This window comes from Lemur catta, chromosome 3 (assembly GCF_020740605.2).
Source record: "Lemur catta isolate mLemCat1 chromosome 3, mLemCat1.pri, whole genome shotgun sequence".
NCBI classification, from domain to species: domain Eukaryota; kingdom Metazoa; phylum Chordata; class Mammalia; order Primates; family Lemuridae; genus Lemur; species Lemur catta.
The window spans coordinates 51,759,453-51,903,631 of NC_059130.1; the positions used below are offsets into that span (position 1 = coordinate 51,759,453).

The 144,179-nt window shown below is 37.7% G+C and overlaps 2 protein-coding genes across 3 annotated transcripts; one reads left to right on the forward strand and one right to left on the reverse strand.

The window, feature by feature from the left end:
• Nucleotides 1–5,702: 5,702 nt before the first annotated feature.
• Nucleotides 5,703–17,503, forward strand: F3 (coagulation factor III, tissue factor). Its single transcript, XM_045547493.1, has 6 exons — nt 5,703–5,895; nt 7,056–7,167; nt 11,429–11,628; nt 13,950–14,128; nt 14,738–14,897; nt 16,544–17,503. The coding sequence occupies exons 1-6, from the start codon at nt 5,799–5,801 to the stop codon at nt 16,678–16,680; spliced, it is 885 nt and encodes a 294-aa protein (XP_045403449.1). The 5' UTR covers nt 5,703–5,798; the 3' UTR covers nt 16,681–17,503.
• Nucleotides 17,504–30,660: 13,157 nt separating this feature from the next.
• On the reverse strand, nt 30,661–110,182 carry ABCD3 (ATP binding cassette subfamily D member 3). Of its 2 annotated transcripts, none has more exons than XM_045547494.1 (23): nt 109,870–110,182; nt 83,456–83,492; nt 76,556–76,654; nt 72,743–72,831; nt 66,320–66,389; nt 65,264–65,361; nt 64,776–64,899; nt 62,628–62,684; nt 60,535–60,677; nt 57,201–57,270; nt 54,700–54,769; nt 54,512–54,609; nt 54,316–54,407; nt 52,557–52,648; nt 52,398–52,470; nt 51,118–51,181; nt 44,326–44,403; nt 44,149–44,214; nt 43,968–44,057; nt 43,441–43,560; nt 37,351–37,455; nt 33,982–34,038; nt 30,661–32,123 (listed from the first exon to the last, which is right to left on the reverse strand). In XM_045547494.1, exons 1-23 carry the CDS (start codon nt 109,977–109,979, stop codon nt 32,046–32,048), a joined length of 1,980 nt encoding a protein of 659 aa, XP_045403450.1. In that variant the 5' UTR covers nt 109,980–110,182; the 3' UTR covers nt 30,661–32,045. The 2 variants fall into 2 exon arrangements, with proteins under 2 accessions (XP_045403450.1, XP_045403451.1); XM_045547495.1 differs by having other exon boundaries at nt 110,142–110,162.
• Nucleotides 110,183–144,179: the final 33,997 nt, after the last annotated feature.

Below are 144,179 nucleotides of genomic sequence, written 5' to 3' on the forward strand. Positions count from 1 at the left end.
AGAGCTCTGCCCTCATGCATGGGGTTAGTGTCCTCAGAAAAGAGGTTGAAGGGAGCTGCTTTCCCCCTTCCACCATGTGAGGACACAGCAACAAGTTGCCATGTAAGAATCAGAGAGTGAGCTCTTGCCAGACAGCGAATGTGCCAGTGCCTTGACCTTGGGCTTCCTAGCCTCCAGAACTGTTATTTCTCTTATTTATACATTACCCAGTCTAAGGTATTTTGCTAGAGCAGCCCAAACAGACTAAGACATCTTAAATACTGCTTTCCTCCAGAGAACCTTCTCTCGTCACCCCAGTGAGAAGTGAACTCTCTCCTCAGAGGTCCTGAACACCTTTCATATCTTTAAACAAAACCTTATGGATATGGAGGACCTACTGTGTGCCAGGCACTGTGGATATTGCTAAAGACAAAGCAGTCTCTACTGGCACAGAGCTCTCAGTCTACTAGCAAGAGATGTGGCACCTATCCCACTTCACTTATGCTGCTTTCCCCTGTGGAAGCTTATGTATTTATCTTCTCTCCCCGACAAGTTTGCAAGATATTTTACAAAAGGAATTTGTATAACAGTTCCTGGACATTGCCCTATACATAGTAATTCCTCAATAAATATTTATTAACTTATATAAGGCAGGATCTTGGTCAACAAATTCATAATGATAGGAGATGCAAAACAAATACTATTCTTAAATTAAGGTCCAAGCATGAGATCAATCCTTTCAATTTGGTCATTTTAATAGCTTCTATAAACTTTACCATATTCTGAAAAGCCAATCACTGTCACAGTACTACAAGCATCTTCCATATTATAGATCCTGTATCTTAGTCCATTCAGACGGCTATAACAAAAATACCACAGTCTGACCAGCTCTAAAACAACAGAAATTTATTTCTCACAGTTCTGGAGGCTGGGAAGTCCAAGACTAAACTTCTGGCAGATTAGGTGTCTGGTCAGGACCCACTTCCTGGTTCACAGACAGCCGACTTGTTGCTGTGTCCTCACATGGCAGGAAGGAAGAGGGAGCTCTCCAGGGTCTCTTTTATAAGGATACTAATCTCATTCAGGAGGGCTCCACCCTTGACCTAATTGCCTACCAATGATCCCATTTCTTAACACCATCATCACATTGAAGGTGAGGATTTCAACATATGAATTTGTGCAGGGAGACGGGGACACAAACGTCCAGTCTAAAGCATCCTGTTACTCCCTTATGACATGACATGTACCTCAAATCTACAAGTAATTTTCTGAGTTAAAGATACCTATTTGATAGACTGACCATGACACACCTAAATCTTTGGTCAGGGGGTGGTCATGGAATGAAATTTATTAATAAATTTAGCCAGGCACATGGTGCATGCCTGTAGTCTGAGCTACTCAGGAGGCTGAGGCAGGAGAATCACTTGAGCCTAGGGAGTTTGAGACCAGCCTGGGCAGTATAGCAAGAACCCATCTCTAAAAAAAAAATTGTTTTATATTTGGTCAAAATGCTGACAGAAGATCATTCAAATCATTAAAATCTGGACATAAGTAGGAATGATGATGTACTTAATAGGTAAGGGACTTTTTTATTTTACTCTGTGCATTGAGAGTCTCGCAGAGAAACCAGCATCTGGTAGACATTCAAGTATTTGTTGAATGAATGAATTTCTGTTCGTCAATTTAGTATATATGTCAAGTAGAAGGAGTTAATAAATGAGGAAGTAAGGGATGCTTGCATAAAATGATGCCACATACAAAATTTTAAGTCATATAAACGTTAAGAACATAGGTTAAAGGTTTTCATTTGAAAGGACTTTTGTTGCTAAAACAATATTCACAATTCACATTTATGATTTATCTGTTTTGTCACCACTGTATGTAAATAATAAAAATAATATTTACTGTTCCTCAAAATGAAAGTTGACAGATAATTTGATAAGCTTTAAGTTTATAAAGGTAGGTGTGTGTTGAAAATACTTTTCCTTTTACAAGCCTTGAACTGAAAGGTTTTTCTCTAAAATGATGTTTTCCAGAATACTGGTGCTATGTGATAACTTATTTGGTAAGACTTCCTGTAAGCTATTCTAGACAGTTGATAGAAGTATCTGAATGACAAGGATAGTAGATTTCAACTATTAATTTTGGTCTAAATGTAGACTGTTGGACTAGTATATAATTATTTTCACAAAATGCATAATCATGACTGCCAATTTTTCCATGACTAACTATACCCTGCCAGATGTTTCTTAGGTTCTGCTGAGTCACTTTTTTTCCAGAACTCTGTGTTCCCATTGACTCTTAATTCCGTCTAGGTTTTTTTTCATACTTTGCCTTTTACCTGAATTTTAAGTAAAATGGTTTCAATGCTCTTTTTACCATTTCATATGCATATAGTAGGTATTTTAAAATTACTCTCAATTTTATTTGCTATCATAAATCTTAACCTATCTCTTTCCTGGAAAGATAGACATTTTGAGGAATTTATTCTAAAAAGTCATCAAGCTTTTATATGAAAAAAAAAAAAGCTATCTACAACCTCATCACATGACTGAGCATATTCTAAATTACCCTAGAATCCAGTCATTTAGAAAAATGCTACCCAGTTCCCAAACTTCTGCTTTTGTTTTCTGCTCTTCAGTTACCTCTCCTAATTAGATTTTCTAGTGGCAGCAAAGATGTTAATCACTGGTTAGACAGCTGGAGCTTGCTGTCAAGTGGTGCCTTTCAACTCATGATGGATTTTTATTTTCTTAGCAATCTGAGCATTATGGAACACTCACTTCCTGGCCCCTAGAAAGAAAATTTTCAGTGACTGATTTTATCTCTTGAGCATCAGTGAAAATATTTGGCTGCATGCATGGTTTCATAAAATATTCATTGATTCCAAATCTATTAAATGCCTACTGTGTTTTGCTAATTGTGCAAAGGGTGAGAGACGTAAAGAAAAAACCCAGTCCCTATTCCCCTAAGGAGTTCTTATGAGGAGGGCTGACAAGTAAAGATACAATTCAAAGTAAGTGAAGTTCTCATGAAATTCAGTGGGTGAAATAGGCAGCAAGTACTATAAAAGTACAGAGGAAGGGCTAAAACCTTGCCTCAGTCATTTTCAAACTCCTCCTCAACCACATTTCATCACTAGTTATGCAAAGGGAACTCAAACCCTTCTGCATGTCTCCATGCATGCCTGTTTCAAGGACTAACCATCAGGATATTTCTGCCTAAGAACAATGAGTTCCCCAAACTGCAAGTGTTTTCTATACCAACCGCAGAATATTGTTGAGTGCCTATGGATGGATAAATTAATTACTCATTTAATGGGCTTATGACCCAATTTTACTTGCATTCATTGGGAATAGGAGAAATCATGGTCATGGAAGAAAAGCCCCTGGGGTCAGAAGATCAGATCTGTCTGCACTGTGTGGTTAGGCAAGCCAGGTCCCTCAGGCCAGCTGGCCAGAGGATCCTAATCTGTAAAAGGATGTCTGTGAGCTCTCTGACCTTCGGACATTCTAAGATCTAATCAGAAAGAGATTGATCAAGCCAGTGAGATTATCATTATAGTTTAGTAACTTTTTGAACTTCTCAGAGCCTTGAAGATGTATCATGTAGGAAGGAACTTTGGTAACTGCTAAGCTTGACTTTATTGAAGGGAGTAAAAATATTGGGTGAGGTTAGGGAATAATTTTAACCATCACTTTGTTCCTGTGCAGTAAATATCAACAGTGGAATTTTAGAAACGTACTTTCAATGGTGCCACATAGTAGTTGATCTATAAAATCATCTGGCCACAATTTGATTAGTTGTGAAAAAAATTTCTATATAATATTATTTACCATCACCAGTTTTCTTCCTTCTTGTCTTGAAAATAGTAATGATTTCAGCATTTTTCAAAGCTTGAAAAATGTCATTCTGTATTTATTCAAAACCCTATGCAAAGACCCAATGAATTCCTCTCTTCCCTGCTTGACAATTTCAGTGGATGTGAAAAATAAATATTCACCTACGGCAAGTTTTGTGTTACAATCTAATGATAAACATATTTTTCTTATCAAACGGCTGATCTTGACATTGTTTAAAGCCCTATGTGAGTTCAGGACATTCAGTGACTCCAAGTGGAGTTAACTACTCTGAATAGGCAGCAACGATTTCTTGGGTCTTCTAACACACTTAACTGAATTCTAACAATTTCACTTTAGCTAACTTCAACCCAGAGAGCAAAGAATCACATCCCAGGTGGGGCTGAAGATCTGTCAGGGAAAATGACTCATGCCAGACACTGCAAAAAGGAGGATGCTATGACTTAGTTCTGCAAATATAAACTTTTTGGGTTTCAGAGCTGGCAGGGAGCTCACAGAAGAAATCAGCAAGGGCAACTTTCAGCTTCTAGGAAGGAAGGACTGCCAGGGCTAAACCTGGATGTGCTATTTCAGTTCAGGCAAAGGGAGAAAATAATTTTGCAAATTTTTACTTCTTTAAAACGAGTGTAATGCTATGACTCAGCAGGCTATATGGAAACGTGTATATAGTGTATGCACTAAAATGCAAGGCTGACATCCCTAGGGAAAAGAGTGGGAGAGAAGGAGAGAGAAAACACTCTTCTTCCACTAAGAACTCTCCAGTTGTGTCTTGCAGGCAACTACAGAATAATAATAAACGAATGATGGGAGATACTTTGACAAGACTCAGTACAACGGCACTCAATAGGATAAGAGTTAACATTCTCACGCCTGACAACTTTCCAGCAAAACCCAGAAGGAGAAGTCAGAAAAAAAGTCAGAAAAACCAAAGCTTAAACCCAGTGGCACAAAAGTCTGATTACATTTTTCAATTTCATTTTTGGTTTCTCCACACTTGAGTGGAACTCACTCAATCCCACAGATGTCTTCTTCAACCTGAGAACCATCCTTTCTGAAACCACGGGGCTGCAGCTGTCACGCTGGAACTCTCCCCGAGGCAAACTGCCAGACTGGAGGCTGTTCCCCCTCGGTCACTGTACCGAGTCTGACCGGGTGGCGCCGGGGCCAACCGACATCAGACCTGCGGGCTGTCGGTATCCACGGCCGAGCTGCCTTCGCGCCACCTTCACACACGGCGACAGCGCCCAGGGCCGGCGAGGTAGGTGGGCCGGGCTTCCTGCCCCGCTCGGCCCACCCCGTCACTGGGCTGCAGACCCCGGGCTTCAGCCCCAGGTGGGCAGATGCCCTCCGCTGCCTGAGCGGAGCCCAGAGACCGTACTTCCTATTACATTTTGTAAATACTTGCCCCTCCCACCGGCCGGACCACCCTTTATCAGCAAAGAGAATGGAAGAATCCCTTTCCTCCAACTCGAGAACTCCCTCCAAGGCGCCTCTGTCTTCTCCATAAATCTGCCGCCCACCGAGGTCGCGGGCCAGGGTGGCTGGCAGGGCTGCGGGACCCGGCGACACCTGGGCCTGCCTGCGGCTCAGGGCAACTGGGCGCTCGGTGGCGCGGCTGAATCACGGGTGAGTCACCCCTTGCGGGGCCCCGGAGTTTCCCACCGGCAGGAGGCGGGGCAGGGCTGTGGAATCGCCGGGCCGCCCCCCGCGACGGCGAGTGACCGGCCGGGGGCGGGGAGCTGGGAGGGCGGCGGGGCGGGGCGGGGCGGGCGCCGGGGGCCGGCCGAGCGCGGGCGTCCGCGCGGCCCTTTATAGCGCGCCGGGCACGGGCTCCCCTAGACTCGGGGCTCCCCGCGCCCCATCCCGCTCTCTCCGGCCGGCCCAGGGTGCCCACAGCTCAGCCTCCCCGGCCTCCGGGGTGCATCGGAACCCACCCGACCCCGCCGCCAGCTCGTGGACATGGAGACCCCTGCCTGGCCCCGGGTCCCGCAGGGGACCGCAATTGCTCGGATGCTCCTGCACGGCTGGGTCCTCTCCCAGGTGGTCAGCGCTTCAGGTGGGTAGCACCGGCTCCCGGGAGTCCGGGCGGCCTGCCCGTAGGAGGGAGGGGACAGTCCTGGCTGTCGGCGGGCTCGCCCTGGGTCCCCGGGATGCCCCACGGTGTCCCCCGTGTCTGCAAGACTCGGCTGCGCTCACCGAGCCGCGTTTGAATGAACCTGGGCCCCGAGGCGCGCCGGCGGGAGTTACACGGAGTAGTTGGCTCCTGCTAGAGGTGTTTGCTCTGGGCGTCCATTGTTGTTGCATAAGCGGGTTTTTGGCTCCCTCTTTAACACTGGGGAAAGAGTTTCCCAGGGAGTCGCGACCTCGAAGTGATGGGACGTGGGTCCGCATCTGCACAGGTCAGCGTCCAAAGGTTTGGATATCATCTTTCATTATATGTGCATCTTCGGCTAATAAAGAGCAGCCTTGATCTTTTCTTGGTTGTCTTTGTTTTAGATTTGGGTGTAGGCAATCCTTTTGCCAGATGTGGCTTGGATTGGAGCAGGTACGGCGTTGTGCATGCCCCATATGCCTGTTGGGTGTTTGGGGCTGTGCAGAGCTGGGGCCTGCTGCCTGGTGACAAAGCAGTCCTTAATGATAAAGCATGCGGAGCGAATACATCCGATGATGTGAGGGGCCACACAGCCACCTTGGTCTCTACGGAAATTTCGGTATAGAGACATTTCAGATAAAAATGGAAAGAATCAAATTTGGCTTTTTTCATTTGTATGCAGTCCTAACTTCTCATACATGTGGGATTTGCCTTTTTCCATAATTTATTGTAAGCCCTTCCTACCTGGCCTTCCCTGGTGGGTTGAACCTGAATCTTGGACTTCCCAAGGGTCCCCCCCCCAACACCCTGGCACGTTGATGGCTCTGGGCTATGTTTCCTGGTCAAGTTATGAGAAGGCTTTACCTATAAATAATTTCAAAGGAGGATTTCAAAATCCTTGCTCCTTTCCATGGGTGATAAGGTAGATATTGCCATGAGGAAATAATAGTTCTAGAAAAAAATTGAAAATTTTTAATCGATAATTCAGTAATGAAGCTTCTGTGGTTAAAAACAAAATGTGAAATTTATGGTGATGGGAGGGTGGAAAGGTATTTTATACTGCCAGCTCACAGTCATATGCTGAGAAGTGCACATAATAATAGATGTTTCTCTGTTGTTTAAAGGCACTACAGATGTAGTGGTAGCATATAATTTAACTTGGAAATCAACTAATTTCAAGACAATTTTGGAGTGGGAACCCAAACCCATTGATCATGTCTACACTGTTGAGATAAGGTAAGCTAGGTACAAAAAAAGAAAATTAAGTTTTTTGATGTTTCTACTCTCCTATGGTGAACACAAATGTCTTTTATTTTTATTTTTATTTTTTGAGACAGAGTCTAGCTCTGTCACCCTGGGTAGAGTGCAGTGGCATCATCATAACTCACTGCAACCTCAAACTCCTGGGCCCAAGTAATCCCCTTGCCTCAGCCTCCCGAGTAGCTGGGACTACAGGTGTGCACCACGATGCCTGAAATGGGGTCTTGCTCTTGCTCAGGCTGGTCTTGAACTCCTGAGCTCAAGCGAGCCTCCCAGAGTGTTAGGATTACAGGAGTGAGACACTGTGCCCGGCCCACAAATGTCTTTAAAGCTGATTACTGCATGAGATTATTTAACAGAAGGCAAAGAAGAGGGCATTTATGGTAATATGCTGGCCAGTGTTACAGTCTTTCAAGCCAGCAACATTTCTGGGTCTTAAAGTGAGAGAATGTTTAAATTGTTTTTGGAAATGATGGGAATATTCATAAGCTTAGTATAAGCTGTGGAGAGGTGAACCTTCTTGAGTAGGCCCTGAAGTATGCTTCTGGATCAATGATAGATTAATCTCACCTAAACACAGATGTCTTCTTCCTTTGCCGTCTAGACTGTGAGCCATGTCTAACAAGTTAAAGAAAAGGTGGGGAGGAATTCTGATGTATACATTGCCCTTAAGCAGTGTTTGATTCATTAATCTTTGGACTCTGTGAATCAAAATTTGGTAGCATACATTATCTTGGTGGAGGAGGCCAAATTGGTGAGTCACGGAGCCGCGAAGAAACACTTCGCTGTCTGCACCCTCCACTGTCTGGGCTGCTCTGCTCACTGGGTCTCATCTCTGATCGACAGCTCTCCCCCGGGAGCCAGTAATTCATCACATTCAATCTAAAGGTTATGTCTTCCTTGATGGCTTTCACCATATTTTTGGCAAGTGTTTGGTTTCTGAAATGTTCTAGATATGGGGTGGGTCTTTTAGGTGGATGTTCTTGTTTTTCAAAATGAACTTCATGATGACTGCTGCCAAGCCAACAGGGAGGAGAATTTGTGTGCTCGAGTGCATGCATGTGGTGTGCATGTGTGTGTGTATTTGGAGAGAGAGAGAGAGAAAGGAATGTCATAACCTGAGATAATGACTACAATTATGGTCAAACTTGTCAATTCAGATTTCACTGATTGAGAATTAGTAAGTAATTTCTCTGATACAGACCTGAAGTTTACCTTAGTAACCACTTTCCTTCTGGGTAGTGAAAATTAGATTTTGGGAGGAATGCTTACCTCCTAAATATATTCAGTCTTACGTTTGAGGGACATGTCGGAATATATTTATGATTTACCTGATTTTTAAACATAAGCCTTTGTTAACTCTAAGTTCTTGGACTTTATAAGGCCGCCATTATTTAAATAAGCACAGCCCCTAATCTGCAAACACTCGACTCACAGGGCTACAGCTTGGGGGTGCCCGCAGACTTGGGGTGCTCCTGCGGACAAGGGCAATCTGCCCACCCTCTTGCTGCCGTGCTGAAGGGCCTGGGAGCAGTTCTATCAGCCTTGCCTAAGACCTTCACTCTTCACCTGCCTGCCCCAGGGGTAAATGGGATTCCTGATTAAAAGCATTAGAGCAATCATTTTACGGACTAGGAAACTATTTCCCTGGGAAGGAAGGGATTTAATCATGACTGCACTGATGCTGAGTGCCCATGCCAGCTCTGGAACCGAGATCTCCCCAGTATACCAACCACACCACCACCTCCTCAGATGGCTCTGCCACAGTATGATGGGAGGCCCCAAAGCTAGGAGAAGGGAGGAAAGCCTTGCCCACTGCATCTCCTCAGTGGGGCTCCTTCCCTGCCTGTTTTCCTTCCCTAGAGGAAGCATCTGAAGGGCTGCCTTCTCCTCCAGCCCCTGCCCTCGCTACTGAAGCCTGGCTCTAGCCACAGGCACCACTGCTGTGCTGAATCGCCCACCTGGAGCCATGGCTGCATCTTCCCCTTTGCAAAAAGTTTTCAGTGGTGATTGGGAAATGTTATGGGCTCAGACCTTAGCACCAAACCATCACCTGTAATATTCATTCCATGGGAATGTTCTAAATTCTAAAGCTGAATTTACAAAGCTTCTAGAAAACAACCTGCAACTAAATTAATGACAATTTGTATTCCGTTGGAATTTTTTAGTAACTCAGGAAGGACTTTTATTATTTCCAAATCATGGGATTTGGAAATGCCTAGAGGAATCTCAAAGGCTTTTAAAGTGTTAATGCTGCTAATGGCCTTGTGAAAAATTCATACAGAATTGCCCCTTCATTACCTGTTTGCACGATTTATTACTTACAGTGATACTGTATAGACCCTTGTGCTAAATTTTGCCGTGGAGTACATGGTGCCTGCTTGTGAGCTGGAGGAACCAAATCCTGTGTCTGTCGGATGGTGTGCAGCTGCAGAGGCCCACGGAGTCTTTCTCCTCGTGCGCAAACAGCTGTTTGCCACAGCGATGGAAAGGAATCACCATGTTCTTATTCGCTTTTTACATGGAAATGATACAATAAAAATGGATTTTGGTCATTCTGGACCAAAATAACCTCTCTACTTTTATTAGAATTAAAAATTGAAATATAAGAGGCCAAAATATTTTAATATCAATCTTAGTGTGTGCATTTTAGGGTAAAGAATGTGTTTACCCAAATCAGCCTTGTTATTTAGTTCAAATTTTTAAATAATACATACTAGTGCTGTTATGTATGTAGTTAGACAATTGAATCCATATGGTGATTTGTTTACACCCAATGATGTATTAATTCAACCTGTAAATGCAAACTAAGACTCAGCAAGGCCCTAAAGCCCTGCTGTTGGTGAGGGAGCACAGAGTGCGGCCCCTGGTACAAAGCCGACTGTGAATTAAGCGTGCGATGGAGATACCTGTGCTGGGGGACAGGGAAGGGAGAGATAAGCACGCAGTAAGATCTAGAGATCCCAGAGCAAGTGGGGTTGCGCCGTGGCAGTTGGTGATGTGGAAAGGAAGATAATCGGCACTTTCCGGAGAATAGAAGTTTGTGGTTCAAGTTCCAGTGACACCTGACCTATGAATTGTTTTGGTCCCGTAGAAGAATTTCATTTCTAGTAGAAATTCCTTAGATTATTTATTTTTCAATGATGTCTTACAAAAGAAAGATCTGTCTTTAGCCTTTTAGTCTCAGGCTTTGCTAGACAGATGCTACCTGTATCAATATTCTGTAATCTTCGTGAGATGCGTTCACATCTTGCAGAAGTGGGAGAGGCACGTGGTATGTGAAGCGAACAGGCCCAGCTCTGCCTCTCATTAGCTGTGTTACCTTGGTCAGGTTACTTAGTGCTTCTGAGCTTCACTGTCCTTATGTGTAAAAAAAATCCAGTACATTCTTAGAATGATTGTATCAAATGAAGTAATGTGTGTAAAGGGCCCAGTACAGTACCTGGCATATAGTAGAGTCAATAAGTGATTAATATAACCACACTAATAATGGTCATGATAGACTATAATATATATATAATATGTTATCATACAGACTTTGTTACTATATAGACTATGTTCTCTTACAATATAGAATGTGATGTAACAATGTAATATGATATAATAAGTAGATATAATGATCTTGATGGAGATCAGCTGTGTGATTTTTGAGCTAGTCACCCAATCTCACTTTGTCTCAGTTGCCTTATGTATTTATGTATTTATTTATTTATTTATTTATTGAGACAGAGTCTTGCTCTGTCACCCTGGGGAGAGTGCAGGAACATCATCATAGCTCACTGCAACCTTCAACTCCTGGACTCAAGCGATCCTCCTGCCTCAGCCTCCTGAGTAGCTGGGACTACAGGCGAGCACCACCACACCCCCGGCTAATTTTTCTATTTTCAGTAGAGACAAGGTCTCGCTCTTGCTCAGGCTGGTCTAGAACTCCTGAGATCAAGCGATCTTCCCGCCTTGGCCTCCCCAGTAGCTACAGCGCTAGGATTACAGGTGCAAGCCACCACCCCTGGCCTCAGTTGCCTTATTTGCTATCAAAACAGGGCTAATTACAGAGCCTCTACCCCCAGGGTGCTGTGAGGACTCGAAACCAGTCTCACATGCTCAGCACAGTCCGCCTTGTCGGGATGGGTTGTGGAGCTCTTGTTGTCAGCACAGACCACAGCCAGAAATCAATCTGTCTTGTTGGGTGCAAATCATAATGTTCCATTTCTTTTTCTTCCCTTTTTCCTTTCTTTAGTTCTAAATTTGGAAATTGGAAAAGCAAATGCTTCTACACCACAGACACAGAGTGCGACGTCACCGACGAGATTGCGCAGGACGTGAAGCAGACGTACCTGGCGCGGGTCCTTTCCTACCCTGCAAGGAACGCAGATGCCGTGGGCTCTGTGGGGGAGCCTCCGTTCCAGAACTCCCCAGAGTTTACACCTTACCTGGAGAGTAAGTAGCTCGGTTTGTAATACCTTTCATTCTTGTTATAAACTTCTGAAAATTCTTGTGACCTTGTGACCCTTAGAGGCCACTGGATAAAAAATATTTGTCCATGAACTCATCTTCTCTCTCAGATACTACTAAGTACCACAGCCCTCTTCACACAGCCCAAATGTGGTAGGAGGTTCACAGCATGGGAACTTCGGAGTCGATAACAGTGTCCACCAGTCTGTCCTCAGACCCACCAGTAACCGGCTGAATGTGTTTGTGGGGTGGCGGTGGTAGGGGTAGGAAATCCACCAAGGCTGGGGTTTCAGCTTTTCCTTATATATATCATACATCCTGAATTTTCTGTCCCATCATCAGACCAGAAATTCCAGTTTAGGATTTTTCACAGGTGGTCGTAGATCCATGGGGAAAGTCCAGTCTCCCGCTGAGCCCATCGTTAGGCTCCCTGACCTTTTCCAATCACTTGGCCGAGATTGGACTCTCGTGATGTGCCGGCACCTGCCCAGCTCTCAGCCTGCCTCCCCTCGCTGCTCTTGGAAATGTGGACCTCGTTCCTCTGGGGCCTTTGCCCCAGTGAGCCAACCCCGGGATCTAGTGAGGGAATGCAGAGAATTCACGGCCAGTAGGAGATTTCAATTCTTATCTCAGGACTGTGGTTCTGAGCTAGGTATTTTACATCCAAACATGTGGCACATTGGGAAGAGTGAAATTAACTCCTCTTGTAAGGCACACTGATTAGAATGAAAGTGTTGTATTATTAGTGTTTCTATATTTACCCCTGTGACGGCCCAGGGAGAGAGACAGTTTCTCAGGTTGGGGTGGTGCGGAGGGGTCGATGGATAATCAACCATCCATACTCCTTTAGTACCTACTTCAAGGGTCGAAATAGGGGGCCTTTCCCCAGGTGAATGTGGCTGCCTCCCCAGAGGCAAACCCCTCCAGTGCTTCTGCCTGTGTGTCCCGTAAGGCCTCGGCTGGAGTACAGATACATTGACAGTCACCTCCAGTGACTTTGCAGGATCACTGATATTCATTTGATATCCCCAGCTGATGACATCGTTACCCTCAGTTGATGACATTCTTATGATTTCCTTTTAGTTCTTGAGCTTTTTATAAGCCACTTCACATCTATCATTTGCAAGGTAGAAAATATTTGGTATATTTATGTTATGTCTACACACACATACACACACACTTTGTCCCGTGATTTGCAGAGAATTGGTGTTTGTTTTACTGTCATTCAACCAAAGCACATGAAATAATTGAGCCATTATCGAGACCCAGGTTAAGCCATGTTCCTTGTGCTACCAAGGACATTTCCTGGGCTTGCCCACAGCCCTAAATTTATTGTACCTAGAATGTGGAACCTTACACTAAGCACTGTTCCACACAGTAGCTACTAACCACAGGTTACCACTGACCAGTGAAAATATGGTAATGCAATGTGTCTGAAATATACACTACATCTTGAAAAATACTAATTCCATGTTAAAATGATAATATTCTAGAAATATACAGCTGACCCTTGAACAATGCTGGGATTAGGGGTGCCAATCTCCTGTGCAGTCAAAAATCCGAGTATAACTTTTGACTCCCCAAAAAGTTGACTACTAGTAGCCTACTGTTGACAGGAATCCTTACTGCTAACAGTCGATTAACATATATTTTGTATGTTACACGTATTATGTACCATATTCCTACAGTAAAGTAAGCTAGAGAAAATAAAATGTTACTAAGAAAATCATAAGGAAGAGGAAATATATTTACCATTTGTTAAGTGGAAGTGGGTCATCGTAAAGGTCTTCATTCTCACTGTCTCCGTGTTGAGTGGGCCGAGGAGGAGGAGGAGGAGGGGTTGGTCCTGCTGTCTCGGGGTGGCAGAGGCGGAAGAGGTGCAGGAGGTGGCAGGGTAGGCAGGAGAGGGAGGCACACTTGGTGTAAATTTACTGAAAACATTTGTGTGTAAGTGGGCCTGTGCAGTTTAAACCCATGTTGTCCAAGGGTCAACTGTATTTGGTTAAGTAAAATATATTATTAAAATTAATTTCACCTGTTCTTTTTTTACTGTTTCTAATGTGGCTACAAAGAACTTTAAAATTATATCTGTGGCTCCCATTGCACTCCCACTGAACACTGGACAGGACTGCCATAGAGTCCTGTGGTCTTGAGATTTAGCGCCGGTGCCACCAAGCCTGCTACTATCAGGGATTTGGTTCAGTGCTGCGGTTTTATATGAGAGATAAGTTGTTAACTGTGATAAGTAGGGTTTTACTTTGTACAGAATTCTTTGATTCCACTCAAGCTCATTTCCTTTGTTTCAGCAAACCTTGGGCAGCCAACAATTCAGAGTTTTGAACAAGTTGGTACAAAACTGAATGTGATAGTACAAGATGCACGTACCTTAGTCAGAATGAATGGCACATTCCTGAGCCTCCGGGATGTTTTTGGCAAGGACTTAAACTATACGCTTTATTACTGGAAAGCTTCAAGTACAGGAAAGGTGAGAATTTTTTCGTGTTTTTATGACTTGTTTGAAATTGTGACTCCCTGGTTTTACAGCCCACTTCTTCGAACCCAGTTCAAGACTGGCAGAACGGGGCTTGTTGAGCGGGTGGTGTGGTAGAGTCGAGGGGGCTTGCTTGGGTGCAGGGTGGACAACAGGTCCTGGTTCTACCTGTGACTCTGAGCTGCTTTGTGACTTTGGGCAGGGCCCCCTCGGAGACCCAGGGTCCTCAGGGGCTGGGCAGATGGCCCCTAAAGGTCCCATCGACTCTCACATTTCTCCCTCTGCAGAGGAGCTCAGAGACAAAATTTATTTTCTATTCAATGATTAATACTTCCTTTTTCTTCACCGCAGATATTAATATCTTCTGAAGGGGATAAAATGGGTTGGATATACCTAAATTGGATATTTTCAGTCTTGGAAAAGGCATTTTTAGCAGTGATCAAAGGAACTGATTAGCCAAGTCACTTCTAATCCCTTCATGTGTCGTATACGCCTATGTAGGCTTTGCTTAGAGCTTAGGTTTTTACTTCCGTGGTGACTTAATAAAGGAGAAAGAATTCACTCTGAGCCCAGATGAATTAAGAACTCTTTATCTTTTCACAGAAAACAGCCAAGACAAACACAAATGAGTTTTTGATTGATGTGGATAAAGGAGAAAACTACTGTTTCAATGTTCAAGCAGTGATTCCATCCCGAAGAACTAACCAGAAAAGCCCAGAAAGCCCCATTGAGTGCACAAGCCAAGGGAAAGGTGAACTCAGAGGTGAGTGGCTCTGCCTGTCACTCTGGGAGGCATGGGTGCCTTAGAGGACTAGCTCCACCCTCAGAGCCTCGATGGACTTCTTTTGTTAACTATTCAGGGAGAAACTGCCTTAGGTGTTTTTTGGTTTTGCTTCTGGTACTCTCAAGATTTTAAGCATTTAGAAATATTTCCAAATGTTGTTCCCTTGTATCAGCAAGCATTTTCTTGAACACCCACCATGTGCCAAACTCTCTGTTGATCACTGGGTACACAAATCATGTTTAGGATTTAGCATCAAGTCACAGATTTCTCTGGGCATTTTTCATTCTTAAATTCTGATCTGTGTTTGTTGGGGGAGTGGGGTGAATCTAAGCCAGCTGCAGTAGCACTTGATAGACAATTGTGACTATGGGCTGTTGCCAGAAGAATATAAAGTCTAACCCATTGCGGGAAGGGATTGAGTATATCACATATACCCGTGTACATGCCTATGGCTGACACGTGTACGTACACATGTTGGGAGCTTGGACACACTGGCTGAGGAATGGTCCCTAACTAGAAGTCCTGTGGGCATCCAGACACATGCCTGAGGCTGAAAGCCTGTGAGTCTCCCACAGGCTTTATAGGGAAAGTGCTCTGAATATTTTCAGGGAACAAGAGTCTGAAGACAGTAATGATGACCTAGCTCCTCGCTAAGATCAGATTCAAAAATTTTAAAACATTTTTTTTTTTTTGAGTCTCACTGTGTTGCCCTTGGTAGAATGCAGTGGTGTCATTGTAGCTCACTGCAACCTCAAACTCCTGGGCTGAAGTGATCCTCTTGCCTCAGCCTTCCGAGTAGCTGAGACTACAGGTATGCACCACCATGCCCAGCTAATTTTTCTGTTTTTAGTAGAGATGGGGTCTTGCTCTTGCTCAGGCTGGTCTCAAACTCCTGACCTCAAGTGATCCTCCTGCCTGGGCCTCCCAGAGTGCTAGGATTACAGGTGTGATCCACCGTGCCCAGCCTTTTAAAACACTTTTACATAAACTCTTCCTTTCTATTTATTGCCATTGACAGAAGGAGAGGGCTCTTTTTCTCTCTGGTCCTGCACCCCTCTCGCCCGTCCTACTCCCAGCCTTCAGGGGCATCGTCCTAAAGCCCAGCTCTAATTCTGCCTTTGTGCACACCCAGGTCTCTGTTTCTGCCCCTTCTCTATCTGCTGCAATGTGTTCTTCGAGAGGCATTTGAAATGCCACCTCCACCATGAAGCCTTCTTATTGCACCAACAGTCATCTCTTCTTCACCTGAGTCCTGGTAGCACTTTGGACCTCCCTCTTTGCACTTACACTTCATCTTGCACTATAATCATTGCCACCAAGCTCAGCACCATTTTTAGCCACTTGTTTCCAAGAACAGCTGCTCTTACTTCCAACTATGTGTATCTTTTCTGTGAACATTATTAGTTTATTAAATGCCCAGTGCTTTTAGCCAGTGTCAATTGCTCTAAAATACCTAGGGTTTGACAGATTCTTTCCTAATCTAAGCATAGTGGAAAGAGTGGAAGAAAGAAATTTCAAGTTGTGCAAAAGCAGGATGGTGTAATTTGGGGTTATATCCTCAATTCTGCCCACTGATAAATGGGATTTGAGCTCTCCAAGCTGACTTGGTGCCTTTTGTTTTTCAGAAATGTTCTTTATCATTGGAGTAGTGGTGTTCGTGGTCATCATCCTTATCATCGTCTTGGCTATATCGCTACACAAGTGCAGAAAGGCAAAAGCAAGGAGAAGTGGGAAGGAGAACTCCCCACTGAACGTTGCATAAAGGAAACACTGGCAGCTGCCAACTACTGCAAATGCTGTATTGCACTGTGACCAAGAACTTTTCAGAGACTATATGGAAACACAAATGAGTATTCTGGAGCATGAAGACCCTTGGGTTTGAAAAAGCTCTTGATATACCCTGTTATTGCAATTAGCATTCTTATTTTGACACCAACCAGCATTAGTCACTTTGAAATGTAATGAACGGTACAACCAATGTTTTAACACTATGGCACCTTTGCACATACCATGCTTTAGATTATATATTCTGCATTCAAGGAGAAACCAGGTCACCCAAGCAAAAACAAATGAACAAATGCCTTAATAATTCCTGGGTGGACTTTTGAGGAGCTTTCGAGAAGCTGACTTCAAACTATGTAGGCAAGTAAAATGGAAATTGGGTGGACTTTTCTAACATATATCTATAATATGGTGTTTAGGTTCTTTTTGTTTTTTAGGAGTACATTTGAAAGTCCAAAACAATTGGCAAACTTTATATTAATGTGTTAAATGCAGGAGAATTCTATTTTGGGTACCTTTCTAATATGCATTAGGGTTTAGCACTTTAACTGACTTATGTGGTGATGATTAAACATTTGAGAGCTAACTATATTTTTATAAGACTACTATACTAACAAACTATACAGAGTTTATGATTTAAGGTACTTAAAGCTTCTATGGTCAGCATTATAAATATTTATATAATTTTTTAAACGGTTTTGTATATGGGGATTTTCTATTTATATAGGTAATATTCTATTTGTATATATTGCAGTAATTTATTTAATATACTTTTGTATAAATAAAGGTGACTGGGAATTGTTGCTGTTGTATTTATTGTATCTTCCATTTATTATTTATTTATGATTTGGTATTTGTATTAGTCAGATCTGCTGCAGTAACAAATGACCCTAAAAATCTCAGTGGCATATAACATTTCTTTATTTGTCACTTATGTTACATTTTGATGACTGTAAGTTGGCTGCAGCTCTTCTCAATATCTTACCATTCTAGGACCCAAACAACAGAGAAATCCCTGTTTGGGTCAGGGCAGAGGAAAAAGCCAAAAACTGGTAGAAACCAGCAACACAGCTTCAAGCTTTAAGCCACCTCTTAAAACTCCTATTCTGTACTGGCCCATTGTCACTTCTGTTCACATGCCACTGCCCCAACCAAGTGACCAAGCCTCACAACACTCTGCCTACAGGGAGACACTCCAAGTCACATGGCAGTGGGCAGGGATGTAATCTTATAGGGAAGGGAAACAATAATACAATTTATTGCAGACTTGGAGAGATTTCTTCCCATGGGCATCAGTTTGAGTTGTGGTTGAAGATTAGAGGTGAGAAAAAAAGAAAAACTCTTTCGATTATTATATTGAAAGAAAGTTGGATAAAAAGATAATATAAGATAGGGAGAGATATAAATTGAAAGAGGTCTCTAGAGGTAATTTTAGCAAACTAGATTGAGTTCTTTGCAGGCAGAGACTGGATCTAGCTCATGGCTTATAGCTCCTTCAGGATGAGAGTGCACACTGGACTCAACCAGTCACAGCTGAGTTGACTTTATTACCTTTAGAATGTAGAATGTCCTCTACTCAAATGCAGCAGAACAGTCTTATCCTATCGACTGTATGAAGAGAAGCTTCTAACTAGAGATGTAAATGAGGTTCTTGGGCTAGGCACAGTGCCTTACACCCATGATCCCAGCACTATGGGAGGCTGTGGTGGGAGGATCGCTTGAGCCCAGGAGTTTGAGGTTAGAGTGAGCTATGGTCACACCACTGCACTCCAGCCTGGGCAACAGAAGAAGACCCTGTCTCTAAAAAAAAAAAAAAAAAGGAAATGAGGTTTTTGGCACCCAGCTGGGCCACAAAACTGTTTTTGCTTCCGACTATGGAATGCTGATCTGTTGCCATCTAGGAAAAGCATCCAGATGGCACACGTACCTGGAAGTGGTCCCACAAAGACATTGAGCAAGTGTTAAAATGAGTGAAGACTCAGTTCACTATCCAGCTATTAATCAATTTTAAATCCATTTTGTTCCTTTATACCAAAGAATTCTACGCATTGTCAATAAAACTCTAAACACGAAATGTTTGATAAAACAGCACATCCTAAGGAGGAAGAGTAAATGGTAGCCTGAAAGCAGAAATGGTAGCCATATTGGAGAAATTAGGGGAAGCAGACCAGTGGTTTATTTGGTTGGTGTTTGTCAATCTGTCAATACTGGAGAGATGGAATCTTGCACTGTTGTGTTTTGTTGTGTCAGAGGAGATACGTTTGCAGTGGAGTCAACAAAAGAGAGGTTGGCATGGGGGCATGTCCTCAAGGAAGTGTGCTTTAGCCATTATCTTGAATTCCAGCTCACATGGGGCTCACATGTAGCTCAGTGAACTACAGGAGGGGGCAGAACAAGCCACAGGAGAGAGTGCCTGGCCAGACACTGCCTGCCAGGAGTAATTATAGCATTATGTCATTCTGTGGCCTCATAATCTCAGGAATTTGAATCACCCCACTAAAGAAAATATTGGTAGACCGAAAGCAGGTCTGGGTACTAATGGAGTATCTGGCTGTTCACAGGGAAGGGATTCACTGTAGACCTGACTGAGCTTGAACTGCAATGATTGGAAAGCTTCCACTGCAAATGTTAGCCACACCTCTTGTTATCACTGAGACTTAACAGCCCCTGCTAAAACCAACAGTCATCCAAAAAGCATACTATAAATTGTTGGCTGGTATCCAGAAACTACTGCCCTCCAGTGGGCCAAATTAGACTGCATTAATGTAATGTACCCCCTAAAATTGTTAGTAAACCAAACTTTCATGCTTTGAAGAGATATTTTTACCATCTTAAATTATTGACTAAATTTGGCTTACATAGGAAAAACTAATACTCATGAAATCCAAAGACATTTTAGCTTAGTTACAGCTGATGGCCTATATCCTAACCTGCCTCTTAAATAAACAAAGAAATAATTCTCTCTATCCATCAAATAGTAAATAAACTCATTCCCAAATGTTCTATTTACCTGTTCTAGGACATGTGTATTTAACATATGTCATTTTCCTGCAACAGTTGCTCGAGAGGGTTTGTTACTGTTATGACTTAGTATGACTTTCATTCAGATGCCTATAGTGGAGGCCAGTTCTTTGCTGTAGCCCTTGCTTTTCAGCTGGGGTCAGAGGATTCTGGCTTTCCAACCAGCACGTATCCTTATGGCTGCAGAGATTGGTTTAGGGGTAGGCACCTGACCTAACCAAGGGTAAGAAGAGTGAGTCCCAGGGTCTTTTTTGGGAATGGTGGGATGCTCTCTTTCTTGATGAACATAAATGAAAAGACATATGGCCCCAAGAGCCGCTGGCAGACATCTTGATACCACAAAGGGAGCCAGCTTTAAATGCAGCTGCCATATTGGAGAGCAGTGCAGAGTGATAGATAGAAGCTAAGTCTGTGGTGGCATCACCAAGCTGTTGATCAAGCCTCACCCCAAGTCCTTACCCATGGACTTTTCACTGGTCTAATTGTTTAAGCAAGCTGAGTCAGGTTTTCTGTTACTTGCAGTCAAAAGCACCCTGACAGATGTGGTATAAGCATTGACCATGAGTATAAACATCAACGAAGAAGGTGCCTATAATGTAAACTTATAATGTAAAATAACATTCATTTTCATGCCTTCCCAGCTACTATTTGACTTTGGTAGCAAAATTATCCCCTTTCCATCCCTGTAAGTTTCTCCCTATTTGATCATTCTTATCAGAATACAAACATACTGCATTATTTTCTTTTGAAAAAATTTAAAACTTTTTTAAAATTTCAAAATATTAAGGGGGTATAAATGTTTTTTTACATAGATACCTTGTATAATGCTTAAGTTGGGGCTTTAAGTGAGCCTGTCACCAGAATGGTGCTCATTGTACTCAATAGGTAGGTTTTTATCCCTTACTCCCCAACCATCCTCCTCCCTTCTTGGTTTCCAATGACCTTTACATCTCTTTGTGCCTGTGTGTGCCCATTGTTTAGCTCCCAATTATTAGTGAGTACATGTGGCATATGTTTTTCCTGAGATACTTCGCTTAGGACAATGGTCTCCAGTTTCATCCAAATTGCTGCAAACATTAATTCATTCCTTTTTATGGCTGAGCAGTACTCCATACACACACACACACACACACACACACACACACACACACACAGATCACATCACATTTTCTTTACCTTCTCATCAATTGATGGGCACTTAGGTTGATTCCACATCTTTGCAATTGTGAATTGAGATGCAACAAACATTCGAGTGCAGGTGTCTTTTTGATAAAATGACTTATTTTCGTTTGAGTAGATACGCAGTAGTGGGATTGCTGGATCAAATGGTAAGTCTACATTTATTTCTTTGAGAAATCTCCACATTGTTTTCCATGGAGGTTGTACTAATTTGCAGTCCCACCAAAAAGTCATAAGCATTCTTTTTCTCTGCATCCACGCCAGCATTATTGTTTTTGGACTTTTTAAATGGCCATTCTGACAGGGATAAGGTGGTATCTCATTGTAGTTTTAATTTGCATTTCCCTGATGGTTAGTGATGTTGAGCATTTTTCATGTTTTTTGGCCATTTGTCTGTCTTCTTTTGAAAAATTTTTGTTCATGTCTTTTTGCCCACTTTTTAATGGGATTGTTTTTTTCTTGCTGATTTGTTTGAGCTCTTCATAGATTCTGGATACTAGCCCTTTATTGGATGCATAGTTTGCAACTATTTTCTCCCATTCTGTAGGTTGTCTATTTACTCTGCTGATTACTTCCTTACTTTTGATCTTAAAAAAACAATCTTTCTTTGACCCCACGGAAGCCCTCATCTGGATTTTCTCCTCACTTCCTATTCCTTCTGGACACCATCCTCTTCTTTCTAACTTCTAAATGTTGGATTACCTTCATGCTCAAACCCATTCTCTGCCAATAATCACTTTCTAGGCAGTATGTACAAGCCCATGGCTCTGTTATCTAGCACTTTCGTGCTATATGCCCATAGCATCTATAGGCTGATGACTCCCAGAAGTATATCACAGCCCCCGACCTCTCTCCTAAACTCCAGTGCAGCACTGTACAGCTACTTACACAACATCTCTACTTGGATTTCTAACAGGCATCTCAATCTCATTATGTCCAAAGAGAATTGGTAATTTCTTCCAACCCCAAAACCCATTCTTCTCCCCTAATCTTTCTCATTTCAATAGATCGTACCATTGGCTCAGTCTGAAACCCATGATGTCATCCATAATTGACTTCTCTTTTCTTCTCCATGCCACATTCAACCCATAGGCAGTGCTGCCAGCTCTGCCTTTACAGTACACGCCGGTTCCACAGGTCATCTCCTTCTCTGCGCTCCCTCTACTTCAAGCCACGCTGCTCTCCCACGATGACCACAGTAGCCAGGCTGGCCTCCTGCATCCACAGTGGGTCCCCTACAGTCTATTTTCATCACAGCAATCAGAGTAATCCTTTTAAAAATATAAATTGTTTCTTTGAGCATTGTTCTCAACTCTCCAAAAGGGTTCTATGGGGGGTTTTATAGAGTGTCAATTTCGCTAATTTGGAACCGCATTGCCCAGAATCCTTTTACCTGTATGGTTCTAGATTATGATTAACCAAAAGAGAAATCTGCACAAGATTTGGGCAGGAGACATGAAGCAGCAGCTGGTCAAGATCAGCATGGCTAGACGTGGAGAGAGACACAGGGGTGCCGGCAGCTTGCCTTTGCTGTCCCTTACTCTGTGGCTAGCTTTTCTGCCTGACTTCCAACCCTGCTGACCTACAGTGACCCAGGCCCCTGCGCCTTCCTAATGACCCCACAAATCCTGCCACATTTGGCTCCACACCTGGGTGCCCAATTGTCCATATTTTCAATATTCCCTTTTCCCTATGAACAGCTAAATCATGCTATTTCCTTTTAAGGAAAAGCAATCTGCATGGTGGCAAAGATTAAATCTTGTGTGCATATCTGATTCCCTGAAGAAATTTCATTCATTTTCCCGGACAATTCCAAACCATTGCTTTGCTCCAATGTTAGTTTAATCCAATGGTTCTCAAAGTACAGTTCCCAGACCAGCAGCATTACTGTCCCCTGGGAACCTGGTAGTACAATTCTTAACCTTAGACTTACTGAACCTGTTTTTTTTTTTTAAATAATAAATCTTTTTTGTTGTTTTTGAGACAGGGTCTTGCTCTGTCACCCTGGGCAGGGTACAGTGGCGTCATCACAGCTCACTGCAACCTCAAACTCCTGGGCTCAAGCAATCCTCCTGCCTTAGCTTCCGAGAATGCTAGGATTACAGGAGTGAGCCACTGCACCCAGCCTAAAACTGTGTTTTAACAAGAAACCCTTCAAGTGATTCTAATGCCCACTAAAGTTTGCGAACCACTAGCTGGATCTACTAATGACCACAATCAGCAACATGTGTTTACTATTTACTGCAGAGAGACTCTTAGGGTAGCTACAGATCCAAATGGGGCATTCCGGACCTTGGAGAGGTCAGAATGCAACCTGTTCTGAAACCAAAATAAATTAAGAATACATAGAACACAGATGAGAGACTCCATCTGCAGACTGCAAACTCCCCACGAAGGTTTGTCACATGTGGGTCTGTTAGGATTTTTCCTGATGCAAGGAACAGAAACTCCTTCAGAAAAGCTTAAGCAAAAATGGGAGGCCTGTTTTTTTGTCAAGTGAGCTAACTGGTATAAGATCTTCTGCTCCTTTTAGCTTAAATTCTATGATTATACATTATTACAGCATCAATAATTAAAACTTAAATAAAAATCACTTTCTGTGGGTAAAATGAAAATACTAAAAAATTCAGGAATTTTTGGAACTGAGAATTGCAATTCATATTGAATATATAAAATTTAATAAACAGTTAAAATAGGGATCTAATAGAGCTTTAATAAAAAGGTTCTTGACATGACAATCTTTATCCAGCCTGATTTTCAAAAAACCAACAAAAAGCTATGCTCCATCTGCAAAGTAATTTGTCTTCTCTGAGCATATTTCAGGACACAGAATATGAGACGTAACACTCGGAGGGGCAGGAAATGCTTTTTCCTTTGTGTATGTAACAGCATTTGGGACTATGCTAAGTGTCCATTATGAGTGAGATTGTCGCGCCACCTCGCGTTCCTGAGAAGGATAGACAACTTAACCAGAATGTTCAGACTCAATTACAGAAGAACTAAAGGAATTGTAAACAGACACCAAAATACCTGTGACTAAGAATGAAGAGACATGTCTCCAGGTTTCTGCAACTCCACCCGCCAAGGGTCTCTCTAGTCCATAGCTACAGCTCCCACCCCAAACCCTGCCACTTAAAGTTTGGTCTGGGACAGCAGCCTTAGCATCATTTGAAAACTAGTTAGAAATGAGAATTCTTGGGCTCCACCCCAGACCTACTGAATCAGAATCGGCATTTCCTAGGTGATTTGCATGCATACTGAAGTCCCAGAAACTTCGCCTCCCCCAACCATTTAACCCCTATTTCTGATTTCCTTCACAAAGGGGGCTAAAGGAGGTGGGGTGGAGAAGGGAGACAGACACCTCACCAATGGACAGAATTGCACGGCCTTGAAGATGCCATTTATTAAACTTAAATATTAGCAAGTTATGAAGCCAAACCAAAAGTAAAAGCAGAGTCATGACATTAAAAATACTACATTTTTCAAATACAATACTTTGAGGAACTCTGCCTCAATCCCCCGCTTTCTAAAGACCAAAAGCTTTCCTGTCTCAATTCCACTAATTCACGTGCCTTGCTTCTAGCTACCCATTCTTTAAAACTCTGCATGTTTCTTGGATCTCACTCCAAGCTTTCATCTCCTGGATTCCCACCGCATTCTTCCTACTTCCTTGCTACACTCTTACAACTCTTAATATTACACAAAGTAGTTGTTTACCTGTTGTGGCCACTTTTCTGGGAGCACTCTGGGAGGCCGCGGGAGGATCGCTCGAGGTCAGGAGTTCGAGATCAGCCTGAGCAAGAGCGAGACCCCCGTCTCTATGAAAAAATAGAAAGAAATTATCTGGACAACTAAAAATATATAGAAAAAATTAGCCGGGCATGGTGGCACATGCCTTGTAATTTCCTTGGCAAGAACCATGCTTATGCATTTGATTTCATTTATTTGTTCATTAATTTATTCTAATACTAAGCAACTACTATGTGCCAGACATTATGGATTTGATTAAAATAGGACAGATATAATCTCAGCTCTTGTGGAGCTCACATATATATAGAGTAAAATGCCAATTACAACAGAACATAAATGTTATGATAGGGAAAGTAGGGTGCTTGGTGGAACTCACCGGGAGCCATCTAACTTGGCCTTGGAAGGGTTATCTAACATCTCAACTCCAGGATCCAGAGTTAACCAGGCAAAGGGGGAAGAGTGTGCAAAGTGTTTCAGGAAGAGGGAATGCAGGCATCATTAAAACATCATCTTGGTCACAGATAATGCCAAAAATAAATGTGTGTTTGACAAAGTTTGGAGTTTTGTATGGCCTCGAGCATTCTAGTCAGAGTCATTTGGCAAATGACTTTGGCTAAATAGAGTTGGACTAATTAATTTATCTTTAAAAAAAACAAGACAGCTTTTAAAGTATTGGCTATAGCCACTTTTATTTAGGATGATTGCTAATTTTTTCAGAAGCATGTTCAGAGAACCATAATGAGATCACAGAGCTTGCTCTTCCATTCCAAGAACTAGCAAAAGGAGCTTTACATGAGTTAACAGAAATTTCAAAGAAATTAAACATCTTGAGTCTGCTATATATAATCACTGTGAAACATCACGTTCTAAAGAACTTCCCAAATCATGACCCAATTATTCATTTTGAATATCCTTAAATATACCATCCTCTTTAATACTAAAATAAGCAATCTTTTGTGAAAAAAATATAAACATAGGGACTTCAGAGTCTTTATGGACTTCCAGTTAAACGTGAAACGTGTTCCTCCTCTCCTTTCCAGTGCCACCCTGTAACGTCCTAAGCAAACTTTAAAAAGTTTAAATCCATAAGGACAAAAAGAAAAGGAGTGAGGATACTAATCTATATCCTATGTGTGCAGAGGAAGAAAAGGGGAAAGAAAATTAACTTGCCCTCACAGAGCTCTCAGGAGGACCCTGGGACTTGCCAGGTCCGGCAGAGGCCATTCTTGAGAGGTGGGGCATGGAGAGGCACCGGGCAAGGGAGGCAGAAAGGAGAAAACACAGTAGCCGTCGTCATGTGCAAAGGAACAAGAATCAGAATACTAAACTTCTCAGCAGCAAACTGAATATAAGCAGACAGATATAAGAGGATCTTAACTATTGAAAAAACTTTAAGGGAAAATGATCTTCAGTTTAAATTCATCCTAGCTGAACTTTCCAAGTAAAACAGAGTAGGGATATTTTCAGACATACAAAACCTCAAAGGATTTTCCTCCCATGTACCCTTTTCCAGGATGCTACCATATGACATGTTCCACTAAGGAGAGTAAACCAAAAACAGAGGAAGACAGGAGACCCAACACAAGACAGCTCAGTGTCAGGCTGACAGCTCAGCCAGCCTAAAGAAGCCCCAGGACAGAAGGCCCAGAAGAACATCCCCAGAAAGTAATGCAACATTGATAGGATAGCACGACTGGACATAATTAAGGATTATTATCTACTATGATAAATATGGCAGGTAGGGCAAGGTTTAAAAAGAAGGAAGGTGATCAGAGACTCTAGAGGGAAAAGACAGAAAGGAAGACAGTTCTCTACTTGGCTTGCAGCAGACAGTATTACATATGCATTAGAAAGTAAACAGACTATTAAAACGATTTAACTAGAACTTCCGGTGCACACTCGTGGCTGCAAAAGTACTCTGTGAATGAGCCGGAAATGGCGCCCCTGCTGTTCACTTCACAAGCTAGAACATTTACCCCAAAGCCTGCTGAGGCCAAACTCAAATTCTTACACCTCCAATTGATTTAAATATGGTTCCAAAAAAGGTATTTTTAGCCAATTAGAGCCTACCCACTTTACGTACTCCCCAAAACCACGTTTGACATCTGCTAACCAAAAATGAGCTGTAAAGGACCCCAAACTGCCATTGCCCTTTGCAGCCCTTTGTGACTCAGAGACCCCACACCTTACTGCTGTATGACATCACCTAGGTATAAAAGCCCCTCTGACTTCCCATCCTCCTGGGAGCTCCCTTGCCCTATTGCCCTTCTGGGCAGTGGTCCCATGCCACCATCCCTAGGAGGAATCTTATGGGAAACGACTTGCCCTCTCATGCAACCCTGTCCACGCACCGCCCAAATAAAGCTTGTGTGTTACTGCCTCTTGTGATCTTGTCACTTCCTTGATCAATCCGCAAATCCCCCAACTTAACACAAGAAGTTACAAAGGTTTGCAAGCTCAAGGGAGGGAATGCAGACCTACCTATCCATGGAGGATGTTGACACCACACTGTAAAAAAGACCACGTGGGACGGGATATATATGGGACTATCTTTGGAAAAAACAATCTGCCACAAAGATCAATATGCACAAACCAACTGCATTTTCATGCTGTACCAACAATTAGGAAAAAAGTGTTAAAAAAAATACCACTTAGAATCAACAAACAGCAAATGCCTAATAAAGCTAATAAAAGATGTGTAAGACCTCTACACAGAAAACTATACAACATTACTGACAGAAATGGAAGAAGTCTTTAATAACCAGAGGGATTTATCATGTTCTGAGCTTGGAATAATTCTGCATTTGCCAGAAGCACATTTCACTTAGGTCAAGTTGGCTGTGTTCAAATATTTGCGTGTGGTGTGTCTTTTGGATTTTTTTTTATGTTCTATTATATCGGCTACCATGAGGTACGTTCGTCTCCCTCTAAAACACTGTGGATTTGTCTATTTTTCTCAGTTATGTCAGTTTTCATGTTTTGAGCCTATGCTATGAGGTATATACAAATTAAGAACTGTTATGTATTCTTAATTCAAAAGGTTAACCCTGGCCAGGCGCGGTGGCTCACGCCTGTAATCCTAGCACTCTGGGAGGCCGCGGGAGGATTGCTCGAGGTCAGGAGTTTGAGACCAGCCTGAGCAAGAGCAAGACCCCCGTCTCTATGAAAAAATAGAAAGAAATTATCTGGACAACTAAAAATATATAGAAAAAATTAGCCGGGCATGGTGGCACATGCCTGTAGTGCCAGCTACTCGGGAGGCTGAGGCAGTAGGATTGCCTGAGCCCAAGAGTTTGAGGTTGCTGTGAGCTAGGCTGACGCCACGGCACTCTAGCCCGGCAACAGAGTTAGACTTTGTTTCAAAAAAAAAAGGTTAACCCTTTTATCATTATGAAGTGTCCTTTATTTCTGGAAATGTTCAGTCTTAAGGTTTACTCTGTCTGATATTAGAACATTTATATCTAATAAAGGATTCATATCCAGAATATATAAAGAATCTCTGAAGTATTAATAGGACATTTTTTAAAATGGGGCATTTCAAAAAAAGAGGATATCTAGATAGACAATAAACATGAAATGAGTTCAACTTCATCAGTCATCAGGGAAATGAAAAATGAAACCATGATGACGTGCTGTTGATAGCTAAGATATATGAAGTAAAAATAAAATAAAAAAGAAAACACTGACAATACCAAGTATTGGCAAAACCCAGGAAAAATGGAGTTCTTCTACACTTATGGTGGGAATATAAAAATGGCACAACTTTGGCAGTGTGTAACCCACCCAAACTCATTCCATTACAAAAGTGCACACATATGTGCACCAAAAGACATGGATAAGAATGTTTATAAAAACTATTCCTAAAAGTTCTAAACAGAAAACCCAATGCCCATCACTGGTTAAATGAATAAAGTATGGCCTATTCATACATAGATGCTCCTGGACTTATGAGGGGGCTGTTTCCCAATAAAACCATCATAAGTCGAAAATATGGTAAGTCAAAAAATGCATCCAATACCCTGATAAGTCCATTGTAAAGCCAAAAACTCATACATCAAACCACTGTAAGTCAGGGATGATCTGTAATTAAATATTACACAGCAAAAAAAGTGAAGGAACTATTGTCACATTTACAATGGATCAATCAGTCTCACCACATTGAGGGAAAGAAGCCATACACAAAAGTGTATACAGTCCAAAAACAGGCAAAACTAACTTACATGATGGAAGTCAGGAGCTAATAACTGGAAGACAACACGAAGAAGGCTTTTGAGGTGTGAAATGTTCCATTCATTTGGGGGGTGGTTATGAGCATGTATACTTTCTTAAAAATTCACTGAGCTTAAATTAATGGACTTTTTTATACATATACTGCAATAAAGCGTTTACAAATTTTGGGCCAGGTACATGCCTCACACCCACAATCCCAGCACTCTGGAAGGCTGAGGCGGGAGGATCACTTGAGCTCAGAAATTCGAGACCAGCCTGAGCAAGTGCAAGACCCCATCTCTACTAAAAATAGAAAAATTAGCCGGGCATGGTGGCCCATGCCTGTAGTCCCAGCTACTCGGAAGCCTGAGGCAGGAGGATCACTTGAGCCCAGGAATTTGAGGTTACAGTGAGCTATGATGATGCCACTGCACTCTACCCAGGGCTACAGAGCAAGACTGTCTCAAAAAAAAAAAAAAGAATTCTAAAAATGCTTTAACTATCTAGGGAGAATGTGGTAAGAACACTGGTGATAGGGAATGTCTAAAATTGATAAATTAAGAAATAGCTATGTAGGCATACTGTTTAAATATTAAGGTGCAACTACCCCAATTGTTAAATAGAAGAGTTTATAATGGTTGCCCTTAGGGGTTTGGAAGGGACTGTTCTTCAGGTTGTTGATACTAAATTTTTTTTAAGTGACATACATATGTTATGTTTATAGAAAATATCAGACCATTCTAATTCCTCACAAAGGAAAAATTACTAACATAGGTTTTTAAAAAAGTAAACAGCTTCCTATGATTAATAATGCTAATACCCATTTGACAGGAGAAAATTCACTCTGCTTCTAGGTATCAATTATGGATACAAACACCAAGTTTAAGAGTTAAAAAAATTATATAAGGAAATGACAGATGCTGTAATATCAACAGTTTTAAGGCAAGTGTTAATCATTAAAAGAGGGGGGAAAGTGCAAACCCTAAACACATTTTATTCATTTAATGCACAGCAAACTACCAAGGTTGTTTACATACCTATTTTCTCATTATATAAAAAGTAGAAACTTGGTATTAAAATACAGAGTGATACATCTGGGATGCAGTGTGTTGGTCATGGATGAAAGTTCTTATTCTTTGGTTTATTCTTCAGATTAAACTGCCACTTAACAATGTAATTGGCAGAAGATGTTAACAGGAACTATATAGAAAAAGATGTTCTATGGACAGCCATGTTTTAGAGACACTGGATTTCTTTATTGTAGGCCTTCTTAGGACTCTCATTATGCTACTGTACACTGTGGTTCTCCACAAGGATCTTCCTCTATGCCTCAAATAGTGAGGCACTTTAATATTTGTTAAATAAGAAAGGAGGGAAAAAATTTTTTAAAATCCCAAATGGGGTTTTTTGATGGCAAGAACCCATTACAAAAGCAATTAGAAGGCAGCTAGGAGAATACTTCCATTAGTAGGTTTAGGGTAACCCAGAAATCTGAAAATCTGAGACTTTCCCATACCTCAAAATCTTTCCCAAGATTGATAATATCTTTTGAGGTTTCCTGGCTATTTGGTAGCATTTATCAGGTACACTGAAGATTTTATTGAACTTTTCTAAAAGAGAAATTCATTCAATTAAAAACCACATTTGACATTGGGTGCTAAAAGCGTTTTGCGAATTTAATTTATTTTTGTGTTTTTCAAGTCAAGATGAAACTATGTATGTTTTCAAGTCAAGACTGAATTATATATGAACTACTCAGTATTTAGATACCAGAATTAAAAAATAACAAGCAAAAGTTGTATAGGATATCTGACTTTTTTTAATCTGAACAGAAAATAAGTAAGTATACAAGTTTGCTAAATATAAGTGGTAAAAATCGAATGTTACGTATTATGGAATCAGTATATCAAATTTATTTTGGTAGCCAATGATTGTTATAGTTAATTCTGCAAAAAACAAAACCAGTTATGCAGAAACAAGAATACAAAATGCCCCTTTCTAAACCCGAGTTTGATAAAACTGATTTCATATTTAGCTTATTGATTATACTATTTCATTTCTCCCTGTGCAAAATAATACATGTAGTCATTAATGGTGGTTTGGTAAGCTGAAATCATCTTCTCTTAGGATAGTTCAACATAATAATCCAAATATTAAAAAGTTATTCAAGATTCACAGAGATAAACCAGTGCCTGGGAAACATAATTCACCCATGTACATAATTCTATAACATATTTTTAGACATAAAATCACAGTCAAAGACAGTGATAGCATTGCATACTCAGTGCATCACTCCATGTAGTGCATTCCTATGGCTCATCTGGAGTTTAACACCACATAACCACCACACTTCTAATGAATGGGCTTCTAACACACACAAATCTATCCAATTCTTTAAAAAAATCTAAAACTCTCATATGACCTTGAGCTTGACCTGTAAGGACTTTGTGTTTTAATATCCCAAACATTGGGACGATTAGGTGTGACATGTAGTAACCACCCTTGTAAGCAAGACTGCACATACGCTTTTGTTATACCACCTCAAACAACTCAATACTGCAGACTGAGAAGGGCATATAACTAAAGAAAATCCAAATGGCTTTCCTGGAGTCAAATGTACTCCAAGACATATACTAGGAATGAGTATAACTGTGGCAGCTAAAGAAATCTGCCACTGTGTAATAAATGCTATTGTACAATGATGTTACACGTGTTAATAATACATTATGATTTGTTTGTTTCCCACTACCATGGGGCACAAGAAAATGAAATTCAAAACTATCTTGTTAAAATAGGACAAGTGATGACCCCAGTTTTAAATAGGGTTCTTCATTGAAGGAAAAGATAGAGCCATAAAAGTCAAATTAGCTGACTTCCAATGGTTTACATCCCAGGATGAATCAGGTTACACTGATTTAAGCCCAATTTAATTTAGGCAGGTTTTTAACCACAAGAATAAGGACATTCTTAGTACATATTAATAATTAAACCAACATATACACAATTAGCAATATCCTATATAATATTAAATGTTTTAACAACTTGTTCTCAATTATTCTATATCTAGTTAATTTGTTGCTTTGTTTTTTAAAAAAACAAGCTCAACTTTATTTTACAATGTACTTGGTATTTCTAAGTGTATTTTGTAATTATTTCACTGAAGTAGGTACACTCCTCTGGATTTCTCTAAGAGCCAAATTCAACTGTATCTTCTGTTATCTGTTTGAATTCATAATTGCCTCTGCCGTCCATATGCAGGTAGTACTATGGGAAAGAAAGGGGGAAAAAAATCAGTAATTATGAGTAGATATATGAAAACTAAAAGATTTCCTTATTATTTTAAGGGAATCAAATCTATAAGCATCCCACAAATTAGAATGCTTCTCCAACTCCACCACCAAGGATCTGAGCTCCCAGCAGGGTAAACTATGCCAAATGCAAAACTGTTCAAATAGGACAGTCTTTATTACTTTCTTTAGCCTGATTTCCTAGATCAGCTAGGAATTTCGAAGTTAAGGCTTTTTATTTGTCTTTTGGTTTAGCAAAGGGGAAAAAGAGCTATACAAAGTGCCTGTATGTCCTATCCTCTGAAGACACCTAGGACAACAGTTACAAAACCTTATGTTTTTACTTAATGGCTTTTTATTTACAGAAAGATTTTTGTTTTTCCATTTTCTGTATTGCTATTTCTTAGCTATTGTGGCCTCTAACATTCCAGTTCATTGTCCCCCTCCTTCACATGATGACTGGCCTGATAATTATTTTGCTATTTGTCTATCTATAGCTCTGAAAGAGGAGGAAAAGTGAAACCCAAGTCCTCTCAATGTCTTATGGCTATAATGTTTATGAACTTCTAAGAAAACACAAAGGCTTGGGTATATTTGAAACTGCTGCTTTGATTTCTAGTTACTCAATTTCCTGTTTAACCCATGAAAACTGGACAAATTATAATATGCCATAAAATAATAAAAGCTATTTTTAAAAGTCACATAGCTATACAGAATTTCATTACATTTTATGAAGCACTTTCATACAGGTTACCTCTTTGATCCTCCTGGTAATCCAAGAGGTAGGTAGGCAAAGATCAGTAACTTCATTATACAAAGGAAGCAAACTGAGGCTAGAAACAGTGATGTCTGAACCCTGGCTTTCTAACTTCAAACCCCATCTCTTCATTTTATCACCTGTAGACTGTCAGGTGATAGTCTAAACCACAAGGTTCTTGAGGGTAAAAACTGTAATCTGCAACCCTCATGACACTTAGCCCAGTAACCGGCAAAAAGGTGCTTAATCAGGTATGTATTTTGTGGGGAAAGATACCCCTACCATTGTTCCAATTTTTCTCAAATCCTTTCTTTTACCTAACATTTTTGTATCATTTAGGAAGGAAAAAAAAAAAAAAAGAAAGAAAGAAGAAAGGAAAGAGGGAAGGGGGAAAGATAGAAGGAAGGAAAGAAAATAAAGGAAATTAAACTTGGGTTACTTTCAGGTTTTGAGCACTTTACATTAAGAGTTGAAAAGAACTGCCAGAGTGAGAACGGCACTGCTGGAGCCCCAGAATAAATAATACATCTGTACCAGTGTAGACCTCACTAGAAGATTGTTGTAAATCATAGTGACTACCTAATGAGTCCTGTGTATTACAGTGCAACGATAAACACACTGACATTACGCAATCTCCCCCCCCTCCCCCCGCAGTCCTGGCCCCTACTAAAAATGCCCCTCAATTTTTTGCCATCTAATTTTTCTGAAGGCTTTTCTCCACTCAGTCACTACTGGATAAGAAAAAGTTTACTTAGCTATGTTTGTGATAAGATTATGCAAATTTCAATCAGTTGCTATATAATGGTCACTTACAAAACCGGAGAACCACTAACTGGTTCTCTAATATCTCTCATACATACTAGGGATTGTTTATATACATTGTAGCTTTCAAAACTAGCAACTATAATATTTAAGAAAATTCTTTTATTTTCTAAAACAAAATCACTTTTTTTCCTTAGGGTGTATGTTTATAAAAGAATACATGCCATGAAATCTATAATAAAACCATATTCACCTGAATTCACATATTTAAATATAATAAACTTTCACTGTACCATTCAATGAAAGAAACACAAACCTCATGGTGTTTCCAAAGAGATTTTCTATGTGACACAGTGAAGAGGGTGATGCCGACCTAATACAAAGAAAATGATTTGGGTTTATATTAATAACAGAGAGTCACAGATTAAACTAGTCCATATATTTTAAGCTGTCAAGATGACTGTAGTCAGTGGCTATAGTTAAAAATCAATGTCAAACAGAAAAAATTACAACCTATGCCAAATGTTTATACTAATGGAATATACAGGCCGTCAACCACACAACAGAAACTAATAGGTACTGGCATTAAGTATGTAATTTTGTTTGGAGCAAAAAATATATCTCCTAGCACATTTCCTATTTTACTGTGAAAAATATATGAAAAGAATATATAGATGACAAAAATAGCAAAAGGTTAAAATCAGGAAAAATTTACAGTATAGAACTGTCTATAGTCAACTTGCTTCTCAAATACAGGGTCATGATCCCCCTATTGGAAACTCTTGTTTTAGAATGTGTCTTGGAATTCAGATTTAAACACATAACTGTTTCAGCTGCCACACATATGGACACTGACATTGAGACAAAGAGTTTAAGTATCTTTTGTTAGTTCAGGCCAGGTTTTGTTATCCAGTGAGCTTGCTACAAAATTATTAAAATCTTTTGGTTTTAAGAGTTTTCTGGATTTCAGATTATGAATAAGGATTTATAGATCTATATTTCAGATTTTCAGAAAAACACTGACACAACTACAGTTGCTCTGGATCAGTGGTTCTCAACTGGGGATGGGGGTGGGGTAACTTTGTCCTCAGGGCTGCAGTCCCCAGTCCCCAACCCCCTGGCCTACAACTAGTACTACCAGTCTGTGGCCTGTTAGGAGCCTGGTTGCACAGCAGGAGGTGAGCGGTGGGTGGGGAGCAAGAAAAGCTTCATGTGTATTTACAGCCACTCCCCGTCATTCACATCACTGCATAAGCTCTGCCTCCTGTCAGATCAGCGGTGGCATCAGATGCTCATAGGAGCAAGAACCCCACTGTAAGCTGCGCATGTGAGGGATCTAGATTGCGCGCTCCTTATGAGAATCTAATGCCTGATGATCCGAGGTGGAGCTGAGGGAGAGATGCTAGCAGCACTGGGGAGCGGTTGCAAATACGGATTATCATTAGCAGAGAGGTTTGACTGCACAATAAATATAATGTGCTGGAATCATCCTGAAACTACACCGCCCCCCGCCCCCCGCTGCCCCCAGCCCCGTGAAAAAATTGTCTTCCAAGAAACTGGTCCGTGGTGCCAAAAAGGTTGTGGACCGCTGCCTCAGGGTACATTTGGCAGTATCTGGAGACATTTTTAGTTGTCACAATTGAGAGCACTGCTGGTATCTAATGGGTGGAGGTCAGAGATGCTGCTAAATATCCTACAATGCACAAGACAGCACCCTCCCCCCAACTAAGAATTATCTGGACAAAATGTCAATAGTGCCAAGGCTGAGAAATCCTGGTCTAGGTCATTGTTTCCCAAAATGGATATCTCAAAGCTGACATATACATACTTAGGATAGCCAGGAAATTTCCATCATAATTTCTTAATTTTTTAATTTTGATGATAATTTTTTAAAAATCAGCAAAAGTATATTCAGGATCATTTTTACCATGACATTTAACCCACATATGTGTTTATACTTCTACTTGCACAAAGTGATATAACTTAAAACTTAATGCGTCATAAGTTTGGTTTCCTTGTGAAAAGGTTCTTAAATTAGTAAGGAATTACATAATATAATAAGTATATTATCAGTATTAATGAAGCATACATCTCAACTGTACAGCACTTTTCTGATTTTTGAAAGCTCATTTCAGATATTATTTCTCTGTTCATGAGTCCTTAATAATTGGATTAGATATCTACTTAATAAGGGCATTCTTTATATTAGAATTACTTGAGTAAAAATTCAAAAGCAAAATTCAAAATAGAAGATGTGGACCACAGATTCTATCTTTCCATAATAAAATTCCAAAACACTGGTTTAGTTTCAGTATAACAGTATCATGGGTCTCTTTAATGCTGCAAATTCAAAATTGTGTTTACATTTTATCTATATTTAATTCGTAAATCTATATTTAGTTTTGTAGCTGTAAAAGAGCTCTAAGCTTAAGGAGTTCATATCTCATTTTATGTTTATACATGCTTAAAATTTATCATAGTAATTCAATTTAAATTATCACTAGGGCCCCCATTTGAACTTTTTTTTTCTTTTAAATGAAACCTATGTTTTATAGAATTTATAAAATCTTAGGTGGGGATTTATACCCTATAGCTAGAACCTAAAAGAAAATCACATGGTCAAAATTACCAGCCAAGAGCCACTAAATCATTGATCATATACAGACTACATGGTTTTATGTATATGAGAATACCACAGAGATCTCTAATACCTATACATTTGAAAACCAGTATGGACAAATGAATAAAAAATATTACCAAAACTGCTTCAAGAATAGGAAATAGGCCATTAAAGACATAAAATCAGTAAACTCTTCCTACAAAAATGAATGTAGCAAATTTATTCTTTAATCATTATACCAGTGCTTCTTAAACTTTAATGTACATTCGAATCATCTGGGAATTTTATTAAAGTGCAGATTCTGATTTAGTAATGCTTGAAATTCCACATTTCTAACAAACTCCCAGGTGACTGATGCTGCTGATCCACGACCACACTTTGAATCATAGGAATTCATGCTATATATATGCAACATGGCCTTCTATATTTACTGTAAACTCCATATAAGAACATGTATAAAATGTTAAAACACCTCTATACCTCATTTCTTACATAGAAACTATAAAACAGGATATAACTAATTTTCTCAAAATCTAACAAGTGTACAGATGGTGGTAACAATTCCTCAAAGAAAAAAAACTGAGACTAATAATAACTACTTAAAGAATGGAACCGGTGTAGACAGCCTCAGACTTGGCTACTAAAAGTAGCTTTGGTAAAATATTGCTCAGGCCAGAGATGATGAATTAAAAATTACCAACTAATTATTGTTGAGCTTTCTTGATAAAAAAAAAATGATGTTTAGATAAAGTTAACAGAATGGATTAAGAAAAGACCAGTTTATTAACTATGAGTATATTTAATGAGGTAATGGGCCATATATTAAAATATAATTTCATATCTAAGAAATGGCTACAGAAAATTATATACAGAATGCATTTATAATTCTTTTTCTTTTATTCCTACTAATTATCAGTTTAAAAATCTTTACTAAAGCAAGAAATCTGGTGATAGAAATTTGGTTATTTAATAACTTGGAGTCTTCTCTTTGGATACATATTTGGTTGCCACAGGGAAAGCTGGGCAGGGGGACGCAGCCCCCCACACTGAGAACCTGCCACTTACCTTTCGACAATGACTATAAATGTAGCCTTCCACATCCACGCTAACAGCACTTGTGCACTCATCCAAAATGGCAAACTGGGGTTTGTGATAAAATAATCTTGCCATCTGAAGTATAAAAAGAAAATTTTCAATACAACATGTGCAGAATTAAAATTAATAAACTAAAATAAACTTACTTTAAATACGCTTTTACAGTCTTATCAAGCAAATGTATAAAAATTATTCTAACTCAAAAACCCTACTTCCCAGAAATAGAAACAATATAAATAAACATAATTGTTTTTACTGTCATCTTGAACAAACAGGAAAATGTAATTCATAGGAAATATTTATTGTGCAGAGTAAAACAAAGACTTTAAGACTGATGAGATATGGGAATTTCAAACTAGTATTAAAGAAAGTTCACTAAACAAACAAGTTAGAGGGTATATATTTTAATCAAATTTTAGAATTCAGACTGTAGATGACTAAGGTGCCAAAAGGTCTTTATTTTAAACATTTTGTTGCTTAAGTAATGGTATCAATTAATATTCCCACCAATAATTTTTTACTGCACCTGTTTTATATCCCTGTTTTCAGTACTGGTGTGCTCATTTTTAAAGCCTTTGCTAATTTTATAAATAAAAATTAACATCAAGATTGTTATAGCATACATTTCTTAGATTATCAGGAATGCTGAACATTTTCCTATATTTATTTTCCACGTGTTTTTTTTTCTAGGGATTGTTTATTCTGATCCTTTGTCTAACAAATATTCCAATTTGTCATCTGCCCCCAACAAGGATCTCTATATTGTAAGATCAAGGGGCCCTTTTCTCTCCTTTCCCAATTTATCTTCTCTGTAACATTCTACTCAGATGATCACTCCCTCCCTCCTTGAGAAACAACGGTGAAATCATGCTCCTAAGTTTCCTTCTACTTCTTAGGATGCTTTCTCAGTTTCTTTTCCAGCACTTTCTTTCCTACTTGACCATTAAATGTGGAAGCTCCTCAGGGGTAACTCCTAGGTCCTCTTCTCTTTTTCCCTATATCATATCTAAGTGATCTCACCCAATCTTACAATTTCAAGTATCATTTACATTCTACAAACTCCCAAAATGTATCTCTCACCCATACTTTTCTAATTTCCAGATTGATATATAAAAATTCCTATTTGATTTTTTACTTGGAAATCTCACAAGCTTCTCAGGCTTTAAAAGTCAAAAACTCAAATGCACTTTCTAGATATCCCCCCCAAAACCCATTCCTCCCGTAATCTTGGACATTTCAGAAAGTAACGCCATCAAACAGTTGCTGAAGCAGGAAAGCCAGGAGTCCTCCTGCTCCTTCCCTTCTCCTCCTCCCTTCCACCCCACCCCCATGTTTACAATGGACTAAAAAGTCCATTCAAGTAAGTCATGTGGAGTTTAAAGTCTACTCACTTTTCCTCACCTCCACCAATATGCCCTTAGTCCCGAGCACATTCATCTCCTGCTCTAATGTCTACACACAGCTTCTGACCTCCTCTTCTGCTCCTCTCCACTCCACTCTCCATGTAACTAGAGAGAATCTCTCAGAAATGTGCATCAGAGAACTTCACTCTTTGGCTTAAAACCCTTCAACAACTTCCCATTTCGCTTAGAATAAAATTCAAACTCCTTATTCTGGCCAAAAAGGCCTGGTACAATCTTATTCCTACTCATTGTCCAACCTCAACGTTCTAGCCAACACTGGCTCCTCTCAACTGCTAGGAACAAGGTGTCTTAGGCTTTAGGGGCTTAGCACTAGTCATTCTTTCCTCATGTCTCAAATGCCTTACTTTGCTTCTTTTGTCTTTCAAATCTCTGCTTAATGTCACCTTCTCAGACAAACCTACCCTGGTCCCTAACCAAAGTAGGGACCAAAGTAGGACCAAAAGTAGATCCTTTCTGTAAAATGCCTGCAGCACTTCACATATTATGAATTGTGTGTTTGCCTTTCTTTGTCTACCTATGTAGGCTATAAGATTCATAAAAGTATAGACTCTGTTTTAATTACTACTGTATACTCAACACATATATGGCTAACATGCAAATAGCTGATAAATGAATAAAACAAACAAACAGCTTTCTTGGAGTTTATATCTATTTGTCTGAGGGGAGGAAGGGGAAGCAGTAAGTATAGCCTATCATGAAATTAAACTGCGCAGAAAATGAAAGGTACAGACCACAGGAGTCTTTTGGGTAAGGCAGAGCTTGCTTTTTAGATCAAAGAGATCTCAAAATGTCTTTCTGAAAGAGAAGGACTAGAAGAGATGAAGTGTAGGTGGGGGTTGGGGGAGGGTGCATACTGGAAGGAAAGGGATGTGATGAATCAGAGAGGGAGGGCCCATAAAACACAGGTGGAGGTATTAGCCTTTCTCGAGAGGAAGGGTGACATATCCCCCACATACAGCAGAAGCAGGGAGGTCAGGACAGACCAGGGTGAAGTTAATGAAGAGGAGAGGTTAACGCCACACCTCTGTGCTCCCACAGGACTCTGCAAGCCTTCACTGCCACACTTGCCACACTGTATGGGCATTTTCTCATCATGTGTCTCCCCCACTTTGCTATCGGCTACTTGATGCCACAATAGAAGAAAGGTGTAAGGTGAATAAGTATACGAACGCTGGAGTTGTACAGTGTTCCTAAGCTTGACAAGCCTCCCCCCCAGCTTTAACTGGCTGTCTTTGCTTGGCAACCTAGTTAATTGCATTAAAGTTCAATTTCCTCTGTAAAATGGGGCGGTCACAGTTCTTATGTCACAAGACTGTTGTGAGGACTAAGTGAGGTAGCTTGTAAAGTGCTTGGCATATTTTCTACCCTCTATTAAGCAATCGAGGAAAATTATCTTTTAACTGAAATAATACCCTTTCTTCTTTAAAAAGTAGAAGGTAGGTTATTCTGTCAAGTGTGGTAGGGTAAGGAATGAGGTAGAGAACCTAAGAGTGGTAGTTTTTAAACGATTATCATGAAGAATGAGATACAGAGGTAAAAGTAAGTAAAGTGATTGCCAAGACATGCTGTGAGCCTCTCTAAGATGGGAAACCATGAAGGCATTGTACCACTGATCCATACAGATATCAGTGTTTGATTTTTTTTCAGCTGTGCTATGAAGCCTGGGTAGAGAAATACCAAGGCAAACAATTGTTCTTGGGTTGGGGTTTAGGTAATATGATGAAACAAAAAGTAGGAAAGGAAGTTAAGAGAAAGGGATCACTTGTTTTTTCCTTTAAGAAATATATCCTGAGTCATCTCCTATGTCCCAGGCCCTGGATTATGTAGTCTGTACTGGGCAGGAAAGGAGGCCGAGTTAGAAGGGGAGTGATCCATTGTAAGAAAAGGGAGGAATCAATATTCTAGGAATCTCAGGGCGTTTGAAGAAGGGAAATAGTTATCAATTTGAGGTAAAAGAAAAAGATTTGTAAGAATAGATTTTTTAAAAACACTAAACATTTTCTAACAGTGGTATCTGTGGTAAAGGGGTTTGGACTCCTTCATACTTTTATAAATATTCCAACTCTTCTATCATACATACTTTTTCATAATTCAAAATAAGAAAACTTGTTACTAAAATGGAAGAGCAATAACAATAGAATGGAAAAGATAACTTTTGGTCAGAGAATAAGATATTCCAACTTATAATATTAGTTGGAGCAATCCCAGCTGATGATAGCTGGGCCTAAATGAGTGCAATGGAAATAAAGGAAATGTCACTGGACGCTTCAAAGGATAAAGAGAGGAGAACTGGGAAGACAGCCACCTACAAACTGGGGCAATATAAGTACTGGTTCAGAGCAAGAACTCTGGTGTCAGACACCCCTGCACTTGCATCTCAGCTCTACCACTCAGTAGCTGTATGGTATTAGGAAGCTGCTTAAGCTCTCCATGTCTTTCCCTGTCTGTACCTGACTTTCCAGGGCTGTTGGGAAGATTAAAAAGGATCTGCCATCTGAAACCAATCTTTCCCTCATCATTATTCCAGTACACCTTCCTTGTAGCTATGATTAAAGGCTGCCTGGCATTACGGTGACTATTTGGAACCCCTACCTAGATTATAAAGGGAAGCACCTAGCACAGTGCCTTGCACAGAGGAGATTCTCTGCTAATACTGCAGAAACTATACCATTTAATTTTTTTCACTGTTAAAATAATGGATTAATAATCTTATTTCCTTATATTTATGCTGATTTTTTTCAAGGGACTTTTAAAAGGGACTTAATATCTGTTCACTGAACCTCTCTTTGTTCAATAGCATTATTCCAGTCCCTCTCATGTGCCAAATTCAAATCTTGACCTTTTTTACCCAAGGGATCTTTCAGTTCATTTGTTTTACACCAACTTTCACTCTTACAGATTCCTTGTTTTAATTGATTAGGCATTTCAAGTCTCTTCTTCCTAAAAATTATGTCTACTTTTCCCCCAACTTTTTACTTTGACAATTTTCAATCCTACCAAAAAAATGAAAGAATAAAATGACCACATATATGCAATCTTTACCCAAATGCACCAATGTTAATATTCGTTACATTAGCCTTCTCTTCCTCCCGCTCTGAAACAAAACAGTAGACCCTCTTTTAAACTTCACATTCAATTCCCCACACATTGGCCTATACAGAACATCCCTGTCAATGGCTTGGTCATACTCCAACTGTATGTGCAGCAGTGTCATGGGCGAGCTTTCCCCATTTCCCAAACAACTCTATCACGGTTCATCTGGTTTTACAGGATTCTTCCACCCACCCCCTTACTCTTCCAAGATATCCTCCTGTTGCTCTAGGCACACCCTTGAATTTCTAATAAAAATTATCCCCTCTGTACCTTTATACTGCACACAGAGAATTCCTTAGTTAGGCACATTTATTGTTCTTTCTGTGAGTTTCCATTGCATCCATTTGGGAACCATATCCTTACAATTTCTTTGAAGTCATAGTATAAGAAATTTAAATTTGTTTTCTTGACTTACAGTTATTTCTACAGTCTTCTTCTAAATTGACTCTGGGAATGCCTAGTCATTTCACATTTTCATTCCTTCAGTCCAATTTCCATTTTGAGTATAGTTAATATCTCTTTTGTTTATGATTCATTTTTCACACTAGATTAATTCACATTACAGCACTAACCAGGCAAAAAACAATATTATGTTATGATTAACTTTGTACAGAATGGCTATGATTTTGGGAAAAACAACTGCAGAATCAGGGAGCAGGAGGCAACAAAAAGGTAAAATATAACCTGAAGATAATGGATAAGAAATGCTACCGTAAGCCATTTCTTTTGCTTTCTTTCTTCTGGCTAAAGTTTTCTCTAATTTCCATAAGGCCAACACTCTGGGGGAAAAAAATCCTTCGGATCTACTCAAACTATGATATGAATAGTTTAAAAAAAAAAAAAAGATTCTTTGTAAAGTTACTTCTCTTAACAGGGTACCCAAAGTATCACTCTTTGTATGTAGTGTTTAGTATATATTTTTGGTTTGGGATCAATTTGGTCATGACAAAAATTAAAATAGTTCCTTTCAAATACTTCTTTATATTAGGAAAATTTAAGAATTCTAAATAACTCTAAGAGTAGTAGACACTGAGCCATGAAATAATGATACACATAATAATGGAGGGAAATGGCAAGAACAAAGATTAAAATGATGATAAATCAGAATGGATAATCTCTAATACCTTCAGCTATTTCAGGTAGAATAGCTCAAGTGAGACAAAAGAGATGTCTATTAGGAAAAGACACTGAAAGAAATTTTGTAAGCCAACCAGGATTACCATATATCCCAGGATCAAAAAGTTACAAAGTTTCCCCCAACTTTTTGAAAAATGGATTTAATGGTATATAATTGGATCTGCATCTTTTCCTTTCACAGGTACTGGCAGTAAATTTACAAATCTTTCAGAATTCCAAATTTACATGCAAGTTAAACATTTTCAAGCACTTCTATTATCATTTAAACTAATCCATACTGAAACAATTGCTAAATAAAAAGATAAAAGATAAAATAAAACTTTGTGTCTTGAGTAATCAAAATGCTGGACCCTGAGAGTGACTTTACCAGTTGCATTTTTGTGCAATGTCTTCAGAGTATACTTACTGCCATTCTTTGCTTTTCTCCACCACTGAGTACGTCCATCCAGTCCTGAACACTGTCCCAGCCTCCTTCACGTTCAAGGATATGACCCAACTGCACATTGTCTAAGTATTCCTTCAGTACCTTTCAGCAAAATGATTAAAACCAAGCTTAATATAAACAAACAATTTCAAATGCTTCATTTTTTAAACTGGACTGACTATAATCGCACTGCCAATACCTCTTCCGAAAGAACATGGCACAAGCCCTGAACCTTTCCGCTTCTATCTACACTAACCTTGCCAAAATATGCCTAGCAGCTTAGAGAGTAACACTACATAATTAAAGAGAAAACAAATAGTGTAACGATAAGGTTAAACACTCAATGATTCATATTCAAGCAAAGTGGTTATCATCTTACCTCAATTTGGCAAATTGTAATTAATGGTATTGGAAGGCTTTACAGGTTAGGATAAACTACGTGGCATTTAAAATACTTCACTGATTAATGGAGTATTTTCAATAGATCTAGGACATAAATATTCCCTTACTTGGTCAGATATTCCCTTCTTTTTCTGGTCTTCTCTTCCATCTGGATATATCACTTGGTCTCGAAGTGTTCCAAGGGTCATATAAGGTCTCTGATAGTGGCAGAGCAAAAGTCATTAGAAGTTAATTTTTTTAAATAAATAAAAAGATCTTTAAATCAAAATAACCCAAACTAGGTCTTACCTGAGGAACATAAAATAACTTTCCTCTCTCAGGTTTAGTTAGACGTCCTCCAAAAAGAGGCCATAACTTTAAAAAGAGAGTAGGGAGGAGCAATTGTAAAATTCACAATGTGGCAGACAGAATGACAAAGTAAGACTGCAAAATTCTGAGTTTGGTTTGCGATCAACTTGTACTTACTTCACCAAGAACACGGAAAAGTGAACTCTTTCCACAGCCATTTGGACCACAAATTAGAACATTGGCCCCGGAACGAACCTGAAAGAAAATTAGTCTATGAATTAATTAGATCAAAAGAATATATACTCAATGAACATTTCCTTAGAGTCAAATAGCTCTTTGCTAATTATAAGCTATTAAATATTTGTCAGTAAATGTGATGTTAGGTAGAACCATGAAGAGGTATGGTAAAGGGATATTTTACTTTTGTTTGCTTTCAATTTTTACTGTTGCATTTTTTCATTCAAAAATCATTATTGATTGGTATTATCAACTTAAGATATGAAGAGCTAAAGCTTAAAAAAATCTGAGAATTCTTGAAAACAGTAAATACATGCGTACACACAGTCTCTTTTAAAAAATGGGGCCGGGTGCGATGACTCACGCCTGTAATCCTAGCACTCTGGGAGGCCGAGGCGGGAGGACCGCTAGAGGTCAGGAGTTCGAGACCAGCCTGAGCAAGAGCAAGACCCCGTAGAGACTAAAAATAGAAAGAAATGATTTGGACAGCTAAAAATATATATAGAAAAAAATTAGCCTGGCATGGTGACACATGCCCATGGTCCCAGCTACTCGGGAGGCTGAGGCAGAAGGATTGCTTAAGCCCGGGAGTTTGAGATTGCTGTGAGCTAAGCTGACGCCATGGCACTCTAGCCAGGGCAAAAGAGCGAGACTCTGTGTCCAAAAAAAAAAAAGGAATTGTACTATATAGACTGTTTCATAACTTGCTGTTATTATTTAATAATATATCACAGATAGTCTTTCAGGTCAGTATATATTCAGATTTTCCTTTAATGCCTGCAGTACCTTCCACAGTAGGATATATCATAATTTAGTTAAACAGCAACCCCCCCCCCCCGGTTAAATATTTAGGTCATCTACATATTGTTTTGTTCCTTTAGATAATACTCCAATAAGCCTCCCAGTCAGCAAGTAAACTTCAGCACTACTGAGAATGTTTCTATAGATTAGACTTTTAGAAATTAGAAGTGTTGGATCAAAGTATATGTACATTTTAAATATTTACATGTGCCACTAAATTATTCTGCAACAACACAAAGATAAATGAGAAACTGCAAAGAGTGGTTAAGTTCTAGGCTTATGGTGTTATGAAACCATAATCAGCTCTATAAAAGATCAGAAAATCTGTTATAATTCTAGCATACAACATTAAACACCAATGTAGCACAAGAGAAAAGAAAACACTACAGAGACATGGGTTACTTTAGTAGCTATGTAACCTGTCTTTGATAATTTTTAAGCTGGTTAGCCTTCAGGTTCTTTCAATAAATATTTCATTCAGTAAGTATTTATTGAATATTGTGCGTCAGGCTCTGCTCTACACATTGAGGCTACATTAATGAAAAAAAAAATCCCTGCCCTTAATGGTTTACATTCTAGTGGGGACAGGCATACAATAAGGAACATGCATAATAAATAAGCAAATTAAATGTTATAAAATAAGTGCTATGAAGAAATAAATAGATCAGGGTAAGGAAACTTAGGAGTGGGTGGGGGAAGTTGCATTTTTAAGGTAGTCAGAGTAGACCTCATTGAAAATGACAACTGGGCAAAACTTTGAAAAAAGGAGTAAATTAGGATTTATCTGTAGGAAGACTGTTCCAGCCCCACCTTTACCCACAAAAATCTAGTCCAAAAGTACTGAAGCGAGAATGTACCTGTCCTGTTCAAAAAACAGAAAGGAGGCTGATTTGGCTGGAGAAGAATGAGGAGGGAAGAATAGTAGGAAATGGGAACAGACCACGTAGGACAGGGAAGTGGCAGGCAATTCCTACAAGGTATTGTAAGCCATTGAAAGAACTTTGGCTTTTACTGTGATGAAATGGAGAGCCATCAGCATTATGTACAAGAGCCAAAAGATGGAAACAACCCAAGAGGATGAATGGATAAGCAAAATGTGGTATATACATACAACAGAATAGTATTCAATCTTAAAAAGGAAAGAAATTCTGATACATGCTACAACATAGAAGAACCCTGAAAACATTGTGCTAAGTGAAATAAGCCAGACACAAAAGGGCAAATATTGTATGATTCCACTTAAATGAGATACTTGGAGTAGTCAAATTCAGAGACAGAAAGAATTAAGAGGTTCTCAGGGGCTGGGGAGAGGGAGGAAGGGGGTGGGGGGAAATATTATTTAACAGGTACAAAGTTTTTATTTGGGAAGATGAAAAAGTTCTGGAAATGGACAGTGGTAATGGTTGCATAACATTGTAAATGTACTTAATGCCACTGAACTGCACTTAAAAATGGTTAAAAAGGCTAATTTTTATGTTATAAATATTTTTATCACAGTTTTTAAAATTTTTTAAAAAATAAGCTAGCCTAACACATAGGTGATCTGTAATAAAATACCACAACTTATGCACATTATCATTAGAGAATGAGCTATTCTATAATAAATGACTTTTCCAGATGAATGAACTTTTTCTGAGAAATTATTTTAAAGAATCATTTGACGGACTTCTTTCTAAACATATTTCCTTATCCTAGAAAATGTACTGAATATTCCTGATAAAGAAAGGTTATTATATATAATAACTGCATTCTACTGTAACAGTGACAACTTAGGACCTCCTAAGGTTTAGGGAGTTGTGAATTAAATGGTTCCCTCCTACTCTGCTTTATTTGAGTAATGTCAGCCACATATCTATTTTTTGCCCCAACTGTTCTTTGTGGTTTACACTGATATCCATATTCCTGCCTCCAACAAAACTTCTCTATACTATTTGCTGCATTATGCCAGAAAACTCAAAAGCCCAAGTTTGTAATGATACATATAAATAATAACTAGATTTACTTGAAATTCTTAAGCACTCTCTTATGCTCAAATATCTTAGACTCAGCATTAACTTTTCTCTACTCCACGGCTTTTGGTAGTGTTGGATAAAACCCCCAATTATGACATCAGCCATGGTAAGTCAGTGGTAATTTTTCCATATTAAAGATTTATAAACATGTCCTTTTGAGGGCTTAAATTAAGATTAAAAGCCAAGTGTAACTTTTACTGAAAATTAAGTCCTTAATAACACTGTTTAATTGTAGTTCTTAGATTGCAACAAATGTTTTGAGCTACATATTTTTACCAATAAAAACCTTCCCCCAAAATAACATTCCTTGATAAATCCTAATTCCTTTGAATTTAGCATAAGAAATTGAAAAATTCTACACATAAATGATTTAAATACAAGAGGAATTATATAAAAGTATGCTGTTATTCCATTATTGGGCATATACCCAGAAGAACAAAAGTCATTCTTTAACAAAGACACCTGTACCCGAATGTTTATAGCAGCACAATTCACAATCGCAAAGATGTGGAAACAACCCAAGTGCCCATCAATCCACGAATGGATTAGTAAACTGTGGTATATGTATACCATGGAGTACTACTCAGCTATAAGAAATAACGATGATACGACATCTCTTTGGTTCTCCTGGAGAGAGCTGGAACCCATTATACTAAGTGAAGTGTCCAAAGAATGGAAAAACAAGCATCACATGTACTCACCAGAAAACTGGTTTCCCTGATCATCACCTAAATGTACATCAGGGAAGGATACCAATTGGATATCAGACTGGGATGGGGGGGTGGGGGGAGGGGATGGGTGTATGCCTACATGACGAGTGTGTTGCGTACCCTCTGGGGAATGGTCATGCTTGAAGGTGCTGACTCGGGGAGGTGGGGGGGGGAGGGGATGGAGGTATGACTACATGATGAGTGCCAGGCGCACTGTCTGGAGAATGAGAACGGACGCGCTTGGGACTCTGACTCGGGGGGATGGGCAGGACATGGACAATGTATATGACCTGAACTTATGTACCCCCATGATGAGCTGAAATAAAATAAATAAATAAATAAATAAATAAAAAACAACAACAACAACAAAAAAAGTATGCTGTTTATGAAGACTTACTGGCTTCTTCAAACACTATAAACATGACTTACCGAAAATGTAAAAATCTAGATAAGTTACAAAGCATTAATACTAGTTTAATCCCTACATTATAACCTGCAAGTTGTTATTGCTTAGGGTCTCTTCACACCTCACAGAAAAATATCAAGATAGATAAATATGCTTATGCTGGGGAGTTTATAAAGGAAAAAGGTATAAAATCTCTTATCCCAAAGCAGCTTTTATTATTTGGTTATAACGTAACCCAAAAGGCAAATTAATCATAAAGTAGGAACCATTTATTTTGGGGGCCAAGTCTCAGTTTTATTATGCCTCTTTCCAAGAGAAGAAAATCTCTATTTTCAAGTGAGCCAGATGGGTAGAAAATAACTGCAGGTTACAAGGAACTGAAGGATGTTTGTTGACGATACAAAGGATATGTTAGGACAAACGATGGAAAGACAGAATGAACGTGAAAAAGCCAAGTCTAATTTGGAATGCCTTAAATCAGAAAGACATAGAAGAGGAGTTCATAACAGTGCACCAAAAGGATAGAAATCAAAGAAACGGCTCCCAGTGGAGGAGAAAACAAGAATCACAGATTAGACACCAGGTAGTAAGGAACACGGTTACAAAGTAAAAAACTTGAATGAGTAGGGGCATATCTGGGGACTCAAGATTTTCCAAATGAAACCAAAATAAGGGCAAAATATTAAGGACCATTTTAAGACTATATAAGTGAACTTACAGGAACTGGCCAGAAGTATATCAAATTCAAACATAAGAGATTGGGACTAAAAGACTTTGAACTAAAAAGAAAGTAACCACTTTAGTGTGGTAACCTTATAACAAAATAGTATTATGGACCATAATCATGATCTGTCTCCTCTGTGTATCTGTACATACAGATCCCAAATCCCTTTTCACCACGCTTAAGCCACATGTACACCTATATTGTTGGTATATTTTATTTGAGCATAAAGACAGAAGTGAGGGAAAGTGGGAGAAAGGGCTAAGAGGCATTCTTCAATAGAGAAGTCTCATGTCCCTTTATACCCTTGTGCAGTAGTAATAAAAGGGCTGCTGGAACTCAAGGCTGGCTACCTATTCTGCCAAAGCAGCACTCGAGTAAATGGAGTACCTAGACCTAGTGAGAAAACACTTCTGTGATACTTGGAGTCATTCAATATTTACCAACTATATTTATTATTTTCTTTACTTCCTCTTGTGTTTTCTGGCTTTAAAATAAAGATGATAATGACATACACTGTTGAATAAGTTCAAAGTATATAAGTAACTAACATTTTCCATTTTTACAGTTCCTTGAGAAGCAGACATATACTTAAGAAATATAAATTACTAAGAGCAGAACAATTGAAGACTTACCTAAGACTGTAACAATTTAAAAACAAATCCAATAATTACATTTTATAAACTATCAGACAATATTCCTTCAATGAAAGCCACTCAAAAAAAAAAAACCCTGCATAAAACACAAATTACAGAAAGCCAGATACAAAGGCATGTAAAAAGGAATCCTGGTGCTGTGCTGTCCAATACAGTAGCCACTAGTTACATGTGGCTACTTAATTTAAAATTATATTAATCACAATTAAATACAACTTAAAATTCAGTTCCTCAGCTGTACTAGTCACATTTCCAGTGCTCAATATCCACATGAGGCTATTGTTCTGGACAGTGCAAATACAGAACATTTCCACCATCACACAAAGTTCTATCGGACAGTGCTGTTCTAGGGAAATGGTATCTGGAACTGGGAAGACAGTCTACATGATATAAATTTGTTATCAATCTTTAAGATTTCCAGATCTGAGCCATTCATGAAGTCACAACATACACACAACCTAATAGTCCAATAGTAACCTTTAGACTTGTGAGTCTTACAAAACAAGACAAAAACACTCTTTTGTCTTTTATTTTTAATTTGGCCTGCCAAATTCCATTTCATTAAAAGAATACATTGAGGCCAGGCGCGGTGGCTCATGCCTGTAATCAATCCTAGCACTCTGGGAGGCCGAGGAGGGAGGATCGCTTGAGGTCAGGAGTTTGAGACCAGTCTGAGGAAGAGCAAGACCCCGTCTCTACTAAAAATAGAAAGAAATTATATGGACAGCTAAAAATATATATAGAAAAAATTAGCCGGGCATGGTGGCACATGCCTGTAGTCCCAGCTACTCGGGAGGCTGAGGCAGGAAAATTGCTTGAGACCAGGTTGAGGTTGCTGTGAGCTTGGCCGACGCCACGGCACTCACTCTAGCCCGGGCAACAGAGTGACTCTGTCTCAAAAAAAAAATAAAAGAATACATTGAATCAGGATCAGAATTCACTTCGCATGAGATTTTGCTTGTTCTGAGTGAGTGACTATTTGTAGTGCTATTGTGCTGTTTTTCCACTGTTTTAATCAGTATTATTAATAAAAGAATTCTGTATTTTGTTTTTATAGGTGTAAATCCTCTTGCACAGTCAAAATAATACCAACCAAACTGTAAGGTTTTTTTAATTTAAAGAGAGTAAAAATACATTTGCATGTTTAAGTGTTCACTGGAGATTCCACTTAACTATATCTTCTATGGCTCTCTTGACTTGGACTTTATTTGCAAAAAGTTTTTTGACAGTAGTATTTGAAATTTTAAAGTCCTATCAATTAAGAAAAATATACTTCTAAGTGTTTCAAAGACTTACTTTTTAAAGCAATTCTGTGGATTCAGAGACTAAGTCAAGCCTTAAAATTAATTTAAATATTCAGACAACAGTTTGTCAGTTTACATTTTGAAGGTGATTTAAGCTTTTACGTGATAATTTAAAAACTTACTTCAAAATTAAGGTCTCGGATCAAGACATCTCCATTTGGCGTTGCTAAAGGAACATGATCAAACCTATAGAGGAAATTAATAAAAAAAGGAAAATTTTAAAATATGTAAGGAACTCATACAACCCAATACCAAAACTCAAATGACCTCATTAAAAATTGGGGCAAAGACCTAAATAAACATTTCTTAAAAGAAGATTCACACTGCCAACAGACATGTGAAAAAGGTGCCCAACATGCCTAATCATCAGGGAACTGCAAATCGAAACCACAATGAGCACCTCATGCCTGTTAGGATGTCAATCACCAAAAAGACAATAGATAAGTGTTGGCAAAGATGTGGAGAAAAGGGAACCCTTGTAAATTGTTGCTGGAAACGTAAACTAGTACAGCCATTATAGAAAACAATCTGGAGTTTCTTCAAAAAAAGTAAGAAATATCATACGATCTAGGAATCCCACTCTGCATATATACCCAAAGGAAATAAAATCAGTATCTCAAAGATATACTCCCATGTTCACTGAAGCATTATACATAATAGCCAAGATATGAAAACTACCTAAATGTCCTTTGACTGATGAAAAGATAAAGAAAATATATTGTATATATGTGTGTATATACACATACACACATGTGTATGTATAACCACACACATGTAACAGATTATTATTCAGCCTTTAAAAAGAAAGAAATTCTGCTATTTTCAACAATATGGATGGAACTGGAGGACATTATGCTATGCAAAATAAGCAAAACAAAAATAAACACTGTATGATCTTACTTGTATGTGGAATCTAAAATAATCAAGCTCATAGAAGCAGAGAGTAGGATGGTGGTTGCCAGGGGCTAGGGGGAGGAGGAAAAGGGGTGATGTTGGTCAAAGGGTACAAAGTTTAGGTGATATAAGATAAATAAGTTCCGGAGAGCTAATGTACAGCATAGGGACAACAGTTAAAAATACTATATTATATACTTAAAATTTTCTAAGATAGATCTAAATTAGATTCTCACCACACACAAAAATGGTAGCTATGCAGAGGTGACAGATAAGTTAATTAGCTGAAATGTGGTAATCATTTCACAATGTATACATATATCAAAATGTCAAGTTGTACACCTTAAATATATATACAATTTTTATGTCAATGATACCTCAAAGCTGTTTTTTAAAAAAAGGAGGGTAATTTTAAATTAAATACTAAGCAATTGCAAGCTGAAAGAGAAAGGCTATTATGAAGTTGAACAAAAGTTTATGGTGCTAAAGAACCTTTTTCTGTACGTACTTTATAATGTTATCTGCATTAATGATTTCTCCAGCACCAGGTATCAAGGGAATGACTTGTACTCCTTCAATACCTTAAATGGAAAATAAGTATTAAAGCATCACATTATGTCAGGAAACACTTAAAACTGCAACCTCAAACTGTGACGTTCATATTTACCCTTTTCCTGTTGCGAGACCATTGTGCGTTCATATTTGCCATTATTTAAATCCTTTAGTACTTGCATTAATTCTGTAATCCGAGCGGTAAAACTAAAATTGTTAAAAAAGGAAACCATAATCAAAACTCCAGAATATTATCTTTTATACAAACTTAACTGAAGTTCCTAAAATTATGATTTAGTATAAATAACCTAAAAGAAGTCTCATTAACATAAATTTTTAATGATAGTATGCATGTTTTACTATGTTTCAACAGGAGATCAGGAACATGGGGATAAGGGAAGAGGTTTCATAGAATCCCCAGCACAACAGATACTTCATTAATAGCCAAGTCAAGACAGTTGTTTGCTGCTAGAATTTTAAGGAAGTTTCTTAAGGATACTACAAAAGGACTACTGCTAGTACACTCCTTAGACCCAGAAGTATGGACCCTGAGTTCTTGCTGAAGTGACCTACAAAGTCATGTATAAGGGTAACCTTTCTATCTGAGGAAGGCATTACGTATGTCAAATGCACACTGCCTCCCTGCAAACAGGGAAGAATTTGGAAGATTCTCTCTTTCTTACTCTGAAGAGGGGGAAAGATGAAGAGTTCTAAATATTAGATAGAAATCACTGTGGCAATAGAGAGAAATCCAAACTAATGACAAGAGGTTGGGCAGTAAAGAGAGAAAGTACTCTATCAAAGAACAGAACAGGATTTTTTCGGTGAATAATAAGCAGAAACCTTATAAAGGAAACTTCGGGAGGTGATGGATCTGTTTATGGTCTGGATGGTTTCACAGGTATATAACTTATCCCCATATTCATCAAATTGTATACATTACATATGTACAGTTTTTTATATGTCAATCACACCTCAATGATTCAAAGAAAGAAAGAAAAAATGAAGCGACCAACCTATCAACCAACCAACCAACCAACCTTCCAAAGGAACAGAAGCATCTCACATGCCATGAACTGCAAAGGCATGAGAAAAGTTAGTAACAAGTAGGAAGAGTGTTAGCATTCTCAAAAGAAAGATACTACTCATAGTAGTTTACAACTTCTATCTTGCCAAGAAGACCTTAACTGTCATAGGAGGAAAAAAGAGGAAGAAATATGAAGATGGATCACAGGCCTAGGAAAGACCTTAAGTCATCAAATTTCTTCAGGTAACCTAAAAGTTATGATGCTTTTTACATTACATTGTTCTTGACATCACACCACAAAAACACAAAAACCCTTTTTATTAGGGTTTGAAATACTGAAATATTTAATTCAACTGTCTGTTCTAAGAACAATTTTACTACTAGACAATATGACCATATTTACAACTGTATCTAAATTAACTTCTCATTTTTTTCCACTAACATCAACTTCATCTCTGTTCATCTGTTTTGTTAGGTTGCCAGTATCAAAGATTTAAGGAAAAAATGTATGGGAGGGGACAAAAAAGTTCAAATGAGGAAATTCTATTCATTAACTTAATTTTCTATGAATTAAGAAAAGACTGCCATGATTCAACATTTCTCAGCTTATCAAATACCAGTGTCCATGGAGCAAACGGCTTGAGAACCACTAATTTAGTGTAAGGCTTAAAACAGCTATCTTCAGGAAATATGAAAGGTTCACAGTCAGAGAAAAATCTTCCATCAAAACCAGCTGCCTGGAATAGGAAATGTTGCTCCCTTATCTTAACCTCAACTGAGCACAATCATTAATGATAACATATCTTTTAAACTACGGTCTGTAATTGCTCATTATTATCAATCTTACCCAGCCAATCTAGTCATTTCACGCCCAGCCAAAACTATTCGACCCAGAGCTTGAGACATTCGCAAAAGCATTCTTCCACTTTGATAGTAATCCTTAAAAAGAAATAAGTATTAGTTTTTACTTATATTTCTAACATTACAAACTAGGCTTTCTTTATTTTTATTTTTAGATTTTCATTTTATCATAATTACTTTACCTCCAGAAGTTCTGAATGTGTACTCTTGAGATGTCGAGGATGAGATAAATCTAAGAAAGGACGACTGACAACTAGGTAACCAACTACAGTGGCAAGGTCTAAAACAAAACAGTTAAGATTTAAAATATTAATAATACTTCACTTTCCCCACAAATTTCATTGCATTGTGTATTTTAAAACATACTTACATTTGGCAATTATACTATCAATGAAGCCCATAGAGAACCGAAACAAAATGAAATTATGTAGGTGCTCAACCTGGCAGAAAACAAAAACAAAATATATAAATATTTTTCTATGTATAAAAAAATGAATCTATCATGAGGATAAAATGAACTATATAATTCATTTATTCAATAAATATTTACTGAGTGCCTATGATTTCTGATTACATTGTACATCATACTTCACTGGGCACAATGTTAATCGTAAAGTAGATGCCAAACATTTCACAAAACCATTTTTATGCAAACAGAATGGAAATTACATAAACAACTTTAACAAGGTTGTTTCTCTTGTGTGTAACAGTACAATGCTATTGTGTTCACAATATTGTCAGATACATATACGCCCAAACTGATCAACAAACAAAGCAAAAGAATAGAGGGATGAGCTAATTTGGGTGAAACACTAGCCTTGTGTCCAAACTGACATTCAATGTTTTGCTTTTGGTGGAGACACATGGTCTATGCTTTCTGTAAGAATTATAGTACACTCAATCTAAACTGAATGCTAAAGTAAATCAATGCCACACAACCCAACTCTATAGATTTAATGTAAGTATGCATTATCTCAAAATTACAAGCCCAAAATATTTTTTATTCTGGAGTTTTAGTGTTCTCAAACTGTCCATCTATCAGCTTATTCAAGGTCCTACATCATCTGGCATTGGGCTCTATTTTCAAGTTCATCTGCTTCTACTTTGCCCCTTCTTACTGAACTCCAGAAATAATGAGTTTCTCAAACATGCTCCTGTCCTAAGGCTTTCCTATTGTTGTTTCCTTTGTCAGGAATACTCTCTTTCTAGATATTTACATTTTGTGACTAACTCCTTTACTTCATGTGGTTTCTGACTGTCACCTCCTCAAGAAAGACCTTCTTAGCCATTCTGGATAAAACAACTAGGCAATAACCCATCATATCTATCCTTTTATTCTGCTTCATTTGTGGTTACAGAATTTATTACTACCTGAAATTATATAGAACATCCAGTTGTTTGTATACTTACTGTTTCCTCTACAAAAAATGTGGGCTTTCTGAATATAGGGTAGCTTATAACCTGCAAATAGACCAATGTCTGAAACATTTATTCAATGACTATCATGTGTCAGACACTGTGCTCAAGCTGGAGATCTAACAATGAATAGAACAGTAATGTCCCTGGGCTCATGGAATTTACATTCTAATCAAAAGATAATTATAGACTGCAATACAGTAGTCCCTCGGAATCCAAGGGGAATTGGTTTCAGGATCTCCCTCAGATACCAAAACCCACAGATGCTCAAGTCCCTGATACAAAATAGTATAGTATTTGCAAATAACCTAAGCACATCCTCTCACATACTTTAAATCATCTCTAGATTACTTATAATACCTAATACAATGTAAATGCTATGTAAATACTTGTTATACTAATAGTTGTATTGTTTACATAATAATAAGAACAAAAAGTCTGTACGTGTTAAATACAGACACAATTTTTTTTCCCAAATATTTTCAATCTGTGGATGGTTGAATCCACAAATCCAGAACCCACAGATATGGAGGGCTGACTGTATATGCTTTTAAGGAAATAGATGATTAAAACAGAAAGAAACTGTTAGAGGCCATTTTAACAAGCTAATCAGATGAAGGCAAAGCCTCAATAAAGTGTTAACTCTGGGCTAAAAATCTATAAAGGATGAGAATAAGCAAGCCATGTGAAAAGCAAGCTGAGGAACAGCAGCCCCCTGGAAAATTACCAAAAATGCATTTTATCAGTGAGTACTCTAAAAGTTGAGTCATGTTAAATATTGATGAGGCAAAAATCCAATTTCTGAAATAATTTAAAAACTTTTCCTTCTGCAACTATAGAGACAAAAAACAAAAAAGGTCAGCAAACTATGACCCACAGTCCGAATCCAGCCTGCTACTTGTTTTTGTACATTAAGTTTTATTAGAACATAGCCACATCCATTTATTTATCATTCATTTATGTATTATATATGGCTACTGTTGAGTAGCAGAGCTGAATAGTTTCAACAGAGACTGTATGGTCTGAAAAGCCTAAAATACATTACACTATCTAGCTCTTTACAGAAAGTTTGCTAACTCCTGCTCTACATAATAATCTTCACTGTATTTTCATGAATGCTACAGGAACAAATTCTTTCTGTGGGAATCACTAAATTTATCACTATATAAGACCTCTAAGCAAGCTCTGTGAAAACACACTGAAGATTATCTTAATACATCTATCCATTTTTATAAATGGGCAGTTTAATACATTGATATGATAGTTTTTAATCTCATTTTTATTGAAAATATAATGTAAAAATTACTTATACCTATTTTTAAAGATATCTTTAAGATATGCATATATATAAAAGGGATGTTTATATACATATGTTTATTTATATATATACCTTCTGGCATAGGACCAAAAAAAAATCTTTCTGTGAACACATGAGCCTCAAGTATGCTTTCTTACCAGTTTTCTGAAGACTGAGTAGATTGTCTGCTTTTCTCTTTTATTCCCATTGTAAAAGGCAATTTCTTCACTATTAAAGAAAATAATTCAGCAATTAATTTTAATGTTACATATGCCTGAAAAATAATTGAAATACAGTATTTAATGACTGAACTTTTGTATTTAAATGGGCACTTTGTGACTAAGAGCTTATCTGGTTTATCTGAAGCTATGGTCTATACTTGAGATCCTGCTCCTAGCTCAGCTGATGGGAGCACAGGAATATACACCTGACTGGATTATACACTGCACTGCAACCAATACCATATGTAGCCTGGCTGGGAAAGATACGTTGGGCTAATTCTCAGATATTTGAAATAAGATACAGAAGGAAGTTGTGGTGATATATACAAAGGGCTGGGATAGACATTATAGACTATAAGTTAAAGTATAGACCCAGACAGGAGGGAGAGGAAAAAACAACAGCTAGAAAAAGATGGGTAGTGATGCCTTAACATACAGCCTTTGAAAGAAAAGCAGGCTAAGGACTGATGGCTTCACAGTGCCAGCTCCTAGGAGGGAACCTTGGAACCCCACCACATCCTCACAGCAGCTCCCCTTTTCTTGAGCTGGCCTTAATGGGCATACAAGGCCCACAGGTATGTTGACTAGAAAAAAAGGGGCATTTTATAGATGAAGAAAAGTTCAGTGTAATCGAGCAAATCTGTGAAAGTCACACAGTCAGCAAGTCAAGAAGCTGAAATTATAACTTATATCTGATGCTAAAGTTTATAGTCTTTCTACTGTATGATGTAAACTTTCCCAGCTAAGTATCTCTTATAGCAGAGGAAAGCAAATGTTTACACAGAAGTCTAGAAGGTACAGTTCAAACAGCCTTCAATAAATACCCAATATGTCTTTAAAATCTCTTTTTTCCCTTAAAAATGTGAATTTCATACTCCACTTGAAAATGGACATATTTTTTCATGAAAACAAGGTACCTCCTCCTTCAACCTCTTCAAGTAAAATTAACTTTCCATAAAGATGCATCACATTTGTCATGGGTTTTGTGTTTTCCTTTACACAATGATACAGACCTCCAGGGTATAAGAATCCCACAAATCCACACCTATAATTACTTTTTTTTTTTTTTGAGACAGAGTCTCACTTTGTTGCCCAGGCTAGAGTGAGTGCCACGGCGTCAGCCTAGCTCACAGCAACCTCAAACTCCTGGGCTTAAGCGATCCTACTGCCTCAGCCTCCCGAGTAGCTGGGACTACAGGCATGCGCCACCATGCCCGGCTAATTTTTTTTCTATATATATTTTTAGTTGTCCAGATAATTTTTATTTCTATTTTTAGTAGACACGAGGTCTCGCTCAGGCTGGTCTCGAACTCTTGACCTTGAGCAATCCACCTACCTCGGCCTCCCAGAGGGCAAGGATTACAGGCGTGAGCCACCGCGCCTGGCCTATAATTACTTTTTAAAACTTCCTTCTACCTCCTCTCCATTGAAGAAGATGAGGTGAGGATTCTCCTTCTCCTGAACTGAATCATTTTATTTCTAATGAAAAATCTAAAAGGACAACACATCCTGGAATACTGATGGCTGCCTATCTGACATCTATTGTCTTCCATGTCCTTCTTCCTAAAAGAATCCCAATTTTCTTAGTTATCTATCCTTTTCTGTGTACCCTAATGCTTTAGGAATGGCCTCAACCCCATTCCTAGGGTATGGGTCCAAATTGGTCCTAAGCCCATCACTTTGCTGTGATGGCTATTAGGCATGAGTAAGTGATAATTCTGGCCAATGAGACGGGAAAGTCAGCTATGGGACTCCTGAGAAATGTTTCTTTGCTCTCTTAAAGAGACAACAGAAGATATGGCTCCTTTTTGTTTCTGGACCTTTTTGCAGGGGAGCGGGGCTAGTGAGATCTGGAACTGCTTTTGCCATCCTGTGATCAAAAGAATCAGCCTGAGGAAACGGGCAGCACACAAAGGAGGGGAGAGCCAAGAGAATATCAAAGAAGAGTGAGAGCACCGATCAGCTGTGTCTAGTGAACTGCTCTGTCTTTAGGGTTCTTATGGGAAGTAGGAAATGTCTTTATTGTTGAAGTCATGACTCATATTTTCTGTTTCTTGCAGTAAAAAGCATCCTAGCTGATATCATCTTTCATTTACTTGGCAAATCACCTCTCTACTTAACACTCTCTTCCTCTCCTGTCCCAGAGCACAAAAACCCACTTAAAACTGGTACCATTTCAAGCCTGGAGTGAGCTCAGGCCTGTAATCTCAGTGCTTTGGGAAGCAAGGCAGGAGGATCGCTTGAGGCCAGGTGTTCAAGAACAGCCTGGGCAACAGAGCGAGATCTCATCTTTACAGAAAATAAAAACAATTATCCAGTCACAGTGGCGCACACCTGTAGTCCCAGCTACTTGGGAGGCTGAGGTGGGAGGACTGCTTGAGCCCAGGAGATCAAGGTTGCAGTGAGCTATGATTGTACCACTGCACTCCAGCCTGGGGGACAGAGCAAGACTCTGCCTCTAAATAAATAAACAAATAAATAAAACTGATACCATTTTAGCAATCCAAGGACATAGGGGAAGAGAGAACTAATGTTAAAAGAGTAATTTCCTAAGTAATTTTGTAAATGCCTAGAGCGTATTAAATATTAGAACCCTTGAAGTGACTCAAAGTTGACAAATCAACTTGAGAAAATTTAGTACTTTCTCCACATCAAAAACTGAACTAGAAGCTTTATATACATTATTAAATGTAATCATTATAATAATTCTATATTATCTACCTATTATAAAGAAGAAAAGTGAGGCTGTGAATAATTTGCTAAAATCATATATAACTGATAAGAGGAAGAGGTAAATTTTGACACTAGTATGGCTAGCTCCAAAGTTCACTTTTTTTTTTCCTATTTTAGATTGTAAAACTATCTGGAAAATAGAGAAACAAGCACTGAAACAGTAATTCCATTAAGCATAACAGTCTTAAAAATATTTGTGGATAAATTAAGACAAAATTTTCTTTGAGGTACTGTAAGTATATTTGAATTTGAATTGTATGTTGACTATGTTTAAAGTGAAATTAACAGAAAATTAGTCAACAGAAGGTAATGAACAGGTGAATGAGGAATACTACCTGGTTAACACAAGAAAAACAGTTCAAACTATGGAGGATTACTACCTTGTAAAAGTAATATCCTTTATAATGTGTAGGTTCGAAACAAGCATATATGCATACTATTTCAATAACAGTGTTACCAGACTTTCTGGAGTCAAATAAATGACATCAATATCCACAAAAATGGATTTTTAGTACAGCTTTAATGCATTTCTCCTTACCTGTTTGTGATGAGCCGGGAATTAACATATCTATATTCTCCTTCATACTTTTGCTCTGTTATTGTCATCTTACCAATGGGTCTTCTAAGTCGAGTTAGGAATAGCCCAGAAACAACCAAGTAGGCCATCATGCTTGCTGGGCCCTATTATTATTGGGAGAGAAAGATACACAAACTTCTAGGATATCACAATAAATTCACTGGATGTGAACATGTACCATTTCTATAATTAACCCCAGTGACTGAAAGAAATTGCTCTTTTGGTTAATTTTTTTCCCCCTGGTTTCTTTTCTGAAAAAATACACACTAGCCTCTACACTTTTACTACTCATATACTTCTCCACCCACTGCAGCTCAACTCTCAGCATTCCTGCACTTGCTCACCTAAAAACTCCTAACTGCAGTTCTTACTTTGTGGCATCTAACACTCTTCTGTTGGATCTCTTCCTGATAACCTCTTAAGATTCCACAATAATTCTCAGACCTCTTTTTTGTCTTCTCTTTGAATGTTAATATTCTCTCAGGTTCCTTCCTTAGCTCTCTTCTCATCCCAAATTTATACCTCTAGTCCTATCACTCTCATGAACCCAAGATACTATTTCCAAGTAAGTACCACACATCTTCACCTTACTACTGTGGAGATGCCTCAAGTTCAATTCCCCAGACAAGCTCTATCTGCCTTTCCCTGCTTATGCATCTTTCTTCCAGCCACTGTTCCTTCTAACTTTGTAAGTGACCTCATCACCCACTGACCATCCCAACAGAGAAGCTTCAGGCTTACCTTTCTAAGCTCATCACAGGTTCTTCTCTCACTCCCCTATATATCCTATGCTCTGTCATACTAAAATGAATGTTACCTGAACATGCCATTCAGTGAGGCTATTCTTACGTTTGGGAAGCCTGACATAGCTAATGAACACCCATGTACCTCCCCAAAGTAGCTGAAATATCAATTCCTATTCCTCCAGGCACTAAATACTGAAATTTCTATTACTGGACATATCACACTGCATTATAATTGCTTGAATATCTACCCCTTTTCACCATATTGTAATTCCTCTTCAGCAGGAACCATGTCTTACTCATCTTTTTGTTCCTACAATCTAGCACAATGTATGAGGAATATAGTTATGTATTCAAGATATTTTTTAATTAAATCTGATCAATTCAATGCATTTCAACAACTACTATAAATATGGACCAAAGAGATAATTAAAATAGTTTCTACCTTTAAAAAATACAGAATCAGATAACAGGAAGACATGGAAACACATTTAAGTATTATAAAAATGTAGTAAGTACCCAAAAAATAATACAGCATAGAAACAAGAGGGATTGGACCTATTCCCTTGCTTACAGTAAAACAATCATTCTTATAAAAATGATTAAATCTGGATCACAAGATCGTAAAGAGGAAGATGGACAAAAAAATTCAAATTAAAAACTGCCTTCCCTGGTGTTTCAGAAAGCAACAAAAATCACTATATAAATTATTTGTTAACCAAATACAAGATGCATACACACATACATACACATACAACAACCACATTATTATACGATTGTGTTATAAGCGTATAACAACATTACATATTAAACAACTAAAGTTAGATTTCAATGAGAATACTCAAAGAAAATTTAAAGGTGATTCTTGCCATCACAAATATCAGACACTGGGTGATAAAGCTTATGGAATAGCCAACCATTTACTTTATTATAAAATATTCTTGAAACTGTTATACCCATTCTAAATGCACTTTTGATGTTTTAACATTCAAATTTTATATTAAAATGGCTTTCTCCAAATCTCTTTATAGACATTACTTTGCAACAATAAGTACGTGTATATTCAATGTTTAAGTACTTCTGGTTTTTAATGTCACAAAATTTTTCCAAGTATCTATCTTAAGAAAAATTAAAAAGCCAAATAAGTCCTTTTTAAATCTCTAGTAAAGTACTATTTTATAACCAGACTGTGTTAGATAGATGATGTGAAAACACATTATTTGGGATATATGAAAATTCTTATAGACCATTATTAAGCTATTCATGACACAGTATTATAAAAACTTAAAGATAAAATAAAAGTAGACTCACCTGAGCTCCAATTGCACTTGTTAACTTAAAGATATACAAAACTATGTCTAAAAAGGGCTGTAAAATAAATATTAGAATGCACAGAATTAAAACAAAAGAACTAGAATGATAGCTAATACAAAATATTAAATGCAAAAACATTTAATATATAATTATCAATATGTTTAGTTCCCACCATGTATAAGGAACTATAATAGTATGTAGGTCAATGAATATAAACAAGATAACAGCTTTTATCTCAAGAAACTTAAAATGGAGACAACCTGAACAACATCTACTATCAAGTCGGAAAAATCTTTACCACTTTCCATTAACTAAGATACCTCTACTGTGATAATTAACCATTACTAACTTAGTACTTGCTCAGTGTAATATAAAGACACTACATAAAATGACCTAAGTTGTAACCTCAAATCTTCTACCAACTTTTCTGGTTTCTATATATCTTCATCTGTGAAGTGAAATGCTCTTCCTGCTCTAATGTTGTCTGATTCTATTACTTTATCACATCATCTATATATTGAAATAAGTGAGCCTTTGAATCTAATTCTGTATATAAAACTCAAGCTTCTAAAACTAAAATATTAATGTACTGCTCCTCATACACAAAGACAACTGATACGCTATCAGTTGTATATATTTTGAAATGTTTTTCAAGAAGCTCAAATTGTGTTCATTCACTTTAAGACTACAGCCACCTCTTTCTAATATCTACATAATATTACTGGGATAGATGGCTTGGTTTACTAATTGACTTGTACTAAGATTGGTCCTTTTTTCTTGCCACATAAATTATCAAGAAGCTAGAGATACTTGTACAATTCAAGTACAGTTAAAGGTAACTAATTAATTTGATATTCTTCTCTGCTACAGAAGCATCAAGACTTAAATTACAGACTTGCTCAAGTGCTAAAATGCAAAAAATATATGATATCTATATAATTACATGAAAAGTTTTATACATACCCCACCCTGACCCCACATGCATGTACACACAGAGAAAACAAATTTTAAAGTATAGTAATGGCAGCAGAAAAGAGGGCTGGTTTGCTGAACTATTTGTAGTGTTAAGACTTCCTAGAGTTTGGGGTCAGCTAGCAAAGGCTTCTGGAGAGCTAAATAAAGAATAAAGTTCGGCATGAGTGAAAATGTATCTTAGTAGTGGGCATGAGAAGAGATGCTCTTGCCCACATATATCTTTTTTTTTAAGAACTGCTTATCCTCCCTCCATCCACAAGCAGGAACATTCCTGGTCTTACAATGTGACCCAGGCCCTTGTATATACTTTTTGTCCTAAGACTGAATATGTGGGTCAACTGTGTGACCAGAGGCAAAGGTGGTATTATCAGTCCAGTTTGAGACAAGCTTCTACCCCAGACCAAGGGCAGTCACGTGAATTAGAGTGAGAACTGGAGTTTCTCAGATGAAGAGGGCGGGCATGCTGGGTAGACATCCTGATAGGTGCCCACTGCATGTCCTACTCAATGCAGAAGGTAATGGCAAAGAAGATGGCTTCATGAGAAGACTATAGCAAAAGCTATAATACTGGTGGTGAGGTAAGATGAGTAACCCAAGTAAGAACTAAAATTAGCAGGAAAAAAGAAAACTAGTTAAGGCCAGTAAGAATTAAGACCTTAGGCAATATCCTGAGAAGAAGGGGAAAAACGGTAATTAGAAATTTGAAATAAACTTTTATCTTGTGAAATTTTTTTGACTACTACTTAAATGATCTATTAAAATTAGAGACACTGAAGCAGAGAAATGGGCAGAAAGGAAGTCCTGGTCTAGCGTTATAAATGTGGAATTAGAAACATAAATTGATAGTCAATCTCTAGCAACAGCTAGGAGGTACACAGGTCAAGAGATGAGAATTCAAATTTCTGTGGTTTTACTGTTATCAGCCTGCAAAATCCTTACAAGAATTTTTATATGACACTAAATTATCAGTTCTTGGCCAAAGCATCTCACAAAAATAATATAAGAAATCAAATAATTATAATTAAGACTATGACAATTCTAATTTTCTTATAAAAAGTACTAAATGTTTATATGCTACTGTTCTGTCCATCAAATCAATTCTATATAAATTTGCTTACAATCAAAATTCAACAAATTAAACAAATAATTTTAAAAAGTGGAGAAACTTACCTTACTAAGATTTGAATACAGATCAACTACACTGTTACAAAATTTTTCTACATCTTGTGTAAGCAGCTGGTCTGGATTAGCTATTCTGTTGTCCAGATTTCCCATTTTATAATATGTGAAAGCTCTAAAATTACAATAAGAAAATAATTTTAAAACAGGTTATTTTAAAAACAAAAGAAAAAAATTCACATTATACCACCTTGTGCAAATACATAGAAACAGAAAAGTCTGGAGCCAGAAGAGACTCTGCAGATTGTCCTAGTTTATTTTAGAGATAAGAAAGCAAGTCCAGAGAATGACGACTTGCCAAATTATGGAATAGCCAGGGCTAGGTTCCAAATAACTGAGAGATTGCTCCCAATATGCTTCTGTGCTTAAGAGCAGTTTTCTTGAAAAACATATACAATAAATAACAAAAATTTCTGTATCTCAGTTTCATAAATATTACTGTACAATTTAAATATTTTAAAAAATAGGTTATCACTTACTGAAGATACTCCTCATAGAGGTATTTAGTGAGCCTTACTCGGAAGCACAGTTTAAGCTCATTTAACCCATACTTCAAGAAGTTATTAACCAGAGAGATCTAAAATAAACAAACAAATATTATTGGTTTTGCTTTGTTTCTACTTAATAAATTATAATTTATTTCTCTATCATTTGCTGTGTCCCAAACCTATGATTTTTATAACTGATAGTCCAAATTGATAAAATTCAGTTCTGTTTTACTTTACTGGATTTAGCTAAACCAAATGCAATTGGCTTGAATTATCGTATGTCAAACTTTACTTGGAACTTTACGAAACACCAGTCTGCTGAATTTCAATCTTTCATTTCTACGTTGCTTATCTCAATTTTGTATTTTAAGAGGTCTAAAAACTATGTATGTCCATCCTTGAGCTTTATTAAACTATTAATAGATTTTCTGACATATTTTCAGTCTAATTGGATTTTATAACCAAGCTTCTCCTTTTTATCCCAAAATTTAGAACACTAAAATTCTTATAGTGCCAATAAAATAACAATAAGAACCAAGCTAAGAAAAATCACCTGTGTTTTAGACTAAACTATTTTTAATAAATTCAGAACATAAATTCCAATTTAATTTAAACCACATGAGTAGTTCAAGTTACTATAAGGTTTATGGCATAAAGCAACTACGGAGATTCCCCCCCCCACACACCCTCTACCTTCAAATCTGGCAATGGCTAGAAACATTTTTAGTTGTCACAACTGGAAGAGGGATGCTACTGCCATCTAAAGAGATGCTGCCAAAACTGACAAAAACCTGGCCTAAAGGTTTAAAAAAAAAAAAAATCACACACATGTATACTATAAATGAAACTGAACCAAACATAATTCCTTTTAATTTTCCTACTTAAAGGTTTACATTGAAAAATTATACTAGAATTACAGAACTAAACTTGAAATAGGAATTTAATATCCTAAATCTTTAAAGAATTTAATAAGTAAAAATCCTTAAAGATTTTAATAAGACATTTATTTCCCCTACGTAAATAAGATTTTTAATGAATTAAACTTACAAGAGGCATGGCAGCGATGAAGTTGAATAAGTATCTCTTGAAATCTTTTCTGTTACGACCAATGATACCACTGCAAACCACCACATGCAATGCAATGCATTAGTTGCAAAAGAAGCAAAATATACAGCTAAGAAAATTTCTGTAAAGCTCTAAAATTACTCTAGGAAATTTCTACTGAATCAAAAGAATCAATAAGGAGAAAAACCTAAACACTATTTTCTTATAAAACGAAGTTTACAACTTTAGAAATTTAATAATTTTAAACAACTTGCTTGAACCTCACTCTGCAAATGACAAAATTAAATAGAATAACTAGCTCTTTCCTTAGTAGAAATGGCAATCTTAAAAAAAAAAAAGGCTTGAGCTGCCACAAAAGGAGTTTAGATGGCAAAACAATTAACAACTTTACAGCCCCAGGAATGGATTATTATAGATTTAAAAAAGTATCATTTGTTTGTTTTAGCATATTTTAACATTACAATTCTCATTTGTATGAACTAACAGCAGGAAGACAGACTAATAAGGGATGGCGAACTTTTTACAGGAGTAATTTTTTTTTTTTTTTTTTGAGACAGAGTCTCCTCTGTTGCCCAGGCTGGAGTGCAGTGGTGCAATCACAGTTCACTGCAGCCTAGGTCTCCTGGCCTCAATTAATCCTCCCAGTTTAGCCTCCCAGAGTGCTGGGATTACAGATGTAAGCCACTGCATCCAACCAAGAATAAATATTTTAGGCTTTGTGGAGCATAAATGTCTTTGTTGCAACTACTCAAGTCTTCCACTGCAAGGCAAAAGCAGCCAAGAACGACAGTGGTTGTACTGTAGTAAAATTTCCCAAAACAGATGGTAGGCAGTGACATTTAGCCTATGGGTCCTAGTTTGCCAATGAAAAACGATAGATAAGAGTAGATCAGTGGGGGTCCTCAGAGCCTCAGAACGGTTCTGTAGAAATTTCAGGTCCCTCAACACACTTCAACTAGACCAGCTCCCTTTTACCTGATTTTAATCTGTTTTATTAACACATATTTATCTGTTTTCAAAATATACATTAAAATTTTAAGTAAGGGTTCCACTACAAAGTTTAGAAACTATTATTATATCATATAAGGATCTTTCACTACTAAAGAGAATTTATTTGATCACAGATCTTTTTCAAATAACACTTATTAATATTCCCAAATGTATTAAAGTATATTTATATAAAATGTATAAAATATATTTGAGAAACACTAGACTAAATGATTTAAACCTAGCTGCTCACAAAAAAATGACTGGTATATGATGGAAAAAAAATTTCCTTTTTATAAGGGATCAGGTAAATATATTTGGGAAAACCTGGGTTAAACAAAGATAACAAATGTCTTTATCAAAGACCTTCTCGAAGCTTTTAATGTATAATATGTGCACTGTAACTCCCTGAGAGGGGTTTTTAGTATGTAGCATTAGCTAAGATTCCACAGAACCTACATTGGGAAATGTTACTGATAGAGAAATAGTCCAATTTTGATATAACCCCTAAAAAGCAAAAAATTTAAAAAAACAAAACAGTTGAACTAGAAGAAAGTTAAAACAGAAATGTTGTTTATAGCAATAAGAATATTAGAGACATTAAGCAATTAAGACAGTACAAAAAGTTTGAGGTTTATGTTAAAATTGTTTGAACGAAACTTTAGTTTTAACATAAAACTAAAGTGCTTTAGTGCTGCCCAAGCTGTGAAACACACAAAATTATAACATTTTGATAAAGAACATGCCATCATTCAGCAATGGTTTACCACTGGAGTAGCAGCTATAAATTTAAAAAATGGTTTCTTGAATAAAGCCTTATTTCTGCTTATTATTCCACTGCAAAAAAAAAAATAATAATAATTAGGAAAGAGTATTATCATTACTTCTAAAATATATAAAGAGTCTTATAAAAAATGGTTTGGTAATTTTTAAATGCTGCCTGTAGCCAAATGGGTGAAAATAAAATACACCTTTATGATTAGTAAAGCAGCAACAGGGTATGAAGGATTTTCCTCCATATCATGGAATCATTACAGTTTCTACCTTAAAGAGGGTGTCTTGTCCTATTTAAGATTTGCCCATGCTCCAAAGTCATTAGCCACTACTAAAAAATAAAATTAAAATATGAAAAGGATATTAAAATGAAGTACATTAAGGACTATAACAAGTCTCTTTGAGTTTCTTATTAGCAGAAATACGTGAATCTAGATGTACTTTAGAAAAGGCAAAAAGGAAAAGACAGATAAATCAATTTACAATGTAGCTTTAATAGTGAGATACAGAATTGTTAATTTTTCAAATAAAATTGCTCCTTATTATGAATGCACAGTATTTTAAAACTTTGAATTTGACCAAATACTAGATATTGACATGTGATCAAATATTAAAGATCTCATACACAGCAGAGGCTCAAAAATATTTATTAAAGAGAAAGTTAATAATTAACTTTAAAATGTCTTACAATTGGTAAATGTGGGTTAAGAGTATAAGGAAGTTCCCTGTGCTATTCTTATAACTTTCCTGTAAGTTTAAAGTATATCAAAATAATATTTTTTAAAAAACTTTTAGAAATTCACAGAAAAAATAAAAACCAATTTTAAAAAATCTCATAAATAAATTTTAAAACTGAGTACCCAATAGGGTGACTAGTCTATCTAGTAGAATTATAAGCTTGCTCATGCTACATAACTTTCCTCTAGTCTATTATTGGGACTCAGAAACCAATACCCCAAAACATGATGCTTTGACACGCTGAACTGAAGAAGCCTCAAAGTCTCTCAGATCTTCTCCCTCCCCGCTGTCTTTCAATCCTTTGTCTCTCCCAAAATATAGGATGAAGTTCTTCTTAGAAGTTCCCTTATTTGCCTAAACTCCAGACCCACCAAAGAAGAAAACAATTACCTCTGGTCCCTTCCTGGAGTATTCATTAACCGAACTCACATTGCAGGAAGAAAGAGTAAAGTGTATCCATGCACACCTGGGCAGACTGTTGTCACAAACTACAAACAGACTTGTCCCAGGCCACTGTATGTTCTCCAAGCCCATTGAATGCCCCTAAAAATCATTTACTACTCTCCTAAAATCTTCCACACTTCTCCATCTCCCTTTCACCTAAGAAGGGTATTTAAAAATCTATACCCCACTTGGTGGGGTGGGAGGGGGATACGGGGGAAAATCACAGAATGACTTGATTAACCCTGGCACATTAATAAAAATTTGTACACCTTTTCTCCTATTAATCTGCCTTCTGTCAGCTGATTTTCAGCAAACCTTCAAAGAGCAAAGGGGAAGTTTTCCCTTAGCATCGACATCATCATTGCCAATTAAATTAACGTTAACACCTACACTTGGCATTGTGTTTTTCCCAGGTTATTAAGTCTTTGAGAAAATTAAAATTAGCATCTATTCAATTAAAACTGAAAATCACTATTTGAGAAAAGTTAATATTCTTTTGGGTTACAAAGTATGAAATCACAAAAACCTGAATAAAAGGGAAGAAAACCTTTAAAAAAAAACTAATTTTCTATTCTGTACTATTATTGTATAGGGTTCTTTATATGTAATATGTGACTGATTCTACATTGATATCTATATGATGTTGTTCATAATAGATGAAATCTGTATATTTCTGCCACAAGGCAGTTAATAATATTACAGTTGGAGAGATTGCATTTTTATCAACAGATCGGGCCTGCTTGCGCTCCCCCTTACAAACATCCTTCAAGAGAGACCAATCAATAAACCCTTAACTCCTGCTTCTATTAAATTTTTAAGGCCTTAACTTTTAAATATGAATTCACAGCCAAGAGTCACAGTTTGAGGAAAGCCGCTAATGACAAAGATCAGAATAATAAAGGACCATGAAGGAAACAGAAACAATGCAGGGAGCTAAAAAAAAAAAAAAAAAAATTTAAACTAATTAATAGCTTTAGAGATGAAAAAATGTCACATACTTAAAAGAATGATTGCTATAAAAATTAATATCCATATAAAAGATAGAGCCTAGAAACAAAATTATGACAAAAATTCACTGGCTGACTGGCTGATAAAAGAAATTACCTAGAAAATAGAATAAAATATCAGAGATGAAAATAGAAGAGAAATTATAAGATAATCAGTCTGGGGGTCCAACATTCAGCTAATAAAGATTCCAGAAAAAATAGAGGAAGAATTTTTTAAAAACACAAAAAAAATTTCGCAGAATGAAGAATGAATTTCTAGATTGAAAAGAGCACACCTAGTACCCTTCACAATGAATGAAAAGAAAATGCATACCAGTATTCAGTGAAATTTTCAAGCACCAGTAACACATCAACAATTAAAAAAAAAAAGTTGAGAGGGTGGGAATGGGGGATGAGCAAAGGAAGGGCAATCAGATGGCAATAGGCCTCAACACCCAAGCTGCAGCTAGATCAGTGGTTTTCAACCTTTACTGCACATTAGAATCACCTGGGATGTTTCAAAGAGTGATGGCTGGGTGGAGCACAGTGGCTCACACCTAGAATCCCAGCACTCTGAGAGGATTGCTCAAAGCCAAGAATTCAAGACCAGCCTGAGATCCCATAGAAAACTTCCGCATGCCTGTAGTCCCAGCTACTCTGAAGGCTAAGGCAAGAGGTACTCTTAAGACCAGGGGGAGTTTGAGGTTGCAGTGAGCTAAGATCACATCACTGCACTCTAGCCCAGGTCTCAACAGTACCTCTTGCCTTAGCCTTCGTAGTAGTGTTTGCTAGGAAAAACAAAAAGTTGTATGGAAAAGGAACCACCACCAAAGCATACCATGTGGCTTAGCTGCAAACAATAGTCAAAATCATGGAAACAGTAAATTCTAATTTAACAAAATTGCAATATGAGAAGACAAGCATGGGTATGGGGTATGGATAAGAGTATAAAAGAGCTAACTCTCACCTTCAAAAGTAGGAAATGAATACATATACTCTGAAACTGAAAAAAATCTATAAACAGCAATACAAGTATGCTGTAAGGAAATGCAGACATAAAATAAGAGATGAAATAGTAAAAGGAATAGAAAATGATTGGCTCTGGGTAATGACAGTTGGGAGTGGGAGGAGCCAAGTCCTGTAGGAATGTTTGACTTTAAGCTACCTTCACATATTACTTTCAAAACTATGTTCATATATTACTTTGATTAAAATAAAAAGGCACGGGACTGATGTTTCAGGGAGACTTGTCTTTAATAAAAGATCCTACAACATTTACCCATATTCAGAGGTATGTGCTTAAAGGCTTTAATCCTGCATAGATATGCTTCTTTATTGTCCTAGAGAAATGAGTTAGAAAACATGGGTATAAACATTCTTCCTCCTAATACAAATCCTCTAAGAAGCAAATCGAGGATCTAAGAGAAAAAACTTTTATTTCAAAATTTTGGGGCATTTAAAAATTTTAAGTATTGTCATTCAAAAAGTTATATTAAATATTTTAAGAAATTTTCTGACAAAATACTGCATTACCAGGAAAGAGAATTACAAAAAAAATTTGTTTAACTCTGACATTCAAATTGGTATAATAAAAATAAATTCTTAGGCTGGACATGGTGGCTGGATCACTTGAGGTCAGGAGTTTGAGACCAGCCTAAGCAAGAGTGAGACCCTGTTTCTAATAAAAATAGAAAAAATTAGCCCAGTGTTGGGGGGGTGTGCCTGTAGTCCCAGTTATTTGGGAGGCTGAGGCAGGAGGATCACTTGAGCCCAGGGGTTTGAGGTTGCAGTGAGCTAGGGTGACACCACGGCACTGTAGCCAGGGCAAAGGAGCAAGACTGTCTCAAAAAAAAAATAATAAAAATAAAAACTAAAGTAAACTAAACTAAAATAAATAAATAAAATTCTTTATTAACAGAAATGGTAAATGGATATAACCCAAGATATCCCAACTGACACTTTTGAAGTTTTTATATTCAAAATTATCAATTGCATTAATAATGTGTAGAAAGACTACAGTAAAAAATATAAAAAGCACTAACTTCAGACAAAAAAAGAAACGTCTAAGAATTTTTTCCCTTCTAATAAACATGCTCAATGTGATTCTTTGAAATGCTTTGATATTTTTCTCCAAATTATCTCATTATTTGGATATAAAACTTGATGGCTTTTTTAAATCCCCATTAAAGTACTTATTATATTGCATTTTAATTTTCTGTCTACTTGTCTCTACCACTCTATAAACTGTCAGTTCAGCAAGGGGGATACAGTTTCTCCTGTTCACTGTTACATAAAATCCCACTCATAGTACAGCACGTTGCCTGGCATATGGGAAACAATAAATGAACACACACATGATTTGACTTAAGCATCTTTTACCTAATTTAGAATCTATTCCTTGCTTATAAAGATAATGCTTAAATATGAAACAAATTAGTATTTCATACATATGGGAGGAAGGCAGATGAAAAAGTACCTTTCAATGAGTGTTCCATTTTGAATCATCCAAACATCACAATATGTTCGAGACACCAGCATCACAGCAATAAGTATCAAGTAACCTGTCTAAAATAAACCAGGTGTAGTAAATTAAATAAATGCATTTTAGAAAATTAAAAGGAACATTACCTTAGTAAAGATTTTTGGTTTCCAAAGTCAAAGCTTTTTCTAGCTTTAATACAGTTGGCTGACATTTTCCTTATGTTCAATTTTTTAAAACAGTTTAAAAGGAACTTAAAAATATTATAGAAATGGTAAGAGCCTTATAGATCATTTAATCTCTCTCCTGGAGAACTGAAAAGTGAATCCTAGGCAGGTCCAATGACTTGCCTTCATATAACTAGTCAAGGACAGAAGCTAGGAGTATAATTCAAATCACCTGGATCACCGTGTATTGTGATTTTTCTTGTATTTTTAATATACAACTTTAACAAAGAAAAATGACAGTAACTGTCAATATACTGTTTAACAACTAACAAATATTGAACCCTAAAGTTTCGTGTAAGTAGAATATATTTGATAAATTTGTTAGAAACAATCTCTAATAGAGCCCCAGATTTCACAGGGCTTTCAATTTTGTTATGAAGGCAAGATTTACACACACACACACAAATAGACAAGGAAACAGACAAATTTAGGCAAGCATATTTGTATCACTTCATGTGGTAAGTGGTAGGAAGGGAAGGTTTGGAGTAACAAAAGGTGGTTAGGGCATTAGAAATATGCTAAATAGACCAAGTAAAACAAAGGTGAAAATGAGGATTAAGGGTTTAAAAAAGTAAAGGATTTAATGGAATAAATGAGATAAAAGCTATATTAAGTATGCATGGTATTGCAAATCCAGCAGAGTTTACACAATATAAAATTATTGCAAGATTCTAGGTAAAACAAAAAGTGATATTTAGAGAACGTTACTTAAGCAACGCTGTGTGCAAGATGGATTACGAAGAGAGGGAGAGTTGACAGGCTAGACAACTGGCAAGGATTCACCTCTCTGTGTGAGGTGAGAATCCTGCCATCCCTGATCCCCACACATAATTTAAAGCTGACCTTAAACCTTTTAAACTGGAAGAATAAGACAGTAACATAGAAGTTAAGTCAAGGAAGAGGGCCTACAGGGGTGGGGAGGGGGTAGACATTTGTTGGATAATATATTCAGTTTCACAGTTACTAAAGGGACAACTGCATCTATTATGTAATTTTTGCAAAACAAACACTGTTTTTAAAAAAGGTGAAGATACTAGAAATATAGCCCTTTATGTGAAAGACAAGGCAGGGAGTCATAAGCATAGAAGTAATAAATAAAGATGTAAGAAAACAATGTCAAAGAAAGTCTGTGCAATTGAGCTATGACATCTGCTACCCCAATATTTGCCAGACAAGGCAAGACACTGTCCTCCTACTCTACCCCATAATTCCAAAGTTAAGTATTCAATTGACAACAGAAGAACTTTAATAAATGCTATCTGTAGATGTCACTTTACCTGTAATGCCAACTTTTAATTCAGACCTTAATACAATCTCAATCCTATATTAACTATTGAGGTATGAAGGTAACATTAGACAATTATTTTTTCCCTTATTTTATATTCTTGGCTTAATTTTTCTTTAAAAGAAGTACCAAGTTTACTTGTCTCACTTTAGCAAAATCTGGCAAACTTTGATTATTAACAGTTCTGAAATGCCATTATATAAACAATGTCCTCAGAACCACCACTAACCCCATTATTAATGTGTTCATGCACTATGTCAGACCAAAGATTTGTAGTAATATAGGCAGTCCCTTACCTTATGATATAAACTTCCACATACTATATGAATGTGTATTCATATAACACATATATTTTCATTTCTTTATTTCATACATCAATTAATTAATCACTCTATCTGTACCTCCCATCTTCTGTGATTTCTATGTGAATTTTTCATTTTCTTCAACTGGGGTTAAACTTGAATTTTTATATGCCTCTAAGATGGTTCATAAAATGACTCAGAGGCACAGTTAGACCCAGAAAAAATGGGAGGTTGGCCAAGTAAGTGCATTCTGACTCCCTGAGATCTATTCAATGTCTCACATTCATTTTATATTTTACATCAAACCCCTGCAACAGTTAAAATGAACATTATGCTGTAACTGATTAGGTGGGTAATACATGAACCTTTCTAGAGAAGCATGTATTTTAAATAAGGATTCTTTAAAACCAGGTAGGTTGTAGAATGAAATAACAATTAGTAATACGTGAAGAGTCACAGGAAAGCTTTTCAAAGAAGATAATGAGACTTAAGCTATTTTTTTAAAAAACATACTCATTTTTGTAAGGGGGAGGAACAAGATGTCACAGACATCATGTTGTGAACAAATGAAAGTCTAAGTGTGTAGGGCTTGTTCATAAAATAGTAAAGAATCCTCTAAGCAGATGATATTGAAAGGAAGGTCAAAGTCAGGTTGTGATTTACCCTATAAGAAAAAGGAAGCCAAATGTTTTAATCGGGGTTTTAGAAAGAAGACTAACTGGAAAAGGAGAAGCAGCAAAAGGACCAATTAAGAAATTACAATAATCCAGGTAAAATACAGTGAGAACAGCAGGAATGTAAAGGGGGAGACTAATTTACAAGAAACTCAAGGATAGTTGGAAAGAACATTTAAAATATAAGGAAAAGACCAGATCTTAAAAGTGTGTGATCCCATTTTTACGTTCACATACAAGGAAACCATACATCAAAATAAGTAAAAGGCTGATAGGAGCCAAAAAGAAAAAAAAGATCTAGCTGCATTTTTCAATCCATTCTTCAAGAAACATGTACTACTTCTGTCTAATCAGGAAAAACCAAGTGTTACCACATTATTTTTTTAGAGTTTCTTAAGGGCAGAATCAACAAGACATGATGTTAAGGTGAGGGAAAAGAGAGCAAGTCCAGCAAGAGGGAAGAATGGAAGTTCTCTCTAAGCTTTGCTTTTGGAATATCTTATCCATTCTTGCTATTACTAGATTATACAGCTAATGCTTTTAAAAATTTGAACAATGCAAAACATTATGTTTTAAGAAGATAAATTTGGCAGAAAATATTTTAAGAAGTGATCTTGGAAGTAAGGCTAATTAAAGAATACTGTATATCCAGATAAGAATAGAAAAAATTAGCAGATCCCAGTGACTCAATGGTGAGGTATGGGGAAGTGGAAGAGTCAAAGTTGATGACATTTCTAGTTATAGAATGGGGAAAATGCTGAGGGGATTAGAGATGGAGAACACAGCCTTAACAATCATTAAAAATGTTTATCAAATACCAATAAAAACAATCTAGATAAAAGGGCAAAGAAAAGAATAAGACTTTATTCCTACAACCAGCTGACTTCCTGAAATACTTGTTGGATTCAGATATCATTTTGGGTATATTAAAAACATTTAATCAAATATGAAGAAGCAGCCTTCAAACATTCTACAACAATGTGATTTTGTTACCATCTCAATTAATAAAAAGGTTTGTCTTTTTAAATTTAATTTTGTTTTTACTTATAGTACTTAACTATAATAAAGCCACACAATTTAGGGTGGCTGCACTGTAGTATTCTAGTATTTCACATAAAATAGAATGAAATAATACTTCATAATCAAGAGAATACTATTTAAAAATTAGCACTAGAATACTTACATGACAGATGATTTTTTTTGAGAGGTGATGATTTAAAGACAAAAATTTAGTAACCTTCTTTACCTACACAGAACGTTTGTTCTGATCTCACATAACCTTAAAAGTTGAACACCTAATATTATAATTTCATAAGACTTACCTCTTTACAAAATGTCCTAGGGACCATGATTTTCAGAATCTGTGTGAGCCTTGATAAAAACACCTTGTCCACCACAGCTTTCTCTTTTTTCCCCTCTTTCTATATTAAAAAAGAAAAAAAAACAGCCCTTTTAAAATAGCTATAACAAATGTATAATAAAATTCAAGAACCATGTCTCATCTAAGTCAACATAAACAACTATGAGGACGGACACTGAATTTAGAGAGCAGATTTGTACCGCCCCTCGTATTCAAATATGCTTTCAAAAAAATGATGCTATCTAAAAACTGGATAAGGAAGTGAAAAGTTCTAGAGCCACATGAATGTCTGGGAGAACACTGCAAGCAGAAGAAACAGTAACTGCAAAATACCAAACTGAACGCCTATTCAATGTGCTTGAGGAACAAGAAAATGGCCGATCCAGCTTTGGAGCTGTGAGCAAGGGATAGTAGTAGATGAGGTCAGCTAAGAAATGGTCAAGTACTTATTGATTTTTTTATTATCTACTTCTTGATCAACAGCAGACTTTTTAAAAAATCCTGAGCAGGATTTTCCCTGATATCAACTACAGGAACTTTTAGATTCTTAGATTTATCATTTAACATTTCCAATATACAATCTGCCACTCATTCTCTCTTCCTCATAAAATTCAAAGACAGACGAGGTTCCTTCACTCATGCAGCTCACATTCTAGCAGGGGAAACACAGATGAAAACACACCAATAAATAAGTTACTACAGATAGATTAGGCAGGGCCATGAGAAACAAAAATAACAGTTCAGACAGGATAACCAGAAAGGCTTCTTGACATTTAAGCTGAGACATAAAATGAAGCCACAGGATGATTATTGGGGTTGAGGGTGGAGGGTAAGGGAGTAAAGCACAAGTAACAAAAAACACAAAAACAAAAATTCAGTGTTGGAAATAAAATCAGTGTGTACACTTCACAGCAAGATGAAAGTATTGTTAGAGCAAAGGGAATAAGAATGAGAGAAGCTGAAAAGGTAGGCATGGCCTATAAAGGACAGTGCCTGGAGGCCACAGTAAGGATTGAGTTTGTTAGTGTAGAGGGATTTAAAATAATCTTATCTCCTACAGAGATTTTTTTCACTTTCACTTGATCCGTGAAAATATAAGTACAAAACCATTTGCGAAGATAAGGAAGTGACATGAATAGCCTATAATAGAGGCTATTTACTTTATTATCCTTGGGTTGTTTGGGAGAACAGGCAGAAGAAATTTCTTGGAAAAAGCAAGACATTTGACATTTGACAGAAAAGCCCCATCTCCTAACTAACCCTTTTCCCCAGTTCCCACAATCACAGCTCACTTATCTGGTTAGCTACTAAGCTCCTGACAAACAAATATCCATAGTATAGTAATTCTAATAGTTAGATATACTATAAGTATGTTTTAATTAAATTAATATCTAACTTGAGGCCGGGCACAGTGGCTCATGCCTGTAATCCTAGCACTCTGTGAGGCCGAGGCAGGTGGATCATTTGAGCTCAGGAGTTCGAGACCAGCCTGAGCAAGAGTGAGACCCCCGTCTCTACTAAAAATAGAAAGAAATTAGGTGAACAACTAAAAAACATATAGAAAAAAATTAGCCAGGCATGGTGGTGCATGCCTGTAATCCCAGCTACTTGGGAGGCTGAGGCAGAAGGATTGCTTAAGCCCAGGAGTTTGAGGTTGCTGTGAGCTAGGCTGACGCCACGGCACTCTAGCCTGGGCAACAGAGTGAGACTCTGTCTCAAAAAAAAAAAATCTAACTTGAACATTAAGTGAATAATTTGAGTACTGAATTAGAATAATAATAAACTACCATCTACGTGTCAGACACTATGTTAAGTGCTTTATATATACTCCTAATAAATAGGCACTGAGCATAGTACAGAACTGTAGACCAAGAAAGGAAATCCGAAAGCACTGTGTGCACCGGATTAGATTAAAAGATTACGATAGAACTGGGTAAGAATCAGCCTACCCTGTAACTGTTAGAACGGAGTTTCAGGATTTCAGGTCTTTCAGAGAAAGTTGCAAACCTCATCCTACTGATCTGCATATACTTCATTCATACATGCAAGCATTCATTCACTCACTCATTCAACATTTACTTGATCCAAGGCACTACTCCAAATGGTAACACCAGTAACAAAACAGACAAAAAGCCCTACTGGTAGTCTATTTAGTTGAGCTAGCCTATTCTTCTCAGTCCAAATCTTACCCCTTTCAACATAAACCTACGCTTTTAGTTCCCCCAAACTGAGAAAACATAGGAAGAAAAGAATAAAGAGAAGGCAATACACACCAACTACCTTAAGAAAAGTTAAACTTCTACGCTCAAGTTTCTCCTCCTGTCACAGCCCCTTTCTCACCTCATCCCACCTATAGTCAACACCCTTCTCTATTCCTAGCTTGAACCTTAAGTAGAATCATTCTGAGGTGAAATGGTTACCTTCTGACTTAAACAGAAGACTACCTATTTCTAGCTGCTCTAAAGAAATGATCTATAGCAAACAATGCAGAAGGTTAAAAAAGGTTACAACAGAGTAACATTGAAGCACTTTAAAATATTAGCAGCCCGCTGGGTGTGGTGGCTCACACCTGTAATTCCAGCACTTTGGGAGGCCAGGGCAGGAGGATCACTTGAGATCAAGAGTTTGAGACCAGCCTAGGCAACATAGCAAGACCCAGTCTCCACGAAAAATTTAAAAATTAGTGGAGTGTGGCTGGTGCACACCTGTAGTCCCACCTACTTGGGAGGCTAAGGCAGGAGAATCCCTGGAGCCCAGGAGTTTGAGGTTGCAGTAAGCTATGATCATGCCACCGTACTCTAGCCCAGGCAACAGAGCAAGATCTAGCCTCAAAAAAAAAAAAAAAATTAGCAGCTTGGCAGCTAACTAGTATATAATTCCTCCTCCTCATTTTCTTCTGTTTCTGTTGGCACTGTTCCTATTCTTAAGCTGTCTAAAAGCTGAGTGGATTTTCATTACTTTTCAATCCAAGAAGGGAACCATATTCTTTTAAAAGTCATCACAGTGTTTTCTGCAAAGAAACACCTGGGCAGAAAGGCTGGCTCAGAAAGGCTGGATTCAGAGAAGAGATGACAAGATGCTCTACCATTCTTCTTACATAATAAAATTCATACCTGAAACCAATCTCAAGAAGAATACCTGCAGAGATAGTCATTTCATGACATTACTAGCCTTTCCTAAGAATTCATTTTAAATTCACAATTGACTTTCCCTACCTCTAAACTTCCCTGTTTAAAAAAAAAAAAAATTGTGATGACATAAGTTTAACAAGAAAATTACAGAAACAGCAAACAAATCATTAAAGATCATTTAAGAGGTTAAATAATGCGACCGGGGGAAAAAATGTACCTAAAATTCAGGCAGTAACAAGGTCAAAGTGCAATAATAAGTTCCTATTGATATGTGAATCAACTTAGGCCGAGGTGAACTACAATTGACTGAAAAAGAGATGTGTGAAACAGAAATAGTAAGTAAAATAAAAGGCCATATGGTGCTGACAAGAACGTAAGTACTCTGTACATTGTTGGGAAAAGTATAAATTGGTACAACTATTATGTAACACCTATCAAAATGTAAAACATATACTGACTGTAAAATATAAAATAACCCAGCAAATTTACTTTTAGGAACTTATCCTACAGATATACCTGCATATATGCTTAGCCACATAAATGAAAAATGCATTGCATTCTGTTTATAATAATATAAAATGAAAAACAACCTAAATGTACATTTATATTACATACATAAATCATAGCAAAATTACTCTATGAAGATTTTATACAATTGTAAAAAAGGAAGAGGCTCACATTCATACAACAGACTATGATAGAACAGTTAAATTAATTAACTGATCTATAGCTATCAACATAAATGGATTAAAAAACATTACGCTGATAAAAACAAAGAATGCCATATGCAATTCATTTTATAAGTGGATTTAAAACTTTACAAAAAAGTTTTACAAAACTTTTGAATATGTAAAATAATTCTACCTATATTGTTTATGGATATATATAAACACAAACACATCCTTCAAAAATATAAAAATATGGGCCAGGCACCATGGTTCATGCCTGTATTCCTAGCACTCTGGGAGGCCGAGGTGGGAGGATTGCTTGCACTCAAGAGCTCCAGACCAGCCTGAACAAGAACAAGACCTCATCTTTACAAAAAAACAGAAAAATTAGCCAGGTGTGGTGGCGCAAGCTTGCAGTCCCCAGCCACTTGGGAGGCTGAGGCAGGAGGATTGCATGAGCCCAGGATGCATTCTAGCCAGGGCCATAGAGTGAGACTCTGTCTCCAAAAAAAATAACATAAAAAAATTTAAAAATGCATAGGAATGTTAAATACCAAACCTAGCAGTGTTTACCTTTATACATTTTGAACTTTATACCATGTGCATTACTTCAAAATTAAATAAGTATTTTAAAATTATCTCATTATACTATTTTCTAACTCTAATTAAATCTTCTCCTTCTTAAATCTTATGTTTTATGAAAACTGTCTCATCCTGCCCATCACAAAGATTATGATTATAAAAAATTTCAATTAAAAAATCCTTTTTTAATTGCTTTCTCTCATAATACATTCACTGTAGAAAAATTAGAAAATTCTGATGAACAGAAATTACATACCCTACCAAAGACAGCAGACAGACTTTAAATAAGTCATGTTAAACTATTCTAATTTTCTTCTTTGCTAAGGATATTACACCAGTATATTAGCTGACATGTAGAATGTAAGCTCCATGAGAGTAGGGATTTATTTGTATAACTATCATATACCTAGAGACAAGAACAATGCTGAGCATGTATGAGGAGCTCAATAAATACTTGTTGAAAGGCTGACTTATGAAATGAATCAATAAATTAATCAAGGAATTTGCTGTTTCTTATAAATTACTGTGGCCTTAATGGAGAAACAAGAACCAGATTTTGCTACAGTTGGATACAGTCACAGATGAACAGACAATAACTAAAAACAAAAATAAAGATTAAGAGATTCCAGAGAGTAATCTCTTTGGTCCTTACCTAGTCAACAGTATTAGCAATTTGAGAACAAAGAGAAGGCAAATTAAATTTGTAGATAATACCTTCTACTTAACATACTAGATGTTAGCATTGTATCCAAAATTGCACTAATAGTATAGATAGTGGATTAAACCTGATAAGGTAACATTTACAGGGATAAATTAATGTTTATTTAAAAGACATTGACAGAGTTGCCCTATGACCCAGGAATTCCACTCCTAGGTGTGTGTGTGTATATATATATATATACCTAAGAGAAATGAAAATATATGACCATATAAAAACTCGTACACAAATGTTCATAGCAGCATTATTCATAATAGCCAAAAACTGGAAACAACTTAAGGGTCCTCAACTGATGAATGGATAAACAAAATGTGGTGTATCTATACAACCGGATACTATTCAGTAATGAAGAGGAATGGAGTACTGATATAGCAACAACACGATGAGCTTTAAAAACATTGTGCTAAGGAAGAGAAGCTAGGCATAAAAGCTCACATATTGCATGATTCCATTTATATAAAATGTCCAGAACAGGCAAATCAACAGAGACAAAAAGTAAATTAGTGGTTGCCAGGGTTGGGGGAAGAGACTAATGAAGAGTAACTGCTAATGGGTATGGAATTGATGAAAATTTTTTAAATTAGTTGTGTGATGGCCACACAACTCTGTGAATATACTAATAACTACCAATTAATACACTTAAAATAGATGAATTTTATGTATATTAATTATATCTCAATAAAGCTATTATTAAAAAAGAAATAAATCAACTGATGAATATAAAATGTAGGAGATTTGTCAACAGAGCTGCTCATCAGAAAGACACCTGAAAGTTATAATTTACCATAAACTCCACCTAATGTAAACAATAGTTATGGTGAAAGAAGTAAAAGCAATTTTAGGCTGAATTTTAGCAATATGGTATTCATATCAAGGAATGTAATAACATTGATATTTTCCATGCTGGTCAGACTACATCTGGACAGCTACATTCTATTCTAAGCAAGATGTCTACATAAACTAGGAGAGGTCCCAAGAAATGTACACAGAATTGAAAAAGGATCAGAAACCAGGTCACATAAGAAATATTTGAAGAAATGAAGGTGGCTTAAGATAGAAAATAAAAAAGACTCAGAAGATACAACTATCTTCAAATATATTAGGGTCTACTAGAAAAGACAGACTTGTCCTGTGTTTCTACAAAAGGCAGAATAGAGTCAATCGCTCAGAAGCTAGAGGTGGAGAAATTAATCTCCTCATCAGTACAACTATTAATAATACAGTTATGGCTGCCTCCTGGAGTAGTGCTTTCTTTCTTTTTTTGAGACAGTATTGCTCTGTCACCCGAGCTAGAGTGCCACGGTGTCAGCCCAGCTCACAGCAACCTCAAACTCCTGGTCTCGAGCGATCCTCCTGCCTCAATCTCCCAAGTAGCTGGGACTATAGGAGGGCACCACAATGTCCAGCTAATTTTTCTATTTTTAGTAGAGACAGGGTCTTGCTCTTGCTCAGGCTGGTCTCACATTCCTGAGCTCAAGCAATCCTCCCACCTTGGCCTCCCAGAGTGCTAGGATTACAGGCATGAGCCACTATGCCTGGCTTGGAGTAGTACTTTCCATCAAATGAACAGTAAATACTACAAGACACCTGTCAGGATTCCTATTTCAGAAAGAATTCCTATAATATGTAGTAGATTGGAGATGATACTTTTAAGTTCCTTTCTAATTATAAAATTCTATAATTTTATCCTAATTCAAAATTATACAACAAAGTAAAATAAAATAAAAATGAAATCCCAAAGAGTAGATGATTTAAAATTTTACCTCATTGTTCTGTAATGGTGGTTTTCCACTTTTCTTACTGCAGAGGGAAAAAAGAGAGAGAGCTTTACTTTATTTGGAAAGTGTTATCATTAAAATTATTTTAAGATGTCAAAAACAACACACCAAATTCTCCAAATGGGCTGCTTCTTTTTCATATTATACTGAGATAGAACATGTTAACTAGTAATAGTCCAGCTGCCTCTTACTAAGCATTATTTACAGAAAGTGCTCCATAAATGTTTACTACTATTATGTAACAGGCATTACATTTGGTAAGTTTTATTAATTCATGTGGATAAATACACATACATAATGTAAGTCTACTTCTCTGTCCTTGAATCAAAGCTTGGCCATGTGAACTGCTTTGGCCAATGGGATGTTAGCAAACTGATGCAGACAGAGGCTGGAAAAATGTTTGTGCATTTGGCCCTCTCCCTTACTACTGGGAATCTTTCCCCAACCACGTGAGTAATCCCAGGTTGGTCTCCTAAAGGATGAGAGAACATGTGTCATTCTCATATTACAAATGAGGAAACCGGCCTGGAAAGAGTAAGTAGCATGCCCAAGGCTCATACTCTACTACTGATCCAGGCTACCTCTCTACACAATATAATTAACCAGGCTTAGATCCTTTTTCTTAATATAAGAAAATTACCATGGCACCCTGTGCTTTTACATAACATCGACCACATTTTTAATGTCGTTTGATGTATTTTTTTTTGCCAGTAAACTAGTTCCTACGAGATCAGAAGCTATTGCAGATTGGTTTCCTCAAAGTTCAGTTGATTATGGTATTTGGGGTATAAAATGTTTATTAGGGATCAACACCTGTGAATGGAAGGCAGTGAAAGCACGTTTGGGTAGAACTTAAACTGTGATGCAGTCCCAGCAAAATATCAGCCACCCAGATAGAAAGCTCTAAAGAAAGTACTTTCTGTCCATCAGAGTGCTCTGTGGGGCATCAATTTACCAGACTTCAAACTATACTACAAGGCTATAATAATGAAAACAGCATGGTACTGGCACAAAAACAGAGACACAGACCAATGGATCAGAAGAGAGAACCCAGATATAAAACCACCTCATATAGCCATCTGATCTTTGACAAAGCAGACAAAAACATACACTGGGGAAAAGAATCCCTATTCAATAAATGGTGCCGAGAAAATTGGATAGCCACATGTAGAAGACTGAAACAGGATCTGCACCTCTTGCCTCTCACAAAAATCAACTCACAATGGATAACTGATTTAAACCTAAGGCATGAAACCACAAGAATTCTAGAAGAAAATGTTGGTTGGAAAAACTCTTGTACACATCGGCCTAGGCAAAGAAATTATGAAGAAGACCCCAAAAGCAATCACAGCTACAATAAAAATAAATAAATGGGACCTGATCAAACAAAAAAGCTTCTACACAGCCAAAGAAAGAATCGTTAGAGCGAACAGACAACCTACAGAATGGGAGAAAAATATTTGCATGCTATACATCTGATACAGGGCTGACAACTAGAATCTATAAAGAACTCAAGCAAATCAACAAGAAAAAAATAAAACAATCCCATTAAAAAGTAGGCAAAAGACATGAACAGAAACTTCAAAAGAAGATAGACTAATGGCCAAGAAACATATGAAAAAATGCTCAACATCTCTAATAATCAGGGAAATGCAAATCAAAACTGCAATGAGATTCTCACTTAATTCCAGTGAGAATGGCTTTTATCAAAAAGTCCCAAAACAACAAATGCTGGCATAGATGCAGAGAGATAGGAACACTCATACACTGCTGGTGGGACTGCAAACTACTACAACCTCTATGGAAAGCAGTACAGAAATACCTCAAAGAACTAAAAGTATGCTATGGCCAGGTCTTTATACCTCTGTCTTGGTCTGTCTGCAAATGCATACTGCCTCAGGGAATTTGTGATGGGGGCTCTCAACAGCTAAGGCCAACCCTAAGGCATTGGGCAGAAGGGGCTGCCTGGATTCCAAATTCCTCACAGCTGGGTAGTAAGTCCTTCTTTAAACGGATATCTAGTTGGTACATCTCTGTGTGTCTACCAGGGTTCATGTACTACTTAACCCTCTATAGTAAAAATCTAATTGAGCTCCAATGATGTGCAGAATGTACACTTTCAGTAATAAGATACCAGGTCACTAAACAAGGCTAGAAAGCCAAATTTAACTACAATTCAATAGACACTCTTATTTTAAAAAGTGCTTAGGTTTATTATCATTTCTAATTTCAATTGTATTACAGGATTATTTACCTGTTTAAAATTATTTATGAATTGTAAAACTGTTTCAGAAAATGCATTTTAGTACAGCAAAGGTAATAATCAACAGAGTGAAGAGACAATCTATGGAATGGGAGAAATATATGCAACCACAGATCTGAAAACAGGTTAATATCCAAAATATATAAGGAACACAAACAACTCAACAAGCAAGAAAATAACCCAATTAAAAATGAGCAAAGGATCTGAACAGACATTTCTCAAAAGACATACAAATGGCCAAAAGGTATATGAAAAAGTGCTCAAGATCTCTATTAATTAGGAAAATGCAAATCAAAACTGCAATGAGATATTACCTCACACCTGTTAGGATGGCTATTACCAAAAAGACAAAAGGAAAGTGTTGGGAAGGATGTGGAGGAAAGGAAACTCTCGTACACTGTTGATGGGAACGTAAATTATTAATAGTAAGGCCATTATGGAAAACAACATGGAGATTTTTCACATGAGAAATTTTGATGGCCTGCATTGAAATTATAGCATTAGAGAGGGAAAGAAGAGCACAGAGAGATATTGGAAATGAAGGATATGACAAAGGAAGAATTCTCTTAGAATAACTCCCAGGTTTATTGTTTGGGTAGCTGGCAGATAAAGGTACATTCACTGAGTTAGGGCTTAAATCTGGTAAGGGAAAATGGAAGAATAGATTTGGGGTGGAAAGGTAAGTTCAGACATAGACAAAACAGGTTTAAAATGTTTTCATTAAATCCAGGTACAGATGCCTTCTTAAAAATCATATATTCAAGTTAGGAGCTCAGGAAAGAGGAGGATGCTAGAGATTCAGGAAGTCATCAGACAAAGGGTGATAGCTGACGTCATGGTTTTGAATCAGGTGGCTTAGAACAGTATCTCTAGGACCTAGAGACAGTGGGTCTGAAGATACAGTCTTTACAGTCTTAAAGTTCTATGAGAAGTTTCTAACTTTGTGTTTTCATTCGGGTTGATAAATTATAAATATATTAGTATAAGCACATTCTGGGTTATCTGAGTAAGTACCATACCACGACAGATTCTGGTGCCAGTATTTGTGTTGGAATGGTTGCTAACTGATCATCTAGAGATCATATGCATGATGAACAAACGTGCTGCATTAAAACTTGGATTAGGTTGATGTGTATTAGTGTAAAACTAAGAAAATCATCTACTTCAACTTTTGTACTCATACTGAATTTTTCTGTCACTAAAATTTTTAATAGTCAATTACAGGTGAAAGGTGCTTTAACAGAATTTCTGAGAAACAGAAATCTTTTAAAGAAACTGGTTTGAAATTGTGAAAATAACAGAGCAACATGGTAATGTACTATTTTCACTGCCACAGACTGATCAAAGAAAATAGGACTTATATGTAGATTATGTGTTCAGGCCAAGTGAGGGCCTTATAAGATGTCATGGTGAGCTCTGAACAAGGTATTTCATGGAAGCTTGAAGACTGAAAAGTGATGGGAGAGCTGACTGATCATGCGGCCCATTGCTGGGTGTGGGTGTAGGTGTGTATGTATGTATATAGGTGTATGTGTGTGTGTGTATGTATGTGTGTGTGTGTATATATGTATATATATGTATTTACATGTATATATGTATCAAACTTAAAAGTATATTTATTTTTGTGACCAGTTGTATTGCATGGATCCCTGTTTCTCTCTATAAATACCAACTTGTATGTTTATTAGCAGTAAGCGTTATGACATTTTTATTATTTTAATTTTTAGGATTTTGTTTTAATATACATATACATTGTAAAATAATTACCACTAGCAAACTATATTCACCCTCATGAGAGCATTACAACTTATGCATCTTGCATGACTGAAACTTAGTACCCTTTGACCAATATTTCCCCATTTTCCCCAACCCCCAGCCCCTGGCAACCACCATTCTACTCTCTGCTTTTCTAAATTAGACTTTTTTAGATTCCACATGTGAAATCATGCAGTATTTGTTTTTCTGTGTCTTGTTTATTTAACTTAGCATAATATCCTCCAGGTTCATCCATGTTGTTGCAAATGACAGGATTTGCTTCTTTTTAAAGACTGAATATATTCCATTGTATATACCACATTTTCTTTATTCATTCATCTGTCCATGGACACTTAAGTAGATTCCACATTCTGACTATTGTGAATAATACTGCAATGAACATGAAAGTGCAGACATCTTTGAGATATCAATTTGGATGATATCTCTTTTCCTTTGGATGTATAATTGAGGTAGGATTGCTGGATCATATGATAGTTCTATTTTTAACTTTTTTGAGGAATCTCCATAACTGTTTTCCATAATGGCCATACTAATTTACATTCCCACCAACAGTGTACAAGAGATTTCTTTTCTCCACATCCTCACCAATGTTTATTTTTTGTCTTTTCGATAATAGCCATCCAAACAGGTGTGGGGTAATATCTCATTGCAGTTTTGATTTGCATTTCCCTGATTATTAGGGATGTTAAGCATTTTTTCATATACTTGAAATATTTCCTCTGCCTCTATTATAATAGTTTCACATGCTTTCTACGTAGTTTCCTTATCATTAGTCTCTATTCTCTTCCAATTCATTTCCACAGCCACATCAAATATGGTATGTGTGTATGTATATATTTACTGTACATATATATACACACATGTACCTACACAAATATATAACTGCACATATGTATAGACCTCATATATGTACACAAAATACATATCCTGTGGAATTCAACTAAGGTAATGCTCATAACCTTATTTAATTCAATAAAAAAGAAAAAAGATTCATAATTTAAGCATCCAACCAAAAGTTTAAAAGGAACAATAAATACAAGGGAAAGCAGAAGAATCAATAAAAAAACCAAGAATTGGTTCTTTGGGAAATAATCTAGTTTTAAAATGAAAAGCAGTACAAAAACATAAGATGAAAAATAAAGAAATAAGCACAAAACTAGATGAAATTAAGAAATAAAAAAAAAGACTTATTTTTCAGCTTTTTCTTTTTTTTTTGAGGCAGAGTCTCACTCTGTTGCCTGGGTGAATGCCATGGCGTCAGCCTAGCTTACAGCAACCTCAAACTCCTGGGCTCAAGTGATCCTCCTGCCTCAGCCTCCCAAGTAGCAGGAACTACAGGTATGCACCACCACACCTGGCTAATTTTTTCTATTTTTAGTAGAGCTGGGGTCTCACTCTTGCTCAGGCTGGTCTCGAACTCCTGAGATCAAGCAATCCTCCTGCCTCGTCCTCCCAGAGTACTAGGATTACAGGCATGAGCCCCCGTGCCCAGCCTGCTTCACCTTTATATAAAGAAATGTGAAAACCTGCACGGAAGAGATAATTTTCTAGAAAAATAGAATTTTTCAAACCCGATCCCCAGCAGAAACAAACAAACAAAAAACTAAATAGACTGAAAAACTGAGAAATTGAGAAAGTTGTCCAAGAGATAGCCACCTTCTACCCACTCCACTCCCTAAGACATCAAACCCAAAATATTTACTGCGGAATTCTACAAAACCCTCAATGAAAAGATAATTCCAATGCTTTAACTGTTCCTGGGCATAGATAAAAGAAAGCTTCCACATCATTTTTGCTGCAAATAAAACATTGCCACCAAAACCTAACAAAACTTGTACATACACAAAACTACAGACTATTCTCACTTATACTAACAGCTTTTTAAAAAAATTTCAGACCATGAGCATGTACTGCCTATTTAAAATTAAATAAATACTTTATAAAAAATTTTTAAAATAAATATAAGCATAATCACTTTCAGAATAAAATCTAAATTCAATAGTATGGTACTCAGAGAACTTCATGATCTGGATCCTGTTCTCTTTTCCAGATTCCCCTCCTGCCCAAGTACAAATACTTTGTGCTCAAGTTACCTTAATGTATCAGGTTAAACTATGTGAAATTGCAATGATTTGACCATTTCTCACTTATAAAATGGCAACTGGACTTGCTTTAACCTAATAGTACGCTTTCTCTCACCTCACTATTTCTTTACATATTACTCCTTCTGCTTAAAACAATCAACTTGTTTAATTCCTACTTGTCTTTAAAAGTCAGCACATGGCTTCTTTTTTTTTTTTTTATGTTGGTAAAGAGATGCATGTAAACACATAGCTTCTTGAAATAAAGTGACCATCTGTATCTGTTTGCCCAGAATGGTCCTTGTTTACACCTGTTGCCCTGATATAATGAGTAACTGCACGTCCTTTCAGTCTCAAAACTGTGCTGGTTAGAATAAATTACACGGTGAACTGTTTTAGAAGCCTTCTCTGTCCATTCTCTCCCCTCAGTGTGTATTACCTACCCTCTGTGTTCCCTCATCAGCAATCTGTCCCCTCATCAGCAGGGGCCATGTCTTATTCATCGCTACCAATGCCTACAACTATGCCTGGCACATGGTAGGTACTAAAACTTTTATATTGTTTGCCTCCTAAATTGTTTCAGTATGTTAGTAAATTTCCTTTCAAAATAAAAAAAAAAATTAAAAAGGGAGTCAGGCCAAGTCTTTTGGAGTTTGTCAACAATGAGGAAAGATCTAAGTGAGCAGATATGAACCTGTGAACCCTGCCAGAGCTAACCAAATGGAACAAGTGAATGAGACAGCAGCTTCCTATGAGAAGCAATCTGAAGAGTTTGAGGGTATGTTCTTCATGAAACACATTGGATAAGACAATTTTTTAAAGGTACCATTTCAAAATAAATGCTCAGAAGTTCAGCTACATTTGAATCTACTTTTTTTAAAAACAGTAACTGCCATAACTGCATTCCTCCTAGTATCCAGAATTTTTCTAAATAACCTGAATGTTTTATCTAATTTTGAATATAATCAGAATTCTACACTAAAAGACCCTTACTTGGGCACAAATTACTTATCACTGACAGCTGAAGTGCTTACAAAAACACCCCTTGGTGACTCAGTAAGGTCACATTTAAAAATAAAACATAACTTGCACACAAGTAAAAAATTTTTTTAAAAACTCTTGAGGTTTTCACAATTAGCATAATATGATTTTTATATCATCATAAGGATGAAGACCTGGAAATAGACAACAGAGGCCAAGAGTAGAAATATCCTAAAAGCCAAATCCTAATGACAATATCCTCATTTAGTAATACTGATGCAGGTTTTCTAACAATGTATACCTATAGCAAACATTATACATCTAAATTTAAGTCAGTAAGTAGTCACTCGGGGAGCCATTTATGACAACTAAGAGGACTAATCCAAAACTTTTGTTTTTCCTTGGAGAATTTTTCATAGATTAAATTTCATTCTTCTAAATGTCCTCGTTGGTGGCAACTGTTCATCTTTTAGGGATAAGACTTCATTTTTGAAAATGCCCTAAAGAAGTTAAAGCCATGTCACAGAGTGATTATGTCAAACATTGAGGTGTCTGATCCACTGGAATTATAAATCATCTCAGAAGCACTACCATGGTGAAAAGATGGAAAGAGAAGGGAAGAAGCCACAAATATGCTGGGTACACAGTGAGGATAAGAAAGCTTAGAAATGGGCAGTTATGGACAGGAATAAATTATACAGGGCCTTCATACCAAATTATCTGATATATTAAAGAAAGTGAATTGCCTTTTATTTCACTTACTTTTTTTAAATTAAAAAACCACCAATTTAGAATAATTAAGGCAATAGCATTGTGAAATAAAAATATGAAAGTAGAAATTCTATAAACTTTCGTCAAGACCCTACTATATACCACAGGATCCCCAGGTATATCAAAAGGATTCAAAGATTAACAGGTATCATACTTGCCCTCAACAAGTTTACAATCTAGCTAGAGAAAAATACAAATAAGCAACTATAGTATGAAAGTATTAAGATCTAAGCAAGGTGCTATGAAAGGCAAGAACAACTGATGTTAAACCCAAGGGGAGAAAAAAGTAAAAACTTTATTCTAGAAAGATTCTGAAATCTAAATTTAGGCTTAAAAAATGAACAGGATTTAGGGTGGGGTGATAAAAAGAATGATATGATATTCTACATCAAAGGAACATCATTAGCAAAAGAACTGTTTTCTTAAGAGGGCAGAGTATGTAAGGGGAAAGGAAAACAGTCCTTTCTACTATGACGTATAAAAAATACATACATTTTAGAGTCAGACTAAATCTGTTCAAATGCTGATTATAATAGTAGACCGATAGTTTGAAGTATGGCTCTGGAGAAAGACTTCCTGGATTAGAATTCCAATTCTACCGTGTGTTAGCCCTGGGACTTTTGGCAAATTATGTAATCTCTCTGTACCTTAGTTTTCTCTTTTGCAAAGTGGAAACAATAATACCATCAGCTAGAACATGTAAAGTGCTTATTATAGAGCCTGACATGCGGTGAAGAGTCAAAAAATGTTAGTGATTATTATTACACTATTCACTCAGTCTGTGACTGAGAAAAAAACTGAGTGGGGACAATAATATCTACCTCAGATGATCTCTGCCTGCAGTGACTAGAATATATTAGGCACCCAATTGATTATCCCTAGGTCAGAGATGATGAACACCTGAACAAAAGCAGTGGGTATGGGAATGGGAAGAAACAAGCAGGAAAATTACTAGAAATGACAGGGAGAGGGAATAGACAGGAGTTAGAAACTAAATGAATATGGAAATGAGAGAGAGAGAAGACCACAAACTCAGAACTGTGTATAGAAGAAGTATTTAGAAGCCATCAGCTCCAAACTGATACCCTGAAAGGCAAAATATTTTTCCCCAGGTCTCACGGACAGTTTGTACCCTGTGTGACTGAAGGACAGGGATCTCATTGACCATAATAAAGAATAACAGTAAAAGAAGCATTCACAGAAACAATAATTAAACATGTTAATTTTACATTCCAGTAAGATAACTATATGGAATTCTCCTGAAGACAATAAAAAGTTTAGATTTGAAGCCCATGAGTAGAGATGTTGATTTGGAAGGCATTAACATGACAATGATGTGGAAATACAATGATGTAAATCCTTTGGGAAATAAAAACATAAAATCTGAAATGTGAGTCTTGCTTTTGTTTATTAAGATACTGTACCAAAAACTTTAAATGTGCCCTTAAGGAACTTGGTTTAAGTTGTTCCCTGACTGACATTACTCCTAAGCACCTAAAGAAGCAAACTTTGCTCTTAAAAGGCACTTACTATAAGTGCCTCAAAATTATTCTGACAATTAATTTTAAATAGAACAGAAATAGATCCAAGAAGATTCAGATGTTGGCATTTCCAGACACACCCTATAAAACAATACTGACTATATTTTTTTAAATACACAGTTTTTTTAAAAAAAAGATACCTACCAAGAGAAAGTCATAACAGTAACACTGATCTGAGAGAACCAAATGGAATTTCTAAAAATAAAACATACAACTGAAATTAAACATATAATCAATATGTTTAACATATTTCTCACAGCTGAAAAAAATTATACCACACTAAATGCATATAAATCAGTAGGAAAGTAGATTGAGATAGTATTTTAAGTACTTTTACTGTCTGGGAGGATGATAAGTATTAATGATTAACATTTAGATTTAAAAAGTGAAATGCATGTCAAAATTTCTAGGGTAACCAGTAAAGGAAAAAAAGAAAAAAAATAACTTGCAAACTACTAGAAGGGACAAAAATGAAATAATGAAAAAAAAAAAAAAAAAGATCAACAGCCTCACAAGTTAACCTAGATAAAACCAGCAGAACTGCCTAGCCACCCACAGAATTGAGGGTAAAAAATAACTATTTAAAACCATTGAATTTTGGGGTGGCTTATATAGCAATACATAATTGACATAAATAAAGAGATACTCTTGTGAAAAGTCACAGGTCAAAGAAATCAGAAAATATTGTGAAATGAATGATATACATAACTAATAGTATATTTACAAAAAGAAAAAGTTTACCTAACTTAAGCTTCAACTAAAGCAGTGCTTAAAAAAAACTTTATGGCTGGGCACGGTGGCTCACGTCTGTAATCCTAGCACTCTGGGAGGCCGAGGCGGGTGGATCATTTGAGCTCAGGAGTTCGAGACCAGCCTGAGCAAGAGCAAGACCCTGTCTCTACTAAAAATAGAAAGAAATTATATGGACAGCTAAAAATATATATAGAAAAAATTAGCCAGGCATGGTGGCGCATGCCTGTAGTCCCAGCTACTCGGGAGGCTGAGGCAGGAGGATAGCTTGAGCCCAGGAATTCGAGGTTGCTGTGAGCTAGGCTGATGCCGCCTGTAATCCTAGCCCTCTGGGAGGCCGAGTTGGGTGGATCGCTCGAGGTCAGGAGTTTGAGACCAACCTGAGCGAGACCCTGTCTCTACTAAAAATAGAAATAAAAATTATCTGGACAACTAAAAATATATATAGAAAAAATTAGCCGGGCATGGTGGCGCATGCCTGTAGTCCCAGCTACTCGGGAGGCTGAGGCAGTAGGATCGCTTAAGTCCAGGAGTGTGAGGTTGCTGTGAGCTAGGCTGATGCCATGGCACTCACTCTAGCCCAGGCAACAAAGTGAGACTCTGTCTCAAAAAAAAAAAAAAAAAAAAAAAAAAACAAGTCCGAAAATTTGTAATCTATCTCAGAATATTAGAAAAATAAAATTAATTGAAGTAGAAAAAAAATAGAGAAGCAAAAAATAATTAAATAAAAAACACAACAAAGAGGAAAAGTAAAAATTAAAAGTTGGATTTTTAAACAATTAAGACATTTCATGAAATCATGGCAAGACTGATCAAAAAAAAAAGGAAAACAAAATGACCAATATAGAATTGATCTATAGATCAGAAGCAATCCTCACCAAAATCCCAACATGTTGATTCTAAAATCTAGATACAAGTAATACCAATGCAAGAGTTGATTAACTCAGGCACATTTTATAACCTGTTTGTAAGAGTCACTGCATTCATAAAATAGGGATCTTCCACAGCATCTATAAAATAGTGTTCCTTTATCAAAATATCCAAGTCCCTTAGAATAAAGGCAGAAAAGCCACATGAAACATCTTACAAAGGGGATTATGTGAAAATCGCTTATAGAAATTGCATAGCTTCTAAAAAAAAACTTAAATTTTATATGATTGCAAACTTACAAGAAAGCTACAGAATTCTCATACCTTCCATCAAGATATCCAATTACATTTCACCACATTTGTTTTATTATTCTTTTCTCTCTCCACACACACTTTTTCTAAACCATGAGTTTAAGCTACCCCTAAATACTTCAGTGTTTATTTTCTAAAAACAAGAACTTTCTCTTATATAACTACAGTATAATTATCAAGATCAGGAAATTAACATCGATAAAATACTAAAACTAATCAAACCATATGCAAATTTCTCCAATTGTCCCAATATCTTCTTACCCTGTTCCACCACCCTCTTCCTTTCCACCCTGTTCTCACTCATGCCCTCTACGCAACCAACTTCATCACTTTCTGATTTATCCATCCTGTTTCTTTTTATACAAAATGAGCAGATACGTATATATTTGATTTTCCCTTCTTTCTCACATAAAAGGTAGCATACCACAGTCTTTTGCACTTTGCTTTTTCACTTAATAATATTTCCTAGAAATCACTCCCTAGCGGTCCATAGAAAGCATCTTTATTCTTTTTAATAGCTCCACAGCCCTATATTATGTGTAAGGACCATAGTTTATTCAATCACCTATTATGTAAGATCATTTAGGTTGTTTATGTAAGAACATTAGTTTGTAATAACAAGCAATGTTCTAATGAATAACCTTACACATATGTATTTGCATACTATCAGAGCCGTATCCTCAGTGGACTGTTGAATCAATAGGTAAACGCATATGTAGTTTTGCTAGCTATAGTCAAATTCCTCTCCATAAAGGCTATAACTTTACAGCAGTGTAAAAGATTCCAGCTTCTCCACAGCTTCACCAATAAAGTACATGTTTAAATTTTTGCCAACGTAATATGTGAAATAGTATCTTAGTATATAGATTAAATTTACATTTCTCATTTTTAGTAATGTCAATCATATGTTTAAGGATCATTCATATATATTAACCCTTATCTGTGATAAACATACATTACAGACATATTCTACAAGTTTGTCATTTTCTTTTGACATTATGGTGAGTTTTTGACACACACAAGCTTTTTAATTTTATATTGTCAAATTCATCAATATTTTCTTTTGTTGTAGCGGGATTTTTGAGTCATACTTAAAAAGGCTTTCCCTACACCCAGGTTACAGTGGAATTCACCCATGGTTTTTTCCCTGGCATTTTTCTTTAATGGATTTATTCTTACATATGGTGTGAGGTGTAGATCTCATTTTATCTTATTTCCAGTGGCTAAGCAATTATCCTACCAGCATTTATATATTATTCCAGTGATCTGAGATGAATGGAACAATTTTTTAATCTCCTTGAATCCATCTCCCACCTCTCAAAAAAAAAAAAAAAAAAAGAAAACCCAGACTGAGCAACTAGGATGGCAAAACCAAAAACTCATGGACAACATATACAACAAAACTAGTAAAATAAATGACAATATGTAGTTGTTGATGACAACCTACCAACAGCTACAAGACCTGAATGGCAGCAGTGTCTGTGCATCTCCATCAGAGCTCCTAGGTGACTAGGTACCCGGTCAATGAGCAGTAACATAATAAATTAAAAACAATCTTTTTTCTGGCAGTGGGTCTCAACAGTGGGTTTAAAATATTCAATAAGCCATGCTGTAAACAGATGTGCTGTTATCCAGGCTTTGTCATTCCGTTTCTAGAGCACAGGCAGAGGAGATTTAGCATAATTCTTTAGGACCCTAGGATTTTCAGAATGGTAAATAAAACTAAAGTCACCAGCAGCATTAGCTCCTAACCAAAGAGTCAGCTTATTCTTTGAAGCTCTGAAGGGAGGCATTGACTTCGTCTCTCTATCTATGAAAGTCCTTGTCTCTAGCTAGAGGTCATCTTCTTCCAATGGAAAGCTATTTTGTCTAAATTGAAAATCTGTGGTTTAGTGTAGCCACCTTCATCAATTATCTTAGCTAGATCTTCTGGATAACTTGCTGCTTCACTTTGCGCTTTAGAGAGACAGCTTCTTTCCTTAAACCTCATGAAACAATACCTGCTAGCTTCAAACTTTTGGTCTGCAGCTTCCTCACCTCTCTCAGCCTTCACAGAATTGAAAAGTGTTAGGACCTTGCTCTGGATTAGGCTTTAGCTTAAGCGAATGCTGTGGCCGGTTTGATTTATCCAGACTACTAAAACCCTCTCTATATCAGCAATAAAGCTGTTGCATTCTTATCATCCATGTGTTTACCAGAGTAGAACTTTAAATTTCCTTTAAGAACTTTTCCTCTTCATTCACAACGTGGCTAACTCCCATCTTGGCTTTCCACATGCCTTCCTCACTAAACTTAATCATTTCGAGTTTTTGATTTAAAGTGAGAGATGCGTAACTCTTCCTTTCATTTAAACACTTAGAGGCCATCGTAGGGTTATTAGTTGGCCTGTTTTCAGTACTGTTGTGTCCCAGGGAACAGATAGGCTCAAGGAGAGGGAGAGATACTAAGGACAGGACAGGTAAATGGAGCAGTCAGAATACACAATATTCAAGAATGCACATTTGGGTGACAAACTTATAAGGAAATGCAAAAATTCAATTACTATAGAAGTCAAGATAGCAGTTACTTTTAGTGAGAGGAAAGGTACTGTGATTGGGAAAGGGCATATGGAAGACTTCTGCAGTGTCTGCAAAGATCCATCTCTCAACCTTGGTGGTGGTTACAAAAGTATTTTGTTTTATTAAAAAAAGCCACTGTTACATATGTTCTGTGTCTGTGGTTTAATCTACAATGAAAAGGGTTTTTAAAACCTCTTAAGAGCATTTCACCATTAAAAAAAAAGAATATTTCACCATGATTATAATGTACTCATGTGCCACATAACAATGTCTAGTTGACGACAGACCACATATATTACAGTGGTCTCGTAAGATCATAATGGAGCTGAAAAGCTCCTATCACCTAGTGACCTCCTAGCTGACATAACATTGTAGTACAATGCATCACTCACATGTATGTGGTGATGCTGATATAAACAAACCTACTACACTGCCAGTCTTACGAAACAAGTGTGTATAGTACATAATGCTTGATAATGATAATAAATCACTGTCACTGGTTTATGTATTTACTATACTGTACTTTTTAAATGTTACTTTAGAGTGTATTCCTACTTATAAAAAAAAAGTTAACCGTAAAACAGACTCAGGCAGGTGGCCCCAGGAGGTATTACAGAAGGCATTGTTATCATAGGACATGACAGCTCCATGCATGTTATTGCCCCTGAAGACCTTCCAGTGGGACAAGAAGTGAAGGAGGAAGACAGTGACATTATTGAAGAAAGAAAAACAATTTTTTATAAATGTAATATAACCTAAGTGTACAATGTTTATATAATCTACAGTAGTGTACACTAATGCCATAGGCCTTTACATTCACTCATGCCTCACTCAGACAGAGCAACTTCCAGTCCTACAAGCGTCATTCATAGTAAGTGCCCTATACAGGTATCTTTTATACCATATTTTTACTGTACCTTTTCTATGTTCAGATATATTTAGACACACAAATACTTACCACTGTGTTACAACTGTCTACAGTATTCGGTACAGTTTAACATGCTGTACAAGTTTGTAGCCTAGGAGCTACATATATATACCATGTAGCCTAGGTGTGTAAGAGAATACACCATCTAGGTTTGTGTAAGTGCACTCTATGACATTCGCATGATGACAGTATCACCTAATGATGCATTTCTCAGAACATATCCATGTTGTTAAAGCAATGACTATATTTTAATATTAATATACTGTAATAAAATTAACTATTAATTTCACTTTGTATTTAATATAAAATTTTTTTAACCCTGAATGATTCTTTTGAACCTAAATTCATTTTAAAGAATTTGATTTGAAAGTGTTATTTCTGTCTTTTAGCTTTCACATGACTAATTCAAACCTAAGGAATCTCATAATCGGGTACCCTTTTTACCTTTCTGATTTGATTCCTTACCTATAAAATGAAGATAATAAAACAATTACCTCAAAAGACTTATGAGGATTAAATATAAAATATTTAGAACAATAAGTATTCAATAGTTTACTGTAATATCTCAGCTTTGTGTCCTTCCAGTTCCTTCTTCTCAAATCATAACTCCATTAACTCTACGCTTTTGCTCAAGCTGTTTTCCGAATGCCTTTTACCCCTTAGCAAAACACTACATATCTCTCAAGGTCAAGGTCAAGCTCAAATGTGGACCCCTCCCACCCCCAAGGTAACAACCAGAATTAAATGTGCCCAACTCTGCTCATAGAACTGTGGTCCTACCACGAGTCTAGTCATACTGAGTTGTACAAATTTTTTATGTATTTGTAGTCCCCAAAGACTGGGATTAGAAATAATGTTCATTTAATTTAGTACCTCAAAGCCTAGCATACTAACATACAACAAACATTCAACAGAATGTATGTGATAAATGTTATGTTTCCTCCCACACTGATGTATTCTCCAGTGGGGGGAGGGAGAATAGCTATTTTGTTGAACCATTGATAAAATACAGACAGAAATGTAGTCATTCATCAACAGTTAAATTAGAAATTATGACACTTAAATAAAAAATGAGATCTTATCACTTATTCTGTCCTGTACTTGCTTCCCACCCCCCACCCCGTTACTAAACAACATATCTTGGACCTTACTGGGCGTAAAAAAGTCAAATGAGTCCTACAGTTGAAAATGATTTAAATCTAATTTCCTGATGCAACATAACTGTATTCACAGATAAATAGAGAACCATATTTTAAATAAAATATAACCAGGGTTGTTTTTTTTTTTAACTAGAAATTTGGTGTGAAGATACAGGATTCTCTCTTAAATGGTCTACAAGTTTCATAACAGGTAAAATCGTGTCTAATTTAATTTTTAATCTTCCTAAATACCCAGTACAAAACTAGCATGAAACAAGTTGTCTTCTCCCACTATAAGAACCAAGAATGAGACCTGTTTTATTTACCACTGTGTCCTCAGCAATTAGTACTTAAATGTTGAATTAATTAATTAAGGTGCAGACTTGTATTAAATCCCCCAACTCTTGAGACAGGAGCTCTTAATCATCTCTACACCGAACATCTGAAAATCCAGCATCTGATACACAACAAGCACTCAACTCTAACTCGGTGGCATGATCTTTGTGTTCCTTTCTTTGAGTAGTTCATTGATTCCCTACTGATGTCAAGCCAAGATACTTCCTCCAGCCCTTATTCTGGAATGAGGAAAAAATCTCATTCTACCTTAATTTTTTCTTTTCCTGCTTTTTTCTTAAGCTTACCTCCAAGATATACTGAAGAACGGCAACAACACTGAATTTAGAGTCAGAAATGTGAAGTTGATGCAAGCTGATATGCAGTATTTTTACAAGCAAAAGTATGCATAGTAAAAGGGACATGTAACAACGTGCCAATACTGTTTTAATCGAAGTTAAACGCATCAGTTGTAAATTGTATCCTAACTTCAGAGAAGTTAAAATGTGAAAAAGGATGCTAAAATGTGGGAAAAAATGCCTATCTTATTTTTCCTTTTAAAAAAATTTTTAATAACCCTTTTGTAGTCTTAAAAAATGCCTATCTTAGAATCAATGAAATATGATAGTAATCATGATAAATGATAGGTGTTTTCTCTCTTCCTTTTTCTAGTATTCAGTTTTTCTATACTGTATACTTAACTTTGATAAAGTAAAAGTGTTTAATTCTTAAAACTATGAAGCATTAAAATAGTGTTTAATTTTAAAACAACTTTTTAGGTCTAGTCCTATTCACTAAATTAAGATAAACTTACAGAATCATATATCCTTCTCAGGAGACACCATGTCTCATGCTGCTTACTTCGTAAGTTTAAGAAATTGTACATTTTTTTAAATAGCCACATGAAGTGACATATACACACAACATGCTAACTAAATTATTATTTACCTAGAGAAGTTGCCTCATTCTACACAGTGCATTTATTTTTATTGCCAACAAGTATGAAATATTAAGTCAAAATAATTTAAGCATTGAGTAAATCATATAATCCACTTTTATGTCTATTATCATGGTACTGTTATAGTGGTGAGATTGCTACATCTATTTATAGATATGAAACTAGCTGATTATGCTTTGATGAGCTTTATTTTCAATTTTATACTTAATTCAACTGCATTCGCTCCAGACTGACTGTCAATATAGCAAAAGGGTAAGAAATGCATGTTTTTAAAAAACACTTTCTTTTGACCCTCTCCCTGTTTTACCTAAGACACTACAAACCATCTTAGTATGTATAAATAGTTCTCACTGAAGAACACAATCATCAGTTATCCAAAGAATTTTATCTTTATGCTTATGGAAGGCTATATTCTTGACAGAGATGCCTGAAACAAAAATGACTTACTCATAAAAAGAATGTTATGATGCAAGCCAGGTTCTCAAGCAAGGGCCTGATGCCTAATTCTATGCAGAAATACTACAAGTGCCATTTTAGACAACTCTAACATTCTATAAAAATCTTTCCAGAATAAATAATAGAGAAATACCATTTCCCATAAAATTGTACTTAATTTGGCATATATATTAATAATTCCAAAGAAAATATATGAAAATCCTATCTTCCTTATAATTCCAGTTTATATTCTACTGCAAGAGATTAGAAGGTGATGACAGTCATCAAGGTCATGGATGAGTTTAATGTTGATCCTGGGGAAAAAATTATAACCTATTTATCTAAGTGGGCAGTATGGCATAGGTACTTAGAAGGAAGTGGTAAATTCTAGGAGCAAGCATGAGTTCACCAAAAAGTTATGTCAGACTAAGTTTATTCTCTTCTCTGAAGGTATCATAAAAATTCTGTAAATTTTGTTTACTATACTACAAAGCATTTGGTAAGACACAAAATCAGAGGTTCTCTGCCTTTTCCATGTAAGAGACAGATCCCACATGCAGCTCAAGGGTCTCATCTTCACAGCTCCATGACCAGAAAAGACCCTTCCCCCTACCAACCAACTCCACCAGAAACATACCAAAAGAGGGCTCTGACTAGCCCAGTAAAGACCAGGTTATGGAAATTGCCAGAATGCCAGGTCTATGGTCAGAAGGAAATGTGCGAAAAGGTGCTGGTAAGTTAAAGAAAGATGAGAGCCAATAATACCATACCCAAAGGGTGTCAATTAATAGAAAGATTACAGCGGTATATTAGTAAATACACTGTTCTAAACTTAGTCCTGCCCAATTATTTTTTTATTTATTGGGAAAATATACAGAAGCAATCTGTAAACGTGCAGGATCAAAACAGTTTCAGCAGGAGGAATTGACATGCTCAAACAAAGTGTAAAAGATCCACATACTCAGGTTTTTAAAAAAAATCAAACACAACAAATCGAGGAGGGGAAAGGGAACTATTAAGCTAAATATGAGTGAGGAATATTTGTCATAAAAATGAATATAACTTCATGCTGTTTTAATAAAAGCTTAGGATCTACAAGGCAGGTCACAGTTCTATTCTGTGTCAGTAAGAATACATTTGAATACTGAATCCCATTTAGAACGGCCTCTTTAAGAGGTGGAGAAATAAGGAGTATCACGTTCAAGAAGCAGAAACTGAAAAAATACAAAGGCTTGAAACCATGTCACGTAAAACTAACTTACATATTTTCCAACTCAAAAAGTAAATGATTCTATCAATTGGAAAAGGCTTCTTTAGAGAGATTTTCATGGACACATTTGAGGAAATTTTTAGGAAAGCTCAACAGTTTTTGAGAAAGTAACAATGGGATGTTTGTCCTTTCAGTTTTCCTTTAGCAAGTACAGGGATAGTTAATGATAGCTACCTTTTATTTACTAAGCACTGGGTTAAGACATTTTCTCCTTTAACCCTCACATTTAACTGCTGAGTTAAATAAATACTATTATCTCTGTTCTACTGAGGCTCAGAAAGGTTGAGTAAATTGACCAAGGTTATAGGTCTAGCAAATGGGTAACTAAAAATTTTAACCCATATCTGACTCCAAAGACCATGCTTCTACACTATGCCAAACTGCCTCCATAATGAAGATCAAGTTTCTGCATATAAAAATGTTCACTCTTACAAATTATAAGATACATGCAAATTAAAATAATCTTACATTATTTTGCACCTCTAAAGTAGAAAAAAAATTAAACACCCCCTAATGATGAGTAGACAATTAACATTCATAGTACTGCAAATTGGCACAATTCTTGAATAGTATGTCAATTTTTCCAGAATGTTCATACCATTGCCAAAAACACCAAGGAAGTTCATAAACTTCCATTCATCAATCCTATTTCTAGCAATGTATTCCAAGGAAGTTATGCAGCAGAGATAAAAATGTTCACCTGCAAAAATAAATAGAATTATCTATAAAATTTCTGAAGGCAATCTAGATGCTCAACATTAAGAGCAAAGTAAACTATGATACAGACACACAGAGGAATATTTATGTATTTCTTTAAAAGTATAGTTACAAAGGTCATGTATAGGGAAATACAAGAAAGATGCTTTAAATCAAGACATGTATAACTATGCAAAAATATGCATATAAATAAGGAATAAAAGGGAATATACAAACATAAAACTATGTGTAGTATGGTTATGGCATTATGGATGATTTTTAAGTTTTTAAATTGTCTTTAATGTTTATACCCTATTGTTAACTGTCAAAAGCAGGCTACAAAATTATAAGATACCATTTTATATTTCCGAGATTTGCTTTACCCACGCATATAGGGAGTATAAATGGTCCAGCTCCTAAAGAGCTCATAATATACTTAAGGAGACAACATTTACATTTGTAGCAAGAGAAATTTGTTACTTAAAACAACAGTAACCACAGCCCTAAGAAATAAGCATCTCAGAGGCAGAGTCATTCAACAAATGTGAATGCCTATTATATGCCAGCCACAGTTCTAGCCACTGGGCTATAACAATGAACAAAACACACAAAAATTCTTGTGCTCATGGCAATTACATGCTAGCAGCAAAGACATACAATATACAAGATATATATGTAAAATAAATAGTGCATTTTATAATGATAAGTGCAAAGGATAAAAGTAAACCAAAGAGGGTGGACACAGTGTGTGTACAGATGATGCTATTTTAAATTGTGTGGCAAAAGAAGGTCTCACTAAGTTGTCTGATAAAAGACTGAAAGAAGGAAGGAAGTAAACACCACGAATATTTGGGGAAAGAGCATTCCAGGCAGGGGGAACAGCAAGTGCAAAAGCCCTGAGTGTGCCCAAAACTGAGAAGAGTAATTAAACACCCTGCACCTGGCTTCCCCTAGCAGATCACTGACAGCTACACAGTTCTCAGAACAGTGCTCTGGACCTGATTTGCTTCAGTTGGGTTCAGTATACAGCTGCTTTTGCTGGCAAATCCTTTCAAGCTTTTTTTCACCTATGGTTGCTTAAGCATCTCCTTTTTATTCTAGGATCCAAACGGGGCCAACCCATATAATAACATCCACTCATGGTTCATCCTAAAGGTTTCATACAGCTCCAGCCTGACAACCAAAATGAGTGACTGAGGCAAGAATCTCAATCAATGGAGGTTTATTAAGCCAGAGCTTTAGGGTGTGCCCAGAGTAAAAACCTTCCAAAGAGGTTTTCAGGAGTTAAACAGGGGAAGGCATGTAGAAAGAGGGGCGGTAGGCAGAAGAATGATTGATCTCATCTTGTCTTTGTTCTGTACCTGGGAAGTTAAGTTTGTAGTCAACATTGTGTGGAACTGATCAGACTTTAGTTTTAGGAGCTAGACTTAGAATGCAGACCTAAAATTACAACTGACAGGTCCTTGTTTATGGAAGGCCAGCAAAGAATTTACTTATGAATGATTTTGGGAGTCAGTCATCTGGGAGATGCTTGAGGCATTTTGCCTGTCCTTTTGTTTTTCTGTGTGGGTCTGGCTAATGTATGCTTTGACACAAGGTTGTGAAGCAATAACTATTCATTTGGAAGAGGGTGTTGCATGTCTCAGCCTCCAGACTTAAATTTCCCTTTGGCATTAAGGAGTTTGGAGGTTCTGAGGTTTTTTATTTTCCTTTACAAGCTCCTCACGTGACTTTGCAGAATACTCAGTGGGCCTGTGAAAATGAGAAAAGTGAAGCTAGTCCCTTTTACAGCTTGATCTGAAAGAAGCAGATCCAAGGGAGGACAGCTGAATTTGGAGTTCGCAAGACAGTTGTAGAGGGATTAGTTGGAAGGGAGTGCAGAGAGTAAGAAGCTAGAGATATGAGGACACCCAATGGGTAAAGAAAAGGCCTAGCCACAGGCCAAATGGCTGAGAATCAGGAAAAAAATAGTCAAAAAATTTCCAGTAGTGGGAATGCCCAAAGAACTCCTAAGAATTTTAAGCTGTTCGGTATGCTGGGATATATTCCCTGCCCCTCCTCCCAAATTTTCAAAAAAAACTTTACTACAAATACCTGCTTTGTGACTGATACTTTAGAGAAATCAAAGCAGATACCAAAAAAGAGACAGGCTCAAGAGACAAGATGTAAGTGGGATCTAAAATAGAGCAGAAGCAAAGAAGTGAAGTAAAAGAAACATAAGCTCCTTGAAACTCCTCAGAAATATTTGGGAGAGGAAACTGTGTTCTCACCATTTATAGACTGGGGCTTTAAAAAGGTTGAAGAATCCCCCCCATAAGCTGATGGACTTTGGTACACACAGCTAGATTACCAGTAATGAATAGGTAAACAAGAAAGGTTAAAAAGGGGTGGTCATCATTTAAATCATCTAGAGTAGTTAAATAATACTTCATGGAAGGGGTGACTCCGATCTCACCCTTTAAGGATGATAAGAGCTGGAGAACAAAGGATACAAAGAGATATTCCAGGTATGGCTAATGGTATGAATAAAGCTTCAAAGCCAGGAATGAGGACGGCCTGTTCAAAGAACAATGCAGAAATTGGCCTATTTGAAACACACAGTACCCGCTGGCAGGCAATGGCATATAAGATTAGCCAGGTAAAGTGAGACCAGACTAAGGAAGACTCTGAAATCCAGTATGAGAAATCTGAACTTTATTTGACAAGCACTAATGGGAAGGGAAAGAAACTGCTTTGTTCTGTTTTTTGGAGGTTTTAAGATAGTAAAATACTGTGGCAATATAGATTGGTCCCTTTCCCTGACTTCTAAAATTGGCCCACTGATTTCACATATTACCTAGGTTATATCATATACTCCAAAGTACACAACTATTACATCTATGAGCATAACACCTCTATTCATGTTTGTACTAGTCCCACATCTCCAACTGCCTGTCAATTACCCTTAAAAGTTCTCCAACTATCCTATATCATTTATCTTCTCTATAAATACTTACTGAGTATCTATCCCGTGATAAATCCAAACTAGGAATTTAAAGATGACTCAGTCCATGCCTACAAGAAACTCAGGGTCTAATGTAGGCAGAAGCCAAGAAAACAAACTAGTATAATACAGAGTGGAACTGCCAGAGTAGAGGAATGCTTAGAATATCATTGAAGCAGAGGACACCTCCATCAGTTTGGAGATCAGGAAAAGACAGAAAACATCTAAGAGAAAATGCTGACTGAGTCTTGAAGGAAAATAAATATTAGAGGGTGGGGATGACAGTGATTACAATTAGGCTGGGCAGAGCTTGTCATACTGAGACTACAAGATACTCCATATGGCTGGATGAGGAGGAAAGGTAGGCAAGGACCAGAAGTTTGTATTTTAGAGTAGCTGAAAGATTTTAATGAAGGAATATTAGGATTACATCTGGGTATCTTAAAAAGAGGTCTGGTGGCAGTGGAAAACAGATTGAAAGGACACCACAAAGTTTCTTTCAACCATCAATGCAACAAAAATTTGATAAAGGCTGCTATAATGTTCAATTTATTCCCATTATCCACTCCTTTTAAGCTTAGGTCACATCTTTCATAAAGCCTTCCCTAACTCTTCCCAAACACCGTAATCTGGCCTCTCTCTGAACTGCTAAGGCATGTCTGTGTATGCACTTCATGCTGTCATCACCTTTCATTTTTAACTACTTTGTGTTTAAGTTTCTTCTCCCTAACAAAAATGCATGTTCCTTGAGAAAAGATGTCTTATACTTTTTAAATGTATGTAGTATATTTATACACACATACATATATATGTGTATATATATATCCTAAAGCACCTGCACAGTAATATAACGTACTGAAGGAGACACTGACTTTGAAATGAATAAATGGCCCTCCTTATCCATGAGTAAAAAGTTTCCACTTTTACCCATAAATAAAAAAAAAAAAAAATGTATGAGTAGACAAAACTAAGGTGAAAAAATTAGCACAATCATGGTGGGAAATGACTGGAATGAATACAAGGAACTTTCTGGGTAGATATAAATGGTCTAATCTGTGATGGGGTGTGTTACACAAGTATATCCATTTGTTTAAAAAATGTAAAATTGAGATTTGTTCATTTCAATGTATATAAATTTAGCCTAAAACCTGTAAAAATAAGGAGTGAGCAGGAGGTACACATAGAGAAACAAGAATAGCAGAATGTTGTTGGTACTTCTAGGGGAAAGTGTACAGGGGGGATCATTTTATTACTTTATTTACTTTGTATATGTGTGAAATTTTCCATAATACAAGGTCATACACACCCACACATATGAAGTTTAACTGGATGAAAAAAAGTACATTAACAAAAATTAAAAATAACCCAGAACATTAAATTACTCATTCTAATGTTTGGAACAATGTTACATTGTAACTTTTAAAATGGTTTTACTAGCTCTATTAACCTATCCAGTCCCAAGGGAATATATATTCTAAGACAAACCTACTGTTAACAACGTAGACAAAAGGTCAAGCAGCCACCAATTCCTTAATTAAGCATCAGGTATTAAAATTAACTAGTCCCGTTACCAAAGACACCCAAAAAGCTAGTAAAATATAAAGTTAGAATCTTCTAATCTTCAAACTGTGACACCAAAGTTAGTTACTGAAAAATACTCCTAAGAGTCTGGAAGTATACCATTTACAAAGATTTACCAAAAAAATGTCATTCTTTATAGTTTCAAAATTGTTCAATCGTTTTATTTCAGCAATTTAAACTTCATGCTTATCTGCTCATAATCTGTATTCTCCTCCCACAAAATATTTAATGTGTAAAATAAAGATTTTCCCTACTCATCCCAATGTAAAATACTAACAACAATCTTTTGTTCAGTAAATTACCTGCTGAATAATTTAATCTCCCCAAAAGTTCACAAAGTTCCTCAAAAAGAGATTTTTAAAGCATTTTACAATGGCAAATGAGCAGCTAAAATTATTTAATAAGACAAATTCTATTATACTATTTTACTCCTATTGCAACTAATTCTCACTAGATAATGTTTAAAATTTCCCTTACACAATAATCTATGGTCTTATAAATCAGTTTATAGTAGATCTTGGACTACTACTGGAAGGGTGCATTAGAAGAGTTTCTGGGGTGCTGATAATACTCTGTTTCTTGATCTGGATGTTGATTACACAGGGGTGTTCTACTTGGAAAAATTCTCCAAGCTCTACACTGATATGTGTACTCTTCCATATGTATGCGATACTCCAGTAAAGTTTTTTTTAAAAAATCATAAAAGTAAGCCAGTGCTGTTAGGGCTTTCCTCAAGTCCCCTACCCCATATTAAAACACTTGTTCTATGCTTAAACACTTCTCTGAAAAATGTAATTAAAATTAAAGCATATAATATTTTCTATTGGTATATTTCCAGATAATAGGTAACTTCCATTTGCAACTGGAAACTCAGAAGGCATACAAACCAATAGAAAAATGTGTTCTATATTTATATTTTTATATCATTTTAAAAGCAAACCGAATAGAAGAAAAGTAGTAAGTACTGTATTGTCTGGACTATGATGAAAATCATTTTCAACTTTGTTAAGCAGATTAAAGAAGGAAAAGAAAGACCATCGATTCAGATTTTAGTAAAATAGGAGAAGGCTAGAAATAACTTTGTGGAAAGGGGACTATGACCTAAGAGTTCACCTCTCAGTGTTTTAGTCCAAATCCTACTACTGATTAGATATTTTAGGCAAACCCAAAACGGGAGGCAACAGTGCCTGCCCAGAGGGATGAATGAAATAAAATACATGAAAGCAGCATGCCAAGAATTAATATGAAAAATCTAATGACTGGCAAATGCTTGAGAAAGAACATTTCTCATTCATTTGCTGAAGGCAAGTGTAGCCCAGCAAATAAAAATTCTTATGCCTGTAATTGCACAACCGTAACTCAATTCTCTCTTCCTTTCTCTGATCTTATAACCTCCCAAAGTTAAATCTAAACATTAAAATTCTCTCATAGTGGAAGGAGTAGAGTGTAACTACAAAGAAGCTTGAACCTCACCTAAAATACACTTTAACCTTTCACCTGCAGTATCAAGGGAGGGAATACTGCCCTCCAAGTATAACAGAATCGATTCAGCCTTACCCATGAAATTCCAGGGCGTTCACCGACCAACTCCAAGGGGGCATCACTTTAGAAGGCAATCGTGCCAAGAGGACCCAGGACAGATAGTCCACATGAACCACCTCGCGACTTTCTACAGCAATTACTCGGGAATCGAGCCAAACAAACCTCAGCCAAGTGATTTAGACAACAGCGTCCAGGCTGGCGAATCCAATCCCCATCCTCAAATCACACACCCACGTCCCCAAAACAAATCCTTCACAGTCTGTCTGGAGATGAGAGAGCAAAACTAGAGCACACCAGAAAGTTGACACAGAGAAGAGGGGGTGTGGGGAAAAGTGCGGGGGGGGGGACACGCGGCTTCCCTCCTCCCACCCTCGACAAGAGGCGACCGACTCGGGCTGGGGCGCAGGTTTGCTTGCTGGCGTTGGAGAAAGATTCACACTCCCTGGGGCACAGCGAGGTCGCCGGACAGGGACGCCCTGACATTGAAGCCCGGCAGCAGTCGCGGTCCGCCCTCCCTCCTCCTGACCCCGCGGGGCACAGGGACCCGTCGGCCGGGCGCCGGCGGGGAGGGAGAGCGTGCGGGGAGCGCCCGCTCGGGCCCGGGCAGGCTGCGGGGCCAGGAGCCTGCTTACCCGTGCAGGCCGAGGGCGCGGCGCCGCTTGTGGAGCAGGAAGAGCAGTAGGAACGCGGCCCCCGCCAGCGAGGAGTTTCGCGCCGTCAAGTACTTGCTGAAGGCCGCCATGGCTCGGCCAGCGCGAGGAAGCCGGCAAAGGGGATGCGGCGGCGACTGTCTTAGTGCAGGAAGCGCGGGGGAGACTGGGAGCAGAGGGGCGCGCGGAGAGAGGGCGGTGCCGGCCGCACAGGACCGCCTCCTGCCGCGCGCCGCCCGCGCGCCGGAGCCCACCTTGGACTTTGGCTCGGCGGGAGCGCGCGCGGGCGCTTCGGAGGGCGGAACAGTCCTGGGGCGCGTTCTGCGCACGCGCGAACCTCTGCGGGGTCTCCGGAAACGCGGCGGCGGGACGTCGCAGATCCCCCAGCTGCTGCAGCTCCCCCCCGCGAGGCTTTGTTGCTGCCCCGGCCTCCCTCCTGCCTCCCTATCCTCAGCATACACACCCTGGCTTTCACAAGAACTGGAAGAGCGGGCCCTGCCTCTCCGCTCCCCTGCAGGGCCTTTACCACCCTCTTAAAGGAGCCCGGGAAGAAGGGCAGCGGCCCCACCGCGGAGCACTGACACAAAAGTGTCACAGTTGGCACCGTGTCACAGAGGCGCAGAAATCATTGGGTTGAAAACAAAACAGTCGGGAACTCCAGAGAGGTGTAGGGAGATGTGGGAAGAATGACTACAGATACATCAAATACCTTTTTCCAAGACAGTCCTTTCCAAACCATGAGTTATAATCTCTAGGGAATTGGGAAAGCATTTTGGTAAATCAGGACCACCACCTTATATTAATGAAATTGAGAAGAACAGAACACAATACAAAAGTCTCAGAGTACATTACGTAGTAAAGGAGTTGTTTTGAGAAATTTTTATTTCAGATTTTTGTATGGATGTATCGCTGCTGGAGACATAAAATGTAATTTTTTTATGTAGGTCTGGTCAAACAAAAAGTTTGAGAAACGCTGTTCTTTGCAAAGGGACATTCAGGGGTAACAATCGTTCATTGTATTAATGCTGGCCTTCCTCCCAGATTCAGAAGGGCTTTACAGATTACAGCATTCTTCTGTCTGATCCTATGATGCAGGAATTGTTATCCCTAGCATTTAGCCTAGCATATATACAGTAACTTAGTGAATCGCAGTTTTCAGTTGAGGAAACTGGACAAAAAGCAAGTGTGCCAATCAGAAAATAAAGTTCCTAAAACCTCGATAATGCACATACGTATGAAAGTAGCCTACAAAATAGTGGTGCCCTTGGTGTTTTCACCATATAAATTGGCGGTTGCCTAATACAGGTTAGGAAGTAATGGCGTGCTGTAGGAGTGCCCAGCATTCAATTCTAAATTATGCAAAAATGAAGCTTCTAAATTCTCCATTTGTCATGTGGACATTTTCATCACCTCATGTAACATTAGGTAATTAGGTATGCCTAGCACAGAGAATACAAGGATGAACACATAATCCCTATTCTCTAGAGGTTGTTAGAAAAGAAAAACATGAAAAAAAAATTATATATGAGTAAGAATCATATTAGAGGTATGAACAAAGCACTATGAGAGCACAAACAAGAAAATACTCCATTTTGTCTAGAGCTTTGAATTAAGGCTTGAAAAAGAAAATGATTTTGTGGCTGAATCCTAAAGGTCCAAAGAAGTCACTCAGGAGAACAGGAGGGAAAATTACTAATTCTCTAAAGTGCAGAATGACATAAAAGTGTTGGGAACCTTGGGAGCAAGTGACTGTATCATCCTGGAGTTTGTAACAATAAAGGAAGTGCAAGCAAGGTAAGACAAAAACATAGTCTATTTAGGAAATAGATTTCAAAACATTCAGAGGAAAGATAGGGATGACCCATTCACAGTGTATTCTAAAAGGTACTCTAAAAGGTATTCTAAATAATTCTAAATACTCTAAAAGATATTCTAAAAGGTAGCCCAGGAGATTCTAAAAACTGAAATTAGTTTTTTGAACTCAAATAATTTTAGCTGTTGATAAACCCCATCTGATAAAGATCACCAGGAGCAAACCAGTAATCCAACAAAGTTAGGTTCATTAACTTGCTAAAACAAAGGAAACCATACAGCAGAGGAATTATGGGCATGTCTCAAAAAAAAAAAAAACCAAAATGGGCAGGGGAAGTGGGGGCATTGGCTCACACCTATAATCCCAGCACTATGGGAACTGTGAGCTATGGGAGGCCGAGGACAGAGGTTGCTTGAGGTGAGAAGTTCCAGACCAGCCTAGGCAGCATAACGAGACTCTATCTCTACAAAAAATGTTTACAAATTTTTTTAAAAGGAAGAAATGAGAAATCATTGTAGTATTTAGGGAAAGAAAGGAATGTAGGTAAAATCTAAATCAAGCAGTGCTTAATAAACTCAAAGCAAATCAGATCCATATGTAATATCAAACCTGGGTTGAGAAGCATACTCAAAGTTCTATTTCCTTGGAAACATAAATTTAAGATTAATGTGGAATATCGTATCTGAAAACCCCTTATCTGAACCTCTGCACTGTACATTGAGGCTGCTTCTCTAAGCCAAAGTGACTCAGTGTTCAGATCCTCCAGGCAAGAAAGGAATATTCTGTTCTCACTGATAAGATTTTAGAGCAACAAAGTTTCTGACAGTTTAGGATATTAAAGAACACATGTCCTTTGATAATTAACCAAAGTAATTTTGCAGGTTTACACTTTATAATACTAAATAATTAAGAAAAAGAGAAAATGTGATTGTATTGGGAGATCTCCAGGAGCTCTGATTTTTAAACAATGTGAGCTATTGGAAACCGGGAAGGGCAGGGCATAGGGAGGTAGGGAATCTAGAAATCCTCTTGCAGAAATGTTAGCCCGCCTCCAGGATTGTCCCTCGTGATCACTGCTTCCTGATGTGCATGTAATTTACACCCTTATGTACTTTCCTTCACATCAGAGCTTGTCTCTGTGACCAGAGTGTGATAAAGGTGGTGGTATGTGACTTTGAGGCTAGATTATGAAAGGCATTGTGGCTTCTGCCTTGATCTCTGGGATTGCTTGCTCTTAGGGTAGCCAGCTGCCACAGAGTGTTAGAGCCAGATTCCCTCGGGCCCGGGAACAGAATGACAGAGTCACTGAGGCTGTAAAAGGCAAAGGAGTTTATTGACTAGTTCGAACTAGGGTCCAAGCCCCGAGCACCAACGCAGTGGTCTCTTTCTATGGGCAGGGACCCCGCGCAGCGGGAGTACAGGTCTTTTATGTTTTTTTTTTTTTTTTTTTTTTTAGCTCTTTATCGCAACCAAGCGTTAAGCAAGCCAGCCTTGTATACAAAAGCGGACTTTGGCTATTAGCTATTAGCTATAAATTAAGCAAGCAAGCCTTGTATACAAAAGCGGACTTTGGCTATTAGCTATAAATTAAGCAAGCAGGCCTTGTATACAAAAGCGGACTTTGGCTATTAGCTATAAATTAAGCAAGCAGGCCTTGTATACAAAAGCGGACTTTGGCTATTAGCTATAAATTAAGCAAGCAGGCCTTGTATACAAAAGCGGACTTTGGCTGTTAGCTATAAGTTAAGCAAGCCATCACAGAATTAACTAAAATGTTGTTTCAGTCCTGTTCTACAAGAGAACACTCAAACAGCCCTGGAGAGAAATTGAGGGCTCCCACCAGAGCCAGCACCAGCTTGCCAGCCATGTGAGTGAACCACCTTGGAAGCAGATCCTCCATACCCAGTCAAGCCTTCAGATGACTGCCATCTCACAGGCAATCCCAAGCCAGACAGCTCAGCCAACATGTTCCTAAATTCCTGACTCACAGAAACTGTGGGAAATAAGAAATGTTTATTATGCTGAACCACTAAATTTGGGGGTAATTTATTATGCCTCTGGTGTGATTTGGGCCAAGCTTTGAAAAACAGATGGAAAAGGGGAGGTTTAGGAGATAGTATAATAGGCACAAAGATGCAAAAACACGAAGGTATAAAGCAGGTTGAGGTAGATAATTAAGTCGGGTGTGGATGAAGGTTGAGGGAGGGGTGTAAAATGATAGAAAGGGTTGAAATGTTTCATGGAGATCAACTTGTGGCAGGTCTAAAACACCAGGTAAACAGGTGGGATTTTATTCTACATGTAAGAGAGAGTATTGCAGGTTTGGGGGAAGGGTGGTGACTTCAGTATTTATTTAAGGAAGATCATGTTAGTGGCAGTGTGTAGGCTGGACTGAAGGAGGAAACCTCAAGCATAGAGACCAGTTTGGACACTTGAAGTAATCTAGGTAAAAGGTAGTGAGCAACTGAGTCAGGGCAGCATAGATCAAATAGGAAGAAAAGGATTTTGTGGATTTAAATAGGATGGGAATAGATGAGATTGTTAATTAACAGAAAAAAAAGAACTTTTAAATTGATTCTGATATTTCCTGGCTGAGTACCTGAGAGGATGATAATATCTGCCCAAGGTCAGAGGCACAGAAATATGCATGCTGGTCAGGAAACGTGAAAAGCACATTAACAAATTCCTCACTAGTTTCTCACCACCAAGATGAACTGAAAGATCCTTAGCATCTCACACAAAGCCAGTTATGTCCTAGCACTCTGGGAGGCCAAGGTGGAAGGATCCCTCGAGGTCAGGAGTTCGAGACCAGCCTGAGCAAGAGCGAGACTCGGTCTCTAAAAAAAAAAATTAAAAAAAAAAAAAAAGCCAGTTATGATGTAAGCTCTGCCTCCTCTCCTATCTTGGCTTCCTCCCATCTAACAGATGGTATTCTACCCTTATCCCAGGAAGTAGATGCCCACTGCTATTCACTTCAGTGGCCTTCCCTTGAATATACTTTTGGTATTTCTACCTGAAATACTAATCATACTAATCCCTTCCTACCCTAATATTCTCACTTCCAACTCAGTTCATCCTTTAAAATGAAGATTTGATGGTCCCCTACTCTAGACAGTCTTCTCTGACCAATCCCCCCTAACCCTCACACCCCATTGCCAAGGCAATCACTCCCTCCTTTGTACTGCTTCTGTTTCATATATAATTCTATTAACATGCAATAGGGCATGTGGGGAGGCAGATCTTAAATTTTTTTGAAGAGAAACTGCCAGTCATTTCCATGGCAAGCCAAATACCTCAAGTCACCAGGAATAGACCATCTGTGCTTAGAAAGGAGTCACTTGAGAAGCCCCTCTTACTGATACAAATGGAAGGAGTATAGGTACCCAATTGCACCAGCGAAAATATCAAATAGCACATCCTGACAAGACCATTCCTCCAAGTAGCCCTAGTTAGCCTAAATTGGTATTGGGGAAGTTTATACAGGAGAGCTTCCTGGGAGAAAAGAGTTTGAGACCTTAACCTCTTCCCTTTTGAGGTTCAACATTATAAGACTTTGTGATAGACGGAGATAGTCCTGTCTCACTAGCTCAGGGTCCTAAAGAAGCATTCTGCAGGGGGAATAGGAAAACCAGACTGCAACAACAGAGCCTAGTGGGCACAGGAAGAGCTGGTTCCTGCACAGTACATGGCTGAGCCTTGAAGGCCATTCCAATTCGGTTACCTAGGAACTACTCATGCTTTTTGAGAACAATGTCCAAGCATTGGGAAAACTTAGGAGTCCATACTTTCAGCCCCCTTGCAACCTATGCATCCAGGACATCATGGCAGGGCAGCAAAAAGACATGTGTCTGAGGAAAGCCAACTTGCAATGGCAACACTAGCTAGCAGCCAAAGGTTTTGGGTAGCCAAGAATCTGGCCAGCAGAGTACTTGGAAGTTTCAGTTCCCTCTTTTGTCTGGAAACAAGTCAAACTTCTTTGGGCTGAATAGCTCCAATAGTTTTTGGTAAATTAAGTAAGAGAGGCAGCCTCAAGTTTTCCTAATAAGGATTTCCTAATAAGAGCCCAAACTGGGAAATTAATTGTAAAAATAAATGAACGGGATTTTTACCCCATACTGCTGAAGCAAGTCATACCAATTAAAAACACATATACCACACAATTGTGCTTTTTCTTTCTTTAGACTAGGTATAGGCCCTGGGCCCTGATACAGTATTGGTATTGTAAATCTTGGTACTCAGTAAATATTTATTGACCTGAACAAGTTGACTCTGATGTGCCAAGAGGAATGCCCAGTGGATACCCAAAAGGTAATCAGAAAATTAAGATCTGGCTGGGTGTAGTGGCTCACGCCTGTAATCCTAACACTCTGGGAAGCTGAGGTGGGAGGATTGCTTGAGGTCAGGAGTTAGAGACCAGCCTGAGCAAGAGCAAGACCCCATCTCTACTAAAAACAGAAAAAATTAGCCCCATGGTGGTGCACGCCTGTGGTCCCAGCTACTCGGGAAGCTGAGGCAAGAGGATTGCCTGAGCCCAGGAGTTTGAGATTGCTGTGAGCCAGGGTGACGACACGGGTCTAGCCCAGGTGACAGAGTAAGACTCTGTCTCAAAAAAAAAAAAAAAAAAATTAAGATCCAGTGTTTAGGAAAAAGATTAGTGCTAAATATTTATTCACATGAAAATATTTATTAACAACTTACTGTGTGCCAGAAACTAGGGCCAGTGGTAAGGAAAATAGAACAGTCCTTGCCCAGACCAGTCTCAAAGGGGATCAGACATTAATCAAATAATCAAATAAATATAAAATTCCAAATATTATGAGTTTCAAATATAGATTTAGAAAAAAATGTATAAATGTAAAGGTCTTCCATATGCAAAATAGATGAATCCTTAGAAATGTATAAGATTTTAAAAAAGAAGAATGGGCAAGTGAGAAGTGGGATTTAATCCTATGAAACACCTACATTGGAGGGATGGAGGAAGGAAAAGGAGGTAGAAGGAGAGTGAGAACAATTAAAAAGATAAAGTGGGTACCTGGAGGCCTGCAGATCACAGAATCAAGACAAACAGAGCTTCCAGGAGGGTATAGTTATGTTAATTCAGATTATCAGTAAATATTGGCAATGTATTCCTTCCCAGGCCCAGCTAAAATGTAGAGACAGGGTCCTGCTATGTTGCCTAGGCTGGCCTTGAACTCCTAGCCTCAAGTGATCCTTCTGTCTCCCAAAGTGCTGAGATTACAGGCATAAGCTACTTCATCGGGCCTATAATGTTTATTTATTTGAATTGCAGTAACTATGCAGAGGGAAAGAACCAAGTCTTATTTTTCTTTAATCCTACATAATCTGAAAAAAAAATGGATTCATACTTCCTTCATACTACAAACAGAATTTTAAAAATTAAAAATTGCTCAAAGAATGCTTTTTTTTTTTTTTTTTTTTTTGAGACAGAGTCTCGCTCTGTCCTCCTGGGTAGAGTGCAGTGGCATCATCATAGCTCACTGCAACCTCAAACTCCTGGGCTCAAGCGATCCTCCTCCCTCAGCCTCCCCAGTAGCTGGAACTACAGGCCAGTGCCACTACACTGGCTAATTTTTCTATTTTTAGTACAGATGGAGTCTCACTCTTGCTCAAGCTGGTCTCAAACTCCTGAGCTCAAGTGATCCTCCCACCTTGGCCTCCCAGAGTGCAAGGGTTACAGGTGTGAGCCACCATGCCTGGCCACACTGAATTATTTAAAAAGAAAAAAAGAAACCATAAAAATACTAGAAGAAAACATGAAAGAATTCTTTATAAAATAATTATCTTACAATCTTGGCATAGGGAAGACTTTTCTAAGTATTAAAAACCCAGAAGCCATAGAAGAAAATAACTGGATAAATTTAACTATCTAAAAGTAATTTCTTCATGATTAAAAAAAATACTGTAAACAGATTAGAAAGAAAACTGTAGGAAAAAAGTTGCACTTAATTTCACAGATAAGTTGTTAATTTTTCTGAGTACCCTTGAATCAGTAAGAAAAAGGCCAAAAGCTAAATAGGAAAATGGTCAAAGACTATGACACAGTTCAAAGAATAAAAAATTAAAATGACTGTTAAACATATGAAAAGATTATTTTCATCACAAATAAGAGATACAGAATAAAACTATACTTAAATAACAATTTTTATCTGCCAGACTGGCAAAGATCCAAAAGTTTGATAACACTGTAATATTGTATTAATATTTCTGAGAGGCAGGTAAATGAGAACAAACTCCAGAAGAATAATTGAGCAATAGCTTAAAAATAGTTACAAATGCGTATATATACACCCTCTCATCCTGTAATTCCACTTCACGAAATTGATTCTGCAGATGTACTGTCATGTAAGTGAAATGTCGTAGGTATAATGCATCTTTTTTAAAGTAAAGAATTTGGGCTGGGCATGATGTCTCAGAAAAAGAAAAGAAAAAAGTAAAGAATTGGGAATTTTTCTAAATGTCCATCAATGGAAGATTGGATAAAAAAAAAAAAAGCAATGGAATATTTCACATCCATTAAAATAATGAGGCAATTCTGCATGTACTAATATGAAATGATTTCCAAATATAATATTAAGCAGAAAAAAAACAAGATGCAGAAGAATATGCAGTGTGTCGCCATTCATAAAAGGAGTGTACTTATAGATGAATAAAATTTCTTTGGGAGGACAGTCATGGAATTGATAATATTGGTTGACTAGAGGAAGCGTAAGTAAGTGAAGGTTGGGGATAGGAAGATTTTTCACTGAATAAATGTGTACCTTTTAAGTCTGTAACCATGTGAACATATCACCTATTATATTCAATATTTTTTAAATTAGGTAACATTCACATAATATAAAAGTAGCTATTTTAAAGTGAAGAATTCAGTAGCATTTAGCACATTTACAATGTTATGCAACTACCACCTCTATGTAGTTCTAAAATACTTTCATTACTGATGAAGAAAACCCTATACCCATTAAGCAGCCACTCCCCAATCTGCCTTCTCTTTCCAATCCCTGGCAACCATCAATCTGCTTTCTGTCTCTATGGATTTACCTATTCTAGATATTTCACATAAATTGAATCATACAGTATGGGACCTTTTGTGTCTGGCTTCTTTCACTTAGCATAATATTTTTAAGTTTCATCCATGTTGTAGTATTCATTAGTATTATATTTCATTCCTTTGTATAATAAATAATATTTCATGGTATGGAAAGACCATATTTTTTATCTATTAGTTAGTTCATGTACATTTGGGTTGTTTCCACCTTTTGGCTATTGTGAATAATGCTGCAATGAACATGAATGTACAAGATTTGTTTGAATATTTGTTTCCAGTTCTTTTGCTTGCTAGGTCATGTGGTAATTCTGTGTTTAACTTTTTGGTTAAACATTTAAAATTTTATGTTTAACTTTTTGAGTGACTGCCAAACTGTTTTCCACAGTAGCTGAACCATTTTACATTCTTCCAGTAATGAATAAGGGTTCTAATTTCTCTATAACCTTGCCAACACTTGTTATTTTTCATATATTATTATTATAGCCATCCTAATGGGTGTAAAGTGGTATCTCATTATGCTTTTGATTTGCATTCCCCTAATGACTAATGATTTTGAGTATCTTTTCGTGTGCTTTTTGGCCATTTGTATGCCTTTGGAGAAATGTCTATTCAGTTCTTTTGCCCTTTTTAAAATTGGGTTGTTTGTCTTTTTGTTGCTGAATTGTAAGAGTTTCTTATATATTCTAGATACTAAACCTTTATCAAATATATGATTTGCAAACATTTCTTCCCATTCTGCAGTTTGTCTTTTCACCTTCTTAGTAATGTCCTTTAATATAAAAAAGTTTTAAATTTTGATAGAGTCCAATTTATCTATTTTTTCTGTTGTTGCTTATGTTTTTGGTGTCATACCTAAGAATCCATTGCCAAATCAAAGGTCATGGAAATTTACTCCCTAGGTTTTCTTTGGTTTTTGTTTTTTTTTTTTTTTGAGACAGAGTCTCACTCTGTTGCCCAGGCTGGAGTGCCATGGCATTAGCCTAACTCACAGCAACCTTAAACTCCTGGGCTCAAGCTATCCTTCTGCTTCAACCTCTCATCAAGTAGCTGGGACTACAGGTGCACGCCACCACACCAATTGTTTCTATTTTTAGTAGAGACAGGGTCTCACTCTTGTTCAGGCTGGTCTCGAACTCCTGAGCTCAAGCAATACTGTCACCTCGGCCTCCCAGAGTGCTAGGATTACAGGCATGAGCCACCATGCCCAGCCCCTAGGTTTTCTTCTAAGAGATTTATAATTTTACCTCTTTCATTTAGGTCTTTGATCCATTTTAGTTTAATTTTTGCATATGGTGTGAGATAGGTGTTCAACAGTATTCTTTTGCACTGTGGATATCCAGTTGTTCCAGACCATTTGTTGAACCTATTACATTTTTTAATGAATTTTAAATAGAAGACAGATAAACTCAATCTTCTCAGGTTTTCCTCCTCTGAGGATTCTGTCAAAGTTCACAGGTCTCATACAAATGAAGGCATTATGGAGATGCCTCCATTTATTTATCATCTGTCTACACTAGCTGTGACTTAAGTGGCATTGTTCCAGCCTGCATGGTTACTTCTATGCCACAAATGGGGTGTGGGAATTTTGGATGAGGTCTTTGGACCTAGCATCCAGCTGACCTGTTGCACTGTTCAGCTAAAGAACCTCCCTCTCCTCCAGCCTTTGGCATGTTTTTAGTCTCTTCAAACCTCAGTCTCAGTTCAAGCTTTGACAGTCAAAAGTCATGAAGCCCTCTACCAACCCCAATGAAGACAGTGAGGCACAGAGCTTTCTCTCTGAATGGGAAAATACAGAGAAGAACCATAAACTGGGACCTCAAGAAATTATCTTGTGTGTACTGAGAACCTACCTAGAAGGAATTCAAAAGGAAATAGCATAGTCCCACCCTCTTGAAATTAACAATTTAAACACAGAAATAACAACCAAAAGGGACACTGTAGTAAAAGCTGCTGGATGTATAATCAAAGTACTATGAGAATCTATAAGAGGGTGAAACTAATCCAGTCTAGGGAGTTGCAAGAAGGCAAGTTTCTGACTACATACATCTATTTTTATATTTTTATTAGTTTCAGTTCTCTAGTTCACTGTGCCCATGCTTGCATGTCCAGTTCCATTCATTTGTAGAATTCTGTAGATACAAAGCCACTTGAAGCTACTATACAGTTTTGATGGCCTATCTAGCAGCTCAATGTCCAGTTATCCACCTGTATATGAGATCCAGTCAACCAGATGCAGCTCGCAGGCCTTGATAAAGCTTAGCTTGAATAGTAATTCTGTACAATACCACCATTCCCCTTTTAGGACCAAAGTGCTGCCCTGAACCCAGCTGGGATTGAATATGTTGCTAAGCTTTGTCAGGCCTCTCCCAGAAATAGAGCTTTGCACAACACTGTGCCCAGGACCAGATCCTTCTCCCCAGTGTCCTTATATGATAATTGGCCAGTCTGATTCTGGATTCTCTACCACTATGTGCTACCCACTAGAGTTGAAAATTGTTAAAATTTTTGTGTCAGAAAAGCCACAATAATGCCAGAAAGTTTTAAAATAAAAAGCTATAAAAAGGTCAATGGGGTCTTATTTTCATTTCTGTAATTTTAGAAAACTGTAGTAAATACAGTTTCACCAAATATAACTATAGATTATAGTTATAAATTTTAAGATAAGAAAAATATGAATTGGGTTAGAATACAATCAGGGTCTAAATTAATTTATACCATAGCATTTCAATTGCCTATGTTATGAAAAAATGTATCAATGATCTATCAGTGATTAATCTTATTAGGGAGAAAAGCCTTAAATATAAAAGTTAAAAATATAAGATGGTATATGATTAAACATAAAAAAGACTAGAGGCAAAAATGCCTTAGAAGATACAAAAAGAAACAGAATAATATGGGTGAAATTAGTACAGGGAAAACAAAGAGCATAGGAGTGGACAACTGAAGATGATTATGGTAGCAGACTTTATCAGGGTCTTGCTGTATTTTAACATAGGAGGAAGCTATGCGTTCCCCACCTGCTGCCAGGCTCAAGTTCCTTAAATCTATATCCTCTGCCGCCAGCAGAGCTCTTTTCACAATACACAAATATGATCATGTCAGTCTCTCATCTAAAATCCTTCAGCTCCATCACATTAAGAATAAAATCCAAAGTTCTTAGCATGAGAGAATGATTTATTCAAGAATGTCCATAACAGCCTTACTCATAACAGCTTAAAAGTGAAAAGACCCCTATGTCCATCAACAAAAGAATGGGTAAACAAGTTGTGGTGTATCCACACAGTGAAACACTACTCAGCGATAAAAAGAACTGCTGAGTACAGGTACATGGATGGATCTCACAAACATTAAGTGAAAGGAGCCAGACATACACACACTGCTTGATTCAATGAATATGAAGTGCAAGAACAGTAAAATAAACGCATAATAGAAGTCATGTGAGAGTGGGGTAAAATCCACTAGAAGGTGGCATGAGGGGATTTCTTGGAGTGACAGAAATGTTCTATATTTTGTTTGGGATGGTGGTTTTATGGATATTTTTACAAATATCAAAACTGAACACTTAATATCTGCACCTTTTATAGTATGTAAATCATAACCCAGACTAAATAAATGAATGAATGAATGAATAAGGAAACAAGCTAACTAATCATTTTTTAAAAATGAAAGGTCTTAAGGTACATTAAGTTTGATAAAGAAGTTGCATCTACTTCAACATCCCTGGAATTTGTTCCATTGTTAAGACTATGTATTAATACTTTTCCCTTATGTCCTGGGAAAGACCTGGAGTATCTAAAAATATGAAAAGAAAATAATTTCTCTTAAGAAGACCTAGGGTATCTGAAAACATGGAAGGAAAATTACCTCAAATGTCCCTCAGGCAACCATTAGAATAGTTAAGAATGCTCTGTAGGTTATACAATTATTAATAATTTCCAAACACAACTAACCAGTATGTAAACAAGAAAGATGCATATATTGCTACACTTGGAAGGATTTCTAGATTTTGCTGGTTGGAATTTTTGTTTTTCATATGTAAGGAGTGGCACGTCCCCATAAAATTTGGGCCTGCTCAGGCACCGTCCTATACTGGTCACATTGTCCTTGTCTGCCCATGCTGGGCACCAGGGCTGTGACTGCACATGCTAGCAGGTTCAACTCAGCTTGGGTCTCGCTCTTAAACAGTACGTGAAAGAAGTTCATTTTATTCAAGCAATAAAAGAATTAGTTCATGTCTTAGCCTGTTTTCTGTTACTTAAAACAGAATACCTGAAACTGGGTAATTTATAAGAAACAAAATTTATTTCTTACAGTTCATGAGGCTGGGAATTCCAAAGTCAAGGGGCCCTATCTGAGAGGCTTCTTGCTGGTGGAGACTCTCTTAAGAGTCCTGAGGCAGTGCAGGGTATCACATTGCCAGGAGGCTGGGAGCGCTCACGTGTTAGTGCTAGCTCGGGTTTCTTCCTCTTCTTGTAAAGCCACAAGTTCCCTCTCATGATGACCGATTGATCCCATTAATCCATGAATGGATTAATCCCGCAGTCCCCAACCCTTGGTCCCCGGACCAGTAGCAGTTCACAGCCTGTTAGGGACCAGGCCACAGAGTTCTGCAGCCTCCCTCCACCTACCCCCACCCCTAACCATTCATGGAAAAATTGTCTTCCATGAAACCGGTCCCTGGTGCCAAAAAGGTTGGGGACCGTTGGATTAATCCATTTATGGGGGCAGAACCAGCATGATCCAATCACCTCTTGAAGGCTCCATCTCTCAGTACTGTCATACTGGGGATTACGTTTCAACAATGAGTTTTTGAAGGGACATTCAAACCATAGCAGTTTGGAAAAATGAAATTGCACAATGGCAATAATGTAAGTTTAAATATCTGTGTCATATTCTAGTACTTTCAGCTGGAATCATAGTGTAGTTGGACAGTGAGCAGCAGCCCCTCTTTCTCTGGATGCTGGGAAGCCTTCAGGAGGCGCTAGGGTGGTCTCCTGCTCCCATCCTGTGGCAGCTCCACCTCTTATGTCAGGCTGGCCCTGCCGTTCTCCCCTCAACCTCTTTCACCTCAGAGTGCCACATTGGTCTAGAGCAGGGGATGCGCTTCCTGCTACCACAGCTAACATATGAATTCCAGAGGTCCTCATTCTCCTTGGTTCCTTAAAGCTCAGTTTCAAGGCACATATTTTTAATGATTTATTTTATCATTCTAGAATAATGCTCTGCTTTTATTTGCTTACTGCTCAAATCTTTGCAAAACAAGGACCTCTGCTGTGAGCTTCTCTAAGAATCTCTACTGAATCCTTGCTGCAGCCAGAGTGGAAAGGGTTTGTTTCACAGCCCTCCACGGCATAACATGGAAAGTAAAAAATCATCTGACTGAGACCTTCCCCCAACACATAAATGCCGTTTCCTATATATCTGCAGTAACCAGGTCAAAATGGTGTACTGACCAACTCAACTGTGTTTTACAAGTCATCCATCTTATGCCCACCCACATTCAGGTTGCAGATTGATCTGAAAACAGGCTCGTGAACAAAAACACCAGGCAGTAGAAAGAACAATGAGCTTGGAGGCTTGAGTCTGAATTTCCCCTCAAGCTTTGTCATAAACAACTGTGTGACCTTAATCTCTGACTCTCAGCTTTCTCATATGTGAAATAAAAGGGTCAATACTGGTTACTTTTGGGAATGGGGCTTGGAATCATTGGCTACTGGGAGAAACTTCCAGATTTAAAGGTCCAACATTGGGCCAGACAAGGACATACCAACAGAGATAAAAAAGACCCCCAAAAGTAGACAAGCACTTAGATACTCACACATGCAAACACAACTGAGGGAGATTTGCTTTTCATGTTACACATTTCTCTACCATTAAACAAAAATGTGTATGCATTACTTTTATACATTTTAAAAATACCAAAAACTTATAAAATATTAACATTTTAGAAAAGTTGATTTATACTATCTTTTATTACTTGAAAATGTTGTTACAAGGTGTTGGGGCAGGAGGAAGGAAGGCATTCACTTCAAGGGGCTGCACAAGGGAATTTCGGGTGATGGAACTGTCTAGTATGGTACTGTGGTGATGAATACATGACTCTGTGTGTTTCGTAAAACCCACTAAACTGTATACCACATAGAGTAAACTTTACTGTATGAAAATTTTCAAACATAAATCGGGCCATCAGGAATCCCTAGATGGAATGCAGAGTATGACAAATGAATCTGAGCAAATACCACAACCGCATGGGGGCAGGGGAGGAGCTGACCCAGGTACTTTTGGAAAACTTTGCTTTCACTAGAAACTGTAAGAATAAAGACAAAAAGAGCTGTATAAAATCATTGTATTCTACTGGGTTTCTACTTGTGTTTTGCACAAGAGTACAGGTTAGCAATGCTGATACTACTTTACAGGTATACTAGGGTTGAACACATAAGTACATAAATTGTAGGCAATGGAAGTTATGTTTCTTACTACCAAAGAAAATAAGTTACAAATAAGAAAGAGAAGGAGGACTAGAATGAACCCTGTGGTGCTAAAATGGAATCAAGGATACCAGTATGAATTCATGTTGATTGATAAACAGATAGATGATACAGAAATAAAAAGAGGTTTCATTGGCCAAACCTGGAACAATTTGGGCAACAACATTAATAACAATAGAATTGGATTATAACCCAAAGAATAAAATAAATATTCGTTAGTCCATACTGATATAAATAATGATTGAATAAACCAATAAATGAGGGGGCAAAGAAAGAACTCTTCCTCACAGAAAAATTCCAAAATTTCAAATAATAAATGTAGAAGGAATGAGGGCAATTAAAAAAATCAACATTTGAATATCTCAGTATTCGCTCAGTAATAATTATTGTGGGTAAGACTCAGGGATGAATGCTAAAATTAGGGGTGAAACTTTAAAGAGAAACAGAATAGTTGCATAACCTCAAAGTATCTTCCCCAAAATATGCATTAAATACTTTGGTTTTTGTAACATATGTCCACAAATTCTTTCATATTCCTTCCTCCAGGAAGTGTAACTTATTTCCACAGACCTGGGTGTTAACTGAACGTAGTAACTCACTTTTAATGAATAGAGGATGGAAAGGGAAAAAATAATGACTTTACAGTAGAGAAACCTGGCAGACACCACCTTAACCAGCAATCAGTGTTAACATCAGCAGTAATAAGTTGATGAGAACGTGTTTATATCATGTATCCCTGATATGATGCAACGGGAAGAGCACTTCTCTATGGTATTCTTCCAAAAAATCCAAAACCCTAGTCTACTCATGAGAAAACATCAGATAAATTCAAACTGAGAGATGTTCTACAAAATATCTGATCAGTACTCTTCAAAAGCATCAAGTTCATGAAAAACAAGGAAAGATTAGGGAAGATTGAGAAACTGTCACAGAGTGGAGTAGAGAGTAAGGAGTCATAAGTGGGAGTGCAACGTGGGATCCCTTAGAATCCTGGAGAGAAAAAGAACATAAGTAGAAAAACTGGAGAAACTCAAAGTCTGTGGTTTAGTGATTAATAATAGCGCTCTAACAATTGCAAAGATGTGGAAACAACCCAAGTGCCCATCAATATATGAGTGGATTAATAAAATGTGGAAAAATGTATACCATGGAGTACTACTCAGCTATAAGAAACAATGGTGATATAGCACCTCTTGTATTTTCCTGGATAGAGCTGGAACCTATTCTACTAAGTGAAGTATCCCAAGAATGGAAAAATAAGCACCACATGTACTCACCATCAAATTGGTTTCACTGATCATCACCTAAGAACACATTTAGGAATAACATTAATCGGGTGTCGGGCAAATGTGAGGGGGGAGGGAAGGGTGTATACACACATAATGAGTGCGATGTGCACCGTCTAGGGGCTCTGATGCGGGGAGGGGGCGCAAGGGCAATATACATAACTTAAACTTTTGTACCCCCATAATATGCTGAAATAAAGAAAAATAATAGCACTGTGTTTGCTCCTTAGGTTTGATAAATGTGCCATATTTACGTACGATGGTAACATTAGGGGAAGCTGAGTGAAAGGTATAGGAGAATTCTCTGCGCTGTCTTTGCAACTTGTCTGTCAATCTAACATTGTTTCAAAATAAGAAGTTTAGAAAAGTATGCTGATACAGTGCCTTCAGAGTCACAATAAAAAAAATTGTGTCTAATCAGGAACCTTATTTTTAGATCCTGAAATCAAATAAGAAACTAGCATAAGTAAATAAATCCTAAAAAATGTTTACATATAAAGAAATACGGACCACTATACTCTTTTTTCTTGAAATACAAGCCATACAACATCTCAGACCTATCAACAAAGCCTGGGAACATAGCTTGCACATCATGTAAGACGAGAACTCATTATTTTGTCGTTTAGCTTGCTTCTTCATATCTCTAAATGAACTTCAAGAGAGCACGTAGTTCTAGTCCAGAGAACGATTTCATTCCCATCCAGGCCCATAGACCCATAGAAAAACATTAGCATTAGTACAAAGCAACTTAATACCATTTCAGTTTTTTTTTTATAGATAGAAATGTGTAATGTTGTACTTATGTGATTTTAAAATTAAGAAGAATTTACATAAAATTGTTCCATAAATACAAAAAAAAAACTGTATGCAAAAAAACTACTATTCACGTTAGGATTCGTCTATGGAATGAGAGGGAGGGGAGGCAGGAAGGGAGATAAGGAGTTGCCTGCGCTCTTGGGTGGGCACCGACTGGATGGCGATCCCTGCAGGGAGTCCTAGATAATCGGTTGGGTGAGGTGATTGTGCAGAGCAGCCATGAGTGGGGAGCACGTGAGAGTAGCTACAGTCTGTGTTCCAGTGAATGGTGTGTGTTAAACTTCAGTAGTGAGATTTTGTTGTCAGGTACAAGAAGAGGGAAAAATGAATAATAATTAGAGGTTCCGTTTATAGTGGTGTATCTCATTTTATTCTTACAATAGCCCTATGAGTTAGGTTCTATTATTATCCTCCTTTTATAATTGGGGGAAATTAAAGCTAAGAGCCATTAAGGAACTTGCCCAAGGTCACACAGCTGAGGAAGCCAGGATTGGAATCTAGGGTTATATGACCTCAGAGGTTGAGTTCTTACCCACAATAGAAGAAAGAGTCAAAAGCTGAGCAAAGGGACCAAGAAAGAAAGGACAGGCAGAAATAATGTGAGAGGGTTTCGCATTTGCCTCAAGGACCTGAGATCCACTTTCAATGGCTGCTAGGCTTGGTTTCCAGAGAGAGAAATCGCAGACTCCCAGAGAAAATGGAGCCACTATAAGTAAAGACACACACCTACAGAAGCAGTTTCTGTCTCCTGTCTCCTGCAGACGCCAGCCTTCAGTCTGGCTCTGTCCTGCCCAGGCATGGAGCTTGGCACAGGCAAGTCTGGTGGGAGGGTGACTGGGAGCTCCTTCATCATGAGGGAGTGGTATCTGGAAGTCATTTGCTGCTCTTGCAGCTGTGGGCTAATGATCCTGAAGTAAGTTTGTCTCCTTGACACTCTAGATTAGGTAGAGTCCCCTGTTGTATGCTTCGGTATTAACCCATCATTCCCCTCTACAGCACATTTTATTGTAATAATTAACCATTTGAATTAATTTATCTGAACTCTGCCTTCTTTACTTCTACCTAAGTTCCATAAAGACAAGGGTTTTTTGTTGTTGTTGTTGTTGTTTTGTGTTTTTCCCCCCCCAACATTGTATCTCCAGTTCTCAGAACAATACTTGGCCCATAGAAATGCTCAATATTTCTTGATTAACAGGGAGCCATGTGAACACTCGGCTGCTCCCTGTCTATCTGGCGACCTCAGTGAGAGGCTGTCCTGTGGTGTTCCCAGATAGAATCAGTACCCAGCCTGAGCACCAGCCTAGCAGGTTGGAGTTCAAACCACCCCATCACCTAGTTCTTATTAGGTCCCTTCTCTGGGGCTGGATCCTACTCTCTCCTCTAAAGATGGGCTGGACTCCGCTGATCAAGACTGAAATTGGATCCTGATACTAAAGACAACCAAGCTCAGAAGCTCCTGGTCTGTCCTTCTGCACCTGCTACCCTGGTCCATAATTCTTTCTTAGCCCCATCTCTACCTGACAATCATTCCTGCTGGCAGCTCCAATTGCCTCATAGCCAGAGCACACCAGTTATGAGTCATATAGATGTTAAGGAGTCAGAGGAATATACTGTTCTGGATGTTGTCCATTTCAGACAGTACAATGTTTTATGCTGATTGATGGTCTATTTTTCTTCTTTTCTAAATATCTGCAGTCTGATATGAAGAGCATTGGTGGTGGCTAATGTCTTAGGTTTCAGGTGAGAATGTGACTGAATTGATAATACCCAAGGATGCAATAGGTTTTGTCTATGTGCCCTATTTTGGGGAAATGAGTTTTTCTTCTGGAAGAAAAAAAAAAAAAGAACAATAGTGGATGCAGATGGGGAGAAAAGGGTGGTTGACTGGGCTTCTTAGTCTTAGTCTGGCTCTTTCAGGTCCATTTGCCATCTTTTTTCACTCTGCTTTGTGCCCCCAGACCCTGACCTCTATCAACAGCGTTAACCTGATGTCCAGGTGGGTTTGGCCAATGGAAAGCACTGGCAAGAGAGTGAAAAATGGGAGGACAGCAAAAGGCTGATGGATGTATTCCTTGGGCTGCCTTCTTGATTGATGACAGGCTATGCATTCCTATATCAAAGGCCACAATTCCTCACAGACTCCTATAGCTCTCCCTGGCCTCAGTGATCCCTTCCTCAGCTTGCCTTTTCCAGTTTAGAAATGGTGATGGCATACAGCTGTTGCTAGCCCTGTGGTGCCCAACCGTCTTTTATGGTTTCCCTAGACCTTGTCACATGTCTGTGAATAGTACTTTCATTAAACTTTCTTTACTCATTCTTTTTGAGGGTTCCATCTCTTTCCTACCAGGCTCCTGACTGATAGAGTAATTAAAAAGGGAGTAGGAAATAATCAACAGAGTAAATAGACAACATACAGAATGGGAGAAAATACTCACAAACTATATATCCAACAAAGGACTAATATCCAGAATCTACAAAGAACTCAAATAAATCAGCAAGAAAAAACAACCCCATCAAAAAGTGGGCAAAATGTGACTTGAGGAGCAAATAAAAAAAAAGTGGGCAAAGACATAAACAGATTTTTTTCAAAAGAAGATATACAAATGGCCAACAAACATATGAAAAAGTGCCCAACATCACTAATCATCATAGGAATGCAAATTAAAATCACAATAAGATACCACCTGACCCTCATCAGAATGGCCATTACAATAAGTAAAAAAACAATAGATGTTGGTGTGGATGCAGTGAAAAGGGAACGCTTACACTCTGTTGGTGGGAATGTAAACTAGCACCTCTATGGAAAACAATATGGAGATTCCTCAAAGAACTACAAGTAGACCTACCATTTGATTCAGCAATCCCAGTACTGGGTATCTACATAAAGGAAAAGAAGTCATTATAGGAAAAATACACCTGGACCCAAATGTTTATCGCAGCACTATTCACAATTGCAAAGATATGGAATCAACCTAAGTGCCCATCAGCTGATGAGTGGATAAAGAAAATGTGTTATGTATGTATTTGTGTGTATACATACATATATATACATATATGTATATGTATATATATGTATGTATACACACATACCATGGAGTACTACTCAGCCATAAAAAAGAATGAAATAATGTCTTTTGTAGCAGCTTGGATGGAACTGGAGACCATAATCCTAAGTGAAATATCTTGGGAATGGAAAAACAAATACCACATGTTCTTACTTATAACAGATAGCAAAACAATGGATATATATGGTCATAAATGGTGTAATGGACATTGGAAACTAAGAAGTGGGGAGGGTGGGAGTGGAGTGAGGGATAAAAAATTACTTGTCAGGTACAATGTACACTATTCTGGTAACAGGTACACTAAAAGCACTGACTTCAGCATTATACAATTCATCCATGTAACAAAAAATGATTGTACCCCCTAAATCTATTGAAAGGCACTGGAAGATGGCCATAGCATTTAGTGGCTATGGCAACAATGTTAAGTACAAAGATTGCTTGGCTTGGGATGACCATGTCTCGTAGCTCTGGAGAGCATGTATAGAGAAAAGAACAAATTTAAATCACTGTGTGTTCAACTGAGGATAGTTGGTAGAAAATCAGAAAGTGTCTATCACATGTTTAAAGATGTCCTTTAGTTCCTATTGGCACAGAGTAGATGTGATGAAGAATTAAACATAAAGCCTGATTGGAAAGGGGGCAGAGCAGCAGTGTTGATTAAATGCACAACATCATTAGGTCTCTCGTGCCAAATTAAGGCATTGGTAGGAAAGAAGTGGGAACCTAAGACATGTGGTGGGCACATTTGAGAAAAAGAGATGGGGCTGAGAACACTGAATCCCCATATCCCCTGAACCTTCCTTGCCAGCACAAGCTTTCCATTCCCCTACTCGGAGGGAACCAGACTCCTCCTGAATAAAAACCTACCAATAGCCAAACTTTCCCATTTAACTCGTCCATCTGACTGGTGGCAAAAGCCAAACTGGTATTGGAACATGAAGGTGGATTTTTGCAAGCCTAATTAGGTGATGATGTCATTTGCAGTCTGGCACCTAATATGTAGATACTGCCCTAGAAAATGCACTCTTTTCCCCAATTTCTATTAGCAAAAGTAATCAGAAGCAGTGTACCTTTATGTGACAGGGAGTACAGTACACTGTTGCTGTCTTATTTTAGGGCTGTGCCAACTCTTCTGTTCTCTGTCATAATACAATCCAGAGGGAAATAATTATTTTAATATCTCATGGATTATCACACTGGTCCATTACATTGGTTGCATTATGCTAATTGTACCTGGTGAGCAGGAAGAAGCAAGTACCCTAAATAACTTAGTAAAACACAAGTATGCTAAAGATAGAAGATAAATTCTGAGAAAATTCAGAGGTCTGACACACCAGCAAAGTTTCTATGCGTTCGATGGTTGAGGAATATTAAAATACTCACTCCAAAAGTTAGAAACAAGTTGCTGAACCTGGCATGACCCATCACAAAGAAAATGCTTCTTTGGATTTTGGAGGCAACCTACCATGTTTGAGCACACTTCTCTGACACTTTAGGTAAGTAAAGGCATCCAGTTTTGAGTGGTGTCCAGATCAAGAAAAGGCTCTGCATCAGGTTCAGGTTGCAGGGCAAAACGTCCTGCCACTTGGGCCTTTTGACTTTATAGGCTCAATGCTATTGTAAATATGTCTGTCACACATAGACGCTATAAAGAGGCTCCTGGATGATTCAGATAATGGCAACCTGATATACCCTTCGTTCTGCAACTTAAACTATTCTGATTGCATATACATATTCAACTGAATGGGTGTGTATGCATATATATGCATATATTTCTTTTTTCAAACTCCTTCTTATTTCCTCCTTCTCCCTCTCCCTGTCTACCTTTTCCTCCTCCTCCTCCTCTTTCCCTTCCACTTTACTCTTTCTCTTTCTGAATAAGTGTATATTGGATATCTATTATGTGCCTGGGATTGTGCTAAGTATTCTATTCTTTGAGTTCTTTAGTCAAGGAATTATTACAAACCTCTACAATAAGACTTTTCTAGACAAACTCTTTTCTCAAAAAGGGGCATAAATCCATTTATGAAGACCCAAATTTGCTTTGTTTTCAGATTTTAGGAGAGAACACAGTTATTTTTATCACTTTGATTAAAAATCAGTCCTCTACTGGGAAGACTATCCCCTTCCACTGAACTCTCATCTTTGGAAAAGAGATACATATATGGAACAGGAACAGAGGGAGAGTACAGTCACATGGCCTCTGGTGATAAATGGGATGTCAGAAGTCAAAATCATGTCACCTTTATAATCAACAATCAGCCGGGCGAGATGGCTCACACCTGTGATCCCAGTGCTTTGGGAGGCCAAGGTGAGAGGATTGCTTAAGGCCAGGAGTTCAAGACCAGCCTGAGCAACATACTGAGACCCTATCTCTAAAAAAAAAAAGAAAGAAAAAGAAAAGAGAAAGAAAGAAGGAAAAAAAGAAAGAAAGAAAAATTAGCCGAATATAGTGGCTCCTGCCTGTAGCTCCAGCTATTTGGGAGGCTGAGGCAGGAAGATTGCTTGAGCCCAGGAGTTTGAGGTTGCAGTGAGCTATGATGATACCACTACATTCTAGCCCAGGCAACAGAGCAAGACCCTGTCTCAAAAACAAAACAAAAACAAACAAACAAAACCACATTCACACACATATATAAAACCAGCAATCATTTTAATGTGATATGGATAGAATATATCAAAAATTCAAGCAAAACATCAGACAGGATAGACTAGGGTTGTGCTGTAATAATCACTTCAAAATCTCACTGACCTAAAAACAAAACACAATTTTTTGCTCATGTCATGTATTTTTTGTTGACCTGCTGTGGGCACTGTTCTTCATCATCCTTATACAAGGACTCTGGCTGATGAAACTTTATCTGCAACTTTTCAAGTCACTGTGGTAGGAGGAAAAAAACAAGGCAAATTGTGCACTGGCTTTTAAAGGATTCCACCTGGAACTAGCATATGTCATTTCCACTTGTACCCTATTGGTTAAAGCCTTGGTTGACCTCAAGGGGGTGGGGAAGTACAATTCTACCAGTTGCTTCAAAGGACAAACAGAAATGTTGTTAAAAATCACTAATTACCACTACAAACTAAGTCTACTAATCCATTCAATCCCTACTTTCCTCCAGAAATCCCTACATAATCATCCAAATATATTATAATGAAAAAATACATTTCTGTCAAGATAAAACTTTGCTCAATCATTAAATATTACAATAATGATTCTAAAATATGTATGTGGTTATATTTATGTGGTGAAATTATAGGTGCTTTATTTTCCTCTAGTTTTTGGCTTTTCAGAATTACAAATTTTTTAGTGTAATTAAGTAGTGTCTTTTATAATGAAAAACACTAATAAACAAATTGTTTAATGTATATTTATGAGGCCATAGTAGCATAGATAAGATGTTTGTGGTTTAGGTGAAAATTTCCATGCATATTATAAACTTGCACCTATGTTGATGCATGCTATGGAAATAGGTAAAATGTTAGCGTGTCTATATATTAGTGAATTTTTAAACTACACAACATTTTTATTTTTAATGTGAAATATACAAGTTATAGGCAGTATAAAATGCTATTCCATTTGAGAATAGAGCAGAAAATATGGAGGAAATGCTATTTTCAACTTCTGTCTTTATTTCCAGCCAAGCAATCATGCATTACCACCACAGAGGGTACATACTGTGCCAGAGTATGGCAGAAAAACAGAGGACCAAGAACAAGAAGACCTGGGTTGTAATTCTGACTTTAAAGTTAACCTGTTACATGACTTTATTCTATTCATTTGCCCTCCCTTGGTCTTGTTTACTCATCTGAGAAGTGAAGATATTAAGATGATCTCTTAATTCCCTCTGAGCCCCAAAACTCTTTAGGCCATGTGAGGTATAAGGGTCCTAAATCCCTGTGTTATGGAATGTGAAATACCTTACAAAATGTTCCCTTCATTCTAACCTCATCACCTAGAATGATGACCCTAGCACATAATAGGTGTTTAGTAAATGTTTGTTAATCAGAATTCACCTCACTGAATAGTTATAGCAATCCCCCAGGGTAGATAGTATTGTTCTCTTTGTTCATTTAAGATGATCATACAGAGGTTGAATTTACATGCCTCATAAGTAATGGTCTATCTTCACCAAAGTTAAGGTGCACTCAGAATTACTTAAGCTAATTAATTTCAATGCAGAATATTGTTAAAATTTTTAGAAAGAAGATCACCTTTAAAAAGCAAAACTAGGACATTCTTACAGTATTCTGAATTATGGAAGATGTTTACTCAGAAGATTGTAAGAAGATAACACAGTAATAGGCACTGTGTGGGTTACTGAAAAATTAGTACCCTGGCCCTTCCCTTTGAGAGTCATACAGATTAGTTGGGAAACAAGTTGTATATATGTGAGCAATGAGAAACGTGTATAAAGTACATTACAAAAACATGCAAGACTTCAGGGCAAATGCTGATTGTTATTCCTGAACTCTTCGCCCTTTGCAGATATCGGCGATTAGACACCTTGATTGGTCTCTTCCTAAAATGCTTTAACTAAAAGAGAAGATAATACTGACTTTGTATTAAAAATCAGATTAAGCATTTCTGATATTTCTGTTCTAATCAGACTGGTACCCTTAGAAGCTCCCTGCTTTCCCATAGGCAAGATTGTTCCCTTAGTACACTCGACCCTTGAACAATGCAGGGGTTAGGGGTGCCAACCCCTCAGCCCCCATGCAGTCAAAAATCCACATATAGCTTTTGACTCCTCAAAAACTTGACATTGTCCCCTGTTGACCAGAAGCCTTACTGATAGCATACACAGTTGATTAGCAAGTATTTTGTATATATATTATATACTGTTTTCTTACAACAAAGTAAGCTAGAGAAAAGAAAATGTTATTAAGAAAATCATAAGGAAGAGAAAATATATTTACTATTCATTAAGTGGAAATGGATCATCATAAGAGTTTTCATTCTTGTCTTCATGTTAGTAGGCTGAGGAGGAGGAGGAAGAGGAGGGGTTGGTCTTGCTGTCTCCGGGTGGCAGAAGTGGAAGACAATCCATGTATAGTGGACCCACGAGGTTCAAATCCATGTTGCTCAAGGATCCACTGTGTATGTTACTATTTATGTTTTTCGTTTGGTTCCTAGGCCCACCTTTGTCCCAGATAATGCCTTGGCTCCCTAGTTTGTTCCACATTCCACAACTTAAAGCTTACTTCACCCCATTCCTACTCCAAGCAAAGAATTTAGCTACCTGAGAAAGCCCCCTAGTGTCACACACTGAGAACTTGATTCTCTTTTATCAGGGAAATGATCAAGATGGCATCACAATCCTGGCTTCATTTCAACAGAGGGCACAAACACCCCTAAAACAATAGGACCAAATAGCTTTTCTTAAACTGCTGGCAGTACAAGTAAACTATTGAAAAGAATGTTTGGGGAGAAATTCAGAAAATTCCTCAATCCTCAATGCTTTTAATTAAAATACAAATAATGTTTTTCGTCCTTAAGCTAGATTTTAAATAAGAACACTTCAAACAAACAAATCACCATGGGCCCGGAATTATAAATTCACTACATTTTATTCACAGCTGCTCACTTGTTTATATACACAGATATCCACAATGACATTGTCATCTCCACAAGGTCAGTAGTTAGTTAGAGGTTGGAGGGCTTATTCAAGGGCCTTGCTTCTGGGAGTGGTGTAGTGGAAAGTGGTCAACTTTAACTATAATTTCAATGAAAATCACTGAAGGTCCATTTCAAGGGTCTTTTTTACTTTAACCAAAATCTAAAAAGTGCATGTAAGCTCCTCTGCTTAATTAGCATCTTTTCATTGACTCGTGGTGTTGTGTCCTGACTCCAGGCTACACCAGGTCTGAAGAAAACATGACCGGTATCAATTCCACTCCAAGGTATATATCTTGGTACTATCAGTTTAGTACTTTCTTTTTTGTGCAATGTTTAATAAACATGACTGTATATACTTACTTTATTCTGTTGGAATTTTATATGCTTTTATCAACTTCCCACATGGCACAAACCTTATGAGAAGAGCTATAGGATGTCCATGCTTATGTCAGCCCATTAGAGCCGAACCAGCTTCCCACAGAACTACGGCAAATGAAATGGACAGTTTTTCTATGGTGGCAACTGGCATCAGCCTTCTGTTAACTAGCTCTTCACCTTTGTAAAAGAGAGAAACCCACCTTTGTCTGGAGACATTTGAAAGATCTCAAAGTTATGCTTAACTTCTTTAGGATCCCACCTGCCTTACCCAACTGCACATCCAAACTGATGACTATGGTAAGATCTCAGTATAGCCCCAAGAGGAAACAGCAGTTCTTGTTCTGGGGAGAAGTAGCTTATATGCCAAAGAAATTGTAGAACCTGGTTAATATGCATATTCCAGGAATTGGGAAAACATATGCATGAAAATCTTGAGGAAATTGTGTCAGGAATGGTGGTGGGAAGAGGGGACATAAAGCTGGGTGGGATATATTAATAGTTTACTGACACGGGAGCTCAATGTCCTGGCAAGGATGCCTATAACCTGCCTAACATGCTGCTGAGATGGCTCTTTGAAGCCTGTGTGTGATGATAGCCCACTGCAGATGAGGTGGAGATGCTGGGACTGCCTTGGCAAAGTATTGAGGAAGGGTCTGAAGATTCAAGGAGGTAAAATATTAGAGTGAATTTATTATGTGCAATCAGAGAAGCTGGTACTTAATGTTGCCTAGGAGGAGCCAGAGGACACCTCTTTCACTAAACCAGTGAGCAATGCATTGCCACGGAGCAGTTTTAAGATGCATTTCATAAGTTAGATTCTCAGAAGGCCTTGGCAGGATTGAGCACCAGCTATCCACAGTGGCTGCCAAATCAATTAAGCATCATGGAATTGTTCTTTCTTTTTCCTCCCCTATTTTACCTCCCCATACTCTCACTTCTGCTCCTTTGAATATTTCTTAAATAAACTACCTGCACACAAGACTCTGCTTTTTGGGGGGACTCAGGTCAAGATGATTCTTCATTGGCATTGTCTGTGTTACTCCACTTATTTGGGGAAACTCTGTCTTATTCTGTGGCCTTGTGATCTGAATGGGAACTGCCAAATTCTTAGGTATCTTCATCTCCTTGGCCATGGTAGTTGGTCAGGGAATGGACAGGGGACTTGCCCCAAGATGGGGCAAGTAGAGTGCTTCTTCAAATTTTCTCCATCTGGAACTACTGGAAAAAATAGCCTTCCTTTCTAGTCATAGAAAACTGTCAGTGTGAAGGTTTTTAGCTTCTCACAGGTGTGCCCCCACAACTTGAAGAAATTGATCTGAGAGAATAAAGTTGACATCAGAGAAATCTGGAGGCAATATATAAAGTGATAACCCCAGAATATTCTGTATCAATCATCCCTAAATCTAGCTATATATACCTTTTACAACCATGCAACTATGGATCTGTGTGTATTGCAATAAGTTTTTTTTTAAGTTAATTTAAATTGGATTTCTTTCACTTGCACCGTAAGAGAATTCTATAATATATACCCATAGATAACAATTACTTCATAGGAATTAGGTTTTATTTTTTAATACATTTCATGTCTGTATCTTGCTTCAGTGAAATAATTTTACTTGTACTTGACAAGTACAGCTATGTCTGGGAAATATAATTAGGAAACATACAGAGCTGAGGAGCAATGTAGGGTTGACTATCAAATAGACCTACCACTTCCAAATTATGTGACCTTGAGCAAGTGACTTAACCTACCCAACCCTTAGTTTCCTACTTTGTATCATCAATGTTCAGCGCAGAAAAACAGAAACTTGGGTATTTCAAGCAGAAAGAGATTTAGTACAAGGAATTAGATACTTTCAAAACTATTGTTTGCTCAGGAGGTATAAAAGTCAGGGAGACCACCATTCACTATCACATTACAATGCTGCTGCTGCTATTCAAATATCAGAAAACTTCAGAGACTCTTGTCAACCTCCATGCTGAGTATTACATAAAGTTGACAATACCCACATAACAACTTTCATCTATGGAGAGTAAAAGTTGCTATTTTTCTCCCATAACTATGTTTTATGAATGTCTGGTCCTGTATTTGAGTATTTTTCTTCTGTTAAGTATCATAATGAGTTTGGTTTTGCAAAAGTAAACCCCAAACTGAGTTTGTGAAAAGAGCTCAAGAAATGGAATTGTCCTTCATGATAGAAGAGTTTGGAGTTGTTCAGGCCATCCAGAGGGAAAGGGTGTGGGTGAGGAGGAAAAATGGGAGGAGTATAAAGAGAAAGAAGACAGCAAGATTGTGAGTAGCCAGGTGCCTTGTGGGGTGCAGCAGGAGGTTGTAGAAATAGAAATGGCTAACTTTCAGTGTCTTTTAAAAAAAATTGCCCCAGTGAGGCCACCACCACTGCTTCTAGTCTCCACCAACAGTAAGTAATAGATGACATGGACTATCTCAAATTATTCAAGCCCCATTGTTAAGCAGAGGCTCAGAAAATGAAGTGACCTAGCCAGGATGTCAGAGTAACAAGTGGCAGAGTCAGAACATACATCCAGGTTACCTTACCATTACTTGACAGGAACATTGAGGAGAACATCAGACTTTCCTTAAATTGTGAAATGGAGTTTCAGGCATATCTTAGCAGGATAAATTTCACATAGAAAACAGTTTGTGAATATAGAACAAAAGGCAAGTAATTTCTCTGATCACATTGTAAGGACCAAGGGCCCTGGCCCCCTAAAAGTTCACTGAAAAATCACTGACATGAGGCAGATTGATTTTTATTTATTTAGAGACAGAGTTTTGCTCTGTTGCCCTGGGTAGAGTGCAGTGGCATCACTGGAGCTCACTGCAACCTCAAACTACTGGGCTCAAGTGATCCTCTTGCCTCAGCCTCCTAAGTAGCTGGAACTACAGGCCCATGCCACTGGGCCCAGCTAATTTTTTTATTTTTAGTAGATACAGGGGCAGGGGGGTCTCACTGCTCAAGCTGGTCTCCAACTCCTGAGCACAAACAATCTTCCTGCCTTGGCCTCCCAGAGTGCTAGGATTTCAGGCATGAGCCACTGCACCTGACTGAGGCAGATCGAATAATAGGTAAAAGACACACAAATTTATTTAATGTGTACACATGGGAGCCTTCAGAATGAAGATCTAAAGATACAAAGGAAATTGCCCGTTTTTATGCTTAGGTTCAACAAAGTATGGACAACTATGTAAGAAATATGATTAGACAAAAAGGGTATGATCTAATGCTAATAGACTGAGTGGGGAAACCCAGCAAGGCCTGTCTGTCTAGATTCTTCTTGCTCTCTCTGAGCACGCATTCCTTCCTTCTGGGTGTGGGGCAGGGCCCTATCTGGAATGGGGGTCTTATGACCTACAGTTAGACAAGGTAGGTCAGATGATTTCTTTATGGCCAATCTTTACACAGAATAATTTTAGGTTTTATGGCTGGTTCAAGAAAGGGAGTTTTGATTTCTATGACTGGCCTTGAGAAAAGGGACTCTAGTTTCTATGGCTAGCCTCCGGGGAGAATAGAACTGAGAGTCAGGAGGGCAGGAGAAGGTCAGACAAAAACTTTGCTTCTGAGGCTGCTTCTGAGGCTTTCATTTTGGGGTACTATTTTCTGAGCCCCAACAACATCTACTGGAAAGGAAATGTTAACAAATCAGGTGCTAGTTAAACTTCTTGTAGTAGCTCAAAATAATCATTTTAGTCTCTCTAGGATACAACTCTGAAAATTAAATAGAATAAAAGAAATGTTGCTCATTGAAAATCTGAACTGATCCAGTGAACTTCTTTAGTTATCAAATATTTAAATGACTGCTTAGAAAGCCCAAATTGCTATATTTATAATTCTTGTATTGATCCCAAAGTACAAAAAGTTATTATAGTAATCCTATAACATTTTGACTGCCTTTTGCTGAACTTATTGTATATATTGACTGGTGATATTTTATTTATATCTTTGCATTTCCTCTTCCACTGGGTTAAAGTTCAATTTTGCATTTCTTCAAATTGCCTTATAAATAGTAAGTAGTGAATATGTGCTAAATTGAAATTGATAGTCTACCTGATGCTAACGAAGTATAATAGAAGAGAATACAATCAAAGTTATCTTAGTAATTTAATATTTGCTTTAAAAAGAGTAAGAATGTGTTTTTGAAATGCTAGACTTACTGTTTCTATTATGAAATTAAAATATAATTTAGAATAACCTAAACTGATATTACACGTTTCTTCCAAGAGACCTATTGCTCACCATCACCTTCAAGCCCACCATTTAAGTAATACATGGCCATTGCCGGTCCAACAAACCTTCTACCCATCCCTGGCCCAGAAAGAGGTGTTTTTGGCTGTTCATCTTGCTTAGAAGGGAGAAGCAGCCCCTGCAGCTATGGAACATTTCTTTGTTTCTTTACAAACTATATATATTAATAACATGTATTGAGAGAAAGAGAGAGGTTATAAAAGCAATCTGTTCACTTCTAAAAAATTAGAGACTACAGATACATATTAAATATGAAGAAGAAAATGAAATTAGCTCCAGTAAACATTTTGGTGAACATCCTTCCAGTCTTTTTTTTTTCTGAGCATTTTTTTCATAGTTACGATTATATACTGTATGTTCTACTTGGTATCCTGCTACATATACACACACATATATCTATATGCACATCCCTGCTGTTTATGAGAATTCAAAGTAAGTCCTTAGTGACATAGGTAGACATCTCCTAAAGTTGCATCAAGGTAACATTTCTCAAGTTGCGGGTAATGATTAATAGCAGATTCATATGTTAGACACACGAGCTTTGAAACGTAAAGGTCTTTGGAAGATTATTTACACATATTTTCCATGGGTAGGAAAATAGAATTCATCCATGTATGATGCAGTGACTGGTGCACAGAGTACTTATGCACCGTCAGGGGCGTGACCCCCAGGGAAGGTGTCGACAGGGGGCAGGGGATGGGTGGCAGTGGCTGCCATCAGGTGGTGAGTGCTCTGTGCAAACCTGTCTGTAGTCCTCCAGCCTCTCTCTTCTTAACTGCTCCTTGTCAAGTGTGGTCTCTCCACGAGTTTGCTCTTCCTCCCTTCTCAGCTCGCTCACTCACTCTCTCTTTGCTTTGTATTCTGGAGTCATCTCAGGTGTTGTGAAATCAAAGGTCTTATTCCAGTCCATGGTTGTATTTTATTTGCTTAAGACCCCTTCTGGACTTCCTGGAATGCCAATTTCAAGAGAATCTTGTTAGTTCGCCAACACTCACCTCCAAGTATGGCCACTTGGACTTTCCCCAGGCTAAGAGAGTGCCCCGTTGCTTCCCTCTGGAACAAGTCCCCCTGAGATGTTTCAGAGAGAGCAAGATTTAATTTTCTCTCCTGCTACAGGAAAAAACTCAGCTCTCAGGGATTCAGTTCCATGGCTACCACTCTGCTTCCCGTTCCTGACTGCTGTCAGTCATCCACAGTGGCCACTGGCTTCTTTAAAAAAATAAAAAGCAAATTCAGCTTTTGAGCAATATACCTAGTCTTCACATGCTCACTACCTTTTAAGGCTGGATGGGCCAGTGGCTGTGCTCTTCTCCCCATCTCCTGGGGACATTGGAGAAAGGCCCAGACTTTTGGCTGTAACTATGCTCAGCATTGCTTCCCCTAAGTGCTCGGAGCTGCTACTCACCTGTAAGGGTAGTTGTCTGTATTAAGTGGGAATTCTCTCCAAGTTGAGAAAGCCTATTTGTTCACTCTGTTGGGGCTGTTAGAGTCATCAGTACATCTCAGATAACAGGGTCTGGAAGCAGAGTGAGTCCCACAATCCTCCTGAGCAGTATGGTCTCCAGACATTATCCTTTGCTGCAGAAAGGTCCACAGTAGTGCAGGGATGGGCATCCACTTTAAGCAAAGGTCAGTTTCAGAAACTGACTCCCAGAATTAAGTTAAGGTGGCACTGTTGCTTAGGATAAAAAATGTTTATATTAGCTACCATTTATTGAGACCCAGGATTGGTCATGTTCTCAACATTTTTTATTTCATTTTAATCATTACAGCAACCATGCAAAAGTAGATATTATTTGTCCCAGTCACAGTTGAGTCGAAGCTGAAACAGACCGAATGACTTCCCCAAAGGTACATAGCTAGTCAATGGCAAAACTGAAATCCAAACCCAAGTCTGCTTGGCTTCAAATCCTGCCTCTTAGTCACCTTGTTAACAGCCTCCCACAGAGAAAACACAGAGATCCCTCCACTGGAGTAAAAGCATGGGTCATGTCATTATAAAACAGGTTATTTGGAATCTATACTAATCAGTCAGTGATTTACAGTGTCCAATTATATGCAAGGTACATTAGCAGGTCAGTGAAGGACAAGCCAAATTATGATAAGATCCTTGCCCTGTAGTTGGTGAGATGACATCAGACTGAATGCTGAATAAAAATGCAAGAGTTAAAGAGCAACATTAAGCAATAATGTGAAAGATACCATGAATAACACAGAGAATTTACTATGCACTAAACCCTGTTCTAAGCACTTCTTTAAACTCTTTTTTTGGTGTAGTAAAAAATACATAACATGAAATCTATCATTTCTAAATGTACAGTTCAGTGGAATTAAGTACACTCACACTGTTGTGCAACCACAACCACTATCCATCTCCAGATCTTTTTTATCGTCCCACACTGACTTTTTACCAGTTAAACGGTAACTTCCAATTTCCCCTTCCCCCCAGCCTCTGCTGGCCACAGTTCCACTTTTGTATCTATGTATTTAACTACTCTTTAACTATTCTGCTTCACATAAGTGGAATCATATAATACTTGTCCTTTTGTGTCTTGCTTATTTCACTTAGCATGTCTTCAGGTTTCATCCATGTTATATGTCAGAATTTCATTCCTTTTTAAGAAGGAATTCATCAACAAATGAATGGATAACCAAAATGACATATATGCATATATGCATACAATTTTATCATTTATCCATCGATGAACTTTGGGTTCCAAGCACTTTTATAAGAATTAACTTGTGAGGTTACTATTCTCATTTTCAGATGAAGCAACTGGGGCTGAGATACATCAAAGAGCTAGCCCAGTAAGTGGTGAATTTGAATCCAGAGAACTCAGTAAAGAGCCTAAAGTCTTAACCATTAGGCTCTGCTCTCCCTATAGATTTTAAGCGAGAGGTATATGTCACTAAACTCCGTATTTTATAAGGATGAGGAAATCCTCTCAGGTTGATTTGGGATAGGAGCCCTTCATGGGGGCTGTGGCTTTTGCCATTAAGAGACATGAAAGACTGAGATAGATCATGGCCTGCAAGAGCCAAGGCATGAGAGGGCAGGGACAGGAGTTGCTTTGAAAAGAAAGGTTATGTAAGGACTTGAAGGACTGGCTATTTCCCAAAGGGAGATCGTGCACCGAGCAAAACACCTGCTTAAAAAGCGAGGCAAGCAATTACCCAAGTTCCTCCACACATTCTGCTCTACAGGAAACAGCCTTGTCAGGACTGTGCTTCCTTAAAATCAGCCATTTGGTACAGGCGTTAAAAGGGTTTTGAAATCTGAATATGCATTTTCCCTAAAACATGTGTGTACATTTAACTTTATAATCAAATGACATTTTGAGAGCCATAGAAGGACTGGGAAATACGTCATTTCTTTTTTTTTCTTTCTTTCTTTTTTTTTTTTTGAGACAGAGTCTCACTCTGTTGCCCAGGCTAGAGTGCTGTGGTGTCAGCCTGGCTCACAGCAACCTCAAACTCCTGGGCTCAAGTGATCCTCCT

Excerpts from the sequence above, each read along its gene's own strand:
- F3 (XM_045547493.1), top strand. The coding sequence starts at position 5,799 with ATGGAGACCCCTGCCTGGCCCCGGGTCCCGCAGGGGACCGCAATTGCT. Across the intron at positions 5,896-7,055 it reads CCAGGTGGTCAGCGCTTCAG|GCACTACAGATGTAGTGGTA; the intron begins GTGGGTAGCACC and ends TGTTGTTTAAAG. Across the intron at positions 7,168-11,428 it reads GTCTACACTGTTGAGATAAG|TTCTAAATTTGGAAATTGGA; the intron begins GTAAGCTAGGTA and ends TCCTTTCTTTAG.
- ABCD3 (XM_045547494.1), bottom strand. The coding sequence starts at position 109,979 with ATGGCGGCCTTCAGCAAGTACTTGACGGCGCGAAACTCCTCGCTGGCG. Across the intron at positions 60,678-62,627 it reads CAAGTGCAATTGGAGCTCAG|GGCCCAGCAAGCATGATGGC; the intron begins GTGAGTCTACTT and ends CAATAATAATAG. Across the intron at positions 44,058-44,148 it reads AGTTATTTTATGTTCCTCAG|AGACCTTATATGACCCTTGG; the intron begins GTAAGACCTAGT and ends TGCCACTATCAG.